Here is a 123,395-nt window from a genome sequence, read left to right as displayed (position 1 = left end):
TGACGTTGCTGGCATTTTTGGGTCCAAATGCTCCTGAATAAATAACAATTGAATAAACAAACCAGTAACTTTGTTTGTGATTACCTCTGTCTTTATTGAGGCGCCAATTACAGTTAAAAAGTCTTGTTGGGGGTTTTCCCAATGGATGAAAGGGTTTGTTCCTCTCAGGTGAAGAGAGGTGCTGAACTGTCAACTGATCGCCACCTGGCGGTGAGTTGAATCAGGTGGCAAAGGAGAATGCTGAACAGATCTGGAACACCTAAACGTATAGTGAAGGTGTGCTGGGAATGCTTGGCAGAGGCCCCGGTACGCAAGATCTTCAATGCACACCTCTGGCAGAGCTTTGACAGAATTCAAAGGGAGACCGGGGACGTGGAGTCTGGACCATGCTCAGCAATCCATTGCTGAAGCCGCTGTACTGAACTGCGGCCAAAAGGTAGTTGGTTTCTACTATGGTGGTGACCCATGAACCAGATGGTGGACACCAGAGGTGAAGGGAACCATAAAACTGAAGGAGTCCTATCAGGCTTGGTTAGCCTGTGGGACTTTGGAGGCACCTCATAGGTAATGAGAGGCCAAGCGGAACGCGGCTTGGGCAGCGGCTGAAGCAAAAACACAAGTGTGGGAAGAGTTCAGGGGGACCATGCCTCGAAGAAATCCTGGAAAACCATCAGGTGACTCGGGGGGGAAGGGGTGCTGTACCTACACCGTGTAAAGTGCGGGCAAAGTGCTGCTGACTTTGACTGAAGACATTGGCTGTGTCCCAATTTAGTACGCGAACTACGCGTACTCGTGCGGTGCATACTATAAGTACGAGAAGTGCGGAAGTGAGAGGCTTGTGAAATGGGACGGTCTGGCCTTCGTCGCGCTGCTCAGGTTGCCTAGCAACCATGATACTAACCGTGAGAAATGTTACATATAGCTTTGTGTGACAGAAATGAAGGAGAAAAAATGTTTTTTTGGTCATTCATTTTTGTCATGACATCACTTTGATCAGTTGAGTATCTGAGGCTGAGACCACGGGACTGTAAGACATGATTGTTGGGCTTCATTTCTGTACTGAACAGTCATTTCAAGATTAGCTAGTGTTGCTACTGTTGTTCATGAGACTAAAATCATCTCACTGTGGTAATGTAAATATAATATGGCCAATATTATATTTATTGTCAGATTATTATGATATATATAAAAACACCCATCTCGCCCCCGCGGGTGGTTTATCCTTCAAGCTCGGGTCCTCTACCAGAGGCCTGGGAGCTTGAGGGTCCTGCGCAGTATCTTAGCTGTTCCCAGGACTGCGCTCTTCTGGACAGAGATCTCCGATGTTGTTCCCGGGATCTGCTGGAGCCACTCGCCTAGCTTGGGAGTCACCGCACCTAGTGCTCTGATTACCACGGGGACCACCGTTACCTTGACCCTCCACATCCTCTCGAGCTGAGCCCTTGGTATTTCTCCAGCTTCTCGTGTTCCTTCTTTCTGATGTTGCTGTCATTGGGAACCGCTACATCAATCACTACGGCCGTCTTCTTCTGTTTGTCTACCACCACTATGTCCGGTTGGTTAGCCATCACCATTTTGTCCGTCTGTATCTGGAAGTCCCACAGGATCTTAGCTCGGTCATTCTCCACCACCCTTGGTGGCGTCTCCCATTTTGACCTCGGGACTTCCAGGTTATACTCGGCACAGATGTTCCTGTATACTATGCCGGCCACTTGGTTATGGCGTTCCATGTATGCCCTGCCTGCTAGCATCTTGCACCCTGCTGTTATGTGCTGGATTGTCTCTGGGGCATCTTTACACAGCCTGCACCTGGGGTCTTGCCTGGTGTGATAGACCCCAGCCTCTATGGATCTTGTACTCAGAGCTTGTTCCTGTGCTGCCATGATTAGTGCCTCTGTGCTGTCTTTCAGTCCAGCTTTGACCAGCCACTGGTAGGATTTCTGGATGTCCTCTATCTGCCGGTGGTACATACCGTGCAGGGGCCTGTCCTTCCATGATGGATCCTCGCCTTCCTCCTCTTTCTTGGGTTTCTGCTGCCTGAGGTATTCACTGAGCACGCTGTCAGTTGGGGCCATCTTCCCAATGTATTCTTGGATGTTCGTTGTCTCATCCTGGACCATGATGCTGACACTCACCAGTCCCCGGCCCCCTTCCTTCCGCTTAGCGTACAGCCTCAGGATGCTGGACTTGGGGTGAAACCCTCCATGCATGGTCAGGAGCTTTCTTGTCTTTATGTCAGTGGCTTCTGTCTCCTCCTTTGGCCAACTATACCAGCTGGGTACCTGATCACGTGCAGGGCGTAGGTGTTGATGGCCCGGAACTTGTTCTTACCGTTCAGCTGTCTCCTCAGGACCTGCCTGACCCTCTACAGGTACTTGGTGGTTGCAGCTTTCCTAGCGGCCTCTTCATGGTTCCCATTTGCCTGCGGGATCCCCAGGTATATATATATATATATATATATATATATATATATATATATATAACAGCAGTGAGCTTGAGCTCTGGGTCAAAGATTCAAGTTGCAGTTATTTATGTTTCCTATCACCTTAAATCTTCACTCAAAGACAAGTATCTTTGACAGTGTATATATAGATGTATTATATATAAGAGACAAATATTGTTCTTTTAATTTGTTGACATTACTAAATTTGGCTCAATACTTACATATATGTGTAAAAAGCAAATGTACGAGCTGTGAAAACTGTTTCTGATAAAATGAAGAGTAGACTGATATATGAAATATTCCTTTATTGGGTGAGAAAATCAGACCATGTCATAACTGCTTTAAGTCATACAGAATAGATATCAGAGCCTTAAACAGGCTGACTTCTGCTAAATGGGTCAAACTGGGCAGAAAGTATACAAACACATAACATCCTTATAGAATATGATGTAACACTATAGATCAACTTACCTCAGACTATATAAAGCATATAAACAATTACAGCAATATGATGCAACAAACACAGCAGTGCTACTAATCCAAAATACTCAAAGCTTCATAGAACTGAAACAAACATTTATTTTTAGGTCCATTCTGCTGCTGATACATACTTTAGGTTTCTGAACATTAAACTTGTTGCTGCCTTTCATAGTGTGTAACTTGAAGGCCCTGAGTACTTTCTCCCACACTGAAAACACTGGAATGATAAAATTATTTGAACATTACCTAATAAGACTGATTCAGGACAGACAATTAGTTATGTTAAACTTTCCTAGCAGCCCTTCACAAACAGGGAACAGTCTGTCTACTCTCTCCATCTGTCAGCTGCTGCTGGCTCTTCCTCCTCCTCTTCCTCACACACTGCTGAGTTTGTCCTGGTGGATCATCAGGGGTGCAAAGCCTCACAGATGATGTGCAGCAGTGGGTCCCTCAGTCTGTCCTCACTCTGGACACTTGCAGTTGCCACACATGGAAATCAAATGTGTGATAAGCTGCAGGATTCAAACACAAGTGTAACTTATTAACACATGTTCATACTTTTATTCCACAATCAGAGAGAAAGAAACAGAGAGAGAGTGCAGGGCAGACAGACAGGTGACAGTCTCAGGTGTATACACTGCTACAAAACAGCACAAGAGAAGGAGGATTTAGTGTTTGTGTTATTACGAGTGCTAAACAAGAAGAGTTCCCAGATGGTACAGTGGACACATGTGTGACTCCTGTGATTAAAGCATCTTTCTTTCAGCTTAACGAGTGAACCGTCAGCTCGTTCAAACACACGTTAAAGTCCGTTTGGCTCGACACCACCGAACAGAGGCAGCAATATAACATAGCTAACATTAACAGTGCAGTGAATGCTGCTTGTGCCGTGATATTCAGGACTGCAAACCGAGCAGCATCACTGACTTTCAGCTTGTTGTGTTTGTGGATATATGACTGACTTTAATTATCCGTGAAATCATCACATTCTCTGTAAGATTAAGGTCGACTATTGAACGGCGTATATTTGAAAGTAAAGGCTTTAAAACCAAGTTAGTACAAACATCGCTAATGTCACATAACTTTGCCGACATGTGGCCAACAGTAATGTTTTAATGTTCTTCATTATTAAACATTCACACATAAATAAGTGACATCATATTCAGTACTTACTTTTGACAGTTCACTCTTCGGCCGCTCCCTTCTGCCGTATTTTGCGGCAAAATTATCCACACCCACTGCCGCGCTATGAATTGTGGGATATATGGGACCACAAAGCGTGCACCGGACCACGCTTGATATTTGGGGAAATCGACGGCGCATTTGGAGTATGCATTTGAAGTACACTTCGAATTGGGACAGCCGTCGTCGCGTGGAGGTGACGTATTCGCACTTAAAATGCGTACTTCAAGCGTGCAGTCTCTTAATTGGGACACAGCCATCCTGTTACATCCTGGGCCTGTCTCAATATGCGTACTTGTGCGTACTTGCATTCTCGTGTACTCGTGATACGTCATCAGTCAGAGACTAAGTACTGTTCCAATTCAAAGTACGCATCAAGCCGAGACAGGAAAAATTCCCGGCTGTGTTCTCGCTCCGCCTGTTTTATCGAGCATGCACCGTTGGTGACTTGTGTGGACTTGGTACAGCTAAATATCCCAGAATGCATTTCGTCTCAAACCCAAACGCGGCAATGGCGGACGAGCGCGGCTAAAAACTTTTAAATATTACTCTTTCTGGGTCACAAAATAAACTTTTAAGATATTTTCAAGCGAGAAAGTAGCTGTGTAAGCTTCAAATATCTGCTCGATTTATCAGGATATCATATATTTCCAAACGTGCTCCGACGTTTTTGGAGACGTCTGTGACCCGCCAGCTCCATAGCAGACGGTGAGGTGGAGGATCACTAGAGCCGGCGAGAACAGCGGACTCCCGGCACATCGTTTTCAACCCCCCGGCGGTCTTTCGCTACTCAGGTTAAACATGATATATAAGTCTCTTAGATAACTTAAAAATGTTATTGTTTAGCTTTTTTCAGTGTTTTATTTCTTCCCTAGTAAATCGGTTTGGCTGAGATATGTTTCAATTCAGGAGATATGTTTCAAAATACGGGGGTGTGACTTTCCCAATTGATTGACACCTGGCTGTCAAAGTTGCCTCCAAGCATTCAGTGCCGTGCCGAAATGGACAAATGGTAACAAGAAAAAAAAACGCCCTCCCACTGAGACACCGGCCACTACCACCAATCAGCTCATATCTGAACATGGATTTGCCAGTGACTGCACAGGTGATTGTTCAACAACGTGTTTGTCGGACTGGGAAGCTACCATGGATGTACCTGTGGTTACCAGCCAAGTAGCTAGCATAGCTGGGGACAGTGATGTAGAAAGTGATGAAGGTCTGATGCGGAGCGTCAAAGTGGGAGAAAGCATGTCACCTCGGACTGTAACACAACCTCATCAAAGAAGCATAAATATGATGACGAATTAATGTGTTAATTGTGCAAAAGTGATGCAGGTGGCAGAAAGCAGGTAAAACCACTGAACATGAGACACATGTCTCACCTCCAAGAAGCTCAGCTCACAAACCTGTAGTAGACAGTTCAAGAAAGTCGTTCTTAATCTCCACAATAACTGTCAACTATAGAGCTTTTTGAAGAAACAGTAACAATAAGTTAAAAAAAATTTTTATTTACCTGCACGGCTCAAGGACAGTGGCCCGCTTTCGGAGGTTTACCAGCTCTGATGGAGTTAAAATGACTAGTTGGTGCTTTTGTTTGTGAAGCGAGATCAATCAACTGCAGACCAGACAACAAATGACGGAGGCTCCAGAAAAGTGCAATCAAACTATGAGTTTATTACACAGGAGAAGAAGCATCAGCATATGTCCTCTTCTGACAAGAATACACTGAATGGGGGTTTTATAGAACAGAAAATGTACGCCCCCACATACACGTCAAGTACAGGTCAAAAATACATTGTTGACAGACATGGGTACATCTTGTACATTTTTAATAGCTATAATCAGACATATAACTTCTCTATTCTATAACACTCGCCTTTTAAGGTAATAAACTTCAAACCTCAGGGTCTCTAGTGGCTAATTATTGACCCTCGTCACCAATCACTAAGTAGACAGAACTGCCGCAGGTCTCAGAAAGAAGCAGAAGACACTTGGGCCTTCGCTCAGGCCTGCTACTAGATTAATATGTGTAATGTAAGCCTGCATGCAATTAACCCTGTAAGAAATATTACTGATAAAATAATGCTATAAAACATGTTATTAATGCAATTATCATAAGGCAGATTATATGGCAGAAATAAAAGAATTTCTGAATCCTAACATTTGTCTAAAGCAGGAAAAAAGCTTTTGAATTTTACTTAAAATAGTCTTTCTATTTGAAAGTTGAATCACCTGACGCTAACTGTAGCACATTTTCTAACCCCCTATCTTCTATCACTGATAGTGGTCTATAGTGCTTTCCTCGATAGCACTCTGTCCTTCACAGCAAATAAATAATATCACTCGGTCTTCCTACTTTCATCTCCGTAATATTAACCGCCTTCGTCCCTCACTCACCTCAAACAGTACCGCCATGCTCGTCAATGCTCGTCACATCTCGTTTAGATTACTGTAATTCTCTTCTCTGTGGTCTGCCTCATAAATCCCTCCATAAATTGCAGTTAGTTCAAAATACAGCTATTATTTCCAGAACTAGATCCACTGAACATATAACAGCTGTTCTTAAACAGCTCCATTGGCTCCCAGTTCACCTCTGTGTCAATTTCAAGATCCTGCTTCTCACTTTCAAAGTGCTTCATAACCTCGCTCCTCCATATTTATCTGCTCTTCATACGTACTCACCCCCTCGTCCACTTCGCTCTTCTCCAGCTTCCCTTCTGTCTGCTCCACCTCCTCGCCTGACTACCACGAAACTCAGAGCCTTTAGTTGTTCTGTCCGAGACTTTGGATGCACTTCCAGCAGATCTCCAGACCACCAACTCTCTCTCACTTTAAAATCACGTCTCAAAACCATCTATTCAGAATTGCATACACCTGATCTGTCTTAGTCCATTTTTACCTTGCTCAGGTTTTATACTTTTATGCTTGTTTTTGTTTTGTTTTTACCTTAAGTCTAAATCTTATTTTGCCATGTTTATTATATTTTCTTGCTGCTGTTGTTCTTGTGTTATTGTAAGCTGACCTTGAGAGTCTTAAAGGCACCTATACATAAAATGTATTATTATTATTAATATTATTATAGTCCAGAACAATCCATTTTGTAAGTTTGTCCGATGTTGATTTATTAACTTTGGTCCTGAAGCCATTTCCATAAGTTTGGGCTGCCAACTAGTGATCTCAGAGCCGGATCTTTGAAGTGAACGATGCGAGCCGGAGCAGTTTTTTTTTTTCTTTCTCTCTCTCTCTCTCTCTTGCACTTTTTCCGCTTCACTCCGCACGTTAGCCTTGTGCTTGCGCTGAGCAGAGGGGGGAGGGGCGTTAGTTACACTCGCAGTAGCACTGTAGGGATGGGTATCGTTTAGGTTTTATCTGATAACGGTGCCAAACCGGTACTTTTGAAACGGTGCCGGTGCTTAAACGGTGCTCGAGGAATGGAGAACACAAACTTTGTACAAAAACCTCTCATGTTTAGCTGTTTTTTTGTAAAAAGATAACAATGTTAGCCTTTTCTGCAGCTATAGGGCATATATGGTATCACTCTTGGCTGGAAGCAGTGCTTAAACAATGGAAAAAAAACAAACTTTGTCCAAAAACCTCTCATGTTTAGCTGTTTTCCACTTTTTCTTTGGTCATTTTAGCCTTTTTGGTCAGGGTGAAGGGAGTATCTGCTATCAAACAAGAAGACAGCCGCATGTAACTACGACGGTGTTTGCTAGTTCACCTTACGTGCATTAATATAATAACGTGGTTAACTACTGTTAAATCTCCAGTGTTGAATTTCAATACAATTCAACACTTTTGAGCATAAACCATCCGGATGGGGAGACATGCATGCAGAGGGTCACAGCAAATCTCAAAATGGTGGAGGGTTACTCAAACTCTTATAGCCTCTGGTGGCCCCCACCTAGTCGTAAAAACCTAAACATTCACATTCTTTCTCTCTTACGGCGCCTAAGTGACGGCCTTGGCTCCTGTTTTATCTCCTCCTGATGAGATGGGGCAGAAAACCTCTCCGGTATGCTCTGTTCTCTTCTAATCAGACAAATAAGGCCATGACTCTCTGAAAACAGTATTTCTTATAACTCCGCAGTATAATGCATCATAAAACAATATCATTTATTCACAATAAATCAGCAGTCTAATGTAATACAAATCAGTCTAATAAATCTAATAGTTATCACCTTCTTCTAAGTCAAGAGAATAATGCAAACTAAAACTACATAATAGTTTCACAATCTTTAATTAGGGGTATAACATGGCATAAGATAATATAATAATCTCACACTACTCAACGTAAATTACACACGAACAACATTAAGCTACTCATGCAGAGAAGAACGGCTGCTGCTGCCATCATCATCCTCATCATTTCTGCTACACTGGCAGGGCTAGGGGCCAGGACTCTCCTCTTCGGGTTTTTGGGGGATGTTGCTAACTCCAGGTCCGATAACAGGCACCACACCCGCAGTAGATGTGCTCGGTGTGAGGTCTCGCAGCAAGCTATCAAATACGGTGCATTTCTCGGCTTTTAAAAAAACGCTATGCATCGCCAGGTGTTTCATCAGATTCGAGGTGTTACCTCCTTTGCACAGTATCACCTTAAAGCACTTGTTGCAGGCTGCTGAGTTTGCGTCTTTTGCTGTGAAGTACAGCCAGACTTCTGACCGCTTTGCCTTGGGCATTTTTAATCTGTAGCTCTGCTCTAAAAGAACGTACGTACCTGGGCCCGCCTACTATCCTTGCAAAGGTAAAATGATTGGCTAGAATCCAAAGTGTATGACATCTCAGGAAAAAAAAGCACCGAAATAAAGCACCGAAATGTGCGCTGCTTTTTGGTCTGGTTACTACCGTTTATGTCAGAACCGGTGCCGGTATATACCGACTGGTACCTATCCCTAAGTAGCACGGGAACAGAGTGGGAGGGAGAGAGAGAGAAAGAGCCAGGAGCCACAACAAGAGCCGCAATCGTCACATTAGAAAGGTATAGTAATCATCCACAACTATTTTCAGTAGGATGATAAAGGATTCAGATAGTTTATTCATGCAGTGAATCCTATGTATGCAACTCCAAGCAGGAAAACACTCTCCCAAAAAATCATCCCAGGCCTGTATGACAGAGAATGTCCATCTTCTTTTTGTTTTCATATTTTAATTTATATTTAATTGTGTTGTGGTTTGCAGTGTTTTGTGTTGTTTCACTTTAAATTTGTTTAAAAGAAAAAGCTGAAAATTTAAATAGTGAAAAGTTGAAATATAAATAGTTGTTTTTTGTATTTTATAATTGATTTATTACATTTTGGCCGTTTCTCAATTCTCAAGTACGCGAGTACGTACTCGCGTTCTCGGCGAGTACGTACTGGCCGAGAACGCACGGGAGTACGGACTCGCCGAGAACGCGAGCACGGACTCGCAATTTGTACAATTGGAACACCAGCGTACGTGATGATGTCACAGGTCCGGAGTTTTTACTGCCGTCCCCTCTTAATTTAACTGTGAGTAACATGTTATGAAGCTTAACTTTAATCACAGCCAAACCAGTTTACTCAGGAACAAATAAAACACTGAAATAAACCAAACATTAACATTTAGAAGTGATCTAAGTGACTTATATATCATTTTTAACCTCAGTAGTGAAACCTCTATTAATAAAAATAGTGTACATGTACATACGTGTACATACCTTAATAAAAACAAGCAGGTGAGATGTTAGAACGCTTTTATTTTTATTTTAGTGGACACTCAATACTATAGACAGCTGCTGGGGTTTCTTTAACCTGAGTAGTGAGAAGACCGCGAGCGGGGGGGGGGAGGGGGGTGGAAACGATGTGCCGGGAGTCCGCTGTTGAGTTTTGGACGAAATGCATTCTGGGATATTTAGCTGTACCAAGTCCACACCGATGCATGCTCGATAAAACGGGTGGAGCGAGAACACATCCGGGACTTTTTCGCGTTCTCGGCTTGATGCGTACTTCGAATTGGAACAGTACTTGGTCTCCGACTGATGACGTATCACGAGTACACGAGAACACAAGTACGCACAAGTACGCATATTGAGAAACGCCCTTTATGTGGAGTGAATGAATAAAAATATATTTACGGTGGCCCCTAGAGACAAAGCACGTACAAACTCCAAAACAGTTGCTCCAGGATCCTAGTGGCTACACAAGCCAGGAAGTACCAACGACCTGATTTGGTGTGTGGTAGTAACAGGTAAATGAACGTTTTTTTTAAATTATTTGAATATATATGAGTGCCTGTGTATAAATACACAAACAATACACATATGCTTTCCATTGTGTAATTTAAGTGATCTAGGCAGCTCTGTTTTTGTGTATTACATACATTCCCTGTGTTGGTACCTCTTAAACTTGAGTCTATTTTGATCTACATGCTGCCAACGGAGAGATGCCAAACTGTCTCATTGTTCTTGTAAGAGTGACAATAAAGATCTATTCTATTCTCTCTGAACCATCAAAGCCCACTTAGCTTCAGGACATCCACTTTCTACAGAGACTTTCTCAAACATCTCAAAGTTCAGCTGCTTCATCACAATCAGGTCTCATATGAACATCCTTCCTCTTCCAATTTATTCAAGTCAAAGGAAAGAAGCTGAGTCTCACTCACTGTCTCCAGAGACCACGCAGCATCCTACAGGACCGCACACACCCAGGACACCGGGTCTTTAAGCTGCTGAAGTCCCGCACAAACAGCTTCTACAACAGGGCAGTAGCCCTAATCAATGCTAACAGCTGACCTGATTGGCCACCTCCCTGGACTTTTTGGGCGGTAACAACAATAACAACAGTTATATTTTTAACAAGGTGCAATAATAACAGCGTGCAATACACATACTCTTATTCTTCATTTTATTACTAAGTGAAGCTACTGTGTGGTGCCGTGTTGTATGTAGTGCCGACGTGGGACAGTTTTCTAGCTTCACTGTACTATGTATGACCGTGCAATGACAATAAAGAGTTACTGTCAGAGTTCTTTGATGGACATCCACAAACTGAGTCAGTGCTTTTATTTATTTCACAGTTCTTTTATCCTAATTATTAAAACAAATCAAACTGACAGGGAAACAAGAAAATCCAGTCTGGTGATTCAAAATAAAACCTCAAACCAAAACATAAATAATGAGGGAAACTGTAACAGCTGTGTGGGAACTCATGATTCACTGCTGCAGAGAGGACGAGAGCAACACGCACAGCTGATCGGTGCTGTTTCACAGCTGTGTGCGTGTGTGTGTGTGCCATGAGCTTCTGGATCTCAGGATCAGTTTTCCCGTCCTCGTACAGCCGCAGCGTCGCGTCGGGGAGCGCCGTTGTTTTGTTTCTACACCTGAAAGCTTTCCTCTCAGAAACACGTCACACCCACCCACAGTCCTGATCTACGACACAGTCAGAGCCCACTCTGCATCGTCAGCCTCCTCTTCATCAGTAGGACCCTCTGTCCAGGAAAACTCGTTCACCTGACACACACACACACACACACACACCCCGTGTGAGGGTTTAATTAAAGGTATTAACCCCCCATACCCACCCTCCCACACACACAGTCAACAGGTGAGATTACCTGCAGGACTCCTTCAGTGTCATCAGCTAAAAACTGATCAGGGGTCTGTTTCACCTCCACCATCACTTTCCCATTACCTGCGCGCACACACACACACACACACACACACACACACACAGGTGAGCAGAGTCAGTGCTGCAGGTACGGCAGTATTTAGGGTATTTAGAGTACTGCAGTACCTAGAAGTATGAGCAGCACGGAGCTGAAGGCCTGAACCAGAGCCTTCTCTCTGACCAACCTCTGCAGCCTGCAGCACCTCTGCAGGAATACATCTGGACCTGAAACACACGCACGCACGCACACACACACACACACACACACACACACACACACACACACACACACACACACACACACACACACACACACACACACACACACACACACACACACACACACACCTTAGACCAGAACAAACCAGGCAGCAATGTCCAAAGTGTCGGGCTCTCCCCGCCCTCACCTGTGAAGGTGAAGCAGTCATCCAGCACCGCAGCTCCTCTGCTCGTCTGTCCGTGATGAGGGAAGCGGAGCTGCAGCACGCAGCCGAACTTCAGCCTCCTCTGCCCGGCCCCTCCCCCCTCCTCCTCCTCGCCGCCTTCTTCGTTGGTGAGCTTCTTCAGCTGAAGCAGACAGACAGTGAGTCACCTGCGCTCTCACTCGCTCACCTGAATACATCGATGCAGTGCTTACTGTGATGATGTCAGAGGTCCAGCCGTTGAATCCCAGGACGTGATTGGCCAGTTCCAGACAGTGGGCGTGGCTCAGAAGTCTGCTGCTGCCAGACAGGAAGTGAGGCGTCTGCTTGGAGCTCAGCTTCACCTGAAACCCACAAATACGGCCAGGTGAGCTCCAGGTAAACACGCAAAGTTCATCAAAGAGGAAGAAAATGTCGTCACCTTCAGCGGCGAGTCGTCAAGCAGCAGGTGTCCGTCTGTGACGCGCTGAGCTGCAGCGGCGTGAGCCGCAGAGAAGAACTTGATGAGGGCGTAAAAACCAGGAGGGTGGAGCGGAGCGTTAGGGCTCACCTTCAACAGGTACACAGGACCGAAGGACGAGAAGACAGCATACAGCCGGGCCTGACACACACACACACACACACGATATCAGGCAGCTGCTCAGATTGAGCACAGGCTGCAGGATGGTGTGTAACCGTGGTTACGGGGGATGCTGTGATGATACAGTGAAAGTTCTCAGGTATTATATCCATGCAGTATCAGCTACTGCAACACTGAAGCATTTTAAAGGAAGTATACTGCATGTGTACACAGTATTACTGCAGTAACCTTGATACAGTAATGTCAGCGCTGGTACTGATGGTAACTGACGCTCCATGTTCACAGAGGACTGGTGCCATCTAGTGGACATCTCAGGACACTGCATGGGACAGTTTGTACGAAATAAAGTGCAGTGACATCAACAGAGTGATTATTAAAGTGCTCTAAAAATAACATAGAATAGAAAACAGTGATCAAGTAAGGAGGAAGTCATGTGACTGTGTAGACAAATGTGATTGGTTGGAGAACAGCAGAGGGCGGGTCCTCAGCTAGTGTTCAGTGCTGACTCTGATGACTGTTTACATTGTTCTCATAAAAGGACAGGAGAGAGCAGAGGAGATGAAGAGCGCAGCAGGCTGGTGAAGAAGACCCGAGGCTGAAGAAGATGAGCCATCAGCAGCAGTGAAAAGCAGAGGCTCTGAGGCCGGAGCAGGAACGCTGTTAAACTCGCCTACATACCGTCAGCATACGTCTCACAGATGAACGCTTCATCATGCTCGTCTCTTACTGTAGTCAACGACCGTTAAAAAGGTGCTGTTATCAAGTAAAACCCCAAAAGATTTCAGGGCTGGGCTAAGCCCCCAGGGTTTCAGGATCCTAGCAGCGCCCCTGCCCTGCATCTCTGTGTTTAGGTGGACAGTCTTCATCAGCCTTCATCATCATCATGACAAACAGGCCGCTGTTTCCTTCTGATAGATTTAGTATCAGAAATATTCAGCGAGTAGCCAGGGTATCGCTGTTATCTTGATTCACTAATCCCAACATGGAGCTCAGGTTATCACCTCGCTGTTAGCTCACAGTTTAACCAGCATGCTCACGTCAAAGGGGCGGGGCTATCTATAAAGGGGCCTTTGGTGGGTCATGTGACTCTTCTTCCACAGAACTTGATTCTGAGAGTGCCACAAACCTCGGAGGTGTTATCAGACGGTGACTAGAAATCTGACAGGAAATGATCTGAAGCAGCAGAAACTGGTTTCTGGCTTCACAGCTGCACAGTAAGGCTGTATCCATGGAAACGTGAAAGCTTCCTGTCCCACAGCCTGATGAAGGAGACGTGGGAATCAGAGCAGAGTGGATGGACGTGATTGGTCGAGCAGGCGTGTGCTCTGCGCCCAGGAGAATCTCCGTCACTCTGACCACCACCTGTCTGAGGTTAAATATGAACACATTGATCTGATCTGGGGTCAGCGTGTCCAGATATACAAGCTTACAACAACACAACGATAATAATCCACCTGACTGTGATTACTGATGCTCAGCAGGGAAACAGAGATGTTACACACTGTTCACACCCAGCGCTCTGAGGGATGTTTCAGGAATGGAGATCTGATTGGTCGGTGGGCAGTGACATCACTGATCTGCATCACTGAGGCACCAGATCAGCAGGTTTCATTAAGTCTCTTTATTCCTGATCAGAACATTCATCAAAGCTTCCTGTGCTCGTGCTTTTATTCTGAAATGCTGTGATGTGACCTGTATGTAGCACGCGCTTCCCACTAACGACTCCTGCCTCACTCACCAGCAGCTCTTATGTCACATCCACTCATTTTACACCAGCAGCTCATGACTGACCTTCACTATTTAATATAAACTGACGTCACCGTGTGTGCACTCACGTGGATGTGCGCCTCGCCGTGGGTCGGCGGGATGTCCCACACCAGCACCGTCTTATTGCTCTCCACGGGAACCCGGAAGTCCACGACCTCCGCCTCCATCCCGGCCGCACGTGTGCCGCTCACCTGCACTGATAACGCGCTCAGCGGGGTCGCGAGGGGAGCGCGCTTCCGCTGAGAGGCGGAGCCTGCCACGGCAACCAATCAGGGGACAGAGCGACAATGATCGACGAATCAGAGCGTTCTCCCACAGAACCAATCACTGAAGTCCACCCGCTGCCGGACCTGACTCCTCTGAGGAAGAAGACGCTTCTGGAAATCAGTTTGGCGTCATTTTAATGTTGTTCGTCACGAGTCTCACGGCTGTGATTTAATAATCCCGTCTCTGCTTTGCTATTTACCTCTGCTGTGTTGTCATAGTGATTCTCGTGGAGAGATTGTTCAATGAAGCTTTTTTTGTCTGCTGAGACCGGAAGTAAGGAGTATCAGGATGAGCGCACGTGTCTGTCGCCACTCTGCTGTGTTAATAAAGTTTTATTTCCGAGTTTCTTTCTTGCCTCATCAGTGTGACGTCACAGAGAGTTTCCTGCACACCCAAAAGCGAAAACGACGATGACGTCAGCTGGGTGTTAGACAGCAGAAAACAAAACTGCAAACCAAAATAAAAGCATGTTGGTTTTCAGGTAGGGTTTAAATAAAGACTGAATGAAAAAACTCAAAAAGGAAAGCAGAAGGTTCACAACAGGAAGTGCAGAAACTCAAACATCGATTATAAACTACACAGACCTCTATAAATCTTTATTAATGGGAAACGCAGTGAACCGCACACAGAAACAGCTTTTATTGTGAAATGCTGCTGCTTCCTGTCAGTGTGGAAAATGAAAGCGAGGGAATTCCACCCAAACGCTGTCATTCCTCTACCAATACACAGCTGGTCGATCAATCACTGATCAATCAGCCTGAGATCAATGAACTGATCACGTTAATAAGACAGAACACACACATCTGACCAATCACAGCTCACAAAGATGGACACTTCAAGACTTTCCAGGGTGCTTAAGAATATCCCAGGACATTTTAAAGTATGGGTCCTCTAGAGGATTTCCTGGGTCCTTGAATATAAGAGCCCAAACACGCAGATTAAACACAAACTTGTATCCATGACAATAAAGCCTCTGATTTAGAAACAAATAAATAAATGAATAAATAAACGTTACAAATAATTGATGCAGTCAGTGCCCTCGGGACATTTGTAAATTACAGAGCGGGGACTTTTACCTGCAGACAGGTGTTAAAAGCCGGCTCAGGTTCAGATCAAAGCAGCTGAAGTTTGTGTGACAACATTCATCCTGATTAAAGAGATCAGACTCTGAAAGCCCGCCCTTTCACAGCTTCTGTCTGAAAACTGAAACACGGAATTTTTGTTATGTTTTCTGTTTCCTGTTTGAAAAATAAAAGCCTGAACTCTGCTGGCAGCATGGACACGCACTCTCAGCACCGCACAGCATCTTCATCGTCTTCATCATGGTCACCTGGACCGGCCTGCTCTTCGTTCTCTGTGGCGCCCTGACCTCTGCCCTCTGCTGTGATTGGCTCACACACTACAAAGAACCGATGAAAGAAGCCCGGGACCGCCTCACTCTAATGGTGAGTACAGCACTGACTCCAGGTCCTTAAACTGGTCTTTAAAACATTCCAGGACGTCATTAAAAAGACTGGTTGGTTTTTACAAACATGTTTCCAGGACTTTAATGATATTCCAGGACTGCATAAACATATTGTGTGAATACATAAAGAGATTCTGTATAAGAGGATTTTCAGGGTTTTTGAACTTAAGAACTTAAGTGAGAGACTCAGTGATCCTTCAGGATGTGACACGTTTACATACAATTCAATTTTATTAATACAGCTACAAATCACAACAACAGTCACTTCAAGGCGCTTTACATTGTAAGGTAGACCCTACAATAATAGATACAGAGAAAAACCCAACAATCATATGACCCCCTATGAGCAAGCACTTTGGCGACAGTGGGAAGGAAAAACTCCCTTTTAACAGGAAGAAACCTCCGGCAGAACCAGGATCAGGGAGGGGCGGGGCCATCTGCTGTGATTGGTTGGGGTGAGAGAAGGAAAACAGGATAAAGACATGCTGTGGAAGAGAGACAGAGATTAATAACAGATATGATTCAATGCAGAGAGGTCTATTAACACATAGTGAGGGAAGAAGAAACACCCAGTGCATCATGGGAATCCCCCAGCAGCCTACACCTATTGCAGCATAACTAAGGGAGGATTCAGGGTCACCTGGTCCAGCCCTAACTATATGCTTTAGCGAAAAGGAAAGTTTGAAGCCTAATCTTGAAAGTAGGGCCTGATTATTTAAGACCTTGTATGTGAGGAGCAGGATTTTGAATTCTGGATTTAACAGGAAGCCAATGAAGGGAAGCCAATACAGGAGAAATCTGCTCTCTCTTTCTAGTCCCTGTCAGGACTCTTGCTGCAGCATTTTGGATTAACTGAAGGCTTTTCAGGGAGTTTTTAGGACATCCTGATAATAATGAATTACAGTAGTCCAGCCTGGAAGTAATAAATGCATGAACTAGTTTTTCAGCGTCACTCTGAGACAGGATATTTCTAACTTTAGAGATGTTGTGTTTCTGTGCTGTGATGGGCTCTGAAACCTGACTGAAATAAGACCTTCGTCTGCAGACGAGATGAATATTCAACACAAGGTTTACTGACAGCTGAAATGATGCATTCAGAGCCTGTAGGACATTTGTAAACAGCACAGGTCGCATGTTTAGCATGTAGACTGAATGTGGGGACGTTAACAACACGTCATGGTCGGTAACAGCTCAGAGCGATGTGGTGAAACGAAGCGCCGTCTCTCTCTGTTTCAGGGTGATCAGCTGACTGAACAGCACCCTTTAGTTCATCGGGTTCAATTCCCAAAACATCTCTACAAGCAAATAAAAAACTCTGAGGTAGGTCACATGATTACATCGATGACATCACATCTGTCTGCCAATCAGACACCTGCAGCTCACCTCTCTCCCTCTCTCTCTCTCTTTCTCTCTCTCTCCAGGTGAAGTCCAAGCTGGTTTTCATCAGAGACAGTCTGCAGCTTATTTTCTGTCTGTATCGCCATGGCAACCTGTCAGCTGCTCCCTGGGGCGCCGACAAGACGGACGGCTTCCTGACGGTCATCCACAAACAGATCAAGGAACTGAGCGCGTGTGTGAGTGGACACGCCCACTTCACTGCTTTCAGCCTACTCACAGGAGCAAACGTGCACCCACACCCAATGTCCTTCACCTCCTCCCAGAGCCTCCTCTTCACCAGTGCTTCACTTCCTTTCACCTCCTCCTACACCAACGCTTCACCTCCTCCCACACCAACGTTTCACCTCCTCCCACACCAACGCTTCACCTCCTCCCAGAGCCTCCTCTTCACCAGTGCTTCACCTCCTTTCTCCTGCTCCCACACCAACGCTTCACCTCCTCCCACACCAACGTTTCACCTCCTCCCACACCAACGCTTCACCTCCTCCCAGAGCCTCCTCTTCACCAGTGCTTCACCTCCTTTCTCCTGCTCCCACACCAACGCTTCACCTCCTCCCACACCAACGTTTCACCTCCTCCCAGAGCCTCCTCTTCATAAGTGCTTCACTTCCTTTCACCTCCTCCCACACCAACACTCCACCTCCTCCCAGAGCCTCCTCTTCATAAGTGCTTCACTTCCTTTCACCTCCTCCCAGAGCCTCCTCTTCATCAGTGCTTCACCTCCTTTCTCCTACTCCCACACCAACGCTTCACCTCCTCCCACACCAACACTCCACCTCCTTTCTGAGCCCCAGTCTGAACTGTTTTTTGTCTCCAGGTTTCGACCAACAGTCCAGCCAACAGCAGACTGAGGAGCTACTACAGGACTCTGGCCAACAGTACTCTCTCTTGCTCTGTAAGTACAAGTACTGTAGTACTCAGTGTATTACTGTGTGCAGTGACAGTGGTAATAAGTGTAGTACTGTGTGTACAGGGCTGCAGTACTGCATCGTGGCAGCTGCTCAGGAACCAAACTGAACTGCGCCTGGAGCAGCTGGAGCTGCTCGTGGCCTCCATCAGAGTTCCTGCTGCTGCCAGAAGGAGGCGCTCTGCAGCAACGCAACAGCAACGCAACACTGACACAATATCCAAAGACTGTTTCTGATGTTCCCCTCTCTATTTATTTATTTATGTATTTATTCAGATTATTTATGTATTTATTTATTTATGTAAACAAAGATCTTTTTTAAATTAAATGCAGTGAAAACTGGAGAATCTGCTGTGTGGCGTTTACTGACCTTTAGAAAATCACGTGACGCTGATGATGATAAATATGGGATCAGAGGGCAGTCAATAGATATCAATAGCAAATAACATTCATCTATAATCCAGATAATCCTCTGCCCCTCCCTGATCCAGGGCCAGGGAGGGGCCCCTCAACAGAGGACGTGCTCCATCTTCAGGGGATCACGCTCCATAGCCCTCCACGAGGAGGTGTATGGCAGTGCTGTTAGCAGAGCAGCTCTGTATCCTCTCACAGATATCTGAGCATGTGCAGGTGCTGCATGTCTTTGTGGAGTTCATGTCCCGTTGGGTCAGATACGTCCTGTGGGGGTGCTTCTGAAGTCTGAGCTTGGCTTGCAGATGGTGCGGTTCTGTTGACCACCAGCTCACTCTGAGGTTGTTTGTAGTTGAGAACCTGGTGGTGTGTTGAGGTGACTCTGAGCAGACAAAGCTAAAGTACAGACATTAAAAAAGCAAAAAACTCAGCAACGTAGCTGTGCAGAGCAGCGAGGAGTGCTCAGACTACACTGGAGACACCAAACAGCCACAACATAGAAGAGCCATCTCCACAGGAGAAGACTCAGCTGTACATCTGCATCTAAAGGTCAAAGGTCACTCTTTGAGGATGCCAATGTTCACATGTTGGAAAGAGAGGACAGATGGTTTGAAAGAGGAGTGAAAGATGCATCTATGTCTACTGTGAACGACCATCTTTGGACAGAGGGCGGGGCTTCCACACCAACTGTCTGCCATCTATAATCCAGTTTGAGACCCTTCACAGAGGCCTTAACGCCCACTCACATCCTGAGCCATCTGACCTCAGTAAGTCACATGATAGGGTGGGGCTAGGTTTCACAACGTTGGCTGATACTGACACCTGTTTTCACACCTTGGCTCATGTGATTAGACAGAGGATCAACAGTGGGTCAGCGACCCCCTTAGAAAAACTCTCATAGGGCTTAAAACCTTGGACTCTGCACCAGTTGCTCTGAAAACTGAAGAAGCTTCTCGGACCAAATGTCTTCAAGAAACTCAAAGAAGTCCCGATGCTTTTCTTCCCAAGCTCCTTAGACTACTTTGTGATTGGTTATCGTAAGAAAACAGCTCAGACATTTAGTGCTCACTCAGCCTTTATTATCTCATCCACATGTTCACAGCTGCACAGCTCTGTGGTTTCATCTCACTGGACCACAGTAACCCAGTCGCCATGACGATTTCTGAGTGACATCATCAAAAGTAAAAATTAAGTTTGTGTCAAACATAAAGAGAAGGAAAAAACAGTTTAACATCGGATTCAGACAACATCACAGACACACTACTGACCAATCACAGCTCACCATTTTTTGGATGTCATCAGGAAGGAGGGGCAGGGAAAGAAATCCAAATTTCAAATAAATGTTGAGATTTAATCTGTGTTTGTGGATATAAAATGAGGAGAGAATCGAACTGATTGATTGACTGACTGACTGATTGATTGATCAATCAGCTGCAGGTCTCCTGCAGTGTGAACCCAGTGTTACTGGGTTAAGTGGGATCAATGGTGCACACTGCAGGTGCCGCTGTGGGCCTCAGTTGTTGCAGATGGCGACCTTGAGGACGGGCTGGTAGGTGTCGGACATGGTGGCCCTCACAGTGATGTAGGCCCCCCTGTAGGTCAGACTCGGCCCCTTGGCTTTGCCCCTGACGAACTTTTGCTCCGACTTGTTGTACATCTCGTCGTAAAGGTGCTGGTCGCAGGCTTTGTCCATGTCGAAGACTCCAACCGCGTACCAGTTGGAGTAGAAGTTGAAGTCGTACGGCACCGAGAACATCACCGCGACCCTGCCGTTGAACTGCAGGGTGGACACATGCTGGAGGTCGTAGGTGAAGACGGTCACAGAGCCACACGCCGTGTGAGGCTTCTTGATGAAGAGGGCGTTGCCGTTCTCGTAGGGGCTGAGCGTGGGAGGCAGGGGCGAGCTGCAGGAGCCGCTCACAATGTGCATGCTGGAGAAACAGAAAGACATCGCTGCCGTTACACACACCTCACACCTGCAACACACCTGAACAACCGGCAGAGACCTGCACCCACAAGCACCGTCACGCTCAGAGACCATCCATCAGTGGCCCACTTAACCTTATCAGGGTTGCGGAGGGGCGGGAGCCTATCTGAGCTATCATAGGGCGAGAGGCGGGGCACACCTGGACAGGTCGCCAGTCTGTCACAGGTCTAACACACTCACATTGACACCTGTGGATGATTTAGAGTTACCAGTTCACCTAACCCCACTGACTGCAGGTGTCTGGACTGTGGGAGGAAGCCAGAGTACCCACACAGACCCGGGTACAGAAAGACTGGTCTGATGGTGCAGTCGAACCGAGGACCTTCTTGTTGTGACTCTAATCTAAAATGCTCAAACAGAGCAGGAGGACTTTTCAGGCCGAGGTCTGAATCCTGTACACAACATCAAACATGGTGACGGATTAATTAAAGAAACTTTATCAGGAGTTTACTGTTAACCAGCTTGAGTGGAGATCTGTCGGATGAACAACAGCATCCAGCTTCATCAGTGACCTCCAGCTCACATCAGCTGGTTTGCAGTGTGGAGGACCAGGCGGTCATCCACTTTAGGTTGGAGATGGGTTTAAGACAGAAGGAAGTTAGGAAGGAAGGCCGAAAGGAAGGAAGTTAGGAAGTAAGGCAGGCTGTACAGGCTGCAGTGATCTGTCTGTTGCGGTGAGGACAGAGCTGAGCAAGAAGCCTGTGATTTGCGGCTCGTTCTGCGTTCCTGTCCTCACTGATGATCATGACCTGGAGGTGGTGATCGAACGGAGCCTCAAAGAGTCTCCTCCACAGACTCAAGACATGCTGGACAGATTGCATCCCTCCGCTGGCTTGGGAAAGAGTATGGAACTGTTTTCCATATTTTAATTAACCATTCTCAGACATTATTTAATGTATCTGACCCAAAATGGGAAATGGGTGGTGGGGTGGTGGGGAGAAGGGGTGGTGCAGGAAAAGCTAAAAGCCAAAACAAAAGGAAAAAAAAATCAATTCAGAAAACAGAAGCGTTTCTGGGAACACAATAACTTGACGGACCAGATGCGGAAGTGTGTTGGTGGATAATTTAAAAAGAAAATTGGGGGAAGACAAGCAAGTGCTGGGCTTTATTCTCATGTATCTATTGTGACATATTTATTCTCACTTATTTAAGTAGCGATACAAATTTTGAAGAAAGTGGAAAAGTTACTTTTGGTCAAATGTCGGCAAAGCGACGTGACATCAGCGATGTCAGTATGCGCCTCAGGATGGAGTAATGTTCGGTCAGTTATTTTGCTGCTGAAGCTGGCTGTGTTGGTGGTGTCGAGTCAAACCGACGTTTGTTTTAAGGAGAAACGAGCAGACAGTTCACTCGTTAAGTTAAAAGACTGGTAGTTTACTCTCAGGAGCCAGACATTTGGGCAACGCACCAACTTCACCATGTCGTGGGTAAATTTAGCGCTCATCTTATTTAGTACCACAGATAATGATACAAGTGCTATAAAGTAAGCTTTCAGACAAATGTAGTGGTGCCAGTACATGAAAAGAACCACATTTGTGTCTTTCATAGACAATGCATCCTTATATATGGTGTAGGAGATATTTTTCTTTGAGATGAAGAAGTTATAAAGTGATATGAAATAGAAATAATGGCACCTTGGTTGGATTGGTTTGGTCTAAAGGAAGTCTGAGGTTTGGTAAAGCAGGAAGGAACGTAGCTCAACAGAAAGATGGCAGCTTCCTGTCAGCGATCTGATCTGACTCGTGTCACATCCTGTTTGACTGACTCTGCTCTGACACTCCCAATTTACACAGTTTGATTTATATTATATCCTACTGTCCCTCCTTGACCCCTCATGTCCCAGCATGAGTCTGAAAGGCTCATTCATGGGGTCGAGGGATCTCGTCAAACTTCACAATGCTTTAAAATCCTCGCAGCTCTCTCAGGTCCTCCACCGCTAAGAATATCACTCAGGTGTGATTGATTAACTGTAATTTAATCAATCAACAACTGTGCTTTTACTTTTTCTGCTTTGTTGAATGTTCATGAATGAAAACAACAATAATTACATATATCTGGATTTAACCTCACAGAAACATCGAAGTGATTTTGTAATAACTGTCATGCAGCTGATGCGGGGACAGCTCTCTGTGGACGTGGAGCTGCAGGACTCACCGTGGGTTGCACAGGGTGAACGTCGTGGTCTTGTTCTGGATCTCGATGCTGCACTGACGGTGAGTTGGGAGACTCATGATGAACCTGTGCAGAGGAGCAGAAAACAGCGAGTCAGAGGAAGTCCTTTCAGTTTACTTCCTGTCCTGGATCCTGGACTCTGGCTTGTTTGTGAGCTAGCATCATCATGCAGGGACGCAGTCCAGCCCTGTCCTCAGCTTCAGATTGGCTCAGTCAGCATCACGTGATCGGGTCACGCCTGAGCTGTTATTATGTTTCTCACTTTGTTATTTCCTGTTCGCTACCACACACACTTCCTGAGCTCACATGATGGAAATATTTAAATGATTATTACACCCGCAGGTCCTCTCAGCCTCATCGCCGCCTCCTCTTTTTCCTGCCTTACTGAGGGGAGGACGGGCAGGTAACGTGAGCCACACCTGTGTCTAGGTAACCATGAAGACGAGTGGTCATGTGACTACAAGAAAAGCTGATATCTGGGAGTCACAGAGGCGCCATGAGCCTGAGGCTTCACAGTGTAAACAGATTGATCACGTGATCATTTATTACATCATGTTTGGGAATAAGTGAGCCTCTGCTTAAAAAAAAGGTGGTGACATGTGCTCAGCATCAGAGCCCTCAAGCCAAGAAGAGCGCAGGACGCCAATGACTCACATGTGACCTGACAGTAAATCCATTACAGGGTTACCTCGGTGACCACAGCCTGGGCTGGGGGGTGTCCATTGTGTGTACAGGTGCGTCTGCAGAGTCCCGGGATAACAACAGAGTCTCAGGACTTTAAAAGCACCAAAGTAAGGATGGCGTCCACGTTCCTGCAGGAGCGGCGAGCAGCTCCACACACACTGAGCGCAGGAATTTAACCCGACGCAAACAACTTTCCAGCCTGTGCGTTACACACACACACGTCAAACACGTCTCAGTGATATCAGGTCATTTTCAGCAACAGACAGCTTTCCTGTAACTTTGATGTTTTCTTTATTGACCCGGGTAAAAACAGCGACATTAAAAATTAGTTTTGAAGAGAGAGCGAGAGGGGAAGTATAAGAACAGCTCTGTAAACTCGTTATAATGCATGTTCAATAACACGCACTCATACAGACACGTTATTTCATCTCCTTCATCAGTCAGAACAAACACAGACGAACACAGAAACACCGACGGTGACCATGTTCTCCACGTCCACGCAGTGCACTCCACACACACACTTGTCTCACACTTGTGTGTGTGTGTGTGTGTGTGTGTGTACTATGTTTACTGTCAGCACAGATAATTGGCTTTATACTTTATACTTGTGGGGACCAACAGTCACTTATGGGGACAAACTCCACGTCCCCACGAGTTTGAGGACACTTTTGGTGTCAGGGTTAGGCATCCATTTTTGATGGTTGGGGTAAGCAGCTGGGGAAAGCATAATGCCAATTATGTGTGCTCACAAAGATATGTAAACACATGGTACACACACACACACACACACACACACACACACTCTGTCCTCTTACCTGCTGCCTTCGAGTGCCTCACACAAATCCTCTTCAGTCTGTTTTGCTCCTGTATGACACGACCACCCCTCCCTGTCACTTCCTGTTCCACTTCCTCTTTCACTGTGATGTTCTCACTGACTGACCTCCGTCTCTCAGCCTGGCTGCAGGTTGGAAACCGCTCTGACACGAGCTGACCGACGGTCAGAGCCGCTGTGGGTCACAGGAGGCGTGTTCTTAGTCCGAGTCAATGGTGCCCCCGACGCCATCATAGTCACCTGACTTTCCACCAGCACAACCACTTTAATACTGAAGCTCTGATGAGTCTCAGTCAGAAGACAACATCTGTATCCAGCTGTGTGACAAGCAGAAACTAGCACTGGTAATCTGATGTTTGACCATTCACTACAGGAAACTGTGCATTCTGGGTAAACTGTGAGTCTGAGCCAGATTTCTTCACTTCTGACTTTAAAGGCATTTCACTGGAAATCTGAAGGAGTTCAACATGATGACGTGACTGAGGCATTGTGTAACAGTGTGCTGGTGGGAGGAGCAGCGCCTGGAGCCTGATCACAGCTGGAAAGAATCAGAGTCCTCACAGACACGTTTGTTTCAGTGCTTTTCTAATCTGAATACAGGAGTTTGTATCGCTCTGCATCACAGTTTGTTTATCCTAAAAAGAGGTTTAAAACCCGAGTGTCAGATATGACCGAGTTATTGCTACAGCCGAACACACATCCACGGATCTGCTTCACCGAACCCCCAACAGCAGCCAGGACCACACCACCCGCTCTGTCATACACTTTAACCTCACTGTTTCCAGTAAAATCAAAACCAGTTTGGACTCTCATCAATGCTGAAGCGTTGAAGGAGAAGCTTCACTTACTGGTTGCTGGTGCAGGTCTTCGCTGAAGTTCGGCTCAGTCTGTGAGCTGCTGCTGCTGCTGCTCTAATGGTCAGGCGTGGCTTCCTGAGGAAATCAGAGCCGATAGAGAAACGTCTCGAATAGAGAGAAAATAGAGGATCGTTCTGGCTTATTCAGCATGATGATGAGTTTAACTCAGGACAGCTTGAACCTGTACGAGCTCGCGTGTGGTGTAAACTCACTCAGATCATAAACGGCCTCAGCTCGGAGTAAAGCTTTCTTTACACACAGACCTGAGCCCGAGCTGCACTCCTCGCCTGCGTCCCATACACCGCACATGTACCCAGATATCTGACCCCTCCCTCACCACACAAAAACCCCACTCATGACACATTCAGCACATCTGTCACGGTCAGCACTGTCAAAGTACAGCAGTGTTCAGGGTACAGTCTGCTCTTCGTGCTGAGCTCGCTGTGAGGAAACGTGACCTCGAGTTAGACTGCAGGTTTTTTTTAATGTGCTGGAATTCTCTGCACGTGTTGTTTTTGTGACTTTCCAGCTTCCTCCCATCAGAGCCGCCAGTATCCAATCCTCTCTCTCACACACACACACACACACACACACGCACACACACACACACGCACACACACACACACACACACACACACACACACACACACACACACACACACACACACACTCTGTGAGTGTGTATTCATGTGTTTGTGGGGACCAAGGCACTTTTGAGACTCAAAATGTGGTTTTAGTGTCAGAGTTACAATCGGTTATGTGTAGGTGTAGGGTAAAGGTCAGGGAAAGCATTATGTCAATAACATGTCCTCACAAGATATGAATACCAACGACGTGTGTGTGTGTGTGTGTGTGTGTGTGTGTGTGTGTGTGTGTGTGTGTGTGTGTGTGTGTGTGTGTGTGTGTGTGTGTGTGTGTGTGTCTGTCTCAGGGGCTATGCTGTACTTTCTGCCAGTATCCTGTAGAGGTCTGATCTTCACATTCCCACTATGATAGTTGAGATAAGAGAGGAAACATCTGTGTGGGGGCGGAGCCTGAGCTACTGCGTGAGGTTGTTTTCCCAGAATTAGGTTCAGGGTGGAGCTTACATGAAGTCTGTGGGTGGGGTTTCTTTTTCACAGCTGAACTTGCAGACAGCGATGGAGCTGCTGCTGAGTTTGCTCCAGAACTCACCTGTCTGATGAGGTCATATCTCAGGTACTCCTGACTCTGTTTGTGGCTTAAAGAAGATTTGATGAGCAGCAGATTGTAAAACAGAGATTCACCGTTTTTTTAAAGGGCTGTAAAATGCTTTCTATTCTATTCTGTTCTTTTTTTTGCAACAATATGTTTATTGAGTTTTTAGAACACACAAAATACAAATCAAATACATCATATAGAGAAATATGAAAGAATATTCATCAAGGAAAAAGCAAAAAAAATCCCGGATGGACTACATAAAGTGTCATCCCACCATATCACTCACAGTAATATCACCTATATCACGTTATGTCTCTCCAAATTATGCGACTCCAGGTTCCCCGGATTCCACCAACACTTGTGAAAGGTCTGCTCCTTCCAGACATAATATCAAAGGTTTCCAGACGATTTCAAACAGCTCCTTCTTCCCTTTCAAAATAAAGGTTATCTTTTCCACAGCCAGAGATGAGGACATGTCCCGTAACCAATGCCCCAGTTTTGGTCTATCAATTTTTCTCCAATACAATGCAATTCGACGTTTAGCATGTAAGAGGCACATATTTATGAGGGTCCTGATCTCTTTTTGAATTGTAGGAGCTGGTGGATAAAGTCCCAATAAAAATAATTTGGGGTCTGGATTTAGAGTTATACTTAACATACTATTTATTGCTAAAGTTACCGCCCTCCAGAACTTCTGTATCTCCTCACATTCCCGTAAGGAGAGGAAAAGAGTTCCCTTTTCTATACCACATTTCACACATGTATCCGGGATATTACTATCAAATGAATGTAACTTAACAGGGGTTAGATAAGTTGGCATGGACCAGTTAACCTGTAAAAGCTGCAATCTTGTGTTAACGGTTGGAGTATGAGCTTTTAACCCTGGAGAACCCATGGGGTCAGAGCCGACCCCATTGGTTTTCTAGGGAAACCAATGGGGTCAAATTTGACCCCATGGGTTCTCCAGGGTTAAGCGCACTGATTTCCATTCTTCTAAAGATATATCTGTTCCTATATCGTTCTTCCACGCGTTCCATCGGCCGGCAGAGGATTCAGTAGAATTGAAATAAACATATCGTACAAATATGAAATCTGCTGCTTGGTGTAAGGACAGTCAGAAACTGCTGGTCAGGTAGGGTCAAATTGTTATTTTGTGAGGTTGCCACAAAGCTCCTTACTTGTAAATATCTAAAAAAAAAAAAATTAACTTACATAAAACACTTTAACTCTCAGCTGTTCGAATGACATCATTACACCATCACAAAAAAGGTCTTCAATCTTATTCAGCCCAGACCTAGTCCAAGTTCGAAATCCTGCATCAATCATACCAGGTTTAAAATGTTCGTTTCCCTGAATCGGACTAAAATTCCCTACTCCCAAAACATCATGTACTTTGTGCCATACATTGATCATGTTCAAAATAATAGGATTGCTATGCTTCTTTTAAGAGGTTTAAATGGCCCTGAGTACAAATATGCACTCAAGGGCAGTTCTGAATTAAGTAAGAACGATTCCATGTAAACCCATGCCAGAGGTGGATCACATGAGAAATAGTACATCATCGTGCACAACTGTGCAGCCCAACAGTACCACTGAAAGTTCGGAGCATTAAGCCCACCCCTGTCAAATGGCAGATATAATAGAGTTAACCAAAGCCGATGGCGACGATTTTGCCAAATAAAATTGGTAATAATTTTCTTTAATTTAAGAAAGAGACCTACAGGTACTGGTATTAATCCGCCCAATAGTTGATATGGGTAGATTTGCCCACCTATCTATCGATTCAGTAATAGATTGAACAGTGGGGTAGTAGTTAACTTCGGCTATCTTGTTAACATCTTGCACGAATTCCCAAGTAAGTCAGACATTCTGATGGTTTGAATGTCTGCGGCGAGCTGAGATGATTAACTCGCTCCGTTTCATTCAGCAACCTTAAAGAGGATTTAGAGTTATTTACTTTGTATCCAGAGAAGTGTCCAAAGGAGCTAGTTATGTTTAATAAAGTTCAAATTGATCTTTCTAGTTGTTTCAAAAAGAGCACAACATCGTCCACATAAAGTGCTGTCTGGTTGTCTTGGTTGCCCAATCTAATACCAGTAATATCTACGTGCTTCCTAACAGCCATGGCCAATGGCTCTATGGCCATCGTGAAGAGAAGTGGTGATAGAGGGCACCCTTGACGGGTTCCCCGAGAGATATTAAAGGCGAGGAAGATATTGTTATTGGTGAGAATTTCAGCAGTGGGCTGGGAACAAACAAGTTTTACCCATTTACAAAACATATTACCACATTCAAATCGAGCCAGTACATCAAATAAGTAAGGCCATTCAACTCTGTCGAAGGCCTTTTTGGCATCTAGCGACAGAACTGCAGTATCACACGCATCTCTGTTTTCGTAGAGGACATTTATTAATCTCCTCACATTGTGAGATCCTTGTCTTCCTTTAACAAAACCATTCTGATCTGTATTAATCACTAGTGGGCAGTGATGGGAATAACGGCGTTACAAGTGGTGGCGTTACTAATGGCGGCGTTACTAATGGCAATACTTTTTTCAGTAACGAGTAATCTAATCTAATTACTATTTCTATCGTTACAACGGCGTCACTGTTACTAACAAGAAAACACGGTCCGTTACTATTTTTCAGCAAACAGACGGTTGAAGCTGTGTTCAGCTTACCGCATCTTATATCAGCTGCACAGAAGTAGCTGTAAGTAATCTGGACGCTACAGCTTTAAGCAGCTGCGCGCTCCCGCGGACGGCAATCACTTTCTGGCAGACGATCACTTTTTTGCTTGCCATCAATGTAGCTTGCCATCACCAGTGTGTGAATGTGTGTGTGAATGGGTGGATAACTGTATGTAATGTAAAGTGCTTTGGGGTCCTTAGGGACTAAGTAAAGCGCTATACAAATACAGACCATTTACCATTTAGTCGTGGTAAGTCAATCACATGACCACTTCAAGATGACAAAGCAACAAGGTGATATATACCAGTTTTTAAATTGTGTTGATAGGCCACGTAAAACCAGAGTCATGATAAATAATATATATGCGGCGTTTTTTCCTCAATAGTTTCGCCACGTTTACTGTCTAAGGACAGCGCAGCGAGCACTCTCTGCTTATGAGCAAAACATAAAAAAACTAATAAAAAAATCAGCCCTTTTGTGTTGGTGGTAAAATGCACCATGTCGACCAATCAAAAAATGATATGGCAACATGACATTTGGTTGTTTAGGAAGAGGGGGAAGATTTAGGAGTGACAGCGAGAGAGAGAGAGAGAGAGAGTTTTGAGATGTGAGAGATTTGTGACGTTTAGCGTGTTTGGAGTGTGTAGTTAATGTGTTGTCTTGTGTAGTTAGTGTGTAGTGTTGTGGATAGTTTTGTGTTGTGTGTCAGAACAATGAGGCGACTGCTGTCTCCAGGTACACTGTAAAATGTAATATTGTGTTTAATAAAAAATATTAAATAGGCTGAACTCAATTTTTATCAATTTGTTATTAGAACTCAATTTAAATAACTTACCAGTACTTTTTATGCAAAAACGCTGATAAACTCGATTAATTTGAGTTGTCTTAACTTAGAAAAACTAAGTAAGTTGGAAGTTTTGCTTCTCAGTGCGGAAGGATGAAAGAGGTGTTTTGAAAATGCCACGTGACTACCGTTCTCCTCCCTCGCGGATCAGTCCGCGTGTTCACGGTGCCAGCATTTGTTATGGAATATGTTGATCAAACTTGGAGAAGCGTCAGTTCAAGATATTATTGTTGTCATTGCTGTGGATCTTTACTGACTTGGTGAGTAAATGTTTACTCTTATTCAAACCGATTTTGTGGCTTCTCTTAGTTTAGCACCAGGTTTCTAATCTTGCTAGCTAGTTAGTGTTAGCCTAGCGTTGCTGCTGCCGCTGGGCTCATGTTACTTAAAAATTAACACCACAGCCTTAAAAACCTTACATAAAACTATGTCGGTGAAATTTTCTGTTGATCGTTTGAAATAAATAAGTGAGATAAGAGCCCAGACAAAATTCTTTGGGAGGTGCAGCCGTAAGGGGTGGGGTAGGTGTGGGGGGTGGATAACAGAGCTCTCCGAAAACGTGGAAGCACTTTTGCAAATATGTGATATTTTGATAAATTAAGTAGATATTTGAGCATTACACAGCTACATTCTTGCCTGAAAATATCTTAAAAGGTTATTTTGTGACCCAGAAAGGGTAGTCTGGGGAAAAGGAGGATCGCATTTGTCGGCCGGTTGTCGGAGCCTGTGCGTACTTAAGCGCGGCAATGGCGGAGGAGCGTGGCTAAAAAACGTATTACTTTTTCTGGGTCACAAAATAAACTTTTAAGATATTTTCAGGCGAGAATGTAGCTGTGTAAATTTCAAATATCTGCTCGATTTATCAAGACATCACATATTTGCAAAAATGCTCCGACGTTTTCGGAGACTTCTATTTTTTTTTCATGCTTTGTGGCAGCTTTTGAACATCTGTGGCATCTATTAATGTCAAATCTAGCCTTTATTTAACAACATAAGCAAACTCTATGTTACAATGATTGCACAGCCATTAAGGATCAAATCAATGTTCTGTTTTTTCTCCCTCTGCTTGCTTCTTACTGTCTTTGAGGCTCGGGACCAGCACTCCTGTTGTTGGACAGAAAGACATCAACTCAGTGGGAAGTACTTTGGTTTTCCAATATATTAGCAACTGTCAGTGACATTTATATTAATCAGGCTGAACTTATCATACTTTAGATCAGCCTGTTTTACTTATTGTTTTATTTGTGCTTTGGTTTGGGGAAGTTGTTTCTTCACTGATCTTTTCCTGTCTTCTGTTATTAGATTTGAGATATGACTGCACTATGCTGTTGCTGTGACTCCAGTTAATTCTACAAGACATGCTGTGTAAGTAAACAAACAACAACAGTTTGGTCTGCATTTCTTCAAACTTAGTTTAGAGGGTCTACACTGTATATAGTGAAGTCTGCAAGTTTTCTTAACAGCAAAATTTGTTTTGTGCCCAAATCATTTTGCACATCATTAGAATGAAAGTTATTGGCCATGTTTGCATAGCCCTTTTTAAAATGATGCTTTCATGACATTATTGTGTGTTGCGTGGTGGTCAGGGCTATCCAGACTGACAATTTGGGACATTGAATGTCACCTCTCCGGTGGGGAGGGAGCCTGAGATTGTCTAAATTGGAGTCTGTTCTATACCAAATGCAGAAAAAAATGTTTTAAGAAAGCAATTAAGTTCATGTTCCAAAAATATGATTGTTTGCTTGCAGGACAACAGGAGAGATGAGTCCTCCGTCACAGATGGTGTGGTCAGTGAAGATGGTCGCCTGCAGGTTCAAGCTCATTGCATCTCCAACCCACATCCACTGCCACTGTACTTAAGGGAAGTTAAAGACTTTCTTCTGCACTTACATTTGGATCACCTCGATCCATGATAGTCATTGAGGCAGTAATGCCTGGACTGGAAACAAGCATCCTTAAAATATTACAACATTCCAGCTCCTGTGTTGGAATGGAAAACAAATGTGTTCTTTAAATTAGAGACTGCACTTGTGACAGAACAACAAATATTTTTTTTTGATTATATAAGTAATGTAAGTACAAAACAAACTTGTGGTAGGCCTAAACTTATTTTCAGAATAATTACATCTGAGACTTTGTTTCATTGTAAGATTATAACAGTGATGGCAATATCATTTTTATTCAGCAGAACAGTGTCCAGTATGTTGGCTGTTGTACTTTGTTGTGTTTGAAAATAAAAGTTGGGCTCATTTTAACATCATTACAAAAATTGTTGTTAATTATTTTTAATCATATTCATGGTACCACAAATTGTTTTTTCATTTAGTTGAACTTGAAATGTTTGTCAGTAGGTAAACAATTAGCATTGTACAGTCAGAAATATCAAGTTATTGTTAATACTGCAGACTTGCAATGAATAAGTTGTCCTAACAGTCATCCTAAGTAAGCTTTACTTAGTTTTTTTGAGGCAACGAGTTTCCATAATTTTTTTGAGTTCTGGGAACTAACACAGCTGTACAGTGTACTCAAAATGAGTAAGTTGCCCTAACTTGGTCATCTTACGTAAACTTGATCCAATTTTTTTGAGTTCTGGGAACAAATGAGCTTGTACAGAGTACTCAAAATAAGTAAGTTGTCCTAACTTAGTCATTTTTAGCTAAACTTTACTCAATTTTTTTGAGGCAACGAGTTTCCATAATTTTTTTGAGTTCTGGGAACTAATTAGATTTTACAGTGTAGAAACAGGAGTGATACACCTGCTGCTGTCAGACCTGCAGGTATCAGGCTGTGATGTTCTCCTTTATAGTGGACAGAAATTATTTTTTTGGAGTGGCACAAATAATTTGTGGCATCTTATTGAAGAACAGCTGATTGTTCTGTAAATAGTCCGAAATTGTTATTAAAAAAAAAAGGGTAAAAGGTAAATGGATGCAAATAACTTTGTTGTTAAAGTTGACAATTTATATTTGCATTTGAAGTTATGAAATGTGATTCATTAAAGATGTTTGTGGTTGTTACAGTAACAAATATAACTTTTTTCTACTGTGATTTTATGTTTTTTGTCTGATTTTAGATCAGTTGTGTTAATACAGTATGTCAAAATGAAAACATAACTGTAAATTCAGACACGTGACGTTGTGCTGATGATACCAAACTTGGCAAATAAATAGTTTTTAAAGGTGAAATGTAGAGGAAACATCAAAAGTGGTTAAAAATGGCCAATTATACCCTGGACCCCAGAGGGTTCAACATTTTTTTAAGTAATGCAATAGTTAATTTTCAAGTAATTAATTACTTTTAGAATCTTGTAACTCAGTTACTATAACTCAGTTACTTTTTTGAAGAAGTAACTAGTAATTATAATTAATTACTTTTTCAAAGTAACTTGCCCAACACTGCTAGTGTGAGACATTTCTCCAATCGCAAGGCCAATATCTTGCTAAGAATTTTCATGTCTGCATTCAGTAAAGAAATTGGCCGATAGGACTGACAAGCATCTCTGGATTTTTCAGGTTTAGGGATTACTGTAATCAGTGCAGCTCTTACAGAGGGCGGAAGCAAACCATTTTCAAAGGATTTAGAATAAATATCTAGCAATGATTTTAAGAGCTTGTATTGAAATGTTTTTATAAAAATCCATAGGCAGCCCATCAGGCCCAGAAGCTTTCCACGAATTTCAAAATGTCAACTGCCTCCTGAATTTCTTTAATTGTTAAATTAGTGTCAAGAGTAAGCCGAAGACTTATCAACAAAAACTTGGCTTTCCAGAAGTTTCATTTTGGTTGTAAGTTCTTTAATTTTTTGATTAATATGCTTTGATTTAGTGGTGGTGAAACTTATTATCTGTCCACGTATAAAAGCTTTAAAGGCTTCCCACCTAACAGAAGAACTGGTTTCCGAGGTGTTAGTATCAACGTATACATCAATCTGGGTATTAATAAAGTCTACAAAAGCAGAATTTTGCAGACATTTTACAGCGAAACGCCATTGTGGTCTATCCGAAACAAACTCAGAATCAAAGTAAATTTAGGACAGAGGAGGATGGTCTGAGATTAAAATACTATCATAAAAACAATCTTTAATTTTATGGATAAGAGATGCTGAAATGAGAAAAAACCTGCGACTTCTGTTCTCTAGGTCATTGACCTTTGAGCGGAGCATCTCTGCCTCCTTTTCCAGCTTTTTAACTGTAACTTGTAGACAGGCCACATCGTCCTCGGCTTGGCAAATGTGATTTTCCGCTTGTGTCACTCTGTTAACACATCTCTGTATGTCTTCTCGCGCCCCCTGCACAGCGGAAAGCACACGGTCCAGTCTGCCAGAAAACTCTGACTTAAGTGTGTCGATAGCTTTCATAATTTCACCTTTATTTTCAACTGGCGATGTAACTGATGCAACAACCTCGTTAGTTTCTTCCTCATCCTTGACGCCATCATGTAGCAAGCTAGCTTCACTAGCAACAAACTTTGCCATGTCCATTTCTTTGTGAGACGATTTATTTTGTTTCTTTGGCATTTTAGCATGTCTCTTCCTTCATGTGTAACGAGATAAGAGCTTATAAAAGTGTGGAGTAGTTGTAAAAATGCATCAGAGCTCCAAAAAGTGTGACTTACTGCTACGCGTTCATAGCCGGAAGTGAAATTCTATTCTATTCTATTCTATTCTATTCTATTCTATTCTATTCAATTCTATTCAACTGTGACAAATCACAGTTGTAGTTTAATCACCAGGCTGTAGTTTACATAGTTGCCCTGCAGGGGGCGGCACAGAACCATTTTTATTCCCTCAGTTCAGTCTGACAGGGTTTAAACATCCACCGCACAGTTTGTTCAGCTCTGAAGGAAGAAAAGAAACTCTCAGACTTTTCATCAGGCTCTTTTTACCACGAACGTGAAGCCGATGTTCTTCACACGTGCAGCTCCTGCGAGGAGGCGTGTGCACCTGATGCTTTCATAGTTCACATCACAGCAAAGAAGACATACCTTACACTCACACGCTTTCCACACACATCAGACCCACACTGCTTAGAACACGTCGCACAAGCCCAAACCTGCAGTTCCTCTAACACCCAGCAGAGGCAGCAGTGAGTCAGACTCCCAAGAAGTCTGAGGTCTAGTTTTTTTGAGTGAAATTCTCTGACTGTGATTGGCTCTTACTGAGCAGGTATCTATGTGTGTGTGTGTGTGTGTGTGTGTGTGTAACAGTCTAGAACAGGGGTGGGCAATCTCAGTCCACGAGGGCCGGTGTCCCTGCAGGTTTTAGATCTGTCCTCGAACCAACACAGCTGATTTTAAATGGCTAAACTAGCTCCTGAACATGTCCTGAAGTTCTCCAGAGGCCTGGTAATGAGCTAATTATGTGATTCAGGTGTGTTGACCCAAGGTGAGATCTAAAACCTACAGGGACACCGGCCCTCGTGGACTGAGATTGCCCACCCCTGGTCTAGAATGAACCTTGTGTGCTTTGAATCCATCATTCACCATGGCGGCGCGAGCAGTTGCAGCTCTCCGCAACTTAGCAGCTTTCTTTTTATTTTGTGTATTTTTGTTTCACTTTTCCTTCGACATGCAGGAGCACATATGCAGTATAGCAAAACTGAACTGCCTGCGGTTCTAAACCACAAAAACCTGCACACCTTCAATGACTGGGACTCAATTCCCCCTGAGATTCGGAGGGACACGGACTCTACGCACCGGCTATTCCGAGTCTCTTCCTCACCAAATAACAAGATGGATGAGCTACGACTGTGGATCACCTCACGCTGTTTGGATTATTGTGTTATGATCATCACAGAGACTTCGCTGGACTCTTTTACCCCAGACACTCTGAATGTAGCTAGTGGGCCATGCTATATTCAGAGCAGACAGGAACAAAGAGTCCGGAGCAGGTATGCTAGAGTTTGTTAACAATAACTGGTGCACCAACAACACAGTTAAAGTCGTCCACTGCTGCCCGGACATAGACTACATGATGGTTCAGTGTAGACCCTTCTACTTGCCAATACAGCTCACAGTAGGGTTGCCAACTCCCTGAAAAATAAATAAGGGACACCTCGTGGCCAGGGCCGGGCAGCCCAGTTGTCTTCACCCTTCCCAGTGTGGTGAATTTTGTAGCTCTTTTTTTTGTGTGTGTGAAATTATTTTTTTAACCATTTGACTTGAATTTGATTTAAGTAGATGCATATTCTTTGTGATATGACCATATGGGAAACAAATGATCATTTAGTCATTTATTTTTAGCTCAAAATGACAACATTAACACAATAAAACAGGTCTCTTTCTTAAACAGAAGCCTGTCATGCTTAACTTTTGAGAATATAAGTAAATCTTTCTTTAAAAGAACTCTGTCCTGCTTAACTTAAAATTATATAAATTAATAGAAAACAATAGAACGAAAAACATTCTTGTAACAGTGCACATATAGTGCTTTTAGTACAATTGGCTTCAGTTGAGGTATTATTTCAGCTTTTCTAATGCTAATCAGCTGCTGCCGTTTGTAAACCTGCTTGTTCCCATGATTACGCATCATAACTCATCATCATTATTCATCTATGTAATACTTTTATGTATTAGTCATCTATTTGTTGTAATCATCTATCCTTGCAGTTGTTTATTACACAAAATAAATGATATTATCACACTTCTCGCCACATAGCGCTGATATTCACTGCACATGCCCATATTAACCTTAACCAGAGGGTTTAAAAAAACAAACCAGTGTTTACATACCATATCTGCTTCTGCCGTGGCCTGGTGGACAAAAAATTGGTTAAGGGTTCCCCGAGCTTTCACGCCCCTCATGTTCTTCATGTGCCCACCATTAGAAGCATGCCTATGGAAAAAGTGCGCCGGCACACAGTGCAGTGCGCTTTATAGGTGTTATCGTGCACTTTTCCAGCCAGGTGTTTTCCTTTTCCCATTCCTCCCTGTACCTTTGCAGCCTTTTTTTCTTTCTCTGAGGGGAACAAACATTGCTGGTCTAATGCTGGGCTCACACTGTGCGATTTTTGGCCCATTTTTAGCCGATTTTTGAGTCGTGCGACCGATTTGGTGATCGGCCCGATTTTGGCCTTCATTGTATAGTATACGTGGGGTAACGAGAAGCGATTAACACCTCACGACCAGCTCCTGATCATCAATCGCTCGTGAGGGTGTCACCGCAGCAGCTCACACTGCTCACGCGCAAACACGTAAACGTCGGTGAAAAAGACGGAGCAGTACGGCTGTGCAGCGTGTGATCTGGACACAAGTGATGGAGGCACAACTTGTAGAACTTTGGAAAGCTCATCCGAGCCTTTTCGATGTGGCCTCACAAAATTATCAGGACCACAACAACCGTGAAAATAGTTGGATCTACATTGCTGCTCAATCACAGCTGCCTGATCAATGTTTTTCATTAGCAATTTAGCAAAGTTGATGGTGGTGGTGTGCGTGTCTGTGTGAGTGAAAGACAGAGAGGGAGAGCGAGCGACAGATTTTCTGTTAAAACCTTCATTTTATGGAGGCACAGTGTGAGCACTCAGGGCGCATCAGAGCATCGGGCGGTATAGTGTGAGACCCTGCATCGTGACCTACCAACTTATAACCCCTGCGAGTCAATCGTGCAGTTTGAAAATCGCACAGTGTCTGCCCAGCTTTAGGTGTACTGTCGTCCGAGACTTGCACCGCAGTGTCGGCGTTTGTTTCCCTGTTGGCCATGCTTCTTGTTGTGGTCATCTGTTGTCTTCCGGTATTTTCTCCGTAAGCGACCTTTCCTCGACCAATGAGATAAGCGGTAATCTGAACTGTCATACTCGAATTGTCATAAGTGTGCTGTCAGCTCATTGGTCACAGAGCAGGAGAGGGGCTGGGAATTATGTTTTCAAACAAAGCTTCCATTAACATTTATAGACTACTTTTGATTCTCACTGTATTACAGGACAAAGTGCGTCCCTTATTAGCTCAATACGGGACGTGTACTTTTGTTTCTAAATACGGGACGATTCCGTTTTTTAAGGGACGGTTGGCAACCCTAGCTCACAGTGATCACAATAGTATCAGTTTATGTGCTGCCACAAGCTAATGCTAACCACGCAAACCTGAAATCTGTCTTACCTGGATTCTTGAAAAACGTGAGCTTTCCGACGAGGGAAAACAACACACTGGACCAAGTCTGCACCAACATCCCAGATGCATACAAAGCCACCCCACTGCCTCATCTCGGACTCTCTGACCATCTTTCTCTGTCCCTGTTCCCGGTATATAGACCTCTAATTCAAAGGCAAAAACAATCTGAAAAAACAGTACGAGTGTGGACGGTGGAAGCCACCACGGCCCTACAAGACTGTTTGGAGTGTATTTGCAGAAGGATCAGACTTGGAGGGCCACACATCTGCCGTACTGTCATACATCAACTTCTGTACTGAGAGTGTAACAACAACAAAGACTGTTACAGTGTTCCTGAACCAGAAGCCATGGCTCAACAGCGAGGTGTGAGCTCTACTAAGAGCACGTGACAGTGCTTTCAAACCAGGAGACCAACAAGTCTACAAAGAGGCACGCCAACCTCTGCTTAAAGGCATAAAAGAAGCCAAGCGCAAATACAAACAGCGCATCGAGGAACACTTTAACACAAAGAACTCCAGAAACATGTGGCAGGGGATCAAGACACTCACTGGCTACAAAGACGGAGGCACACAAATAAACTCCCCGGACATCACCTTACCTGACACCCTGAACCAGTTCTTCGCCCGCTTTGACCAAAAAAAAACAAAAAGCAGGGACCCATCACTCATCCTGCCATTTCAGAGAGGGACGACGCCCCCGTTCAGCTGGAGCAGCATCAGGTCAGAGCCACACTGCGCAGTGTCAACACGAGGACCATCATGCTTCAAGTCAGCCACCATTGTTGCAGTGCCCAAGAAGAACACAGCGAGCTGCTTGAATCACTATCGTCCAGTTGCTTTAACACCCATAATTGCCAAATGTTTTGAGTAACTCATCATGTCACACACTAAAGCTGCCATCCCTGCAGACCTCGATTCATACCAGTTTGCATACAGGGCAAACAGGTCGACAGAGGACGCCATAATAACAGCTCTTCACACAACCCTCACACACCTGGACAGTAGTAACATCTGTGTGAGAACGCTGTTTGTGGACTTCAGCTCTGGCTTCAATACAGTTCAACCCCACAAACTGGTTAATAAACTAAGCAACTTAGAACTTGGCAGCTCACTGTGCAGCTGGATATTGGACTTCCTGAGCAACAGACCCCAGAACGTCAGAATGGGACAGCACACCTCCTCCACCCTCATTCTGAATGTAGGTGTCCCACAGGGGTGTGTCCTCAGTCCCCTCTTATACTCACTTTTCACCCAAGACTGTTCTCCAATCCACACCAGTAACACCATTATAAAATTTGCTGACGACACCACCATCATAGGACTGATTGACAACAATGATGATTCAGCCTACAGAGAGGAGGTTCAGCATCTGAAGCAATGGTGTGATGACAACAACCTGCATCTGAACACAGCCAAGACCAAGGAGATGATAATGGATTGCATTTATATAGCGCTTTTCGAGACCCTCAAAGCGCTTTACAATGCTACTATTCATTCACTCTCACATTCACACACTGGTGGAGGCAGCTACAGTTGCCCTGGGGCAGACTGACACAAGCAAGGCTGCCATATCACGCCATCGGTCTCTCTGGCCATCACCAGTAGGCGGTAGGTGAAGTGTCTTACCCAGGGGCACACCGACCAAGTCAGACAGACATACATACATATATGCATGTATGTGCATATATGTATGTCTGGGTGTATCCGTATGTATGCAAGTGTACGAACGCTAACAGATCAACTCTGAAGCACCTGAGAAACAAACGGGAAGACAGAGAGACCGAACAGGAGCAGCGCCCTCTGAAGGACAGAGGACACACTGCAGGGAGGGACACGGCTGCTGCTTTGAGAAAAAAAAAAACTTTATTTCATTAATCACAGGATTTGTACGAGCGCTCAAAGGGTTAATCAATCAGGTGTGGGGAAACCAACCAGAAGCTAAGAACAGAGAAGTCTACCTGATCCGAGGTGTGCAACAAGTTACCCTACATTAACAATCATTCAGTGGATGCTACAGTGGGGCTGTTAAACATGAGGGGGCGGGGCTTCATTTAGCCACATGATTCGACGTAGTTCTCAGGGAAGTAGCCCTGTCTGCCATTCAGGACGCCCTGATACCAGCCGTCGTCATGGCGCTGAGTCAGGTAGATGATGTCGCCCTCAGTGAAGGACAGCTCATCGGGCTTCACAGCCTCATAGCTGTACAGCGCCCTCACTGGACACAGAAAGGAACTGCAGTTAGACAAGCCACAGACTGTAGGAATAATGTCATCACAGCAAACTGTGATGTCACCTCAGTACCTTTCTCAATGTAATCTGGAGGGGCGTTGGTGTCGTAATCCACCGGAGGTGGGAGGGGCGGTATGTCATCAAACCCCGCCATATCATCCAATGAGAGCGGAGGAGGTGGGGCTGGGATCTCCAGATCTATGAGGGTGAGGAGGCAGGTGTTAATGCTCTAATTCTACAAAAGTACTACCTCTAAGAGTACTGCATGCTAGCAGCAGAGTTCTCGTCTTACCCAGGTGTTCGAGACGAGCAGGTAAGCAGAGCCGAGATGAAGAGGAGGAAAGACGAGGCGGAGCACAGGGGGGAGGATAGGGGGGAGGCGGGGGAATCATGACTGACAGACAGAAAAAAGCCGGTCAGTATCCGGGCAATGAAGGCGTGATCGTCTGAGACCACAGGCAGTACCAAAGATGGACGCCGTTACAATGACATCAGCCATCAGTTAGTCAAGTCCTGCTCTGAAGCCTCAAGGGGCGGGTCTGAGTGTGAAACTGCAGCCTCATTGGCTAATGATATGTAAACTGTAATTTGTTAGCCAGTTCAGTCCCCGAACAGTCGATGACTGAGGTAAAGAAACGGTGTCGCCCCCTGATGGCCATTAAAAACAATGCAGCTATAAGGCGCTTTAGCTACGTCCATCTTTCACACTGTCGCTGATCAGGACCACGACAGATTCCTAATAAAGTTTGGATTGAAATGAACAGTGGAACTCCTGGAACATTATTAAGGAACATTTATGGCCCTGAAAGATATTCAAGAACCCTTTCAAGGACCTCATGACTTCTCAGACCTGTAGCTCCCCGACTTTGTGCTTACGTGATTGGACAGTAGGCAGGAACAGAGAGCGAGTATAGCGGCAGCGAGAGGCGGGGCCTGAGCGGACCCTCAGAGAGAGAGAGCGAGTGGCCGGGGGTGAGCGACGGCGGTGACTCCTCCTGGATGGGAGGGTCACTGCAAAAGAACCACAGAAGAAGAAAAGACTGGAGAAAAACAAAGCAAAGGAAGGCTGACAAAAAGCACCAAAGAAGAAGAAACGGATACTTAAACTGCACATTTTTGGAGTGGAGGTTTTTTGGCGTCTTTTAAAATACCAGATTTGTGAATGATTCGGACTTTCCATGTATCACACAGGAAGTGTGTTCACTGATTTATTCTTCACCTGAACCTTTTCAGAGAATCTTGAGACTTATCAGTGAGTCGAGGAAACTGCACATGCACCAGTGGTTCATTGATCCTTACAGTAAAAGTTGTTGCATATGCATAAAATCAGACTTTCAAAGGCTCCAAACTGGGTTAAACTGCACAATTTTTAAATGTTTCAATCTCTTTCTACAGGAAACGCACACGCAGTTCAATATTAAAAATGCTACCGTCTATCTCCTGGTCAGGTGGAGGTGGAGGGGGTGGGGCCAGCAGGTCTGCGGTGTCACCGGGCAACGGAGGGAAGCCGTCGTCTTCGGAGAGAGGAAGAGGAGGAGGCAGAGAGGCACAGGGAAAACTGTTCTCTTCCACCACTGAGGACAGGGAGGAAACGTGATGTCATCATGATGTCACACAGTTTGATCAGGGTTACACTGCGATATTTAGAATTAAACCAACCACACTGATACAGGGTAAAGTAGTCCAGGCTTAACTAATCCAGACATAGCTATGAATGAACCTGCATATCTGAGATTAACTAAACCAGGATTAACTAATTGTGCATTTCTAACTGATTTGTAGTTGCTATGGCATCATCAAAAACATTTTTCTGTTTTGTCTTCACCTGTCTCGAGGCTGAGGGGTGGAGCTGGTGGGGGTGCGCTAGCACCTGAAAAGGGTGGAGGAGGGGGAGGAGGAGGGGGTGGTGGGGCTAATATATCTCCCGATGAACCAGGAAGAGGAGGTGGGGGAGGCAAGGCCAAGGCGCCGTCTGGAACTGGCATCTCAATGAGAGCAGGAGGAGGAGGTGGGGCATCGTCCAGCAGCGTGGTGATGATGTCAGCCTCAGGCGGTGCCTGCCAGGTGGTGGGGATGGTGGGTGGAGCTACAGGTTTCCCAAAGCTGGAGCTGAAAAACAAGCTTTTCAACATTAAAGCTGATAAATGAAGTTCAGATTGGAGTTGCTGTTTAATACTGTGTTTGTCCCATCAGTGGGTTTGACTTCCTTTAACCTCAGGCAGCAGCATCAGGTTTCAGCCCTGAGCTCTGACTGAAGGCTCTGTGATGCTGCAGTCAAAGCTCAGAGCTAAACTGAGGTCTTGACCCTAAAACCAGACCTAAAGCTTTAGAGGATTAAAGGTGTCTGGTTATTACCCGCCAGCAGGGGGCACCATGGGGCACTGGACTGCCTCTGGAGCTTTGTTGGGCCTGAAACACACAGACACACGAAAGCTCAGCTTCCTGTTGAGCAAGCTGATGTGAAAGCAGAAGGAGCTCTGAATAGAAACACAGTAGAACTAAAGTAAACCTGATGGAGGCGCCGTGTTTGCGGATCGTTCCGGTTTTGTCCGACTGTTTCCCAGAGACCTGCAGGGAGGGGGGACACACAGAGACCAATGTGAGCATCAATGGAGCCTCTCAGGCCGCTGCAGCACTAATTAGTCTCTCCGAACATTTTCCCACGCTCAACAAAGATGCCGGGCTCCCAGTGTGTGTGTGTGTGTGTGTATGTGAGTGGGGACCGGGGTGGAGGGGGCATCACCGCACTGTGAGGACAGTTTGGAATGGGGGGAAGTTGTTTTGTCTGGGTGAATGAAACATTTGTGGATTCATGGTCAGGAGCCTGAGGAGGTGCATGTGGGTCCTCACAAAGACAGCACAGCAAATGTGTGTGTGTGCCTGTGTGTGTGAGTGTGTGTGGTTAATGTGTTAAAGTTATTTTAGAAGCACTTCTTCTTCTTCTGCTGCTGCTGCTGCTGCTGCTGTTTTGTGACCTGAGCAGAGCTTCGTGTGTCGCACAGAGAAGGCGACAGCAGACAGGAAGTGTGCGAGCGCTCGCTGCCGCTGATGTGAGAAACTCTCACCCTCTTTCTGTCTTTTTTTACTCTCAAGATAAAAATGTGTTTGACAAAAAGCTGAGAGTCAGGCTGAGGCGGGCAACAGAGCTGTTAATACGGTCATCCTTCATGTGACGTTTATGTGTGTGCAGCACAGCAACATTAAAAATCTCCACAAATGTGATGTTTATGTGAATGTTTCCTTTACGCTGTGTGATGAAACAGAGTTGTGACACTGAGAGCATGAGCCGAGTGTGCGTGACCATCAGGTACATCCTGAACAGCCCGGCGTGGAACCTCGGAGGTCTGCGTGGCATCAAGGAATAATTCCCACACACAGGGCAGGATGGAGCAGAGCGCTGCTCGGTCAACTCACAGGTCTGATCAGGGATCAGCGCCATGGCTGCCGTTGGTGCTGCAATGTGATCTGAAGCCAGGCTGAGATTCACTTGTTTAGGCTGGTTAACCTGCAGCCGCGACCCATGATCCCTGCCAGCCTCGGAGGACCGGCGTGACGCGGAGAATAAACCAGGTGACGTGGTCAGGTCGGTTTTGTCGGCGTGTGAGCGTGTGCAGGTTATGCTGCACTGATGGCGTGCTGTGAACACAAGCTCGGCTGTTATGGATTTGTGCTACGAGTCTCATCATTTCCCAAACAGAAACAGAGGATGTTACAGATGAAACTAAACCTGCACGAGAACGCTGCAGCCTACAGAGGTGACCCAACATCTGAAGGAGGAAGTCTCACTGCACAGTCATTTCTGCTTCTGTGGTTCAGACACTTCCTGCTAGCATCGTGAACGCAGCACACGGGGCAGAGCATCACTTCTGCTTTCCCGTGTCTGATTTCACACCAGCTGCTGCAGAGCCTCCCTCTCATGTCTTCAGAGCTTCAAAGGCCACAAAGGCCTGAAATACTGAAACACTGTACCGAGAGCTCCGCCTCCCACACCTGCAACACCTGTCACTGTGCACAAGCTCACATCACCTGACCAAAGAGCAGCTCTGCTGGATTTTAGCATGTGGATAAAACAGAGCAAAGCCTGGAGGTCATCTGCTGATGTCACAGGTTGTGTTTGTGTGTGCTGCGGTCTAACGCATCACCTTTAAAAAATGTTTCTAACCTCAGTGAGAGCTTTTTTTGGATAAAGATCAAAGACAAACTCAAAGCTGAAGATGTTAGAGCGGACAGGTGTGTGTGTGTGTTACCTTCATGCCGTGGCCCAGACTGTCCAGCTGCTGGTAGTTGATTGGCTTGCGGCTGTATGATGGGCGTGGCTGCGTGCTGGTGGGAGGGAGGATCTTGTGGCTGCGCGGGACTCGTCTCACCGCCGTGAACACACCAATCTCCCTCCTGAAAACCTTCTCCTTGTGCATGTCCACGGTCTGAGGACAAAGGTCGGAGGTTACTGGACCCGAGTCTGGACCAGGTCAGTGTGAGCAAGTCCAACATGGTGGCTCCATTTAAATTTAATGCGCTGCAGAAACCATGAGCTTCAGCATCATAGACAAACACAGGGAGAAGCAGGTGACCTCAGACCTTTGAACAGGTTGTAATCATACGTCATACTGTTCATACGTCTCTGATGCGGGTGACACCCGCCCATCCACCCATCTCTACATCCACCCATCGTTTCTGAATGTGAATAATTCAGCCTACTGTGGTATATAATCAATGCTATACTGTTAGCCTCTACCCATCCCAGGGTGAGAGGCAGGATGGACCCTGGATAGGTCTCCGGTGCTCTGCTACCGTGGGATCTGACTCTTCGAAAGAGCGGCATTTACAACATGGACTTGACGTTTATTCTGACGGACCTGAAACGTGAAACTGTCGGCAAACAGTTCACTGAGCTCAGAATCAGGTGAGGCTCACTTTCCCATATAGATCTATGAAAGCAGACTTCATAGTAGTGGTCCCCTGCTGGACATTAGAGAAAATGCAGGTGTAAGACACTCACATAGAGTACAACATGCAATGAAATGTGTCGTGTCTGAGCTGCGGAAAGGCTGCATACATAGCCACGCAATTTCAGGGATTGGTGTTTGGCATGGGGGGCCTAGGCAGGGCCCTTACTGGATACTAGAAGGGAACTGAACTTGCGACTTCTGCTCCAAAGGTGTGTGGTCTTACCACTACACTATCCAGCTGCTTCAGCATCGGCTTGTTTTTACAGACCCAGAAGAGCCGTCCATCACTTATACCAACTGTGACTCTGACCCCGAGCTCAGTAAGTTGTTCAGAGGGTAAATGATCTGGTTTAGCTTTTTCTTTTAAAACTCTTCCAGGTTTTCATAAACAATAGTTTGTGATATGATAGTTTCAATATTGTCATTTGCCTGACGACTTTGTTCCAAAATACAAAACCAAACTCTCTGTTTGAAAAAAAAAACACCCCCTCCTTCCCTGCAGCGCCCCCTGCGGCATAGACTTTGTGTTTTCTGCCTAAGGTGAGAACCACAGCACTGTGAGGGTCAAAGGTCAGGAGCTTCAGACTCTAATCAGGACCTTTACATCATACTTACACTCTTATCCCGAAAGGAAAACAGGATTTCTCATTTCAGGGGTCTTGGACTCCAGGCCTCAAGGGCCGGTGTCCTGCAGGTTTTAGATCTCACCCTGGGTCAACACACCTGAATCAAATGATTGGTTCATTCCCAGGCCTCTGGAGAACTTTAGACATGTGAGGAGGTCATTTAGCCATTTAAATCAGCTGTGATGGATCAAGGACACATCTAAAACCTGCAGGACACCGGCCCTCAAGGCCTGGAGTTCAAGACCCCTGTCTTATTTTAACCATCAATCAGCAACGTGGACTGGGTGGGGCCTACCTGACCAATCAGGTTGATAGACGACTCCATGTTGCGAAGCTGATTGGTCTGGGCATCAAGTAGACTCAGGACGCTACTGGCCAGAGTGCTTATCTGGTAAGCAACGCTGGCCAGTGATTGGGTGGTGAACTTTTTTGTTTCTTCCAGTGCCTTCACACTGCCCTCACCAGCCTGATAGAGACACATCATGGTTAGCCTAACTTGGCACAAAGGCTGGAGACAAAGGGAAACTGTTAGCCTAGCTTAGAACAAAGACTAACTCCTGATTAGTACCTGAATGTAGTTGTTGTAGCAGTAGTCGGCCACATTGAGCAGATTGTCGTAGTTTTCCCTCAGAGCTTTTCTGGCATTAGGAGCTTCTTCCAGGATCTTCATCACATCCTCGTTTAAGTTCTGATCCTTCATGATTCCAAGCTCAGCTTCTACAAACTAATCCTTAAGAACAGCACAAACATGCAGAAGAAACCAGAGAGCAATAAGAACCAACCAGAACCAGGGATCAAACAAAAGTGACTAAACTGGGCCATTTACATGAGAGATAGACAATTGCTGTTAGAGTAGAGTCCGATAGAAAAGTGCTTTTAATCAGAGTAGAGTCCAATACAAACATACTGTTAATCAGAGTAGAGTCCAATAGAAAAGGGTTGTTAATCAGAGTAGAGTCCAATAGAAAAGTGCTGTTAATCAGAGTAGAGTCCAATAGAAACATGCTGTTAATCAGAGTAGAGTCCAATAGAAAAGGGCTATTAATCAGAGTAGAGTCCAATAGAAAAACGCTGTTAATCAGAGTAGAGTCCAATAGAAACATGTTGTTAATCAGAGTAGAGTCCAATAGAAACATGCTGTTAATCAGAGTAGAGTCCAATAGAAAAGGGCTATTAATCAGAGTAGAGTTCAATAGAAAAGGGTTGTTAATCAGAGTAGAGTCCAATAGAAAAGTGATGTTAATCAAAGTAGAGTCCAATAGAAACATGCTGTTAATCAGAGCAGAGTCCAATAGAAAAGGGTTGTTAATCAGAGTAGAGTCCAATAGAAACATGCTGTTAATCAGAGTAGAGTCCAATAGAAAAGGGTTGTTAATCAGAGTAGAGTCCAATAGAAAAGGGTTGTTAATCAGAGTAGAGTCCAATAGAAACATGCTGTTAATCAGAGCAGAGTCCAATAGAAAAGTGCTGTTAATCAGAGTAGAGTCCAATAGAAACATGCTGTTAATCAGAGTAGAGTTCAATAGAAACATGCTGTTAATCAGAGTAGAGTTCAATAGAAAAGGGCTGTTAATCAGAGTAGAGTCCAATAGAAAAGTGATGTTAATCAAAGTAGAGTCCAATACAAACATGCTGTTAATAAGAGTAGAGTCCAATAGAAAAGGGTTGTTGATCAGAGTAGAGTCCATAGAAACACGCTGTTAATCAGAGTAGAGTCCAATAGAAAAGGGTTGTTAATAAGAGTAGAGTCCAATAGAAACATGCTGTTAATCAGAGTAGAGTCCAATAGAAAAGGGTTGTTAATCAGAGTAGAGTCCAATAGAAAAGGGTTGTTAATCAGAGTAGAGTCCAATAGAAACATGCTGTTAATCAGAGCAGAGTCCAGTAGAAAAGGGTTGTTAATCAGAGTAGAGTCCAATAGAAACATGCTGTTAATCAGAGTAGAGTCCAATAGAAAAGGGTTGTTAATCAGAGTAGAGTCCAATAGAAAAGGGTTGTTAATCAGAGTAGAGTCCAATAGAAACATGCTGTTAATCAGAGCAGAGTCCAGTAGAAAAGTGATGTTAATCAAAGTAGAGTCCAATAGAAACATGCTGTTAATAAGAGTAGAGTCCAATAGAAAAGGGTTGTTGATCAGAGTAGAGTCCAATAGAAACACGCTGTTAATCAGAGTAGAGTCCAATAGAAAAGGGTTGTTAATAAGAGTAGAGTCCAATAGAAACATGCTGTTAATCAGAGTAGAGTCCAATAGAAAAGGGTTGTTAATCAGAGTAGAGTCCAATAGAAAAGGGTTGTTAATCAGAGTAGAGTCCAATAGAAACATGCTGTTAATCAGAGCAGAGTCCAGTAGAAAAGGGTTGTTAATCAGAGTAGAGTCCAATAGAAACATGCTGTTAATCAGAGTAGAGTCCAATAGAAAAGGGCTATTAATCAGAGTAGAGTTCAATAGAAAAGGGTTGTTAATCAGAGTAGAGTCCAATAGAAAAGTGATGTTAATCAAAGTAGAGTGCAATAGAAACATGCTGTTAATCAGAGTAGAGTCCGATAGAAAAAGGTTGTTAATCAGAGTAGAGTCCAATAGAAAAGGGTTGTTAATCAGAGTAGAGTCCAATAGAAACATGCTGTTAATCAGAGTCCAATACAAAAGTGCTATTAATCAGAGTAGAGTCCAATAGAAACATGCTGTTAATCAGAGTAGAGTCCAATAGAAAAGGGCTATTAATCAGAGTAGAGTTCAATAGAAAAGGGTTGTTAATCAGAGTAGAGTCCAATAGAAAAGTGATGTTAATCAGAGTAGAGTGCAATAGAAACATGCTGTTAATCAGAGTAGAGTCCGATAGAAAAAGGTTGTTAATCAGAGTAGAGTCCAATAGAAAAGGGCTGTTAATCAGAGTAGAGTCCAATAGAAACATGCTGTTAATCAGAGTCCAATACAAAAGTGCTATTAATCAGAGTAGAGTGCAATAGAAACATGCTGTTAATCAGAGTAGAGTCCAATAGAAAAGGGTTGTTAATCAGAGTAGTACAGAGGAGTACTCAAAGCGCTGTATACAACATGCCTCATTCACACAAGCACTTCTAACCTCAAGTGCAATCTAACCAACACTCACACAGTCACACACCGTAGGGCAACTTGGGGTTAGTATCTAGCCCAAGGATATTTGGCATGCAGACTGAGGAGGCCAAGGATTGAACCACCAACCTTCCGATCAGTAGCTGATCTGCTCTACCATCTGAGCCAAATAGAAATGTGCTGTTAAACAGAGTGCAGTGGAAAAACGTCTTTCCTCTAACATGCTGTGACTATAGGTGTGAGGGACTCTCTGAAACTCTAAAACAGACTCCTCATAAATCAGTTTGAGTCTGATGGAGGCACGCTGATTAATATGTTAGAATATTGATCTGAATAACACACAGAAAGCAGCAGATTTATATCTCACAACCATAGAGGAAGAACCGTACCTGAAGAAAAGTGTAGAAAGTCACCAGCAGCCGTCTGATGAGCCGGAGCTGTAATGAAGCCTCCTCCCATGTGATTCTGTGAAACTTCACCGTGCAGCTCCAACTTTCATGTTTGCTGCAGCGCTGTGCACACAGAGATCCTCTGTGACAGCGCGAGGGCTCACTCCTCTGCTGTACCGGGCCACCAACAACAACCGTCACCCTCGGGACCGGCCCCACTTCAGTCTCCACATATGAGTGAGAGGCAGCACTCCTGTGCTCGTCTGCACCTCTGTGTGCAGACCTGCTCAGCATAAACCACTTCCTGTTTCACATCAGTGTGAGGACACAAGTTACAATTTAGGAAAAACTAAGCTGGGCAAGATGTTTCAAAAGCTATGAAACAAAGTGAAAGGACAGTATTAATAACAGTAACAGACTGTAGCAGGGTTATCAGAGTGCATTAGAAAAAACGATCCACAGTAAAGAAGATCAGACACCAACTATGGAGAAACAAAACATCATCGTGATCACTGACTGAGGTTTATCAGAGACACTCAGGAGAGTCTTCTCCAAGCACGACATGCCAGTGTACTTCAGAGCAAGGGCATAGATTTGGTTTTGGCATTGGTGGGGACGGATGATTCAACCACCGAACCCTCCCCTGTTTCTTTTTTTTTTCCTTTTAGCATATGTAGGCAAGGAGAAATCTACTTGCCTACATATGCTATTCTACATGCTTTTAGATCATTAAAAATTACAATTCATAGTTTTATATGTGAATTATATAATGTTAAATTACTATTAAACAAATGACTGACTAAGTATTTTAGAGTTTAGTTTACTTCAGCCATATTCCATATAAATCAGGTATCATACAAAAATAAAAATAGCTTCAAATACAGTCATGACAATAAAAGAATATGACTTTAAGAACTTAACAACATTACTTCAGTTATATCGTCTTGATGCATGCTCAATCATCCAGGTAATTAATTTTCCAAAAGTTGATTCTGTTCATCTGCACGTAGCGTTTTGTGGGAGAAACGTTTCGTCACTCATCCTTCTTCAGTCTCAGCTGACTGCAGGTTTCCCCAATCTTATAAACAGTACATTTGCAGCTTCAGTTATAGTACACCAACATCTCTGATACATTAGCACTAAGGGAACACTGAATGACCTGCTGGTTTTTGTCCATAAAACTACTCATCTAAGATACCACAAAATGATTATTGTGTGCTTGATGTGCCTCACCTTTGGCCCTGGCTCTTCCCCTCTGACTGCACTAGGACATATTGCCACCTGATAAAATAACACATTGATTCGTGCCATATAAAAAGTGAGACATGTCAATTCAGATTCTTTGTCAAATATACACTAATGAATCCATTTACATCAGCAGCCTAACAATTGTCATGATAATAAATACTAGTTAATCTATAGCACCACATCATCAGTCAGTCACCTGTGACCTCGCCTCTTCACCTCTGAGCAACAACATGGCAGAGCTGCCTCTGTCACCTGATAAATGACAGTGAGACATTCCAAATACATGCAGTCACACATGTGCTTCAAATACAGTCATGAACCATCATCACCATCCAATTCCACCTGTGATCTTGTGTCACCATCACTCTCTGAGCTTTGTGTTGGTTCTTCTGTCAGCTGACAAATAGGACATACATGACAATAAGAATAAAATGTGGAGCTGCTTCAGTGTTTCTGTCAGTTTGTGCAGATCTTGACTCATCAGTAATGTTTGTAGGGTGAGTGCATTTTTAAACAATTTGTGCAAACTGCACTACAAGGTGGAATATTTGCAAAATCATGACAACCTCATGATATTTTGTCTCAAAAATTAACCCTATGAATATGTCAGTGCCATTAGGATGAAATTTCTGTGTCACCAACATTTTAACGTTAGACATATAATTTTAACAGCGTCTGTAAACTAATATCCTGGCTTGCTCGAGGCTCCGTCTTCTCTGACAGTTTCAATCAAAATTAGAAATGCTGCTCTGAGACTGAGAGAACTAACAGTGCTGCCTGTTGTGCAGTTAGTTTCCAAAACACGTTATTCATGGTTACATACAATTTTAGACTGAGGTGGGCCAAAGCCGAGCATAGCCTGTAACGTTATTATGACGGACACATTTTATGAGTTAACTTGACTTTAAGTGACTTACAGGTTTCTTTGAAAAATACTTTCTTATATCCAGGTTCTTCCTTTTTGCTGCCATCCTCCTCTCCTCCTCGCAGCGCAGGCTTGCCGCTGCTAAAACTAAACAGAGCTCCCTGAAAGGCACAGCCAATCACATTGGCCATATTGTCACAAGAGGTGGGACTCCAGTAGAGAACATAATTTAACTCTTTCTGCACCGCTGGGTGAATGAGACGTTGACACATCGTTTTTTTTCTTTCTATCGGGTTTGTTTTTCTTTACTCGAAGAGATCAATGGGGACAATTCAATAATGGCTGGATATTGGTGGGGACATGTCCCTTCTGTCCATGCCAAATCTACGCCCTTGCTTCAGACCCAGCAACACACAAAGACACAAACTGGTTCATCACAAAGACAAACTCAACAACGTAGCTGTGCAGAGCAGCGAGGAGTGCTCAGACTGGAGACACCAAACAGCCACAACATAGAAGAGCCACCTCCACGGGACAAGACTCAGCTGTACATCTGCATCTAAAGGTCAAAGGTCACTCTTTGAGGATGCCAATGTTCACCTGTTGGACAGAGAGGACAGATGGTTTGAAAGAGGAGTGAAAGAAGCATCTATGTCTACTGTGAACGACCATCTTTGGACACCAACTGTCTGCCATCTATAATCCAGTTTGAGACCCTTCACAGACGCCTTAACACCCACTCACATCTTCTACTGACCTCTACTGAGGTCAGTGAGTCACATGACAGGGTGGGGCTAGGTTTCACAACGTTGGCTGATACTGACACCTGTTTTCACACCTTGGCTCATGTGATTAGGCAGAGGATCAACAGTGGTCGACCCACTGTTGATCATTTGCTTTTGGAACTGAAGAAGCTTGTCAGATACATAATTTCCTTTGGGATTATCAAAGTATCCTGATTGTGATGAAATGTCTTCACAAGCTTAAAGATGTCCAGTCGCGTTTCTTCCAAGCTCCTTAGATCACCACGACCTGGATGACCGAGAGCCTTCACAGACAGAACATCAGCTGATATCACAGAGTCTGTTATATTTACACACACACAATGGACAACTGTACCCTCATACACACAATAATAACATGGACTGAACCACCCCTAACAACCACCAGCACTTTATATAGCCTCTGTAGAAATTATCCACATATCTCACTTATCTTAACTGCACTACTGTATAATTCTGTGTAAATAATCATTCTGTACAATACAATAATTTTTAATTCTACAACTGTTTATAACCTGCATAGTTCACATTTCTGTATAGCTGTATATCTCATATTTCTGTATAGTTTTTTTTAATCTCATATTTCTGTATATTTTTTCATATTTATATCCTGTTCATAGCCTGTACATACTTATAGTTATAGCATATTCATAACATACCTTCATAGCGTGTACATTATAACATACCATAATAGACCCATTTCTGTAATATACTTACATATCTATATTATTGCTAATATATATTGTAATATATCTATATCATGGCTAAAGCACTTCTGGATGGATGCAAACTGCATTTCGTTGCCTTGTACCTGTTACATGTGCAATGACAATAAAGTTGAATTCTATTCTATATTTATAGTGATACCAGTGAGTCACATGATTTCCAGGGTCGCTGACACTTACTTTTCCTTTTTCACTTCCTGTAATAAAAACTCATCTCAGTGTCTTTCACAGTTGGTCACATGTGAGCGGTTTCGCTCTGTCACGCTTGTTAGTGCTCAGCCTTCATCCAGAGATGCCAAACAAAGCTGAGCGGTGGGCCTGGAGCGCCCCCTGCTGCTCAGTGTGAGAATCTGAAATCAGAGGAGTGAGGACAGAAGAAACACAGAACTGCACACCTGTCCACACACCTGATCTGCTGCTGTTACGCTCTCAGGGTGGGACTACCTGCACGACTACCTGATGACCTCTGACCTCAGTGTTGGGTCAGTACAGTGAAAGACGTCCACAGCTCACAGGTGAGTGGACAGGTGTAGGAGTCAGTGATGCTGGGAGAATGGTTCACGTTCTTCAGGTTTATTAGAAATGATGAATTGTTACATCTGATCTCTTTTCCTGTTTACAGCTTTCATCATGTGTCACATGTTCTGACATCACAGCAGGACTATAAAAGACTCTGTGGGCTACAGCGTGTCGGTCCACGCTGGTCCAGGTCGGCAGACATCACTTGTTGCTCGGGGCGACGGGGTTCCAGGGCTGTTTCCGCGGTGCGCCGTCTTTATCTTTCTTCTCCAGAGGCTTCATGTGGCAGGCCAGGACCAGGTCTCTGAGGGACATATAAACCACACCCAGCTGTGAGAAAAACCTTTAAAGCATCACTGACCAGGGCCCTCCTGGACTCAGCAGCCTTGTTAACCAAAGCTCAAAATCTCCTGGAACTCATCCAAAGACTCTGGAAATGCTTTGAAAAGGTCCAGGCCTCTCCAGGACCCGCCTACCTGAACTGGTCGTAGGACGCTCTCTGACTGACGGCTCTCAGCTTGGCGTCGTTCTCACGCTGATGTCGCCGCTCAGACTCGACCGCCGCCTGCAGCTCTCTCTCCAACGCAGAGAAGTCGATGATGTCACGCTGTGACATCGCCACCTCCTGGTGATGTCACACAGCTTCTTGACTTCATGTAAGTCACGGACTGAACTTCCTGTTTAAGTACTGAGTTCATCAGAAAGGCAGAAACATAAAAGTGAGCCTGAGGCAGCGAGGAGTCACCTGATCACTTCTGATGGAATTCTAATAAGAAAGCAGATAGGTCAGAGGTCACATAAAGCCCCTCCTCCCTCTGCTGCAGCTCACACCACGGTGCAAACAGCGGTGACATCACAACGTGACATCACATCAGCTACACCGATCTAACAGCGTACACGGTTATTGGTCACGTGACCTCACAGCTGCCAACTAAAGCAGCTTTGATCCACCGGAAGTTGAAAACACGACCGGGTCCTGAACGCAGCTCGAGTCTGACGTCAGTGCTCACCTGTAACAGCCTGAATCCTCTCTGTGTTCACCTGAGCTCAGGCGCTCTCACTCCCTCCGTGAACTCTCTCGTCTCGGACCGAAAGCAAACTGTTTCCATGACGACGCGCCGCTCGCGTCTTCTTCTTCTCTGAGCGATGTCTGCTCGCTGCTGCCGCCTGTGGCCGCTGGCGGAACTGTAGGGCTGGGGATCCGCCTGTACAAAACAGAACAGAATAGCGCGATTGGCGTGGGCGCGCCACACCTTCTGTGCTGGAATAAAATATAAATATTAAACAGGAGAAATATTACAAAAATAAAATAAGAGAAAGACATGATGATTGTGATCCGAATTAATCCGGACAGGATCAGGATCACCGTGATCCCTACACAGTGACTTATGCACAAACTCCAACGTCAACCATACAGGAAGCCATAACGAAGCCTCCACTGTTTCTACACGTTCTACGTCGGTAATATTAGGTAATAAGGTAATATTTCTATACAACATCTCATAAGTTTATGTATTTTATATGTCATACATAGTGTATATGTAGGACACAACCATAAAGAAATGAAACATGCAGTAAACTGAGCCGTGTGGCACAATTCATTGTAAGAAGTTACGAACTAAGAATGTTAAAGGCGATCACAGTAGATAAGATGAAGGTGTGCGGGTTGCAGGTCGAGCTCAGTGCAGTGAACAGGAAGAGAAATGCTGGTGTTTCCTTATTCTGCAGCTTGTCTCGTTTCTGGTTTTTGTGGTGGTGCAGTTTTTGTTTCAGGCAGTTATGAGGAAAGAGCTGATGAAGTATTCCATGATACTCCTCCACTGCTGAGCACTTTTCAACAGTTTTTAACCAGATCTGTAAGATCCCGGATTTTTTATGCAGCCAGACTGAGGAACTGAGCTCATGGTTTTATTCCACCTGTCGGACTGCTTTGGACACTGTCGCTCCATTAAAAACCAGACTGCCTAAAGCTAAATCTGAGCCCTGGCTGAACGACATGACCCGAGCTGTCAGACGCGACTGCCGTCGAGCTGAGCGCAAGTGGAAAAAGGACAAACTACAAGTGTCATTCCAGATGCTGAAGGACTGTTGGCGTCAATATCAAAGAACTGTAAAAGATGCCAAAAGAAAACACTTATCTGACATTATTTTGTCAAACTGTCACAACCCGCGCGTTTTATTTAAAACTATTAACTTTGTTCTTAGTGCACCATATACTGACTGTATCGAGCCCTCATCAGAAGCCTGTGAAAACTTTTTACACTTTTTTATTGAGAAGGTCTCCTCCACAAGGGCTCAAATCTCTCCTTGTGCTCATGACCTCTCAGTCTCTGTTTCCTGCTCTGCTGTCTTTGACAGGTTTGAGCCTGTGACTCTGTCCTTTGTAAAGGAGACTGTTGGTCATCTTAAGCCTGCAGGGTCTCCAAATGATGATGTCCCTCCTCGACTTTTAAAAGAGGTGTTACCTACAGTTGGGCCTTTGGTTCTTGAGCTGGTAAACCATAGTCTGATGTCAGGTGTTGTCCCTAAAGATTTTAAACATGCAGTAGTCAAACCCCTGATTAAAAAACCTGTTCTTGATCCTACAGTTCGTGCAAATTACAGGCCTATCTCCAAACTACCTTTTCTCTCCAAAATTCTTGAAAAGGTAGTTTACAGCCAAATAATGACCTTCCTGGAAAAGCAAAATGTGTTAGAGGTTTTCCAATCTGGTTTTAAACCCTTTCACAGCACTGAATCAGCCCTTTTAAAAGTTTTTAATGACATATTTTTAGCTACTGATGCTGGGGATTGTGTTGTTCTTGTGCTTTTAGATTTGACAGCTGCGTTTGATACCATAGATCATGCCATTTTATTCTCTCGTTTGGAGCACTGGGTGGGCATTAGGGGCACAGCACTGGAGTGGTTCAGGTCTTACTTGGCGGGGCGAACTTTCTGTGTCAGTCTCGGTGACTATGTGTCGTCCTCCGCTCCCCTCTTGTGTGGTGTCCCACAGGGCTCAGTTCTAGGCCCCCTCCTCTTCTCTTTATATCTGCTTCCTCTTGGTTCTGTACTGAGAAAGCACGGCATTGCTTTCCACTTTTATGCTGATGACTGTCAGATCTATGTCCCTCTAAAGAAAAAAGGCAGATACCTCACACAGCCATTACTCCAGTGTCTCGATGACATGAAGCCTTGGATGTCTGTCAACTTTTTAAAATTCAATGATAAAAAGACAGAGGTGATGGTTTTTGGTAGCCCCACTGAGACCCCCAATGTGTATTTAGATTCCCTGGCCCAGTACGTTAAGCCAACTGTCACAAACCTGGGGGTCAAAGTGGACTGTGATCTGAAGTTTAATAATCAAATTAAGGCAGTGGTAAAATCTAGCTTCTTTCACCTCAGGCAGCTGGCAAAAATAAAGCCAATTCTTTCACGGCAGCACTTTGAGACAGTGATCCACGCCTTTGTTAGCACTCGGCTGGATTACTGTAATGCACTTTATATTGGGGTCAGCGCGTCATATATTACCCAACTACAGAGGGTGCAAAATGCCGCAGCTCGTCTTTTAACTGGCACTCGAAAGTTTGAGCACATTTCCCCTGTTTTAGCTTCACTTCACTGGCTGCCCATTTCTTTTAGGATTCATTTTAAAATTCTTTTATTTGCTTTTAAAGCTCTCCATGGCCTCGCCCCATCTTATCTCTCTGAGCTGCTACAGCCTTATACACCCACCCACCCGCTCTCTCAGGTCAGCTGATCAGCTGCTCCTGAATGTACCCAGGACTGGGCGTAAACTTAGAGGAGATCGAGCTTTTGCTGTAGCAGCTCCAAAACTGTGGAACGAGCTTCCTTTAGAGATTAGACAGGCCACTTCTTTACCTGTTTTTAAATCACTCTTGAAAACCCACCTCTTTACCCTGGCCTTTGACACCACATGAGATGTTGGTTTTTATTTTTATTTTATTTTAGTTGTTTTTAGGTGATTCGATGCTGTTTTATCTTGTTTTTGTTTTAATATAGGGCTGTTTTAATTTTATGTATTATGTTTTATTTATTTATTTTTGCTGCTTTCTGTTATTTTATTGTTTTAACTTATGTTCTGTACAGCACTTTGTTCCTGTGCTGGGTATTTTAAAGTGCTTTATAAATAAAATTGGATTGGATTGGATTGGAATCACAGTTAACATCAAACCTGAAATATTTCATTAAGAATCTTTTATTGTGTGTGAAGTTTGGCGCCCCCTGCAGCCCGGATAAATCCACTGCACCTGGATCAGAACGAGAGCATAAAATAACTTTATTTTCCATATCGATGGAAATTTATTTCCAGTTCATCAACAGATCAATCGAGTCACTTGATATCAACCCATATTCACACATATATGCACATATACAAAACTTCAGCGCAACAATACACATCCCAGCATCTCGTTATTCAGCACACTGACTGCTTTTGGCACAAAGGACCTTTTTACTAGCTAGAGGCGTCCTAACGCTGTCCTGAGCAGAGATGGACAGTAACAGCTCTGATGCTCTGCAGGTGGCCAAGTATGTGCTGGAGAAGGTGGGGAGGCGCGACCTGGTTGAGAGTCTGGAATGCATGAGCAACAGCACAGGTAAACCCACAGCACAGGACCAGCTCAGCTCTTCCTGGCCTGATTTAATCTGATAATTTAAATCTAAAAGTTGTTTGTTTTCAGAGAGATTTCCACTGCAGGAACCAGGAAGTCTTTTGTATCCTGGGTGGGATGTTAACGGGTCAGTGCCAGCACTTTAAGCTGATGCCTTCTTAACGAAGACTGAGATCAGAATGAGATGACTCCTTCCTTAAATTGTTCTTATGAAGTAAAACAGGTCAAAGATTTGATATCCACCTTTGTTGTTGATGCACTAACACGAACAAACATTTGTACTCAAGAATTTTTTAGTGAAGATTTTCCTGAAGAGTAAAATCTGCTGCAGACTGATCAGGATTCACAGCTCAGGTGGTTTGTGTCGTTTCTGTAAGCGCTCAGAGAAAAAGAAGAAGAACCTGTTCGCATATTTCTGAAGCACAAGAATGAAGCAGCTGCTGATCATGATGTGAAAGCTTCTGACGAGTTTTATTTTACACCCTCAGGTCCAATGCAGCTCGACAATCCACATCACCGTCTCAGGTGAAACCGCAGAAGATGAGCATCGTCCGACGAGCACCTGGTACCATGGTAACAGTTTACCATGATCACATCTCCCAAATAACACAAAGAGGCGATACAGCATGTATGACTGCTACACACAGTTTCACAACAAAGGGTCTGAAAACCTGAGATTTCTAACTGCTGTTGTCTTTTATTCGTGTTTATTCAGCGGCTCCATCATGGCTGTTAGCCAATGAAATCACATTATGCAAATAACCTGGGACAGCGGCTACTGAATACAGAATAACACAATGCAAACAAAGTTACTAACAGGCAGCTAGCTGGGCTAATGCTACTTGCTGATGGAAGCTTTGCTAGCTTGCACTGTGATTGGTCATTTTTGCTATGATAGTCACAGCAACGATGGCCACCAAATGCCAGGAACGCCAGTAACCAAGCGTGAAGCAGCACATCTGTGAGTCCTCCCGCCAAAGCTTCAGCTCTTTGTTGACCTTCGATGATTCACACTTTGGCTTCAGCAGCCATCTTTATTGGATGACATTACAGTTGCAGGTTATATTTCTGTCTGGGGTTGTGGTTTTAGCCCTTTGGTGAATTTGTGTTAAATAAAGAGTTTGATGTGTTTGATTTCTGGGTGTGTTGAAGAGAAACAGACCCAGCTGGACACCGTCATACATGACAGTTTATTTCAAACTAAAGTCAGGAAAATGCCCTCTTGTACAAAAAGGAATATCTTCCCTAACAAAGTAACTTAGTTCTGCATCTGTAGTGCATAGAAACTCAGTACTATAAAAACATACATAACTAATTATAACAGTAAGAACTGTCCTGTAAAATCCATCCCTGGCTGTGATGTAGTTTTAAATCCTTTGTTCTGTGTTCAGTGGAGCCTCCTTTCACTCAGATCTACAGTTTAACAGTCGATAAAGCTTCTGTCTCTCGTTCGGAGCGTTTCAGATGCGTTTTCTATAATGTTCCATCTGCTGATGAAGCTCCATATTTAAGAAAACTTGATCATCACATCATAAAGTCTAAAGTTTGATCCAGTGTTTAATACGTTGCATGTTTTATTTAACTTAAACATACTCATGGTATCAACACTGATGTAGAAAATTATTTTGCCGTGTGAATCTGTGTTTCCCAGCATCAGTGAATGCAGCGCAGACTGATGGCTGCTCTGGTAGATATACCTGAACAGGTGGATGGAGATTCTCAGGATCAGAATCACATGTGCAGCTCGTCTCCACAGTCTGCCTGCTCAGGGCCAATAAACTCCTTCCATGGAGACACTGTACACCCTCTTTGGGTTGGTATGACTTTCTGGTTCACAGAAAGATACCAGAAAGTCATACCAAGTCATAACTTGAAGGTAAATTTCCAGTCATCTGCAGAGGAAGGTCTGAAAATTCAAAAATACTTGGAAGGATCGTGTCTGTACACCGAAGAAGCACAGGATCCTGAGACAGCGCCATTCAATCAGGATACTTTTTGTTCTGCTGTTTTTTAGCTCCTTTAAGGCATGATGCTGAGACGCTGACATGATATACTCAACATTTACATTTTATATATATGAAATTTATAAAAAGGGTTTTTGGGTCCAGACAACACAGCCAGCAGGTCCCGGTTCAAAGTTTAACGTCCACAGAGTTAAAAAAACAAAACAAAAAAGCAATAGAAGATGAGTTCAGAGTTTCTCAAAGGGTCCTGAACCAGTCTGGTTTAATGTGAGGCATTCAGAGGTTTAACAGGACATTCACCGTTTTGGTGAAGGTTTGCTGGTAAGGTTTCAAACCTGTCCTGGAGGTTTACCCAGGATCAGTTCCTGTGTTTCAGTCCAGAGAGCTACAAGTCTGGCAAAAGATGTCGTTGTCACATGTTTGATGGTTTTAAGGTGCCAATAAAACGTCAGATTGGGTCTGCTCCCTTTAAAGAGGAGTGAAGAGGTTTCAGAACCAACCCTGGGTATCAGGTGGTCCTCTCAGATTCACTTATAAGTTCCACATTCGGTTCCCGGGTCAGAGAGGAGGTGGTGTGTAGGTCCAATGTCCTCGAGGGTGTTGGAAGACTCATGTGTCCTCTGAGGGCTCTCGCAGGATGCAGAGTAAATTCCAGGAGTTTCCTTTTAGCTCTCTGAGAAAACAGTCTGGAACTCGTTGAGCAAGAGCTCCACAATCTGGCTCTGGAACACCATGTGAATCGTCATATTTGCCGACTCGGTCTCGGGGCGAAGCAGTGTGGGTCCGAGCACGATGGCGATACTCTGAACCGACATCCTGTTAGAGTCCTTGTGTTCGATCACCCTGGAGAGGCACAGACAGATACACGTTTTCAAAGCAGACCTAATCACCTTCATGCTCTGCTGCTTCGTTTCTACTTGCAGATTAATTTTATTTTAGCTGGCTGATTATTTGGGAGTTGCAGACCTATTTCACCATTGCCATGATCCAGTGCATTCCACACTTTTACCCAGTGTGTAACTGGGACTGTTAGGGGTGTATCTGACAGAGAGCAGGCTGGCCGAGTTAGCAGTTAGCAGTGTTTTGGGCACTGCTCACTCTGCTGTCTGTCTGCACTGGTTCATAAAGCCTCGGAGCAAACTCACTTTCGCAGGTGTCTGAACAGCAGCTCCATGGTGTTGTGGTTCGGCAGAGGAAGAGTCTGCACCAGATCCTTCATGTAGGACACCCTCAGGCTGTAGTCTGGGACTTCTGCAAACACACACACAGCTGAGGTTCTGTACTACAACAGTTTAGAGGCATGATGACACTTTTTGGTGCATTGCTCATCAGAAACGTGTGCTGGGATTATTGTGATCTAGTTACTTTGTGTTTCTCTGTGGTCACCGTGACACCAGGAGACTTGACTGGAAGGAGTCGACTCCTCGGTCGACCTCTGCACATTTACAACTTATCAGATTGCAGTGGTGTAGAAGAAGAATTATGGAAGGAGCAATTAATCGGAAGGACTGTAGATTTTGACCAGTTAATTGAATAATCTGATATTCTTGCAAAAGAGTTTATCAATTCAATCACCCCAGAGATATTGGTTTGTGTGTTTTGGAGAAAAAGCAACACATCATCCGCATAAAGGCTGATTTTATGTTCTACATTCTTACATTTTATGCCCTTAATTACTGTATTCTGTCTAATTGCTGCTGCTAGTGGCTCAATAAAACTTGCAAACAGTGAAGGGGAGAGTGGGCATCCCTGCCTGGTGCCCCTCAGGAGACAGAAGCTGGAGGATGTTTGGTCATTTGTTTTGACACAAGCTGTTGGGGAATTGTATAATATTTTTAACCAGTTTATGAAACAGGTTCCAAAACCAAATTTGTCTAAAGTTGCAAATAGAAATTTCCAGTTAACTCTGTCAAACGCTTTTTCTGCATCTAAAGAAAATATTGTAGTTTCAAGGTTTTTACTGTATGAGTAGTCTATCAAATTAAGTAATCTACGTGTATTTGTTGATGAGTGCCTACCTTTTATGAAACCAGTTTGGTCAGGATGAATTAAGAGGGGGGTTATTTTCTCTAATCTTTTTGAGAGAGCTTTGCAGATTATTTTAAGGTCTGCATTTATAAGGGATATTGGACGATAGCTTGAGGGATATACAGGGTCTTTGCCTGGTTTTAGCAGGAGATTAATGTTTGCAGAATTCATATTTGATGGGAGTCTGCCCTTTTCTTTGATTTCCAACAACGTTCTGTAAAAAACTGGTGCTAGAATCGTCCAGAATTCTTTGTAGAATTCTGCAGGAAAGCCGTCTGGACCTGGAGCCTTATTATTGGGCATACTTATTAGGGCTTCCTGGAGTTCACCTGGCGTCAGTGGCGAATCCAGTGCCATTGCTTGAGTTTCTAATGATTTTGGAATGTTGGCTAGCTGAGCACTGAAGGAGGGAGGCCCCAGACTGGAAGAGGAATGCTAGACGGCCAGCATGACACGGCGACCCAGTTCGGACAGCGAGAAGGGCGACAGTGGGAGACGTTGCCTGTAATCGACCGCCGGGCAGAGGTGGGTAACGCTTTCCCCACTGTCGTATGCTGGGTGCAGCTGCGCTGGGAAAGGGTTGCCATGGCTATAAGCCAGGGTCTCCTCCGGGACGAGTTTTCTGGCCCCTATTTGTGTATTTCCAGGGTGCTGACGCGAGGGGATCCATGGTGGCATCGCGTGGAGGATTCCGGTGTGAAATGGAAGCTGGGCTGGGATGTGGGGGGCCCAGCGAGAGGCAAGAGGGGGATAGAAGGCTCCTCCTCGTCGGCCTAAGACAGGGCTGGCATGGACCCCACTCGTGCAAAGGAATTTCTGGCCCGCTGCTGGACCCATAATGCATCCAGGGTTGTGGGACATTGCATCAGGGGATTTTAGTAAATGTAGAAAATTGTATTTTTACTAGTTTTAGCATTGGGTTTGTTTATTCTGGGGGGGTTTAGCTGTTAATGGTTTTTCTTGGTGTTCCCTGGCCTGGTAATAAACTGTTTCTGATCAGACCTGCCTCATCTCTGTGCCCTTGGTACCTGACTCGCTTGCTCCCCCTTGTTTTTTAAAGAACCTTTCTGTTTAGCACGATATTCTGGCGCGACCGCTTTAGTGTCCCCGTTGGTTACATATGGACGCACAGTGTGAGCACTCAGGTCGCATCAGAGCAGGAGCTGAATAACGCGACTGAAAAAATCACAGTGTATGGCCAGCTTTACCCTCCTTCAGTTAAAAGCTGGGTTCAAAGACATAAGATAAAAACATTAGTAGACCAGGGCTAGTGCAGGTCTGGTACAGTGTGTATGACATTTCCTTTGCTGTGTATTAACATGTATGTGTCAAACACCGTGTGCACTGACGGATGGCGGCGATGAACTTTTCAAAGACGCTGAAGGGAAACAGCGGCTCTGGAAGCTCCCGCAGGAAAAGCTTGAGAGCGCCGGTGATCACGTGAATCTCCTCCCACTGTCCGTCCTCCAGGTCCAAGTGCTCCTCTGCAGAAACAGAGGACAGCTTCAGTCTTCTGAAACCAAACTTCAGATCAAACAGACTTTGGGTTCAGATTAATCTGTTACACCCGAACAGCTTCGTGCTGCCGCCGCAGGTCTGAACGATCCATCCGACCATTTGAATCCAGGGAGAAATCACGTGACCGTTACCGAACATGAACTGTGTCAGCACCGCATTACCGTGGTCGGCTTTGTGTCGTAGTTTCTGGATCACGGCCAGGTTTCCGCTCACTCTGTAGATCCCGTCCACATCCAGACCTGAACACAGCGAGTGAAGCCAGTTAGCAGACAAACACTCCAGTTTATCAGTCGCTGGGTTTAACCTTTAAGAATTGTTTCATTTCCACCTTAGATAAAAACAACGTCTGAATTCTGTCGCACAACACTTCACCATAAATCCCTGTTTCAGTGATGTACGGCTGCAACATCATATTAGATTCAGTACGACTACAAATCTAAGCTAATGAGCGAAAGAGCCTAAAAATTGACCCATGTCTGTGTGACAGAGTTACAAATTCAACCATTAAAACACAACAAAACACGATGTGAGCCTTAAAACACACACACACACACACATACACACATACACGCACACACACACACACACACACGTGCGTTTTGATGTGCCTCGATATGCTCAACCATCCAGGTAAGTCAGTCCCAAAAGGTTGATTGTTCATCTGGACGTTTCTCCCACTGAAAACGTTACGTCCAGATGAACAATCAACCTTTTGGGATGTTTTGTTGTGCGTCTCCTGTAGCGTGTGGGTAACGTGTGTGCCTCCGTCACCTCTGCGCTCCACTGTCCTGATGCACTTCTCCACAAACTTGGGGATGGTGCTGTGTTCTCGGTGGCACAGCGTGTCCAGGTGGCAGCCAAAGACGTTGTCTGGAAGACATTTCCAGTCTGATCAACGAGCTGCATGTTTCTGTGTCATCAGGCTTAGCATCATTTTACAGTTTTCATATCGTCTACATCGTGACTCACGTCTCTGTTGAACTTGATAAACTCACACTCGGATGCATTACTGTTTTATTATGTTTTTCTGTTTGTCTCTGGATCTTTGCATTTATCCGTGCGCTGTGCACATGTTGATGTAAATGTGTAAGGGTTAACTCAGCTGCTAATCTCACTCATTAAACTAACAGCAAATGAATATACAGGTGAGTCTGTAGGCAAGAAACAACAGTTATTGTAGTGAGTTAGCTTTGGATCACAGAGCAGTTCAGTTACATGCAGGTAAACATCTGCATCTGATAGAAAAGTCGATGATATTCACAGCGTTTAAAGGTCAGGAGGCCTTTTTACCTCTGATGTATCCTCGCTCTTTGACGCTCTGCAGAGTCGGCCTTCGCTGCAGGAAGCGTCGCAGTTTGGACCGAACTCGCGTCTGCTCCGTGTCAGCTCCCGATGGGATCCTGCTCGCTGAAGATGCAGCAGAAGAAGAAAGCGTTCAGTGTTACTATGACAACCACTGTGCAATACCTGCTAATAAAAAGTTCTTAATAATAAACTTATTCCATCACTCTGTGGGTCATTTTGAAGAGACATCAGAAACACCAGCTGGTAACATGTTTACCATCGTCTTCACTGTCTGATAGGTGCTCCTGTTCCTGAAAACAGATGTCACTGTAATTCACCTGCAGTTCGCTCAGAAACACAGAGCCTGAATGAGGCGCGAGGCTTCGAAGGATTACCGGTCTGTGTGTTCCGTCTGGCACCAGCTGTCCGATGGTGTCCTGGATCACTTTGAGCCAGTCGCCGATGATGCTCTCCTTGTCGTACTGCATCAGATACTCGCAGCCCTGACGTGTCTTCAGCTGCACACAAACACCACAGTGGTCTACAACGAGCGGGTAAGAAGTGAAGGTGTGCAGCTGATGTAACTGGGGTAAAAAGACTTTGTACCTCCAGAACGTTCTTCTTGGACGACTTGTCTTTGCAGGCCCAGCTCACCGAAGCTCCTCTGAGTTCAACGGTGTATTCTGGAACAATCTGTGACGCTTTGCTCTGAGGGGAAACAAGTCATCACCATCATCCTCCTCCTCATCATCACCATCATCCTCCTCCTCATCATCACCATCATCCTCCTCCTCATCATCTCCATCATCCTCCTCCTCATCATCGCCATCATTATCATCCTCATTCTCCTCCTCCTCCTCATCGTCCTCATCATCATCGCCGTCATAATCATCATCCTCATCCTCATCATCACCATCATCCTCATCGTCCTCCTCATCATCGCCATCATAATCATCATCCTCATCCTTCTCATCATCATCATCATCATCACCATCATCCTCCTCCTCCTCATCATCACCATCATTATCATCCTCATTCTCCTCCTCCTCCTCCTCATCATCACCACCGTCATAATCATCATCCTCATCCTTCTCATCATCATCGTCATCATCATCCTCCTCATCATCACCATCATTATCATCCTCATTCTCCTCATCCTCCTCATCATCACCATCATCCTCCTCATCATCACCATCATTATCATCCTCATTCTCCTCATTCTCCTCCTCATCGTCATCATCATCATCACCGTCATAATCATCATCCTCATCCCTCTCATCATCATCCTCCTCATCATCACCATCATCCTCATCCTCCTCCTCATCATCGCCATCATAATCATCATCCTCATCCTTCTCATCATCATCATCACCATCATCCTCCTCATCATCACCATCATTATCATCCTCATTCTCCTCATCCTCCTCCTCATCATCACCATCATCCTCCTCATCATCACCATCATTATCATCCTCATTCTCCTCATTCTCCTCCTCATCGTCATCATCATCATCACCGTCATAATCATCATCCTCATCCTTCTCATCATCATCCTCCTCATCATCACCATCATTATCATCCTCATTCTCCTCATCCTCCTCCTCATCATCACCATCATCCTCCTCATCATCACCATCATTATCATCCTCATTCTCCTCATTCTCCTCCTCATCATCCCCATCATCACCACCATCATCATCATCCTCATTCTCCTCCTCCTCCTCATCGCCGTCATAATCATCATCCTCCTCCTCCTCATCATAACCTCCCTCCTAATATTCGTTCCTCTGAGTCTATCCAGTCTTTTAAGTTGCGTCTTAAAACTTATTATTTTAGTTTGGCTTTTGATTCAAACTAGTTTGTTACTTTGTGGCTAGTTATGTTTTTTACCCATATTGTTCATATTGTTTCCTGCTCTCCTTCTAACTGTTTCTTTCATTCCTTCTTATGATTTTGCTCTGACCGACTCTGAAGCACTTTGGTCAACTTTGGTGTATTTTTATGTGCTATAGAAATAAATTTTGATTTTTGCTTTTTTTTTTTATTATCCTCCTCATTCTCCTCCTCCTCATCATCACCATAGTTTAATAGCACAATAGGATCAATTATTCATGGATGGAAATCTAAAGTTTCTGTATCGTAGCCATTTATTAATGCTGGCGGTATTGTTTGTATTTAATAACTCATTGAATTCTTTCTCACAAGTTAGTTTTTCTCTGGTTGCCTTGTTCATTTATTAGATCAATCTAAGAGTCTTCCACATATGAAATCCAAACATTTCTCAGGTGTTTAGTCCTGAGAAATGTTGTTTACTACTACAAAGAGTAGAAAACACAAGTAATGGTTCGAGGCAGAAGGTGCATTGAGCTCCTGTTGGACTATGTAAACTGATTCTTACAGCATTCCCGGCTGGTCTGGGGTCTTTATGAAATGTGAGGATCCCTCCATGCAGGACAGTCCACGACTGACTCCAGTTCTTCCTGTCCAAAAATCAGCAGACACAGTTACCTCTGAGCAAAACCCACAGAACAGATACGAGCACACACCTTACCTTTACAGTATACTGTAACAGAGATTAGGACAGAACATCCAGCTTTAAAAAACAAACTGAACTTTTCTGCTCTCACCTGATCTTTTTTCCATTTTCAGCCACTTTAGTCTTGTTGAGAATCCCAGCTTTCTCCAGCAGGTGTCCCTGTAGGAATGCAGACACACAGCTGAGTCCTCAGGTTACCTGCTTTGAAATGTGACTCCTCCGCAAACACGGGAGTGGTGAGAGTCTAATGAAAGGCCTTTTATCAGCCTGTCCCATTTCATCCATCAGTCTGATCAGTGCTGGAAACATTTTTAAATACCTGAAAATCTTTCCAGGAACCAAACTCAAGGATTTATGTGATTATTCAAGGACACCTAAAACATTCTCGGTGGACAGAGGACCTCCTAACGGACACAAACAAGGCCTCGAGAGACCTCCAGAAATCCCTCAGTGACGTCCTTTGCATCCCTAATTAAATAGTACATCAACAAAAATTATAAAACATGACTGAACTTGTTGTTTACAGAAAGACGCTTTTCATCTGACAAAGGAAGAGTTTGCTCTCAGGAAACACAGGAGGGACTTTACTACCACGTGAACCAAAGCTTCTCCACAGCAGCCATTTTTACAATCCAGCGTGTTACTCGTGCATTAATCAAGGTTGAGCCTTGAAACTCCCACTGCCCTCGTGCTGCTGCTGCTCTCCTCTCTGCGAGGCGGTCAGCTGATGCAGCACACCTGTACCTTCAACGTGATAAAAGCTGGCCCAGGTGTGGTGCCTTTTATTCATTCAGCAGAACTTACTGTGAGTTTGTTTTAAATTCTACTTCAGGTAATTTTATCATGCACACACTGCTTGTTGGTTTGCTTGAAACAGTAACACATGGAGTGGTGTCTGGGAGGGTAAACTCCTTTGGTAAGCTTACAGCTTGAGTCATAGTTAATGGCCAGCTTGCTTTGAAGTCTGCAAATATTAAACTTAGCGTTTGTTGATTTTAGCATTGTGTCCAAGATTTCTGGGAGTGTCACACAAGACGGTGTTTGGTTTCGGTCCTTGGCTCATCATCAGAGACGATCTGCACATCGTTCAGAATTCATTCTCGTGAGTGGAGGATGGATGGGGCGTTCACGGACACTGCACACAGCAGCGTCTTCTTTTAATGCTCTCAGTTTTTATGTCTTAAACCATTTTCCTCATGAACTCTGGACAACGTGCACATGTTTCCTTTGCAGGTGGTTTCCTGTTTTATTTGTTCGTGCTCCTTTGAACGTTGCACAGAGTTTGTATGAGTGAAGCAGCAGGTCAAAGACCAGCTACGCTCGTGTACAGAATCAGGCCAGGAATATCTGCTGATGCTACAGGAGAAGTAGGAGGACCACCAGAGTGTGGTGTGAACCTGTGGACAAAGTCTGATTCAGTGTGCACACCAGCCTCCAGAATACAGTGTGGACAAAGTCAGAGATGCTGGAGTTACCAGAACTAACAGCAGTGCCATAGAAAGAGACCAATCAGACCCTCAGAGCTGTTAATACGTGATGGATGGCTTTTATTGATTGCGATTTAAGGGTTAGTGGAGAAACACTGAGCAACTTTCTGGGCAAATTCAGCCTTACAGTAAAAACCTGAACACCGATAAACACACATGAACTTCATGGTGTCAGGAAAAATCTTTCTAAATGTTTAACATGTAATACTGAGGAAGCACAGCAGGTGGCGCTGTCAGTCTGAACTGCCCAAAAAGTTCCCGTTAGGCAGCGATTAGTAAGATGTTAATGTGATGAGTTAGTGGAACCAGATCTGCTGGAAACCTTCACTAATATCCCCAACAGCCAATCAGGTGCCAAGACCTACATGCTGTGAGCTGGACCCTGTGCTCTGATTGGACAGATTCCTCTTCAGTCTGCACCTATTAGAGAGCTTGATGAGGGAGAACAGGATGACATCAGATCGACAAATGAACGAATGGATGAGCGGGAACGAGTGAGTCAATGCGAATGAATGGAGCCGTGATAGTGACACAGGTAAGTGTCTACCTGTGGACTGTCGGGGGAGGCGTGTCTGCTTATCATGTCAGTGTGATCGGAGAAGTTCCTCCGGTGGCCATGGGAACACGTCTGAAACCCAGAAACCAGTTAAAGTCTGTGTGACGCAGGCCTGTAAAGGTTGTTGCTGTGCCATAAGGTTTTCACTCACGTCTTCTCCCATGCTGAGTCTCAGCTTCCTGGCCTGCAGCGACGCTCCGTCCTCACAAACTCCATTTCCCATCAGACTTTGGGGCATTGAGGGAATCTGTAACAGTCAACAAACCAATGGATTAATGCAAATAAAATGCAGACACACAGATGGCGCTGACCGACCGATTACCTGAGGATCCTTCAGGTCCAGGTGAGCTCTGGGTATCAGGCCCAAGCTCTGCTGAGGATGCTGTGGAGAGAAAAAGGCACAAATGTGGGAGAATATTCTGAACAATCCAAGGACTATCATTGATGGGTGACAATGAACCGTGTGCTCAGTCTGTGTGTGTGGTACCGTTCTGAAGCTGGCGTCTTTATGGTCGCCTACAGGATAGTCTTCCTCTGGCAGGGGAGGCTTTCAGCAATCAAAGTAAGAGAAGACATTGGAGGAAGTTCACCATTTTAATCAAACCTAAACCCTCATTAATACAAAGACCACCTGTTCACTAAGCATCACCTGATACAGCTGATAACATATCAGATGTATTTCAGTTTTTCAGTTGTTGAAGTGACACTTTGACATATTTCAGAATTTAAAAAACGACTAAGTTTGTTGTTCTAGTTTACAGTGAACTGTCATGTTCTGACTTTGAACCTGGTCATTGTCTTAAACTGGGTCGTACCGGGCCGCCCTCGTGCTTCCTGTGGGTTGCAGATCCAGGTGGGGGTGACGGAGAGGATGGCTCGGGTAAATTCCAGGATGTGGTTCGTGTGCTGCGGTTGAAGTAGTAAGGTCTCCCTGAGACTTCATCAAACACCTTCTCCCAGCCACCGGAGCCCTGACAGGAAGCATGACGACGTCACTTTGAGGACCTGATAATGGACTGGGGGGTTATGAAGGCAGCGGTTCAAACCTGAGAGGAGGCGGGGGAGATGACGGGGGAAGTGGAGGTCAGCTGACCCCCTTCTTTTCCCTTGGACCGGTCCAGGTCTCTAACCGGCTTGGGTGGAGGATTGCGAGAGTCGTTCATGTGGTTGGTTCCAGGCTGCCTCCTGCTGTCCTGCTCAGTGTGGCCCTGCACAGAGGTCAGCACAGCAGGACTGAGTGCACTCACATGGAAGGAAAAATGAAGGCATCACATCCAGGACCTTCCTTAGTCACTGGAGGTTTTACATGAGGAAGTCTGTTTTGGTTCTGTTTGGTCATCAGAGTTGTTGTTGTACTTCCTGCTGTCCTTCTTCACACTCTTACATGTTCTGTGTTGTACTCTAATCTTCATTGTAATCACATTTTTATATTTTTAATGAAATTGTATATTTTTCCTGCTTTACTTTATTCCTCCGCTAAACTTGTCTATAGATTTAATTTTATATGCAGTTCTTTGGGTGTAATTCCTACACTTTGGTTTATTGATGACATTTATTCCACTGTTTAATATTACTTATACAAACTTTAGGTAGTTAGTGCTCTGTAAAATGATGATCAGGCCTTTCTTCTGCTGTTTGCACACTAGAAGTTAAAACTTGTTTGTGGCTGTGGACCAGATTCACTAATCCAGCGGTCCCCAACCTTTTTTGTGCCACGGACAGTTTAATGTCAGACAATATTTTCACGGACCGGTCTTTAAGGTGTGGCGGATAAATACAACAAAACAAAATGATATGACCAAGACAAAAGCTGGAATTTTGTAAATATAATAATAAACGCGAATTCACTGTGTGATTGTCAGTGATGGGAATAACGGCGTTACTTTTTTCAGTAACAAGTAATCTAACTAATTACTATTTCTATCGTTACAACGCTGTTACCGTTACTAACAAGAAAACACGGTCCGTTACTATTTTTCAGCAAACAGACGGTTGAAGCTGTGTTCAGTTTACCGCATCTTATATCAGCTGCAGGAAGTAGCTGTAAGTAATCTGGGCGCTACAGCTTTAAGCAGCTGCGTGCACTCGCGCGGACAGCAATCACTTTCTGGCAGACAATCACCTTTTGGCACAACACCTGGAGCTAAGGGGGCAAAACAATCGCATGAGTGCTGCTGTTTGACTGAGGAAGAATAAAGTAGTCGTGGTAAGCCAATCACATGACCACTTAAAGACAAAGCAACAAGGTGACATATACCAGTTTATAAATTGTGTTGATAGGCCACGTAAAACCAGAGTCATGATAAATAATATATACGCGTGTTTTTCCTCAATAGTTTCGTCACGTTTACTGTCTAAGGACAGCACAGCAAGCACTCTCTGCTTATGAGCAAAACATAAACAAACAAAACAAAAAATCAGCCCTTTCGTGTTGGTGGAAAAATGCCGACCAATCAAATAATGATATGGCAACATGACATTTGGTTGTTTAGGAAGAGGGGGAAGATTTAGGAATGACAGCGAGAGAGAGAGAGAGAGAGAGAGAGAGTTTTGAGATGTGAGAGATTTGTGACGTTTAGCGTGTTTGGAGTGTGTAGTTAATGTGTTGTCTTGTGTAGTTAGTGTGTAGTGTTGTGGACAGTTTTGTGTTGTGTGTCAGAACAATGAGGCGACTGCTGTCTCCAGGTAGAAACAGGAGTGATACACCTGCTGCTGTCAGACCTGCAGGTATCAGGCTGTGATGTTCTCCTTTATAGTGGACAGACATTATTTGGAGTGGCACAAATAATTTGTGTGGCATCTTATTGAAGAATAGCTGATTGTTCTGTAAATAGTCTGAAATTGTTATTTAAAAAAGGGTAAAAGGTAAATGGATGCAAATAACTTTGTTGTTTGCAAAACTTGTGCATAGGATTTTAAAGTTGACAATTTATATTTGCATTTAAAGTTATGAAATATGATTCAGTGAACATGTTTGTGGTTGTTACAGTAAAAATGTAACTTTTTCCACTCTGATTTTATGTTTTTTTGTCTGATTTTAGATCAGTTGTGTTAATACAGTCAAAATGAAAACACAACTGTAAATTCAGACACGTGAGGTTGTGCTGATGATACAAATAAATAGTTTTTAAAGGTGAAATGTAGAGGAAACATCAAAGTGGTTAAAAATGGCCAATTATACCCTGGAGCCCAGAGGGTAGAATCTTGTAACTCAGTTACTAACTCAGTTACTTTTTTTTTTGTGATTAACATTTTATTGTATTTTTAGAACACTACAGTCCACTGTAGAGACAGATTACATCACATAGAAAAAAAGCATCAGCATAGCAGCAGAACAGTAGAGAATACAAAACCAAAATGAGGGGGGACAAACAAAGCAAAAAACAAAAACAAAAACAAAACAAAAACAAACAAACAAACAAACAAAAAAAACACCAAACAGCCAGCCCATGACTACGTTTGTCTTACTGCATGCCACACTCTGACATCCCTTAGAGTGCTTCGTCAGAATTCCTGTCCCACTCTAAGTTCTAGTCTGATCCTTTTATTCTGGACAGATATGGATCCCACTTCAGGTGGAAACTCTCCACTTTATTCAGAAGTCTGTATGAGAGTTGTTCTAGTGCAGCGAGTCTCCCTAGTTGAAGATGCCATACAGAGACAGGTGGGGTGGAAGGGGCCTTCCACTGGGAGATAATGAGTTTACGCCCCAGCATCAATGCAGTCTGTACCCACTCGGCGGCCTTAGGCGGAGCATATTTGAGGAGTGATGGGTCCCCCAAAACAAATAGTCTTGGTGAAAAAGGAATATCCCATCGTATAGTTGATTTGATAAAGTCGTGTATCTCAGTCCAAAAGATTTGGGTTTTAGAACAGGTCCAAATCATATGGGTCAATGTGCCCACCCCAGTCTGACTTCTCCAGCATTCAGGGGACTGTATGAGGTTCACCCTATACAATCTGTGTGGTGACCAGTAAATTCGGTGTAGTAATTTGAATTGGATTAGCCTCGTTCCAAGTTCCCTGGACACCTTTTTACTATTTTGCAAAATTGTAGTCCATTCCTGATCTGTAAAAACCACACCAAGGTCAGATTCCCAAGCTAACCGGAGGGCGGGTAGCCCTTTACTCGTGCCCTCAACAAGCATTGAGTAATATTTAGAGACTTCACGACCTCCCCAGAGATCTTTTTGATGTAGCTGAGATATCCAATAGTTGGAGGTGGTGTAGAGGAAGAACCAAAGGTTTTGAGCAATAAGTGCCGGAGCTGCAAGTACCTCCAAAACTGACTCTGTGGCAACTGAAACTGTGCTTTAAGGTCGTTGAAGGACTTGAGAATTCTCCCCTGATACAGGTCTCCAAGAACAAGTATCCCTCTCTGGACCCACAGTCTCCAGAAAAACAGAAACTTATTAATGCAGAGTTTGGGATTGAGCCATAAGGAGGCCTCAGTGTGAAGGTGGGAGTCAAAATTTAACAGCAAGGCCACCTTCTTCCAGACCGTCTGCAGAAATGAAAGAATGGGGTGGGTTTGTATATCTGGTGGGAGCTTGGTGGTTAAAATGTGCATCGGAGGGAGTGGTGAACACAAAGTACTCTCCAGACTAAACCATGGGGGGGCTCGTTCTGGAGGGAGAGCCCAGTGAACCATGTGTCTCAGACTGAAAGCATAATGGTAAAACAGTAAATTTGGGACCCCCAGGCCACCCGACTCCACTGGTTGCTGTAACTTTTTAAGCTTTACTCTAGGGTGTCTGTTATTCCATATAAATTGGTTGCATAATCTGTCAAATTGATGAAAATATTTTGATGGGATTTTTAGCGGGAGTGTTTGTAGTAGGTAATTAAATTTTGGAGCACAATTCATTTTGATGATGTTAACTTTACCCCAAAGGGTGAGAAACAAAGGGGACCATCTAATTATGTCGGTTCTGAACTTGTCCAATAGAGGTTCTAAATTAGCCTGAACTATGTTAGATAACAAAGGGGGGAATGTAATGCCCAAGTATTTAATACCAGTCTGAGGCCATCTAAAATCCCCTGGCTGTAACAGGGTTTTGGGGCAGAAGGCTGTCAGAGGGAGCGCTTCAGACTTTGACCAATTCACTCTATATCCTGATATATTAGAGAACCGGGTAATAATTCTTAAGAGAGCAGGTAGAGAGCGTTCTGGCCGCGATATTAGGACCAGGGCGTCATCAGCATAGAGCATCAATTTGTGATTATTATTGTGGACCTGGATACCTGGAAAATCAGGGTCTCTACGTATTGTCGCTGCCAGAGGCTCTAAAGCTAGGGCAAAAAGCAGAGGACTCAGAGGGCAGCCCTGTCTTGTGCCTCTGTGGAGGTCGAAGGACTGTGATATAATACGGTTCGTTAATATTGATGCTCTTGGATTGTTGTAGAGAAGTTTGACCCACCTTATGAATTTTGGGCCAAAGCCAAATGCTTCCATTACACAAAATAGAAAATGCCACTCTACCCTGTCGAATGCTTTCTCTGAATCTAGGGAGAGGGCTATAGCTGGAGAGGAGTCCCCCGTAGGGGATTTATTCTGGGTCGCCCACATAATATCAATTAGGCGTCTAACATTATCAGCAGAGCTGCGAGTCCGAATAAAACCAACTTGGTCGGGGTGTATTAAGTAAGTCATAACCTTATCTAATCTGGTTGCTAGTACCTTGGCTAAAATTTTGCAATCGCAATTGATCAAGCTTATTGGTCTGTAACTCTGACAGTCAAGCGGGTCTTTGTTTTTCTTTAAGAAAAGGGAAATAAGTGCCTCTGACAGTGTTGGTGGCAGGCTGCCCTTATCCAGGGCCTCCTCAAACATTTGCAGGAGTAAAGGGGAGAGCTCCTCTGCAAAGTTCCTGTAAAATTCTGCTGTAAACCCATCCAACCCAGGGGCCTTGTCAATTGGAAGGTTTTTGATTACCATTAAGATCTCTTCCTTTGAAATTGGGGCATCCAGGGAGTCCACCTGAGTCTTAGAGAGAGTTGGGAGGTTGAGGGGGGAGAGAAAACTGTTAATTTCCTGAAAGTCTGCTTGTACTTCTGAAGAGTAGAGTTGCATATAGAAGTCGCTAAAGGCTTCGTTCACTTCAGTAGGTTTTGACACCATAGTGCCATCCTGTGCTCTAATTGCTGCTATGATAGTCTGAGCTTCTTTTTGTTTAATATATCTTGCAAGCAGTTTGCCAGGTTTATCTCCATCTTCGAAGTATTTCTGCCTAGCCCGAAATAGAGAGAACTCCATTTTCTGAGTCAAGATTGAGTTAAACTCATATTTCAGTCTAGTTAGGTGGGTCAGATTTGCCGAGCTCATGTCTGCCTTAAAAGCGGCTTCAGCTATGGCAATCTTCCTCTCCAGGTCTATCTGCTTAGTCAGAGCAGTTCTTTTCTTATATGAGGCATGCTGGATGATGAACCCTCTAATAAAAGCTTTCAAAGCTTCCCATGCTACACCTGCACTAGGAGCTGTAGAGAGGTTAATTTCTATATAAGAATTGATCTGCTCTCTTAAGGAGTGGAGAAAGTTGGGATCATGTAAAAGGCTTGAGTTTAGCCTCCATCTGGGAGACTTGAGGGGGCTACCAAATGAACTCAGATGCAAGAGGACCGAGGCGTGGTCAGAAACGTGTATACTACCAATAGAGCAAGACATTGCTGAGGGCATGATAGAATTTGACAGAAGAAAATAATCTATTCTTGACAGAGTGTTGTGGGGGGCAGAATAAAAGGTGTAATCTCTTGTGGATGGGTTGAATACTCTCCATATGTCTACCAAACCCAAGGTCCTACACATTTTTATAGCGACCGAAGCTGATCTAGAGTGTCGCTGTGAGGGAGTGCTTCGATCCAGTATATCATCCATGACCAAATTGAAGTCCCCTGCTATCAGGATTGGGTAGTCGTCCATATCACTAATTTTGCATTCCAAGTTTCCAAAAAAGGTGGGGTCATCAATGTTTGGTGCATAGATATTACTTAAAATCATCCTATGCCCTTGAATCTCAGCCAAGAGTAGCAATGTCCGCCCATCTTCATCCTTAACCATCCGGGTGCATTTAAACTGTAACTGCTTATGAATTAAAATTGCGACACCCCTACTCTGACTGCTGCCACACGAAAAAAAAATACCTGACCCACCCAATCACGGCAAAGTTCATCTGACTCTTGGGGAGACAAGTGAGTCTCCCCAAGAGTCTCTTGAAGAAAGGCAATGTCAACTTTTTTTGATTTGATAAATGTCATGATTTTCTTTTTTTTGATTGGATGGTTAAGGCCCTTTACATTCCAGGTCATTAAAGTAAGGGCCCTTTGTTGCTTATTCGCCATCATGCAATACGTATCAGACATATAACAGTGGGGTAACTTATTATTAGAACCAGGAGTTCAGTACTGAGTGGACAATATTTGGAAGGCTGGCTGTGAAAAAAATGGGGGGGATTGGAAGTAAATAAAAATAACAATTGATGAACATTTAAACAGATACGTCCGGGGCGACCGAGAACACTAGTCACCCTCAGGTGGGCTATGAGCCCCAGAAAGCAAAACATAAACTTTATGGTCCGTGACTCTAACCAGTCGAACAGTCATAAACAGGACCCGTCGCCAGCAGCAGCAGCATATTAAGTCGATGTAATATGAAGAAAACAGACATTCCGGGACTTAACTAACTGACTTAGCTAGACCTCTATGCAGGTTAGTTAGAACTGTCCCCTGACAAACTGAAAAAAGCTTCATAACAGCTGAATTAATAAGAGAGGAATTCAATAGTCTTAGTGAGCTTCTCTACCAAGCGGATTGTGTCGTATTCTCAAAAGTAGCACAACTGAAAAAATCAAATCAGACTGCGAAGCCCTATAACATTGAAACTAAACAGTTAGGAGGTACAAAGTATATCGTGTGTAGCGTGTTAAGTAACGCTAGGGCAAAAAACGAAGAAAAAAAAAAAAAAGAAAAGAGAAGGGTAGTGTTTAAATCCAAGCCCTGACTGTAAATAACTCCCTTAAGGTAAAGACAGAATGTAGTCCTGGGCTTTTTTTGGGTCGGTAAACTCACGTCTGCCCTCCGTCATTTTCAGCACCAGCACCGCTGGAAACAGTAGGGAGAACTTTATCTTCCTTTCGTGCAGCAGCCGTTTACAGGGATTAAATGCCGCCCGTTTGTCCGTGACAAGTTTGGAGTAGTCAGGGAAGATCATAATGCGGTGGCCGTTCCAGCACAGCTGCCCCAGCCTCCGCGCAGCTTCCACGATCCGTTCCCTGTCCTGGAACCGCAGAAATCGGGCGATGATGACCCTCGGGGGATGACCGTCAGGTTTGCGTCTCACCAGGCTGCGGTGTGCGCGGTCAATCTCCAGCCCGCCTGGGAAGTCGACCTTCAGGAGTTGTGGGATCGTGTTGCGCATGAACGCCAGAGCGTCCGAACCCTCGCAGCCCTCCGGAAAGCCGACAAAGCGCAGGTTGTTTCTCCGTCCTCTGTTTTCGAGGTCGTCTAATTTCTGTCGTAGAGCGTTCACCTCATCACTAGTAGCAGGAGGATTTTCCTTTAGCGCTCTGCTAGCATCCTCGAGGAAATCCAGGCGAGACTCAGCGTTGCTTATTCGAGTAGCCATATCCGCTAGCTTAGCCTCCACTGCCCTCGTAGCAGTTTGGATAGCATTCAGCTTGCTCTCTTGTGTCTCGGAGGTTTCCTTAAGTAGCGCGTAAATACTTGCAATGTCTTTGGCCATTTGTTCAGTTGTAGCAGTCTGAATAGTATCCGACATTGGAGGTGAGGGCGGATGCACCTCACTAGCTTTCGCCGAAGCGTAAGTTTTTGTTGGTGACTCGGCATTTCTGAACTTTCATAAAGAGTCTTCAAGCTTCCCACTGTCCCGAGGTGATGTTTTGTAAGTGTTGTGTAGCGTAATGTTCTGAGTCTAATGCAAATTAGCTGCCACTGCGACGGAGCTTCCCCATTCAAGCTGCCATCTTGACCGCCTACGTCACCGGACTCCTAACTCAGTTACTTTTTTGAAGAAGTAACTAGTAACTATAACTAATTACTTTTTCAAAGTAACTTGCCCAACACTGCTGATTGTGTAACTTTATTAGCAGCGTCCTCCTGAAATGCTCCAACAACACTTGGAGTAACATCCTCCTCTCTGCCCCTTAATGCTCTCTGGTCGCTATGGTAACGTGTAAATATTTTTTTCAAAATAAGACACACAACTACAACACGGGAAAAGACCCAGGGAAACCGAGTTAACACTAAAAATCCGGAAAACCATAAATTTCACACCCGAGTCTCAGCTCTCTCGGCCCGGTAGCGGGCCGTGGCCCGGGGGCTGGAGACCGCTGCACCAGTTCACAGAAAAATACTGACAACATAAAATATATAAAACCTGTTAGACTCACATGTGACACTTGAAACAATCCCATCAGGGTACAGTGAGTGTTGGCTACAGACATGAGATTATTTTGGGGGCCTTTATTGGAGAGTGGGACAGTGAAGACAGACAGACAGTGGACAGAAAGAAAGGGGCACAGGGCTCATGGACACCTGCTCAACCAGTAAGACAAACTGGTGTCCAGTAACTGGTCACCAGATCCCTGTGGAACAGACCCCACATGCTCATATTACAGCTGATCAAACTTTAATTACCTCTGAGCTGCAGGTGCACGCAGCGGGGAGTTTGGAGTGAAACACAATGAAAGGTCAGAGTGACGATGGCAGAGAAATCCAACGAGCCATTTGTACAAATGTTCTTCAGATCACTTTTTTCATGTCTCTCACTAAACTTTATCGACCACTTTACATCGGTGTGTAATCTGTCGGTACAGCATGATGAAGCGCACTACGTCAGCTGTGCGTCGTCAGCCTTCAACCCTTCTTCTGTCTGGACCGTCGTCTCCTTTCACGTCACTCTCAGCGTTCATCGTTTTAGGAAACGAGCGTACACACTCATCTACGTCTCGCTCAAAATGGATTTTTCTGATTTCGTCCAATTCTGAAATCTTAGATTTCTGCTCTTCCTTTGTGTCTTTACTGCTAGCTTAGCTGAGCTTTTATGTGTTAGCCAGTGCTGCTCTTTTAATGCCGCCGTGGTGTCTGACCTATCGTTTACCTTCGAGTTCATTTAGATTTCAGTCACTTCCTGTGCTGTCACACTGCTTTGAATCCAGTGTTTTAGTAACTCCAGGGTTGCTGCCCGATGGCAGCTTTAACTCAGTAACTGTAATTACTTTCTTTTCTTTTTGTAATCCTGCTTCATGACTTCAGCTGACGCACTGTTAAGAAAAGAACCAGGTGTTGTTCCTGCAGCTTCAGCTGCCCGTCCCGCTCCCCCGCCTCCTCTACCACACCTGGCAGTGTCACTTATGGATGTGGCGTCCTGCAGCTGCTGGACTACCAGTGTCACCTGAAAGGACGTCTCATGCAGGACACGAGCAAAGTGTTGGAAGGAGAGAGTAAGGCTGAGGATGGGCAACTCTCAGTCTGTGCCTGGATTGAAATAACTTTTCCATCTACAAGTGTCCAAATGCCTACTGCAGATGTGTCCACGTGTTCAGTAAGACTAAGTGTAGCGTTCAGTTTGTGTTGTTTGTCTGGCTCCTGAAAAGCCATTTAGCTCGGAGAACTTTCAGTTTTATCACAAGGTGTTGGAAACTGCACCGAATGTAAACGTTACTTTGTGATGCCAGGCTCATGATACAGCTGAGGCGTGTTGTCTGTACAGAAACAGTCGCGTGTGCAAAGCGATCAGCGGGCGTCTGAAACAAAAGTGAGCAGCTGCTCGTGGATGTGGGGCAGAAATGTCACAGACAGCTGCAAAATGTGCACGTAGACCGTCGAGCAGACAGTCCATCCATGAACACGGGCACAAACTTCTGTCAGAGCACGCTACCGATCACAACCACGTTCACTTCCTCTTACAAAACTCTTCACAATAAAACAGGAAACCTGTAAAAATGAACCATATATAATGCAAACGCTCTTTTTAATGTTTTAAACACATTTTTCTCCTTTTAGAAGGAATTCCTGCATTTTTCTAAATACAGATTTGAACCCAAACCGTATGGTTTCACCATGTGAACCCCACTCCGGTCATCTCTGTTCTCGCACTTCTTTTCCTCAGCTGCACGTCAGCTTCCTTCATCTGTCCTGATAGTTTAGCTCTCGTCTACATTCACATTCATTTCATGCAGTTTCAGAGACTTTTGGCGCTGCTGCTTCATCTCCGTTTGGTGTTTAAGTGACCCGAACACAAAAATGAACTCAAAACACACCTGGAAAGGTCAGAGGTCACCTTACCTGCAATCTGTCCTGTGGGCTGACCAGGCAGTTGGGGCTGATCATGCCCAAGGAGGTAGAAGATGATGGGCTGTGGTCTGATGTTGAGGGGGCGTGGTCTGTGGGAGGTGGAGAGGAGAGGGAGGAGCCAGAAGAAGAGCCCTGAGGCGGAGCTGATTTCTTCAGAGAGGGGACGTTGGCGTAGATGGGCGACAGAGGGTCGGGCGAGCTTTGGTTCTACAGAGAGAGAGAGAGCGCGGATTTCTTCAACGTCAGACACAAAACGACACACTCTGAGTCAAAGCTGTGACATGTTCACGGCGTGGATTCGTCACAGTGTTTAGACCTCCTGCATGTGACTTAACCCGACGACCGGCCGTGTCCTTCCTTCTTCATCTGGACGACAGAGCGCTCTGTGCTGCACGCCTCAGAGCCTCAAGTCATAAAACTACAGAACGCAGACAAATATGAGCCCATTTAAAGCCCACCCCCAACCATCACCCACACGGCAGCATGGCGGTGATGTGATCATCCTGATGGAGATCCAGCTTCATCCGCCTAACTTTCCTTTCTCCTCAGAGTGAAAAGAATCATTGCAGAAAGCAAAAATCTGTTTTTAATAAAGTTTAGGGGGTTCCCACACCTCTGCGCAGACGACCACGGGTCCAACGAGCAAGCGTTAGCAGGGCTGCAGAGCGAGTCCTCACAGAGACGCTCAGAGCACGGCGACCCACCGAGGACGAGGTCCCCGCTAAACAAACAGGAACCTGCTGGAGCGTCAGCCTCATTTACGACAATCATCAGCTGCTGTACAGGAAGAGCTCCTCCCAGGGTTTATAAACACACACACACACACACACACACAGTGACTTGCAGTCATTTCCTGCAGACTTTCACTAAGCCTCACGTCTGGATGTTTTCAGTCTTCAGGGAGACGAGTCCTCGCGGTGATGAAGACGTTTCACGTCTCCACAACACCACACATACACCAAGTTCTGATAAAACTCATCATCACCCTGAAGACATTGGAGGTGATTCACCTCTGCCAAGATTTCCTCCTCTGAGAGCGGACAGCTTCCTGTCACACCGAGGAGGCAAGTGTGGCCACAGGGAAACACAGAAAGTCTTACATTTCACTTCAGGTCACTTTCATTACAGCTGCCGGGTACGAGGCTCCACTGCTCAGCAGGAATTCTCGTTATCATCAACTAAACTTTACTCATCATTAATGTTTCTCAGACCGACCACTCAGTGTGCTGGGTTTCTATGTTAAACACGGACTCATTATTACTGATGCATAGACTCAAAGTTACATCCTGGCACTGATGTGACTCATTATACAAAAACCTTTTTTACAACTGTAAGAATATTTACGCACAAGCTTGGATGTGACGCGAAGAAGAAGAAGAAGGTTTTCTGGTGTAAACACTCAAAGTACATCAAACTTGTGCTTGTACACAGCACGGCACAGGTGGAGCAGGAATACTCCACGGGAGGATTACCCCACAGGAGGATTACTCCACGGGAGGATTACTCCACAGGAGGATTACTCCATGGGAGTAACCTGCACATTAGAGTCATCACCACCGGTGACTGGGGCAGCCCTGCAGTGGTCATGTGAGACAAACACACAGAGACAGGGATCAGTGTTTAACCGACTGCAGCGTCACATCAACCTGAACAAATCTGCTCTCCTGCTTTACTGCTACACGCTCGTCTGCTCTGAACCTGCAGCTGCACGCAGGGAAACAATGACAACATCTCTAACCAGCATCAAAGTTTAATGCAGCATGTCTGGACTTACCCATAATGCATCTGTGTTTGTGTCAGTATCACCAAAGTGTGTCCTGCATCAAACCTCACCAGGAACAAGTCAGAAAGTCTTTTAGAATCCGTTTGTGTTTAGACTGCACAGGCTGTAGCCCCGCCCCCTCTGATTCGGTAGCTCCGCCCCCTCTGACGGGCAGTGTGAATCATTTTTGGAGTCAACACTGCTGAGCCAGATCACTGTTCATTGACCTCATGAAACATTTTATGACTCCAAAGATCAACTTTGACGACCACCTAATTTTCTTTCTGAGTCCTGGAATCACCTGGAATTCATCAAACTTCCTCAAGTTTCCTGGGATCTTCTCAGGGATTCAAGTCCCTGGACTCTTATCACACTTCATAAATAAGTCTTGGAGTTTTTCTAAAGCTTCAATAAATCCAAAGGCCAAATCTTCTAAAAGGATTCAGCAAACACGATCCTGTTCAGGATGCTGCTGTGAGCTCAAACGTCCAAACCAGCATTCCAAACGTTCTCCGGGACTGGAACAGCTGGAGCCTCTGCTTGGACTCCCCGCTTGTCCTGGGAGCGCTCACTGTAACACTGCAGGTCCACAGGGAGCTGCAAATAGGGGTTCGCTGCGTGCAGAAAGCAGCCTCCAGCCGTCTCACACTGCAGGAAACATGCAACTCAGAGTGTTGCAGTCCAGCAGCAGCTGTAAGCAGCACACCTCTGCTCACAGTAACACCTGTAACACCTTTATTCTTTACATTTGACTTTTTGGTGAATTTGAGGAAAAATCTGAAGCAACACAATCCGATGCTGCCACCTGCTGCTCGACAGCAGGATGGAGATCCAACAAAGAGAAGTTAGCTGCTGTTGTTTCTGTGAGCTGATGACAGACGCCTGCACTAGCGCTGGGGTCAGTTCTGACTCACAAGGTCCCGATTCGATTGTCAGCTTAGCATGAAAACAAAGCTGTGAGACTTCATCAGAGGTGTGAGCATCGAGCCCGTTCTCACTCCCGAGGCATAACATCCCGACGTTTTGTCACGTCCTGCGGCGTTCCTGAGGAACGCGAAAGGTGACCTTCCACGTTGTTATGGTACGCGGCGGTTTCCAGCCCTGTACTGCAGCCCTAAACTTAACCTTATCACTAAGCCTAACCATAACCTTATGCCTAACCTTAACCATAACCTTATGCCTAACCATAACCTTATTCCTAACCTTAACCATAACCATAACCGTATCCCTACGCCTAAACCTAACCTTATCCCTAAACCTAACCATAACCTTATGCCTAAACCTAACCATAACCGTATACCTAAGCCTAAACCTAACCTTATCGCTAAACCTAACCATAACCTTATTCCTAACCTTAACCAGCACTTTAATGAGGTGAAATAGTGTTTTCTAAAGCGATTTTAAGGGAAAAAGCGAAGATGTGTAGATTGAGTCCAAACGGTTCTCATGTGTCCGCAGTTTTCCGATGTCGTGACGTAGGAACGCCTTGGGTGCCCAAAAACGTAATATGTTGACGATTTGTCACCTAGCGTAAAATGTTACGATTTGGGAGTGAGAACGGGTTGGAGCATCACAGCAGGTGTGTCAAAGTAAAACAGAAACACATGAAGCAGGTTTTCCTGTCCTGGCTTTTTATAGCAGATTTGTTTAGAAATATTCTGCAGTCGATCAAAAACTGAAGAAAAGCATGAATCAACATCAACATGAACTTTTGACGTTCAGAGGAGCCATCAGGTCCAGAGGGTACGCCCATCTTTTATATACAGTCTGTGACGTGACCACCTTCAGCACTACGGAGTGGACTGTGCTGTCCACACACACACACACACACACACACACACACACACACACACACACACACACACACACACAGTAAAAGTAGCCAATCAGGAAAGGCTGACTTTATGACTGCCCTTTAACCAGGATGCAGAGCTTTTATTTCTGCGACTGACAGGAAGCTGGCTGACTGATGACCACAGGTAAAGTCATAAAGGTGCAGCGTCACAGAAAAACATCCGGCTGCAGCTCATTTACTGCAAACACAGCAGCGCACTCACACCTGGCTCAGCCGGCCACCTCACCTGGGACACACCTGGCTTCAGGACAGCCTCAGAGGAGGAAACAGCTTCAAACACAAGATGACTAAATCTGTTCCACCCTCTGCTGACACGAGGTAAACAAACCACCTGCTGAACAACATTAACGCAAGACATCAACTGCTAAAGGCCAAAGGTCACCCAGAAAACAGCAGAGCTGCAGTCTCGATGCTCCACCAGTCAGATAAGGAAGTCCCGAGCTGATGATGTGGACGCTGAGTTTCACTGAGACTTGTCAGACCGAAGACGCTGAAAACCTTTGAGCTCTGACAGGAGCTGAAGGTCAGAAACACTCTGGCTGAAACCGCTCCATCTCCACGCACCAACAGCTGATTTATGGCCTGCTGCCACCTTTACTTTACCTTTACTGAGGCTACGTCCACACTAATATGTTTTCGTCTCCGCCCACACTGAGACGGCATTTTGGGTCAAGGAAAACGCAGCGTGTTGAAAACGCTCTCCAAAGCGGATACTTTTGAAAACGCCGTTTTCACAGTGTGGACAGCGAACCCGGAGACTTTTTTAAAACGAGGACACATTTTAGTCATATGATGCAGTCATGTGACTAATTAAACCAAGATAGCGGAGGGCATTATACAGCAGTTGTTTTGTTTGCTCTCAGTTCTGACAGCCTAATATCAGTCTGTACATGCTGCAGAGAGCTTTTCTTCAAATTCTTTAATTCTCACCCACTTTTGCAAGTGGAACGTAAGCATTTTCAGCCGTTTCAATGTGGACGCACAACTCTGTGAAAATGATAGTGTGGACGCGGAGTGTTTTCAGACGAAAATGCCGTTTTCAAATCTATCTGAGGCTCATGTCAGGGAGGTGCTGGTCATGTTTCAGAGTGATCTGTGGATATGACGTAGACAAACTCAGAGCTGCCAGCTCATCTTTAAACCCAAGCAGCAAATTTCTGACAAGAAAAAAGTTCAAATTCTGAAAACTCAAAACTTTCACTTTAAAGGCAACGCCCACACTTGATCTTCATCGTTACCTGCTGACATCAGAAAGCAATGCGAGGAGTCAGATGGTCACAGAGGTAAGAAGCAAACAGACCAGCCACTGCTCATCAAACACAGAAACTGAAAGATGAAGTGGCGCTAACATGACGTTGAACATGATTTGAACATGATTTGAACTCCCCTGAGGGTGAAAACCTCAGAATCACTTCTTTTATTCCAGTATTTCCACCTTAAATCCATCTCTGCATCTAATTTAAACCCTGAGTGTCCACAGCTCAGATCACAGCAGAGCCACAGCGTCGCGTTCAACCAGAGGCTCTTCGGTCAGAGCCGGTCTACCTGCTCCATGAATGAGGAGCAGACACACCCACTTCATCATGCACTCACAGCTGGAGCGAGCAAGCAGACTTTTACTAAGTAAAGCAGGCGAGCGATGCTGCAGCGGTCAGCGCTGTCGCCTCACAGCACCAAGGTCCTGGGTTCAATTCCAGTATCTGGGCGGCTTCCTCCAAACACGTGCAGTCAGCGTCTGTGTGTTAGACTGGAGACCTGTCCAGGTGTACCTCTCACCCTGTGACAGCTGGGAGAGGCTCCCCCCCCCCCCATCACTGAACTGGATAACCAAAAGAAAACGCATGGACAGATGATTAAAGCAGCTGAACAGCATGCTGGGTAGGAGGTGCTCTATCTGCTGTAATGCAGCATGATTTAACCTTGACTGAAGACTGTTTTCACCTGCAGGTGTCGCTGCAGCGTCATCCTCTCGCAGTTTCCTGTCCGACCCTGAACACATCCTGCCAGCTGTGACATCACTACATCCTGCTGACCTCATTACATCCTGCTGTGACATCACCAGACCCTGAACCGTGGAAAAGCTCCCCTCAGTAACCCTGCCCGCACAAATGTCTGCTCTCTGTAGATTTTAAGCAACTTGAGTTCAATGAAATTATTTTATACAAATAATACAAAGTTAAACTAAACAAATATTCAAAGAACAGTAAATTATTAAATTTAAAACCAAAAGAAAGAAACATTAAGATCACAACTAACAAAAACAGTAAACAGTGCAGAAAAAATAGTTTTAAATGAAATCTTTAAACTAAGTTTTCTTTAGCTTCAGTGGGTCTGGAGGTCAAAGGTCAGCAGTTTGTTTCTGGTATGCTGAGAATTAAAAGAGGAACTGGGATATTCTTTTCCTCCAAAAGTTGTTTCCTGTGTGGACACTGCAGGAAGTGACACGCTGCACAGGACTTTTATTTTGGAGGACTCTGTAACATGTTGTTCTTTAACCGTTCCTGAACATTTATTTTTACCTTTGTGCCATTCTACCAATCATTTCAATAAAAGTAAAGTCCAGGTGTTGTAAAAAGACATCTGATTACATCAAAGTCATACGGAACAATCAGAGGCTTTATCAAAGGATCATTTTCATAGTCTGGTGACGTACCTGTGTGGGAGGTAGGGCAGGTGTTGCAGGTTCGGCCTGTGCTGCAGGGCTCGCTCTCCCTCTGACCAGAGCCTCCAGATCCAGGTTCAGGTCCTGGATGGACTCGTAGATGTGGTGTGAATCCTCGCCCTTCACTGAGTCCCGCTCCTCCTCACCGTTCTCCTCCACGCTTGCTTCTTCCTCTGCCAGGTCCTCCTCATCTGGCTCTATTGGAGACTCGTGACTGTCCGGACATCCTGCTGGGGAAGAGGACATGTTGTGGAGGTTGCTGTGGGGCGGGATCACCGGTGTCTCCACCCGGATGGGTTGGGCGTGGGGCCGGGGCACTGAGAGGGGGTCTGCCGGACTGAAGCTGGGAACACGAGGTTTCCCGACATCCCTGACGTCCTCCACGTAGCCTGACGGGTGGGGCTGCTTCTTGCCATCGGCAGAGTTTGCAGTTCTGCTGTTTGCTGTTGACCCAGGCTCTGCAGGACCAGCAGGGGCCCCAGGTAGCCGAGGTGCCACATCTTGGAAGTCCAGCGGGACGCCAAATGTAGACATCCGATTTTCATTTTTGTGGTGCCTTTTGACCGCATCGGGTGTGAGTCTGATGGTCATGTCATCACTTGGTTTGGTTCTGGACTCTTCCAGAGGCTTTGGGATGGGGACAGGCACCGCCACAGGGAGTGGAGCCATGACAGGCAGCACCGGTTCGGTACTGGGAGGATCAGCAAAGTCCAGAGGAGAGGGTAACTCCAGCGGCAGCTCTTTGACGTACTTGGCCGGGATGTAGAAGGGCTTGGAGCTGCGATCCTCCTGGACCTGCCACCAGTGGTTGTTGGTCTTCGCCAGAAGGATGTAGCGCTCATTGGGTTTGATTGTGACCAGCACCCCATCCCGACCCTCGTACTCGTACCCAAATTCCACCAGAACCAGACCCAGACCTGAAAGAAAGGATCAGACAGAGGAACAGAAAAGTTTCAAGAGGCTGAATGTGATGACACAACGGGCCACAGATTTTAACCCAACCTTCTCAAAGCTGCTGTGTTCAGTTTTTGAGGTCAAAATGAGGAAGCTGTTCACTTCCTCCTGACGCTATATGTAGTTTTAAAAGAGGCAGACGAGCTGGTCACGAGCAGGGAGATGGCAGTAATGTGAAGCACGTGCTCATGTGCTGTGACTGTAAACATGAAGACGCGCCAGAGCAGCGCCATCGAACGCTCCCCTACAGCTTCATCAGGTGTGAATGTGGTGACTTCATCCAATCAGAGTCTAAATAAGCTGGAGTTCACCTGCAACAGTCAGATGACTCACCTTTGCTCTGCAAGGAGGACGTTGCTGCCATTTTGACAACCCTGGGCTTTTCAGGCCCCGCCCCCTCAGGGTGATCTAATCTGAAGGTGACTGGTCAAAGGTCACTCCTGATCCTACACCCCCTTCCTAAAGGAAAAAAATAAACAAACACACAAAATAAAAACAATGCCTAGGAACCAAACAAACAAACAAAATAACAACAATGCAGATGAACCAACCAACAAACAACAAACAAACAAGCAGACAAACAACAAAAAACCCACACAAACAAACACACAAACACACAAGCAAACAAACAAGCAAACACACACACACACACACACACACACACACACACACACACACAAACAAACATTCAAACAAACAAACACACACAAACAAACAAATGAGCAAACAACAAAAAACCCCAAACACACAAACCAACAAACAAACAAACAAACAAACAAACAAACAAGGAAACAAAAAAGTGAGCAAACAACAAAAAACTACAAACAAACAAACAAACAAACACACAAACCAACCAACAAACAAACAAACACACACAAACGTACAAGCAAAGAAACAAACAAAATAACAACAATGCAGATGAACCAACCAACCAACAAACAAACACACACAAACAAACAAGGAAACAAAAAAGTGAGCAAACAACAAAAAAGTCCAAACAAACAAACAAACAAACAAGCAAACACACACAAACATACACGCAAAGAAACAAATAAAATAACAACAATGCAGATGAACCAACCAACCAACAAACAAACACACACAAACAAACAAACAAGGAAACAAAAAAGTGAGCAAACAACAAAAAACTCCAAACAAACAAACAAACAAACAAAATAACAAACAAACAAAATAACATTGCAGATGAACCAACCAACAAACAAACACATGTAAAAACACATTTCTGTACATCTGTCATGAGTCGCCTGTTGCCATTGGTTCTTTCATGTGTTGATTACTTTCATCCAAAGATTCGGCTCCTTTGTGCCAGTTGAGAGAAAAACACACTCATTAAAACAGCAGTAAGTTGTGTTTGCTGCTGCAGTCCAGAGACAGAAATGCAGTCATGTTGGGTTAACTGGTGATCATAATTAATTCCTGTTAAACGTGTTAATGGATGAGAGAGGTGCAGAAACCACGGAGGTGTGCTGACTCACTTGGTGTTTCTGTTCACTCAAAGCCTTCGTGTCTGTCTGATGATACCATCAGGTAGATGCTGGCGAGCTCGTGGAAACACCTGTATAACCCGTCTGTGGGTGTTTCTGTCTGATGAGCTGTGAGAGCTGGGCCAACTGTAGCGCATCTACAAACCACAGTTTTGGGCTGCACCGCATTAAATCAACATAGAAGCATAAGCTAACCCAACAGACCTGCCTTTTCACTGCAGGCACAGCGAGAACATGGCCGCTGCTCACAGTGTTTTTACACTTACACTTTTCATGCTTTTCATCCAACATTCACACTCTGAAAAAATGCATCAGAGAGCAACTTGGGGTTCGTACCTTGCCCAAGGCTATCTGTCTTTCCTCCATGTCTGTAAGATTCTAGTTTCTCCTGACTCTCATTTCTAACAGCTGTAGAACAAACGTCTCTGAATGAATGAAAGTCTCTAACACTGAGGAAAGGACAGACTGTCTTCATGGACTGAAAGCAGAGGAATGACAGTTATCAGCTCCTCTGCTTTCATGTCAGAACAAGTCACAGTGAGGTCTGAGCTCCTCCCACAGCCCCGAAGCAAAAACGCTTCAGTCCACTTAACAAACATCACATTTATCTTCCAGCGCAGTGAAGGAGTTAACGCTGCTGTGTTTCATTAACCAAAGACAAACAGTTTGAACAAATCAATGGCTAAAATAGGTTAGCTCTGTTTCACACAGAGAGTCTGAGGAAGCAGACTCCAGGCTGAAGCCCGTCTGCTTTCAGTTTGTCAGTCCTTTGCGTGAAACCCTCACTGAACATTCAACATTTATTTTTCCTCATATCTGCGTAAACTACATAAAACTAACACACGAGGACAAAAACAGTGATCAAATGTATCGACACTTCATCAGTTAAAACGAAACGAAAATATTCTGGAGAGACGAGATCCAATCAGAACTAATTAGGTTTTGTAGAAAGGCGGGACGGTGTGGAAGTGATCCGATCAGAAGTAATCTCCTTGTGCAGTCAGCTTAGCTTTGATCTGTAGCCAGGAGCTCCCTGCTTCTCATGAACAGGCAACAAAATGTTGACACATTTCACATCTGATGTCCAGGACAATAAAACGCTCTCATTGCTGAAAACACTTCAGATTTTAGTCAGCTTTAGATTAAGGCTACGTCCACACTAGCCCGGATAGATTTGAAAACAGCGTTTTCGTCTGAAAACACTCTGCGTCCACACTATCGTATGCCGAAGCCTCTGGTGGACAGTAGAGGGACTGCAGGGTTTGGTCAGTGCTCATTTTTCAACCTTGGGGGTGGGGGTGGTAGCTGTGACTAGAATGTACTGCACCAACAGGAGGAACAAAACTCAGGTGTGAAGCACATGCAAAGCCTCGTTTGAGGTGATTGGGACTGAAACAATGGACCTGCATCCTCAGCATCGAACGTCGCCACACGCAGACAGAGCTGTGAATATTTGGCCGTACAGGACGTGGTTTTGTCCGTCCTGAAGTCTGAGGCTGAGCTGAGGAGCACGCGCTGCATTCATTGCCCTGGTTTGAAGTTTGGCAGTTCACGTGCTCCCTGCCTGTTCCTTGAAGTGTGTCAGCACTCGAGCAGCACCTGAGTCTGTGTTTTGATTTGATTGGACAGAGAGAAGCAGGTGAACTGCGATGCAGCAGAGGTTATCTCTGTCCGAGATGTAACATGCCTCGTTCAGCCACTCAGAGGAAGTGCGAGGGATCTCCTGAGCTACAGCCACCCTGTCTGCAGAACGGGGCTATTTCCCTCCCAGCAGCCTCTGAGCCAGGCATTCACTTAGAACAATAGCAGGAGGCTGGTCTCAGGGCAGCTCTGTTTACACAGGGAAGCGCCTGCACTTCCTGTCTGCTGCAAGCCCCGCCCACACAGCGGCGTAGACCCCACCCCTCAGTGACATCACACAGCGGTGTGTTTCCTGTCTTTGTGAAGGAACAACAGTGTGTGTGGGTTCACAGAGCAGCGGGACAGCCAAACATTTCAACTGCTACTGATCACTAATCACCAGTCACAGATCAATATTTAAAATCTGATGATGTCATCTGGCCCAGAGCTTTCAGCAAACATCCAATCAGCTGCTCTGTCATCAATGGACCTGGAAGCAACCGGCCTCAAACCTGTGAACTCTGGGCTCCTGTTACCCTCCTGCTACCCCACCCTTACCCTCCTGCTACCCCACCCTTACCCTCCTGTTACCCCACCCTTACCCTCCTGTTACCCCACTCTTTACCCTCCTGCTACCCCACTCTTTACCCTCCTGCTACCCCACTCTTTACCCTCCAGTTACCCCACTCTTTACCCTCCAGTTACCCCACTCTTTACCCTCCAGTTACCCCACTCTTTACCTTCCTGCTACCCCACTCTTTACCCTCCAGTTACCCCACTCTTTACCCTCCTGCTACCCCACCCTTACCCTCCTGTTACCCCACTCTTTACCCTCCAGTTACCCCACCCTTACCCTCCTGTTACCCCACTCTTTACCCTCCAGTTACCCCACTCTTTACCCTCCTGTTACCCCACTCTTTACCCTCCAGTTACCCCACCCTTACCCTCCTGTTACCCCACTCTTTACCCTCCAGTTACCCCACCCTTACCCTCCAGTTACCCCACTCTTTACCCTCCTGCTACCCCACTCTTTACCCTCCTGTTACCCCACCCTTACCCTCCAGTTACCCAACCCTTACCCTCCTGCTACCCAACCCTTACCCTCCTGTTACCCCACCCTTACCCTCCTGCTACCCCACTCTTTACCCTCCTGTTACCCCACTCTTTACCCTCCAGTTACCCCACCCTTACCCTCCTGTTACCCCACTCTTTACCCTCCAGTTACCCCACCCTTACCCTCCAGTTACCCCACTCTTTACCCTCCTGCTACCCCACTCTTTACCCTCCTGTTACCCCACCCTTACCCTCCAGTTACCCCACTCTTTACCCTCCTGCTACCCCACTCTTTACCCTCCTGTTACCCCACCCTTACCCTCCTGCTACCCCACTCTTTACCCTCCTGTTACCCCACCCTTACCCTCCTGTTACCCCACTCTTTACCCTCCTGTTACCCCACCCTTACCCTCCTGTTACCCCACTCTTTACCCTCCTGTTACCCCACTCTTTGTTTTTCTATTATTTTAAACTGTGTTCCACGTCAGGAGTTGCCATGTTTAGTTGCGTGCGTTGCCATACTGTGAGGTCACTGCAGGAGTTTCATGTGTTAAGATGTAAATAATAGAGCCTGGTGTGACGTCGCCTGCAGATTTATTTGCGGGTGAAGTGTGGAATATTTCCATAATGAACGTAACTTTGTAAAGCAGTGGAGTATTTGACTCATTTCATGCTGTTTTCAGTGGACCGTGTTGATTTCTAGGCCGTAGATGAAAATCATGATCACTGATTATTATTTCTCGTGAATCATTAGTTCGTCTTTCTGGTTTTCAATGACCAGAGGTTTGGTTTTTTTTTGCTGTACAAAAACCATGAAGGAATTCACTCGTTCATAAACATGACCTTAAGAATCTTACTGTCATTTTGTTCATTTATTTATGACTTCAGTCATTTTTAATAATTATTATTGTTGTGTTTTTCTCCTGCTGTTTGTTTGTTTCCGCTGCAAAGACAAATAAAGCTTTATTTTTGAAATCCATTGTTTTCTATTTAAACACACCTGGGACAGGTGAGTTTCAGAGACGCTGGTATATTGGAATGCTGCTGCCCCTCCCCCTCCTCGCTCACTGTGATTGTGTCTCTGCCGCACCAGCAGGCTGGTATGTGACACACACACACACACACACACACACACACTGCTCTGTGTGACCACAGGAGCGAAGCATGTGAAAAAATAAACTGGAGGGTTTGTGGCGGGACACACCCTGTCCACCAATCAGAAAAGATAAAACATTTAAAGGAGAATCTGCGAGGGCCTCGTCAGCCACGCCTCAAGTGACATCATACACCCAGCAGCCAATCCCAGCTCACTTAATCTAAAGACTGTTCAACCTTTACCCCGTGTGAGAGCGGGTGTGGTCACAGCACACAGAAATAAACGAGTCCAGGTCATAAATCTGTCTGCTGGCTCCGCCCACATGAGGCTGGAACCAAACCAACGCTGACAGGAATGCACACACACAAGCATCACACACTCTCAGCACAAACACACGGCTCTGATTGGCTGGCACCTGCCCGCTCACCCCTCGCACGCTGTTTCAAACCTTCCAAACTTCCTCTGTAACCTGATGGAAGGATGGCTCAGTGATCCTGAGCCCCGTGAAAACAAAGAGTCCCCACACACTAAAACACTGTGAGTGAGGGTCAGGGTTCAGGTTCAGCTCGGTTTATGGAGTTTGTGGACAACACAGCACACAGCCCTGTGTCCAAACACACACTAAACACATTTATCACTTGTTATAACATTATTATAAACACATACTACAGAGGCGGGTTTATTCTTATTATTGAGCTCTTATCTGTTCATGCAGATGTTCAGCGTCTGTTGTTTTCTGAAACATCTAAATGTAATAAACTTTATAAAAACGAAATGCGTTGGCACTTTGTTAGCATACAGAATTATAACGTGCAGAGTTTTTACCTGATGATGAACTCCAGCCTGCGACGTGGAGTCATGTGACTCGCCTCTAAAAGCTTTAGTGGAAGCAAATTCTTTTTTCACTTATTCAAGTTCTTCTCGACGTCGCACATAAACACACGATGAACATGTGTAATTTCAATATTTTAGCATTATCAAACATACAGAACACTGTTACATGTGGTTCTGTATGTTTTATGTAAGATGTGTCCCTGTGTAATAACACAAAACATGTCTAATAAGATTTAGACATAAAACATGTGCTGTGTTTCTGTCTGTGTGTGAGGAATACAAGAGCACATATCCAAACCCAGGTGAACCTTCTGCATGTTTACAGCCTGTCGAGGACTTTGACCACAACTTTGTAAAATGTGTTTAGCAGGTTGTTTTCAGAATAAAAGGCTGTGATGAAGGCCCTTCTTTCCTGTACCGAGCTCTTCCTTTGACTCTTTCTGTCTTTAGCTCTTCGCTTGTGATTTGTGGCGATAAAACAGTCAAACGTGAATATTTCCGAGGCCTGTGAATGTTTACCTCCAGGTTTGAAGTGTGCGTCGAACGACAACTTTTGGACCGTCCCATTTCTAAGTTTAACCACCACCAACAACAGAGTCTGCAGTTACAGCAAAACCTGTTCTTATGCCCGGCGGGTTTTCAGACACACTCTCACTGTGATTCTGTCATTTCTACAGATTTTTAATGAAGAGCGAACAAAACCCACTCAGTCTGAAATCAGGACACTGTGTCACACTCGGTCACACATACCAGCAACTAACACAGTCTCACACACTCACACACACACACACACACACACACACACACACACACACACACACACACACACACACAAACACACACATGCACTGAATCTAAAAACAGACTCATAGTCCCCATAATGCAGGTGTGGGACCAGGTCCCCGTGACATAGGGTTTACAAGTCCACTGGAAACACTTTTATCTAGACAAACACAACAACAATACACAAAAATGTAACAAAGCAAACGTCTTCAACTACAACTAGTTACACACACACACACACACACACACAGATAAATAGAGGGTTTGTTGTGTTTTACCTGCAGTAAAAGGCAGATCCAACCATCCTACTTCACTTTTTTCTCTTCTGATCTTGGAGGGGCGAGCCCAGATCACTCAAACAGGTTTCTCTCTCTCTCTCTCTCTCTCTCTCTCTCTCTCTCTCTCACTCTCTTTAGCTCCGCCCTCTCTGACCTGCCAGTCCTGGCTTGTCTTCTTTCCCCTCCTTTCCTGAGTTTGCATCCTGTCTGCCAAAGAAGCCACAGTCAGACCCTCAGTCCTCTCTGGGCAGATCAACAGCGCCCTCTGGTGGCCCTCGCCGGTGGTTCATTATTACCCGTGCAGTGGGTACATATGTAATTATGTGATTTTAAATAAAAATGGGCACAAACAAACTGCACGCTCTTAAACTTAATCGACGGTTCAAAATGTAAAATAAGATGGACTTTCAGTGTTTTTACTCCATTTAAAACATGGAACAGTTTTTCCTTTTAGTCTTTTTAACGTCATGTTTCATTTCCAGTGTTCCCAAATTAACCTGGAGTAAAGAAACATTTCTACCTGCTTACAGAGGCTGCTGCAGCCTCCAGGTGTTACTGAGCTCACTGAGCTTAAACGCTGGACTGTGAGCTCAGGTAGGTGACGACCGTCTGCAGGTTCTCTGCTGCTGAAGCTTGATTAGGAGATCACGTTAACACCCAGCAGCAGGACATGGGTGAACCGTCAGGGTTTTGTTTTTAGTGGCAAACAGACTGTTGTGTGCCCTGCCCCTGATGTTAGCCAGGTAGCTGGTGACCTGGTGGAGGTTCTGAGATTAATGAGTAAACGATTCATTTGGGAATGATTTGGTTTGATGGGCACACCTATGCTCGCTGGTAAATCATCTTGTACTACTCATGCTCCAGATGGAGGCTGTGCTGGACCTGTAAGTGTAACCGGTGCATTCCTGCATTGTCTCCGACAGAAGGGTAGAAAGAAACACCTCCAAGTAAACAACTTGCCCGCTCCAGCTCCTCTCCCACATGAAGTACAAACTTACATGGAAAAAAAAAACACCAACACAAAAATCTGACATACCTGACAACGAAATGTAGAAAGAAAGACCTCCAAGTAAAATATAAACAGTGTGGTTAACCAGACTCACTACACTTCCAAGCTAGCAAGAATGATCTATTCATGCTAGCATTAACGATCCCAGATAGCAAGACGACATTGAATTGATGTTGATTTTTCATCCGATCCGTCGTTATGGTCAGGGTTGAAATGCCAGTGTTGTAACAACATTGAAATACTGTGGTAAACCGACGGTCTTACTATAGGGACGTTGTAATGATGTTGATTTACCGTTGTTTTTTTGTCATTGATATTTGATCTATTTGTAGTCGACCAGGTGACAACAACAACGTCGAGCAAACATCTATTTATAGTTGACCATCATTCCGCGCTGGTCACCATCAAAAAGCCATCGATTTGTAGTTTAGCGTTAAATTGCATTGCAGCTGAGCGGGTATAAAGTACCGGAGAAAGCAGATTTATTGTTCTTTTGTTATCAATGATTTCTGGTCTAGTTCACCAGCTTTAAAAAAACGTGTCGACGTGCAATTTATGTGTACGGGAAATTAAAGCAGCGATCACTTGGATTATTCCGCTGCACCCCTCTCACAGTGGTACATCCCTCCAGGTAACCATTTGCTGTGTCCGAATTCAGGGGAAAGATGCTCATAAGGACACTACCTACCTACGTCACAAGGTAGTGTCCTCAGACGGACGGGTAGTCAGGAAGTGAGTGGCTGTGGACAGCCCCCTTTTTTTTTCTCCGTCGAAACTTTATTTAAAAAAAAACAATGAGTCACAACATCTAAACAGCTGTGGACAACCTGCCGTCGTTCGAGTCCGCCCTCAATTCAACGTTTTTGCCGATCGCCAATGGCATGTGCGAAAACTGGAAAAATGGATCGGATAATGTTGCTCCGTGCCATGTGCACTGTTCTAATCCAAGAGGAGCTACAAAACCAGCACCAACGTCGCCAGCATGTGTGGTACCTCAGGCTCATCAGAGCCAGTCACATCCAGGTAAAATAAGCTACCCTAAACTACACACATTTAGGAATCACTCAGCCATCCCAGCCAGGGAAACCAGCAGTCAGCTGAGACTGAAGAAGTCACTTGGATGTGTTGTGGGATTTCTCTTTAGTGTATTGTCCTTTAATGTATTGTCTTGATGAAATGCTTTCATATTACTTAGTTTAGCATGTCTGGTTCACACCTCATTCACGCCAGGAAACAGACGGTGAGAAACTGGTGAATGTCTCCCAGGAGACGGAAGCTCACACAGGAAGGCTTGACCCCAGAGTGGGGGAGATTCACACAGGTGATAGAGAGTCTTTCTGTTTAGAGCCAAGGTGTGAACTGCAACTGTAAAAGTCTTTTGTTCTGTGACTGTGTATAAAAAGGACCTGAATTGTTCATTGTCAGAGACGACTTTCAGTGCCCCCTGACTGACGTCCCTCCTCATGCATGAGATAGCTGAAATAAAGGTGTTGTTACAACTCATCCCGTCTGCAGGCTTTGGTAATTAAAATTTCCACAACAGTTGAGTGATAAAAACGTGTCCCCCACTGAAAACGCGACATCCAAATGAACAGAATCAACTGTTAAGTCCAATGGATAATGTCAATAACTGAATGATAGCTAGTCATGCGTACACAGTCACCATATCATAAAGAAATACATAAAGTAAATGTCCCTGAAGCTGATATGACAACATGTAGTATGCATTTACGACCATGAATTGGATCATGTAACTCATGTGTGTACCTGGAATGGCAGTAAAAATGTCACAAAGCTGAAAACAGGGTACCTTAGAGTACAGAAACATGCTTAGTTACACAGATGAACTGTATATGTATGAAAGCATAAGTATTGTCACAGTGCAGTAGTACATGTCACATAAGCATAATAATCAGAATAATGCTTGGATCCCTCAAAATAAATGAAACCATACCCTGCCACCATAACTGTTCATGTTGTTCTCCACCTTTCATCCAAGCAGAGGAGAACCGTATACTGCAGGATCAACCTGAGTGTTCCCGTCCTGGACCGTTTCTTCAACCAGGAGGACACGAGGCGCGATTTTCGGCTAAGCAGGGAGTCCCTGGCAGTGTTGCTAAATCTCCTGGACCAGGATCGGCGCCATGGTTGGGGTGCCACAATGGAGATCCTGGTATTCATTTTCTGGTTGGCAAGTGGAGCATCCTACAGGGTGGTGTCAAGAGTGTTTGGGATGCCTCGTTCCACTGTCCACACCATTGTCCACCGTGTCACAGAAGAAGTGGTGGCCATTCGCCACCAGGTCATCCACCTCCCAAAGACACCAGAGGACCTGGAGGCAGTGTCCCGTGGGTTTGCAGGGCTGGCACACCACAGAGCCTTCCTGAAAGCGGTGGGTGCAATCGACGGCTGCCACATCCGCATCAAGTGTCCAAGCGGCCCTGATGGTCAGTGCTACAGAAACAGGAAACTGTTTCCATCTATCATCCTGCAGGCAGTTTGTGACCATCAGGGCTGCTTCATCGACACCTACGTGGGCTGGCCTGGGTCGGTGCACGATTCCAGGGTGCTCCGCCACAGCCCACTGTACAGACAGTCAGTCTACCCTCCTCCAGGACATTTCATCCTCGCAGATGGAGGGTACCCATGCCTCCAACGTCCACTCCCCCTCATCACACCCTACAAGAGGCCAGTCCGAGGTGTGGGAGCCCAGCGCTTCAACAGCCACCATTCCAGGGCACACTCCATCATAGAGCGTGCGTTAGGAATGATGAAAACGAGGTTCAGGGCCATCTTCCTGCAAGCGCTGGAGGTGCACCGCACCTTTGTACCCCAAGTAAGTGACCATCCAATGACATGTGAATATTGCAACATATAATGTTTGTGCGCAAATGGTGTGTGTGTATTACACACATATATAGGTGTGTGTGTGTGTGTGTGTGTGTGTGTGTGTATGTATATATATATATATATATGGACAGTGAAAAATAAGAGCAGACAGAAACCTTGGCAACTATGTTGATCCCCACATCCGAACGTTTGCACAGCAGCACGCCAGAGTGATACCGTCTGGACATCACAGGTTCTGTGCAGCATGAGGGTTAATGAAACTATACTCATATATGGGTGTGAATTGATTTGTTCTTGTACCTCCATGCCACAGTGGCAGAATTCTTCACCCCAGTGAAGAGGTGGTCGTTTTCGCCTCGCAATCTGATGAGGAGAGTTGTTTGTTCTTTGTTCCCTGCAACGTATCACAAAACGATTAATTAGCAAGATATAACGTAGCTGTATGTGAGTGGCAATGCATGACAAACTGCTGGGGCCACCATACTAGTTCACGTGCAATCTATCACGGGGATTCTATGGATTATAAGCCAAACACAGGCATATGCCCAGAGACTACCAACAGAACCGCTACGGGGGTTTAACTTTTGTAACACCAGATTTTCAAGTACTTACATTTGAATGCGGATTCCTCTCCCACTGTCACGCCCGGTTCGCCCGCCATTTTTCCGCTCCAAAATCCTTCTACTGGTTCGGAATTTATGCGGCAGGTGGCCCGCAATGAATCCTGGGATATAGTAGGACATGAAGGATACATTGGACCCATCCTTAGAATTCAGGGCAAAGTAGGACGCATTTGTCGCGACATTTTGAGTACTCTTTGGCTGTGTCCCAATTCAGGGTCTGCACGCTTGAAGTACGCATTTTAAGTGCGATTACGTCACCGCCACGCGACGACGGCTGTCCCAATTCGAAGTGTACTTCAAATGCATACTCCAAATGCGCCGTCGATTTCCCCAAATAACAAGCGTGGTCCAGTGCACGCTTCGTGGTCCCATATATCCCACAATTCATAGCGCGGCAGTGGGTGTGGATAATTTTGCCGCAAAATACGGCAGAAGGGAGCGGCTGAAGAGTGAACTGTCAAAAGTAAGTACTGAATATGATGTCACTTATTTATGTGCGAATGTTTAATAATGAAGAACATTAAAACATTACTGTTGGCCACATGTCGGCAAAGTTATGTGACATTAGTGATGTTTGTACTAACTTGGTTTTAAAGCCTTTACTTCTAAACATATATATATATATATATAGTCGACCTTAATCTTACAGAGAATGTGATGATTTCATGGATAATTAAAGTCAGTCATATATCCACAAACACAACAAGCTGAAAGTCAGTGATGCTGCTCGGTTTGCAGTCCTGAATATCACGGCACAAGCAGCATTCACTGCACTGTTAATGTTAGCTATGTTATATTGCTGCCTCTGTTCGGTGGTGTCGAGCCAAACGGACTTTAACGTGTGTTTGAACGAGCTGACGGTTCACTCGTTAAGCTGAAAGAAAGATGCTTTAATCACAGGAGTCACACATGTGTCCACTGTACCATCTGGGAACTCTTCTTGTTTAGCACTCGTAATAACACAAACACTAAATCCTCCTTCTCTTGTGCTGTTTTGTAGCAGTGTATACACCTGAGACTGTCACCTGTCTGTCTGTCCTGCACTCTCTCTCTGTTTCTTTCTCTCTGATTGTGGAATAAAAGTATGAACATGTATTTATAAGTTACACTTGTGTTTGAATCCTGCAGCTTATCACACATTTGATTTCCATGTGTGACAACTGCAAGTGTCCAGAGTGAGGACAGACTGAGGGACCCACTGCTGCACATCATCTGTGAGGCTTTGCACCCCTGATGATCCACCAGGACAAACTCAGCAGTGTGTGAGGAAGAGGAGGAGGAAGAGCCAGCAGCAGCTGACAGATGGAGAGAATAGACAGACTGTTCCCTGTTTGTGAAGGACTGCTAGAAAAGTTTAAAATAACTAATTGTCTGTCCTGAATCAGTCTTATTAGGTAATGTTCAAATAATGTTATCATTCCAGTGTTTTCAGTGTGGGAGAAAGTACTCAGGGCCTTCAAGTTACACACTATGAAAGGCAGCAACAAGTTTAATATTCAGAAACCTAAAGTATGTATCAGCAGCAGAATGGAGCTAAAAATAAATGTTTGTTTCAGTTTTATGAAGCTTTGAGTATTTTGGATTAGTAGCACTGCTGTGTTTGTTGCATCATATTGCTGTAATTGTTTATATGCTTTATATATTCTGAGCTAAGTTGATCTATAGTGTTACATCATATTCTATAAGGATGTTATGTGTTTGTTTACTTTCTGCCCAGTTTGACCCATTTAGCAGAAGTCAGCCTGACAGCGGGACAGTGTTGCCAACTTAGCGACTTTGTCGCTATATTTAGCGAGTTTTCAGACCCCCTAGGTCATAACAGCTAGAGATGCTACTGTTGTTTTCTTCTGTCTCTCTGCCTCATCCCTGCCATCTTTTCTCGGTTTCTTTACGTCTCTTCCTCCATGCCTGTTTCAGTGCTGCATTCTTGTTTATTTGTGGAAAAACAAAAAAGGAGAAAGCGCGTATCGCTTTTACTCTCAACAAGCAGCGGGTGCTGTAACGCAGTCAGTTCTTCTTTTACTCTTATGCTGTTTTGTGGATCACAAGGTTTAAAACTACTTATAAACACACACACACAAAGTTACTCCACCAGAGTGCCTATTTCGGGTCACTTTTGCCGGTCCAAGCCCGGATAAAGGGGCAGGGTTGGAATTGTGACATTAAAAAAAACAATTGCTAAAAGAAATTTAATTTGTAGTTCTAAATAAACTCTAAATGCATTTAGGACGTTTTTTACTCACTTTATGTCTCTTCCACGATGTTATTTCTCTCTCCAACAACATAGGTTACAATTATATTAGCATGACCAATTATGCAAATTAGGTGATGACTTCTAGCGACTTTTAGGACAGCCAATAGCGATTTTCCTTACTGAGGAGTTGGCAACACTGGAGCGGGACATTACATTTACTCTCAGCGGAAAAGAAGGAGAAGGCACTGCAGTGGCCTGCACCACGATTAGTATAAGGTAGTGATGGGTAGATGAGGCCTCGTGAAGCGTTTCAGCACATTCACCAAACTGTATCTACACTGTGTCGACACAGTGTTGCTGTTTTGCTCCATACTGACACCTGCTGGACCTTAAATATCATTGCAGGCAACTTACTTAAGACTCACAACAGACACTGATTCAATGACCTAGTCATACTTGTACACTGTAAGATAGTGTATTTTCCATTCAATCATTTTATATCTTTTATATTGCAAATATTGTAGACATCTTTAAAATATATTGTGAATGACATTAAGTGAAAATTAAAATGAAAGTATTGTGAATGTGATATTACCCATTTGACTCAGAGTTTATTATAAATTTTATTCAGAAAAATAGGTTTATCCAATGTTTTTGCATTCAGTCTATTGCGTTTTTTTTTTTTGTTTTTTACACCATTTCCCCAGCTTTGGAAAACTCACAGGCACAGATGAAGCTGGGGTACACAAAATCTGTAAAGCCAGGTGGAAAAGGTTCTGATAAGATGTCTTCCTATTCGCTCAGTACGTTAAAGGACCCTCTGATCTTGGAATGTTCCTCTCCGACACTCTCCACAATACTAAGGGGTTGGCAGTCCTTTATAATAAAATTCAGGACTGCCTGGTCCAGAACAGACTTACTAGATGCTTGATTTGAAAATAATAAAACACATATTAATAAAAAAAATGATGATAAAGCCATTCAGTGTCTATATAGGCCTACCAGTGTTCATTCTCGGTGCGTTTGTCTCCTCATTTTCATGTTTGGCTCTGTAATGCCTAAACACAGAGGAGGTGCATTTGTTTGTGTAAGAAACGCAGAACAGATGCGACATTTAACCTGCATAAAATGAAATAAATAATTTACACTTCAAGTCACATTGCTGTTTTTCCTATTTTGATAGATTACACTGAAACAAAGACAGACAAACTATTTGCAGTTAAAAGATCAAAATGATCCCACACAGCAGAAACATTTCTTTTTCTTTCGGGCTCCATTTTGTTTTTGGAGAGATGTGTATTTTTATTTTTTTTATCTTTGCGAGAGTAATTTTGTGTTTTTTTTGGTGGCGACTCATTCCGTTGGCAGATGCGGATGCGGTACTTTTTAAACACAGTTTGGCGCGTTGGCAATGATCGATACAGCAGCCGTATCGATCACGTGACTTTTTCTTAAAGCGACACACGCACCGATACAGGCATCGCTAGGTGAGCTTGATACAAGCGTCGGTGCGTCAGTGTTGCTGGACCCATCACTAGTATAAGGTAAGAATGAATGAATTTTCTTCTATTCGTTATTTCCACGGTCGCATTTGAATAACAGTAAAAAACTTGTTAATGTACAGTTTCGGACAAAATGTGGGAGCCCGAAATTGTGTCTACTTTCATCTTACATTCCGGCAACAAATAAATTGCACTGCATCTATCAACAAAGAAAACATTTTCGTTTCATACTTTTCCGTTATATTCCCTTACAAAGCTAGCCTAACGCTTCGAGGGTTCCTTTAGCCTTGCCGTGGCCTCGGCGACCATTGACCCAGACTTTCGCTCTGTAGTTGCTTTTTAGCATAGTACTACAAAAAGTTGTAAATCTGTGATGTATGATTGGTAAACGTAAAGTTAACTGTATAAACGTGTTGAATGACTTTGTTACTTTTGATGATTGGAGAGCACTCGCTTCAATTCGCACACGAAAACTTTAGACTCAGTTTGAATGCTCGCGTGGCATGCCCACGTGACTGTACGTTGCACGCGTACATGACTTTCCGTTTGTGCCTTGAATAATGAATAAGGCTACGTCCACACGTACCAGCGTATTTTTGAAACCGCTGATTTTTCTATGCGTTTGCACCTTTTGTCCACACGTAATGTATGTCTGGCCGTACATTGTGTTTGTATTTCCAGGCACATTTCACGAAGCAGAACGCAGTCTTCAGAGATCTCTACGTGAACGCTGTGACACGTCTGACCTTCAGTCCGAAGAAGAAACCCAGGCCAGTCTTAAAAGAAAGCACAAGTAAAACCTTTTTATTCACAAACATATCTTTGATTGTTAAGAATTTATGATCTTGTCTTTTATACATATCTGTGGTGCTTGCATACTGCAATATCGCCACATAATATAGTCCAAAAAGTGGAAGTTTGTAAACTTTTTAAAAATGCAAAGCCGTGTACACTTGTGCACTTCAAAAATTCATTGTATGCTGTACCTTCTTGCACGTCTCTGTTTCCTGTGTGTGTTGTTAGAAATCAAACTAACTTTAGGAAACAATATGCCAAAAGCATATTTACAATTACTTAAGACCGTTTTTAATTTCTTTTCTTTAGACCAAATCCCCTGTACACATATACGGACTCAGAGGATGAGCAGCCTACAAAAAAACGGTTTCCCCAGGCCCCTCGAGTGAAAATACCAGGTAATAAAATACTGTCTAGTGTCTGTGTACATATCTGTGTCTGACACAAGGAAACTTTTTGACAAGTTGTTTGTATTCTTAAATACTTAAAAATGATCTTTTTCTAAACAGCCCTCACCACTCCGCAGTCTGCCCCCCAGCCCACTGATAGCAACCATCATAATGCCCCACCCAGCTTCCGGCACAACACACAAACCGACACAGCTTTGCGATCTCGCCAGCATGCAGAGTTTGATGTCTTCCCTATAGATGGTATGCTTTTAAAAAAGCTTTAAAGCTGCATCACAATGTCATTGTACTCTTATCTTCAAAACACCAGTTTATACTCCTGAATGTCATCTTGTTGTGATTTTTTTTTTTCTGTAGATTCCAGAGACTCTGTGAAGCCACTATTGCAAGGCAAGTTCGAACATCTTGGAATTTCACAGTTTACATGGTATAACAAATATATGTGACAGGCAAAAACTAGTAAACACTTTTAGCAGTTACAAGAACTAACAAATGAATATCCAACAAAAGGGAATAGAAATACATTGTACTGCCAATACTTTGGTTTATTCTTTGTATGACTTGAAAATCAGGCTTTAGGGAAAACCAAATGACATGTTTCTATCATCAATTACATGAAGTAAACACACAAGCACTTGCATACACATTTAAGACATAAGACACACTAATTCCATCTCTTAAAATGTGTCTATAGGTGAGACGCTTTGCGTTGATTGGTGCTGCTGGACCACACTGGAGGTGCGAGTCCGCCGTGTAATGGTTTATGCCATTACAAAGGAGCTGGCCTCTGTACTCAACTGGGCAGGGGAAAAATACCAAGGACCAGACAAAGCAAAAAAGGGCATTTAAAGAGACAGCGCTGTGCAGATGCATATTTGGTAAGTTTTAACATTTATTGTAGTTTTATGAGCCTAAAGTGAACAATAAAGGGATCAATTGATGTGCTGGGTGCATTTCACATTTCCTATGTCTGTTTTTTGCTATATTATTTTGTCTTTCTTAATAACAAGACTTTCATGTCCGGTTAATCTGGAGATGGAGTCTTTGGTCTTCGGCTTGTTTTGTCCTCGGGTTGTACACTTTGTACAGCCCGAGGACCCCATGTTTTCTTTTTTTTTTTAAAGGATACACGGCACACCATGCTAAGACATATCACATTTTCAGCTTATAGCTCTTTGGGAATCAAATGCGGCAGTTTGCTGATTTCTGCCTGGTGACTTTCATGTTTATCAGCCGAGGAGTTTACATACTTTCTCCCTGCTGAAAACAATTAACAAGAGCTTATTCATGTGCTCTAATTCCCTTTTTTTGTCTTTTGTTTTTTTTGTGTGTGTGTCTATTTTTGTCCTAGATGGCCTGGCGCAGCAGGTAGGGGCGAACTTTATGTCTGAGTTTGTCTTTGCTCAAGCAGTCCAGAAATGGCTCAGATATGCTCCAGATCGTACGGGTGGCACGCAGGACGTCCATCATCCATCCCCATCCCGGAGTAAATAATAAAAAGTGACGTGAAACATAGAAATGTAAAAGGAAACTTTGTCTTTTAATAAAGTATTTTGCAAATGATACATGTCTATTGACATTTTGTTTTTTTGTTTTTTTCAATAAAAAACAACTGTGTGAAAGAGGTGGAAAATCAACGTCATAGTTCAACAGTGTTTCAATATCAGAATCTGACATTGTTTCAATGTCAACAGTGTTAGAAAATATGGCGTCGAATCAATGTCAGGTTTCAACATTGATTCAATATCAAAACCTGACGTTGTTTCAATATTAAAAAAGGGTGCAAGAGTGACGTTAGGTCAACGTCAGATTTCAACGTTGATTCAATGACATCGCCTGATATTGACTAAACATTGTTTCAATGTTTCCTTGCTATCTACACACGTACTACACACAGCATTTAGTAAAGACAGTCGTAATGATGACAATAACGAACTAAAACTCACAATGACAAACATCAAGGTGGATAAAGATATAATTAGGAATAATTCCCCCACAAGGGAATTATAGAAAAGGGGAGAGGCCAAAGGGGTAGCCCAAATTTACAGGGTTGCACCAAAGAAGAAGAAAAGGATGAGGAGGGGCTCTAACTGATAATGGAGATGACTACAGACTTGGAGGTCCTAAAGGTCAGGTATACCAGGACAAATGTGGGTTTAAAAACATATTTTGTGTAATTATAACCCGGTTACATAAGGGTGGACAGTCCGGTGTTGCCCTGATGGTGGCGCTGTAACACAGAGTTTGGGTCACAGAGGCAGAGATAATGTCAAACAAGTTGATTATTTATCAATAAACAGACATGGATTTGTATTTCATGCTGTGGGAGCTGAGAGTGTTATGATGCTTCCGGAGCTTCAGGCGAAGACCCGTCATCTCAGATCTGAAACACAGAAACAGTCGAATAACCACAGAGTCACGTGATCACTCTGTCACGCTGGTTCTGGCGTGTTTCACAAGTTCACACACCACTCCTCACCATCGTCATGAAAAATTCAAAGTTTTACCAAATAAAGGTAATTTTTTAAAATGTTCTCTTAAAAAAAAAGCGCTTCAGCTGGCGCTCTGCTGCTGTCTCAGCGTGAGTAAAGTGAGGACATTTCTACAGCTTCATTTAGAAAAAGCAGGTTCAACACCTCCCATGTCGATATCGGCCAGTTGCTGAGTCAGATGCTCAGCCAGATCGTTCCTGGCGATGGCCCTAAAAATCTCCAGGGTGAAGACCACGGCCTGATGGGGGTGGTGCTGCACCATCAGATCCACAGTTTCATGTCGGTCTGCCCTCTCCAGCTGGTATGCAGGTATATCCCGCATCCTGCGTCCCAGTTGCCACTTGAAACTGGTAAACTGCTCCGCAGTCAGTCTATTCAGCTCTCCCAGGAGCAGTATCATGACCTGTGCCCTGTTAAAAATCACACAACTTTAGATTCCTGCAGAAGAAAACTTGAAAAGCATTAAAATAATTCTGCTTTCCTCTAAGACAGACACTTCCTCACAGCCAATCACATAGCAGCGATCGGTCAGGAACGCCTCCTAATGTCAGGAAGTGAAACAGAAAGGGCCTGCAGCGCTCTACAAAGGTGGATGGTCGTCTTATAGAGGCTGATTTCAGAAAGCATGAACATAAACTGAGTCGCACACACGCAACAACATAACCACGAACACCCTCCCCCACCCTCTTCAGCAAGCTTCAGACAATTTTTCAACGGCTTCCTCCTCGCAAAAGCACCGAAGAGTTTCAGGAAGAAGACGAACGTGAACAGATCGTTACGCTGATCGTGCGAATAGTTTAAGGGTTCATACAGGAAGTTTCACAGGCACGTTTATCCTAATCACATCCATATGGAGGAAGGAGGTCGACAGTCGGGACAAGCAGAAGTCTCATTAAAAGTTCTTTAAACACTCACTGATTTTCTTCCATCGTGCTGCGTCCACTCGCTCTGAAGAAGAAGGAGGAGCTCTGTGACGTCAACACGCAAAGACTCCTGGGAAGAATTTGCCCCGTACGCCTGGAGCTTCATCCTTTGTTTGAAGACAGACGAATGTTCTCTGTGGAAACTTCTATGTCTGGCCTTTAGCTCTCAGTGAAGCAGATGCAGTTTGTTGGCAGTAGGCTGTGTTGCTACACGGACATTTTAGAGCGTGACACACAGGAATGAGCGTGCTGTGATGACACACTGTATGTTGCTATGTAACGCAGCAGAGTCAGTCTGAGCCCCTGTTATGAATACCCTGTTGGGTGGTCTGGAGTCTGTTACAAATGAAACCAGAATACAACAACTGCAGAGGTTTACCTGAACACAGGTGTACTCTCAGTCCGTGTCACGGTTCTGGATCTTTCACCCAGGGTTTTGTGTTTATGGACTTTTCCATCTCATTTCCTGGTTTTGTTTTCTTGTGCTTATGTTGTTTGGTGATTATTTGAGCTTGTTGAGTTTCCTTTCTGTGTTGTCGCCCATGTTTATTCACCTGTTACGTTCTTAGTCTAGGCGTGTTTTGAACGCAACATGAATTGGGGGCTCGTCCATCCTTTTTTTTCGTCTCGTCGAGTTGACTTGGGGTGTGGGCTCGTTTGTTCTTTGTTCTTTATTCTTTGCCGTTGTCGCAGGTAGGTTACCTGTGTTCTTTGTTGGCTCTACTTTTCTGGTTGGCAGTTTTTTCTTGTGTGGGCTGGTGTGTGTTAGTACGGAATTTAAATTGGAGGATTTCACTTTGAGTCCAACTGAGGAAAAGTTGGACAGATGTAAAAAGGATGACCTCATTCTTATTGCCAATTTCTTTGATGTGACCGTGCCATTGAATGCAAAGAAAAAAAGAGCTGAAAGAGCTCCTGTGTGTTAAACTGCTGGCCGCCCCTGATTTCACACGCCTGTTCAAGCTTCAGGTGGATGCCAGTGCTTTGGGGGCTGGTGCAGTGCTTTTGCAGGAGGATGAACATGGCATTGACCATCCAGTCTGTTTCTTTTCCAAAAAAATTCCTAAAACACCAGTTACATTACAGCACAATTGAAAAGGAAGCCTTAGCCTTATTGCTAGCCTTGCAGCACTTTGAAGTGTACCTTGGGTCCAGTCTCCTTCCAACCGTCGTGTTCTCTGACCACAACCCTCTCCAGTTCCTAACTCAGATGCAGAACAGCCACCAGCGCCTTATGCGCTGGTCCTTACTCCTCCAGGACTTCAACATTGAAATCCGGTACAAAAAGGGCTTAGAGAACGTCATGGCTGATGTCCTCTCTAGGTCATGAATCAAACATTTCATTTGGGGTTAAATGTTTGATTTTTGGTTGGGGGGAAATGTTATGATCCAGTGTTGTCAGTGTTTGTGTTATGTGCGACTCCTCCCACCAGAGGATGGCTGTGGATGTTTTCCCCTTTTCTCTTAGGAGGTGGACCTGGGCGCGCCTGCTGAGTAGTTGGGTGGAGTCTCTTCCTGTCCTCGGATTGGATAATTGGTTTATCACCTCCAGTATTTAACCACCAGATGACAGCCACCTGGCCCCCCTCTCTCCTAGCCTCCACCATTCAACAAAAAACCTTGTGGTTTTGAATCTTTGTTTCATGGAGTGTCTTTGCCCATTGTTTTGCAAGTATAACCGTGTGTGTATGTGTGTGTGTGTGTGTGTGTGTGGTGTTAGAACCTTAATTTTGTAAATAGATTTGTAAAGTAGCAATTGTGTATTTTGTTCACCTTGTATATATTGTTCACTGCAGCAGCCTAGTAGGCGTGAGAAGCCATTTTTGTTGATTAAGTTTTCTCCTGTTTTTCATTTAGAAAGTTAGGTAAGTGAATTGTCTTTTGTTTGGTTTTCATTTGTGTAGGAAAGCATAGGGACCATTAGGGAGTTTTGTGTGTTATTTTTGGCACTGCTCACTGCTGAAGCAACTAAATGGCTGCTTAGCACTTTAAAAGATACTACAGTTTGTGTTCTTGCTTTGGTGGAGCGGGAGTGGGCCAATTGGATCATAACACACCCGTCAGTGTTTCCTCTGCTCTTCATCAGACTGTTAATCTACCCTTGTGGTTCTCCACGGTCCGTGTTCTGTTCCTTGCGTATGTCAGCTTAGGTTTTCTGTTTTAGTTCTCTGTTCTGTTTTGGTTTTTAGTTCTGTATTTTCTGCCAATCAGCCTTAATAAATCAATAGCTCAGCTTCAGTTAACTCCTTCCTGCCTATAATCATCTGCATTTGGGTCCTCGCTTCGCATGATCTCGGTCTCATGGATCTTATTTGAAGCTTGGTGGTTCGATCCCCGACTCCTTGTAACGAGAGACAGAGGGAAGACGGCCCAGTCACAGGACACGGAAGACCAAGGTTAAAGTTCAAAATGCAAAAATTCAATCCAACTGGACATCAGCCAGAGAAGCAAATAATTCCGGTAAGGGGTAAAATCCGACTTCCCAAAAGTGACAGACGAGGAGATAAAACAGACTGAAGTGCAGCGTGACCACTGACAGACAAATAAATGATTGAACCAGAACCAACACACTGCTCGGCCTACAGATCGATGACATCAACACCAACGTCCATGAACTACAGGACTCCTGGCCTGACGAGGTAGCTCTTCTGGGTTGTAGCCAGAGGTTGTTTGGTTTCCCCGATGTATAAATCCTGGCAATCCTCCTGGCACTTAACAGCGTACACTATGTTACTCTGTTTGTGTCGGGGGACCCGATCCTTGGAGTGGACCAGTTTTTGGCGCAGCGTGTTTTGAGGTTTAAAAGCCACAGAGACACAGTGTTTAGAAAAAATTAGTCTCAACTGCTCCTGACATGTACGGGATCACTACAGGTTTTCACTTAGTCAGAGGTTGTCCTTCTGTCCTGGATCAGCTGGAGCTTTCTTTTGGTGCCTTCCCAGCTTTGACAAAAGTCCAGCTGGGAAGGCTAACCTGCCACTTTTCATATCCTCCCTCGTGAATTTGATCCGTGGAGTGTGAAACGTCCTGAGATTTGATTTTCACCCAGGTGTCATCCACATACCTGGACCAATGACACACATCAACACAATAAGCACAATGTGCCACACCCTCCGTGAGGTGTCATCTCCACATCACTACTTGCAAAACATAACAAAACATGAGGCAGGAACAAACTATCCAAAATCAAATGCTCAAACACAAAATTCATCTTAACAACAAATTAACGTCGAGACCTGTGAAACATAAGCACAAACATTTAAGACTCAAACCATGTTGTCTCACATACTTCTTGTTTGTATGTCAAGGACAGTTTTTCTGGGGATTTATTCACTTTTATTGTTGTGACAGAAAGTCTGAGTTCTGTGTTGCCCTTCTGGAGATAAACTCTCTGATCTCCTGATGGAGCATCCCTAGGATATCCAGCTTTGTGTTTATGGACTCTAAAACACTTACCCCAGGTCGGTTGTGAGTAGGTCTTCCTCTTTTTGTCGGTCTGCTTGGTCGGGTTGTCCAGATGTTTGTTGGATTCCTCCATGACACACTGCTCAAAATATGGGTTCCTCCACCCTGGATGGCGATGCCACTCGTGGTCGTATGGTTGTTAAATGTAAAGTGGAAGTTTGATCTCGTTTACTGAGAGCTGCACAAAGTCTGCCCTGTTCTGTGTGTGCTGATCAGCTCTGCAGAGGTTTTAGCTGTTTGGACACGACTGACCCAGCTGGCAATTAAGATGCAAACTGCACCGATTATTCTCGCAGGAAAGTATGCTTATTGAGTTTTTCATAGATTCATTTTATACTTTTATTTGAAAGCAAACTGAATCTTGTCTTTGTGCAAAAGTGCAAAGTTTCCCTGACCTGAGTGGACAGACTCAATAATGTTAAAGTACACCTGCATCAGTTAAAGGATGAACAGCCATGTTCATGTCAGTACAGACGCTGGCTCTGCAGCTCTGACTGCAGTGAGATATTATCGGGTTTATGTGGTGACTGCTGCTGATCTTAACAAAATGTTTGAACAAATATTCGGCTTTGGAGCAGAGTTTGTTTTTAACCCTGTCAGGCATGAATTATGACAACCTCAATCAGGATCAGGCCTGAAAAGATGAATAAAAATACTTAAGAAAAAAATCCTGATTGAGGTTGTCATAATTCATGCACAACCAGCAGGTGGCAGGGTATGGAGTGACACGTCAGTGTCCAATACTGTACTGGTTTATGTGCAAGTATACCACCAACACCAATACAAGTGCACACAAATACCAGCAAACAGCCTTTGAATAGCTGTAGTGACCACTGTGTGTGAAAGGGTTAATGTGGAGGTTACAAAGCAGTCTGAATCATTGTTAATGAGTAACGTCTGTCACACAGACACACTCTGTGCAGCCCACACCCACTGAGAGAAATTAACTGAAATGCAATGAACACTAACTCTTTTTTTTTTACAGTTTTCCTGCAGGTGACTGAGGCAGACCTGCAGACCTGCGCTGTCGTCTCACGTTTGCAGCTCTAGCGACTCATTTGTCCCGGTGTTGTCCCCAGCTGCCCTCAGATTCACGGCTCAGCACCCCCGACATGAAACAGTCATGTATGTCTGCACTTAATGCTGATCACACTTTAAGTATATTTGTAGCCAAATCTAAACCAACTGAGGAAAAAGTCCAAAGGCGGAGCCACCGTGTTACATGTACGTGTGTCGTTACATGTTTCCTCCTCAGCATCCTGCCTGTATGCTGCTCCTTACAGCTGATCGTAGAGCAGCACAGCTTCTGTTTCACACTGACTGTTATCAGCTGCATGAAGAGGACATGATGTCTTTTATTTGACAGCATTAGTTGGAGATAAATTATTTGAATTTGAGGAGCAGGATCGCACCTCCTAACGTGTCCTCTGTCTGTAGATGACATCGCCGGCCCTACAAGCCGTTCGTTTTCCTGCCCCACCCTCCCTCCTCCTTTTTCAGTTCTTTCACTTGTCATTAGGACACGGAGGTCTGCCCGGCCCCTCTGAGGCCTTCCCAAACTCCAGCTCAATTCATGTTCAAGCCATCTTGTCTCTCTCTACTAAAATGCTGTCAAACCAAAGATGAGGAAGTCAAAGTGAAAGATTTTCATCGTTTTTTTGCAGCTTCCAGAATGACTTCACGACGTTACTCTGACCCGTGAAGCTTCAGCGGACGCAAACATGAAGGAGAAAAGCACCTGTTCCCAGTGGATCCCATCCCCAACCGCAGCCATGGTTTCAGATATTTTAAGAATCAGACACAGTCCAGGTTCACACTGTCTTTATTTGTGGTCACATAGTTAATTATTTTCATGGCAAGCACAAAGAAAACATAACGAATACATCGTTAAAGCAACACTGCCTTACACATGACTGATCACAGATACCTCAGCCTGTCTGTTTGTTGTCATGTTTGCAGTCGACTGCTGTGTCAGCGCATTCACAGTAATGTGGTTTTTAGTGAGTGCGCTCAGATCCTCCAGATTTAGTTCGGCGGTGACGGCGGAGCTCTCTGCACAGTAAACCCTACATCTATTGGCAGCACAGTGGTGTTCATCTTGTGTTCACACCTGTCTCCCAGGTAACTGTCGGGGCAGTCGCACAGGTGTTGGTTGGAGTCCAGCAGCCTCTTGCACTGTCCCCCGTTCAGACACGTATCAGGATGGCAGACGGCGAGGGACCGGGAGTAATGGATGCAGATTTGACTGAAAATGGATGGAAGCCAATCATACCTCCAACATCTGAAGGACTTCATGGCTGCTGGGACTTCCACTAAGTCATTCCACTGAAACTTGATGCTGTGCATCACCTTTAAAAACTGACCTACAGAAACTCCATCGACCTCGCGGTTGCAGTTGTTCTGTGCGATTTCATCGCAGTCTGTTTCTGGCACAGTGTAAAAGTAATATGGCTCCGGGTTACACACGTCCAGCTCCTTTACCACTGCTGCTGCTTTAGTGTCCTGCTCTTCTTTCAGAGTGTAGCCCACAGCCACAGTGACACTGTCCACAGGGATCTTTGTCATATTGTAAAAGGCATATGTTGTGTCTGTATCAGTGTCATATACCACCACCACCCAGCTGTACCAGTTGTACTTCTGGTCCAGAACCGTCTTCACCTGAACAGCGATGGCTTGCTTGTTATTAGCACTGTGAGCTTTGGCGGTCTCTATCACGTCGTTCTTCATGAACTGCTCATAGTTGGTCAGACAGAACTGTACAGCTGAAATCTGAGCTTCAGAGACTTTCTTGAACATCTGTGTGTGTTCAGCTTCTTTGGCTGCTGTGTTTAAACCCAGGAGTTTCCAGTAGAACTGGTTGACTAGCATCCCCTTCCACAGCAGGCTGCTTAAATATAAGTTGTATTTTCCGATCTGACTAGTGTCACATTTAAACTTCCTCTTCAGGAGTTCGTTGATGTTTCCGCTCAGAGACGTGCTGGTGACGGTCAGGTAATGGTAAAGGTTGGTCATACCGGTCTCAGCTCCCGTGTTCTCATAGTAGTTGGTGAATATCTGTGCCAGTCGCTGTTTGTCCTCACCTCGCATCAGCTCGCCACTCTCTCGAAACTCGTTGAACTTCCTCCAGGCGTTGAGGATGCGGAGTTCATCTTGAGAGTAGACGCTGATGTAGCTGAACCACTCTACGTCTGTTGCCAGGTCAGAGATCTGGATGGAGAGTGAATCCATCTTCCTGTTTACTTCAGCGAAGCCTTCCTTCACGGCCTTCAGCACTGGGTCGTCCTGTGGGATGAAGACTAGGACCATGCTGATGACAGAGGAGGCCACACCTCCGATGCCAGGGGCCAGGCTAGCGAAGTTTGAAAGGCTTTTGATTACACCTACCACCTTATCAGGGTTAATATTTTCCATCACGTCTTTAAACAGAGACAGAGAATCTTTGACAGCATTCAGAACTTGATCAGCTTGGTCTCTGCTGTCTTCAGGCAGGTCTCTGCGAGCCCTGTAAGGTGGTGAGAGGTCAGCTGTGACGGGGTCACGGGGCCGAGCAGAGGAGGTCGTCCAGTAGAGAAACAGCAGTGAAGCCAAGAGCATCGAGGAGGGCCACCAACGGGATGCCATGGCTGTAACACACAACATGAAAGTCATTTGTAAATGAACGAGCAGCTCTCAGGTTCACCTCCATGAAGAATAACTGTGTGTAGGTCCTGCAGCACCAAACACTTACAGGACAAACGAGACGAGAGCTGCGTGTCTTTGTTTGCTCTGAAAAAAGTCTCGTAGCTTCATCAGGAAGCTGTCAGATGCTGCCAAACCATTTCAGTTTTATGATATTATAAAAATGTTTTAGTTTACTAAAATAAAAACTTGAAAAAATGAAAAATAACTGAAACAGTTACAGAGGATCTCACTCTAAGTATTATATTTAAAGCCAGCAGGAGAAGAATCACAGGGTCAAACAGACGTTACTGACACGGGAGCCGGGCGTGCACGTCACTGCTACTTCTGCACGCGTGTCCATTTCACACTGTGGAGAGGCAAAGCGTGAAGTGGACACAGTGGACGGGCATGTCTGTTTGATGCTTTGCTGTGATATTGGCTGGTGAGGCTTTCATACACGTGTTCATTCAGACTCTGGATGCCTGTAAGAGACTCTGAGTCACTGCTTCCAACAGTTCTGTCCTCATAGCATCACCTGTGCTGATTGCTCCAAATGTGGCCCGGGACGTACGCCCTGCATACAGTATTAGTTACAACACTACAATTAAAAGTTTTCAAACAATAAAAACTAACCTGCAGTAAGAAAATCCACTCTGGAAACTAACTCAAACAAAACTAAATTACAAATAAAAAGTCAAAGTGACAGAAAAATAAAAATAACAGCTGGCAGATCCATCCTGCTGCGTCAGCATCTTCAGTCCCTCGCTCAACGAAAAGCCTGAAAACTAAACAAATCCATGTGCGAGCAAGCCAGCCCACATGTGTCTGCACACTTTCAGGATAAGACAAGTAAGAACACCAACAGGAACTTTAGTAAAACTACAAGACAATCAATAAATGACTTAATTACAGATAAATTAATTTTACAGGCACTAAAAATAACATTTGAAATAAAGGAAATTATACATGAATATATTCAAAGTTTAATTGCTTTTATGCTTTGATTTTGTATTTGTTTGCCTTTCTATTAACTCCCAAATTCATTTACTTTTGTCCATTTAGTTTCCTATTTGTTCCTGTGTTTAATGCACGTGTTCGATTCTGTTGATCCAGTTATGAAGTCATTCAGTCGTTTGTGAATCCCGGTCAGCGTGGTTGTCCATTTATGCATGAAACAGCACACACACACACACACACACACACACACACACACACACACACACACACACACAGTTGTTAGCCTCGTTAAACTTCATCAGTTCGTGTCTTTAACGGTTTAAATCCGGATGTAAAAACCCTTTAAATGAAGTGTTTTCATAGGTGAGCGTTCGTGCAATAGAGTGACAAAGCAGACCTGCAGAGGTGCGGCTGATCCTGTTCGCTCAGCAGGTGTTAGTGGTTCAGTCGTGAGGTTGCTGCAGTCTGGGAGAAAGAAAGTTCTGAGCTTGACTGCGCAGAATCATCAGATTTTATGGGCTGCTAACAGGCCACACCTTCCTTTCAGTCACATGACTTTTTGTTTGGGGCAGCTGGAGACTGTTATGGAGAAATCATAGTGATGAAGGAAATTGAAATTGACTGCTTCATGTTCACTGGTTCTAAACACCAACCACAGCAGCTGAGTCCAGTTACTTTGAAATGCTTAGAATTTGAGTACTTTGTGTGAGAGCCACTGGGTGTCAACCACAGTTATTTCTACACTGATGTTTGGAGCTAAGGAGAGACTGTCCAAATACATGAACTGGATGTTAGATAAAAGAATGAGGGCTAAAGAAGGAAGGTCTGTGTGAAACTGCAGGCAATCACACTGAAGTGACCCTTCAGACCTGAACCTGGAACTCTCCCCTGCAGTCAAGGGTTAGTGGGTTCAATGGTCTCTCTGCAGAGTGAAGGCCAAAGTCCCGAGGACACCAAAGCTTGTTTGGCAGACTGTCAGAGTTTGCATATCCTTCCAGTGACCTCAGTCCTGTGACTTCAAATGAACCGAGTCTGCCTGGTAGAATCTCAGATATCGATCCAGAATCTGAACACAAGCTTCCAAAAGCAGGTGTTCAAAGTGCAACTTGATCACATGTTATTAGGGCTGCATGTACAAATCTAACATTGTGTGGTTCCAGTTCTGCACTGGAAAAATAACAATTAGGATGACATTCATGCCCATGCGTGGATGCAAACGTCTGACCATAACTGTAACACCTCTGACTCCAAAATTTCACATTTTTAACAGCAGTTACCAATGTATCATTATTATTATCATTATCATTATTAGGGCCCGAGCACTGAGAGTGCGACGGCCCTATTGTATCTGCTCCGTTTATTAGGGCCCGAGCACCGAGAGTGCGAAGGCCCTATTGTATCTGCTCCGTTTATTAGGGCCCGAGCACCGAGAGTGCGAAGGCCCTATTGTATCTGCTCTGTTTCTTCTTCTTCTTATTAGGGCCCGAGCACTGAGAGTGCGAAGGCCCTATTGTATCTGCTCCGTTTCTTCTTCTTCTTATTAGGGCCCGAGCACTGAGAGTGCGAAGGCCCTATTGTATCTGCTCCGTTTCTTATTATTAGGGCCCGAGCACTGAGAGTGCGAAGGCCCTATTGTATCTGCTCTGTTTCTTCTTCTTCTTATTAGGGCCCGAGCACTGAGAGTGCGAAGGCCCTATTGTATCTGCTCCGTTTCTTCTTCTTCTTCTTCTTCTTCTTCTTCTTCTTCTTATTATTATTATTATTATTATTATTATTATTATTATTATTATTAGGGCCCGAGCACCGAGAGTGCGAAGGCCCTATTGTATCTGCTCTGTTTATTATTATTATTATTATTATTATTATTATTATTATTATTTTTCATTGAAATGAATTGCCTTTTTGAGGGCTTTAACATGCTCAAAAACTCATGAAATTTTGCACACATGCCAGGTCTGGTGAAAAATTTAGTATTTTAATGGTTTTACATATGAGCATTTGGAAATGGCTCTGTAGCGCCACCTATGCCTTGTTAAATGCAGCCCTACGAACACATCATTTGAGCTACATGGATGAAATTTGGCACACATGTGTGTCATGCCAAGACGAACAAAAAAGTCTGTTATGGCCCATTGACGCAAACCCAACAGGAAGTCCGCAATTTAGAAGTGAAAGTGACATTTTGGCTCTAATTTTGCAATTTCCATGCCTCGAACTTTTTCGAACTCCTCCTTGGGATTTGGTCGTATAAGCTTCATATTTGGTCAGTGTCAACTACACACCTGGGCCATGTTAAATTGCGGAGCTTTTGAGTTTTCGCGATACTGTGAGGCCGTGGCGCCACGGCGAATTTCGATGACTCGCCATGAAAATCTTATTGTCTCTCATTCTGTCATACATGGTCCGACGTGGACCAAAGAGCACACATATGATAAGGCTCCACCCCTGAACATATTTCAACTGCCATATTTGACACCAGGGACAGCGCCACCTAGTGGGAACAGGAAATGTCATGTTTTACACTTTGGTGTACAGTATTGTCATGAGTGACATTTGCAACCTCAAATTTCTCCAGGAAAGCCTTAAGGAGTTGGTCTTGGCTTACAGTGAAAACTGTGAGTTTTCGCGAAAGGGTGTGACCCCAGCAGCATGGCGAACATTGATGCCTCGCCATAAAGAAACAAATTAGTATAACTCAATGAAAACCAATCTGATCCGTACCAGACTTTACAGGCATGATGTCAGACCCCCCCTGAACAGATTGATGTGCCCATTGTCAGGAATACGAGGAGCGCCACCTAGTGGCAAAAGAAAATGTCATGTCTTTCATTTTGTTGCACTGATTTTCACAGGTTCATCGTGGCCACCTGAAAAGCGGTGAATATCACCATCAGTCCCTCGTGATGCTTCAGTGAGAAAATTGTGACTTTAAACTGAACGGCGCACCCTGGTGGTAACCCAGTTCACCATGACCATTGAAGTGGCTTTTGAGGGGCTTGGAAAGTGTGAAAAGTCTTAAAATTTGGCGCACGCCTCCAATGTGATGAGGGCTTTGTTGTTTTGTGATCACTTTCCTTGAATAGTGCAAAATGGCTCCAGAGCGCCCCCTACAAAATTTCAAAACAACAGCCCCTGCTCTGTGTTTTATCTATGAGTCTGAAACCTGGTGAGCTTATGGTAGATGTCAAGATGTACAAAAAAGTCTCTTGGAGCAATATCCCAAATCCAACAGGAAGTCAGCCATTTTTAAATGAATGTGTAATTTTGGGGACATTTTCACCTCTTTTCAGGCACCGTTCTTTGACGAACTCCTCCAAGGGATTTCATCACATTGGCGCGATCTCCTGTCTGTGGAATCTAAAGACCTTTGTGATGTTAAATTGCGAAGCTTTTTACGTTCAGGGAAACGGGGTGGTCATGGCGGTACATGGAGTTTCAATCACTCGCCAAAAAGCAGTAATCTGCTGTCAGTCAAAAACACAATGTCCAATCTCTCCCAAAGGTCGCAAGTGTGATGAGACTCGAGCTCGGAAATGTTTGTTATGCCATTTGTCCGTAATGGTTAGAGTGCCACCTAGTGGGACGACTATAATAATGGTTGAATGAGATGAAATTTTAGCTGGTGGTTAAATGCATGAATTCCATCAATGTGACATCAGATCGGACGTGCTTGGTTTTAGGTGTTGGGCGTGGCTCGACGTGCTGGGGTGCGAGGGCCCTCATATCGCTGCTTGCAGCTTTAATTAGGGCCCGAGCACCGAGAGTGCGAAGGCCCTATTGTATCTGCTCCGTTTCTTCTTATTATTATTATTATTATTATTATTATTATTATTATTATTTTTCATTGAAATGAATTGCCTTTTTGAGGGCTTTAACATGCTCAAAAACTCATGAAATTTTGCACACATGTCAGGTCTGGTGAAAAATTTTGTATTTTAATGGTTTTACATATGAGTATTGGGAAATGGCTCTGTAGCGCCACCTATGCCTTGTTAAATGCAGCCCTACGAACACATCGTTTGAGCTACATGTATGAAATCTGGCACACATGTGTATCATGCCAAGTCGAACAAAAAAGTCTGTGGGACCATTGTCGCAAACCCAACAGGAAGTCCGCCATTTTGGATTGAAGGTCATATTTTGGCTCTAATTTTGCCATTTCCGTGCCTCGAACTTTTTCGAACTCCTCCTTGGGATTTGGTCATAGAAGCTTCATCTTTGGTCAGTGTCAACTACACACCTGGGCCATGTTAAATTGCGGAGCTTTTGAGTTTTCGTGATATGGTGAGGCCGTGGCGCCATGGCGAATTTCAATGATTCGCCATGAAAATCTTATTGTCTCTCATTATGTCATACATGGTCCGACCTGGACCAAAGAGCACACATATGATAAGGCTCCACCCCTGAACATATTTCAACTGCCATATTTGACATGAGGGACAGCGCCACCTAGTGGGAACAGGAAATGTCATGTTTTACACTTCGGGGTACAGTATTGTGATCGATGACATCTGCGGCCTCAAATTTCTTCAGGAAAGCCTTAAGGAGTTGGTCTTGGGTTACCGTGAAAACTGTGACTTTTCGTCAGAGGGTGTGACCCCTGCAGAATGGCGAACATTGATGTCTCGCCATGAAGAAACAAATTAGTATAACTCAATGAAATGCAGTCTGATCAGTACCAGACATTACAGGCATGATGTCAGACCCGCCCTGAACAGATTGATGTGCCCATTGTCAGGAATACGTAGAGCGCCACCTAGTGGGAAGAGGAAATGTCATGTCTTACATTTTGTTGTACTGATTTTCACAGGTACATCGTAGCCACCTCAAAAGCGGTGAATATCACGATCAGTCCCTCGTGATGCTTCAGTGAGAAAATTGTGACTTTAAACTGAACGGCGCACCCTGGTGGCAACGCAGTTCACCATGAAAGATGAAACGGATTTTGAGGGGCTTGCAAAGTTTAAGAAGTCTTGAAATTTGGCGCACACCTCCAATGTGATGAGGGCTTTCTTGTTATGTGATCACTTTCCGTGAATAGCGCAAAATGGCTCCATAGCGCCCCCTACAAAATTTCAAAACAACAGCCCCTGCTCTGTGTTTTATGTATGAGTCTGAAACTTGGTAAGCTTATGGAAGATATCATGATGTACAAAAAAGTCTCTTGGAGCAATATTCCAAATCCAACAGGAAGTCAGCCATTTTGAAATTTATGTGTAATTTTGGCGACATTTTCACCTCTTTTAAGGTACCGTTCTTTGACGAACTCCTCCAAGGGATTTCATCATATTGACCCAATCTCCAGTGTGTGGAATCTAAAGACCTTTGTGATGTTAAATTGCGAAGCTTTTTACGTTCAGGGAAACGGGGTGGTCATGGCAGCACGTGGACTTTCAATCACTCGCCAAAAAGCAGTAATCTGCTGTCACTCAAAAACACAATGTCCAATCTTTCCAAAAAGTTGCAGTTATGATGAGAATCGAGCTCAGAAATGTCTGTTATGCCATTTGTCAGTAGTGGTTAGAGCGCCACCTAGTGGGACGACTATAATCATGATCGAATGAGATGAAATTTTAGCTGGTGGTTAAATGCATGAATTCCATCAATGTGACATCAGATCGGACGTGCTGGGTTTAGGTGTTGGGTGTGGCTCGACGCGCCGGGGGTGCGAGGGCCCTCATAACGCTGCTTGCAGCTTTAATTATTATTATTATTATTATTTTTCATTGAAATGAAGTGCCTTTTTGAGGGCTTTAACATGCTCAAAAACTCATGAAATTTTGCACACATGCCAGGTCTGGTGAAAAATTTTGTATGTTAATAGTTTTACATGTGAGCACTGGGAAATGGCTCTGTAGCGCCACCTATGCCTTGTTAAATGCAGCCCTACGAACACATCGTTTGAGCTACATGTATGAAATCCGGCACACATGTGTATCATACCAAGACGAACAAAAAAGTCAGTGGGACCACTGACGCAAACCCAACAGGAAGTCCGCAATTTAGAGGTGAAGGTGACATTTTGGCTCTAATTTTGCCATTTCCATGCCTCGAACTTTTTCGAACTCCTCCTTGGGATTTGGTCGTATAAGCTTCATCTTTGGTCAGTTTCAACTACACACCTGGGCCATGTTAAATTGCGGAGCTTTTGAGTTTTCGGGATACGGTGAGGCCGTGGCGCCGTGGCGAATTTCGATGACTCGCCATGAAAATCTTATTGTCTCTCATTCTGTCATACATGGTCCGACCTGGACCAAAGAGCACACATATGATAAGGCTCCACCCCTGAACATATTTCAACTGCCATATTTGACACCAGGGACAGCGCCACCTAGTGGGAACAGGAAATGTCATGTTTTACACTTTGGGGTACAGTATTGTGATGGTTGACATCAGCAGCCTCAAATCTCTCCAGGAAAGCCTTAAGGAGTTGGTCTTGAGTTACAGTGAAAACTGTGACTTTTCGTCAGAGGGTGTGACCCCTGCAGCATGGCGAACATTGATGTCTCCCCATGAAGATACAAATTAGTATAACTCAATGAAATCCAGTCTGATCAGTACCAGACTTTAAAGGCATGATGTCAGACCCGCCCTGAACAGATTGATGTGCCCATTGTCAGGACTAGGTAGAGCGCCACCTAGTGGGAACAGGAAATGTCATGTCTTACATTTTGTTGTACAGATTTTCACAGGTACGTCATGGTAACCTCAAAAGCGGTGAATATCACGATCAGTCCCTCGTGATGCTTCAGTGAGAAAATTGTGACTTTAAACTGAACGGTGCACCCTGGTGGCAACGCAGTTCACCATGAAAGATGAAGTGGATTTTGAGGGGCTTGGAAAGTTTGAAAAGTCTTCAAATTTGGCGTACACCTCCAATGTGATGAGGGCTATCTTGTTATGTGATCATTTTCATTGAATAGCGCAAAATGGCTCCACAGCGCCCCCTACAATTTTCCAAAACAACAGCCCCTGCTCTGTGTTTTATGTATGAGTCTGAAACCTGGTGAGCTTATAGGAGATATTAAGATGTACAAAAAAGTCTCTTGGAGCAATATCCCAAATCCAACAGGAAGTCAGCCATTTTAAAATTTATGTGTAATTTTGGCGACATTT

General features: G+C 44.5%; 7 protein-coding genes and 1 long non-coding RNA gene across 17 annotated transcripts; 2 read left to right on the top strand and 6 right to left on the bottom strand.

Moving 5' to 3' along the window:
* Nucleotides 1–5,777: 5,777 nt before the first annotated feature.
* On the bottom strand, nucleotides 5,778–15,031 carry rdm1 (RAD52 motif containing 1). Its single transcript, XM_063472624.1, has 7 exons — nucleotides 14,571–15,031; nucleotides 12,577–12,756; nucleotides 12,371–12,499; nucleotides 12,141–12,300; nucleotides 11,860–11,958; nucleotides 11,681–11,757; nucleotides 5,778–11,576 (listed from the first exon to the last, which is right to left on the bottom strand). The coding sequence occupies exons 1-7, from the start codon at nucleotides 14,667–14,669 to the stop codon at nucleotides 11,496–11,498; spliced, it is 825 nt and encodes a 274-aa protein (XP_063328694.1). The 5' UTR covers nucleotides 14,670–15,031; the 3' UTR covers nucleotides 5,778–11,495.
* Nucleotides 15,032–16,091: 1,060 nt separating this feature from the next.
* Nucleotides 16,092–18,776, top strand: LOC134625661 (interferon a3-like). The gene is made up of 5 exons (XM_063470919.1): nucleotides 16,092–16,214; nucleotides 17,471–17,554; nucleotides 17,656–17,808; nucleotides 18,450–18,527; nucleotides 18,606–18,776. Exons 1-5 carry the CDS (start codon nucleotides 16,092–16,094, stop codon nucleotides 18,774–18,776), a joined length of 609 nt encoding a protein of 202 aa, XP_063326989.1.
* Nucleotides 18,777–20,007: 1,231 nt separating this feature from the next.
* Nucleotides 20,008–25,910, bottom strand: LOC134626634 (DELTA-sagatoxin-Srs1a-like). Of its 5 annotated transcripts, XM_063472623.1 has the most exons (5): nucleotides 25,695–25,910; nucleotides 25,474–25,557; nucleotides 24,609–24,800; nucleotides 23,092–23,175; nucleotides 20,008–20,881 (listed from the first exon to the last, which is right to left on the bottom strand). In XM_063472623.1, the coding sequence occupies exons 4-5, from the start codon at nucleotides 23,166–23,168 to the stop codon at nucleotides 20,464–20,466; spliced, it is 495 nt and encodes a 164-aa protein (XP_063328693.1). In that variant the 5' UTR covers nucleotides 23,169–23,175; nucleotides 24,609–24,800; nucleotides 25,474–25,557; nucleotides 25,695–25,910; the 3' UTR covers nucleotides 20,008–20,463. The 5 variants fall into 5 exon arrangements, with proteins under 5 accessions (XP_063328693.1, XP_063328692.1, XP_063328691.1 ...); XM_063472622.1 differs by having other exon boundaries at nucleotides 25,474–25,910; XM_063472621.1 differs by lacking the exon at nucleotides 24,609–24,800 and having other exon boundaries at nucleotides 25,474–25,587; nucleotides 25,695–25,909.
* Nucleotides 25,911–40,143: 14,233 nt separating this feature from the next.
* Nucleotides 40,144–49,837, bottom strand: abi3a (ABI family, member 3a). Of its 3 annotated transcripts, XM_063472616.1 has the most exons (13): nucleotides 49,566–49,827; nucleotides 49,306–49,336; nucleotides 46,672–46,833; nucleotides 46,399–46,569; nucleotides 44,776–44,952; nucleotides 43,038–43,096; nucleotides 42,884–42,937; nucleotides 42,354–42,637; nucleotides 41,959–42,102; nucleotides 41,405–41,539; nucleotides 40,821–40,922; nucleotides 40,601–40,726; nucleotides 40,144–40,514 (listed from the first exon to the last, which is right to left on the bottom strand). In XM_063472616.1, the coding sequence occupies exons 3-13, from the start codon at nucleotides 46,801–46,803 to the stop codon at nucleotides 40,351–40,353; spliced, it is 1,548 nt and encodes a 515-aa protein (XP_063328686.1). In that variant the 5' UTR covers nucleotides 46,804–46,833; nucleotides 49,306–49,336; nucleotides 49,566–49,827; the 3' UTR covers nucleotides 40,144–40,350. The 3 variants fall into 3 exon arrangements, with proteins under 3 accessions (XP_063328686.1, XP_063328685.1, XP_063328687.1); XM_063472615.2 differs by lacking the exon at nucleotides 49,306–49,336 and having other exon boundaries at nucleotides 49,566–49,822; XM_063472617.1 differs by lacking the exons at nucleotides 40,821–40,922; nucleotides 41,405–41,539; nucleotides 49,306–49,336 and having other exon boundaries at nucleotides 49,566–49,837.
* Nucleotides 49,838–53,750: 3,913 nt separating this feature from the next.
* On the bottom strand, nucleotides 53,751–54,825 carry ccdc103 (coiled-coil domain containing 103). Of its 2 annotated transcripts, none has more exons than XM_063470917.1 (3): nucleotides 54,715–54,825; nucleotides 54,181–54,392; nucleotides 53,751–54,008 (listed from the first exon to the last, which is right to left on the bottom strand). In XM_063470917.1, the coding sequence occupies exons 2-3, from the start codon at nucleotides 54,318–54,320 to the stop codon at nucleotides 53,906–53,908; spliced, it is 243 nt and encodes an 80-aa protein (XP_063326987.1). In that variant the 5' UTR covers nucleotides 54,321–54,392; nucleotides 54,715–54,825; the 3' UTR covers nucleotides 53,751–53,905. The 2 variants fall into 2 exon arrangements, with proteins under 2 accessions (XP_063326987.1, XP_063326988.1); XM_063470918.1 differs by having other exon boundaries at nucleotides 54,181–54,329.
* A 3,134-nt stretch (nucleotides 54,826–57,959) lies between these two features.
* Nucleotides 57,960–95,489, bottom strand: LOC134626632 (rho GTPase-activating protein 12-like). 3 transcript variants are annotated; one of them, XM_063472611.1, is made up of 22 exons: nucleotides 95,403–95,489; nucleotides 88,567–88,692; nucleotides 87,271–88,196; nucleotides 80,992–81,207; nucleotides 70,737–70,898; nucleotides 70,506–70,661; nucleotides 70,178–70,237; nucleotides 70,013–70,072; nucleotides 69,842–69,937; nucleotides 69,682–69,762; nucleotides 69,500–69,565; nucleotides 67,739–67,806; nucleotides 67,510–67,591; nucleotides 65,718–65,819; nucleotides 65,507–65,629; nucleotides 65,389–65,422; nucleotides 65,118–65,234; nucleotides 64,599–64,697; nucleotides 63,989–64,066; nucleotides 63,659–63,793; nucleotides 61,427–61,532; nucleotides 57,960–61,124 (listed from the first exon to the last, which is right to left on the bottom strand). In XM_063472611.1, exons 2-22 carry the CDS (start codon nucleotides 88,595–88,597, stop codon nucleotides 60,947–60,949), a joined length of 2,976 nt encoding a protein of 991 aa, XP_063328681.1. In that variant the 5' UTR covers nucleotides 88,598–88,692; nucleotides 95,403–95,489; the 3' UTR covers nucleotides 57,960–60,946. The 3 variants fall into 3 exon arrangements, with proteins under 3 accessions (XP_063328681.1, XP_063328682.1, XP_063328684.1); XM_063472612.1 differs by lacking the exon at nucleotides 95,403–95,489 and adding an exon at nucleotides 94,861–94,948; XM_063472614.1 differs by lacking the exon at nucleotides 69,500–69,565.
* Nucleotides 95,490–104,263: 8,774 nt separating this feature from the next.
* On the top strand, nucleotides 104,264–104,987 carry LOC134626094 (uncharacterized). Its single transcript, XR_010093793.1, has 3 exons — nucleotides 104,264–104,373; nucleotides 104,685–104,773; nucleotides 104,885–104,987. It is a non-coding gene; the product is annotated as an uncharacterized LOC134626094 (long non-coding RNA).
* Nucleotides 104,988–113,528: 8,541 nt separating this feature from the next.
* On the bottom strand, nucleotides 113,529–116,733 carry LOC134625659 (SE-cephalotoxin-like). Its single transcript, XM_063470915.1, has 2 exons — nucleotides 116,677–116,733; nucleotides 113,529–115,285 (listed from the first exon to the last, which is right to left on the bottom strand). Exon 2 carries the CDS (start codon nucleotides 115,281–115,283, stop codon nucleotides 113,688–113,690), a length of 1,596 nt encoding a protein of 531 aa, XP_063326985.1. The 5' UTR covers nucleotides 115,284–115,285; nucleotides 116,677–116,733; the 3' UTR covers nucleotides 113,529–113,687.
* Between the last annotated feature and the right edge of the window lie 6,662 nt (nucleotides 116,734–123,395).

The sequence above is a fragment of the Pelmatolapia mariae genome, linkage group LG4 (assembly GCF_036321145.2).
Source record: "Pelmatolapia mariae isolate MD_Pm_ZW linkage group LG4, Pm_UMD_F_2, whole genome shotgun sequence".
NCBI classification, from domain to species: domain Eukaryota; kingdom Metazoa; phylum Chordata; class Actinopteri; order Cichliformes; family Cichlidae; genus Pelmatolapia; species Pelmatolapia mariae.
This window is presented reverse-complemented; position numbering and strand designations above follow the sequence as displayed.

Bases quoted from the DNA above. Each gene is read 5' to 3' on its own strand.
- LOC134625659 (XM_063470915.1), bottom strand. From the start codon at position 115,283: ATGGCATCCCGTTGGTGGCCCTCCTCGATGCTCTTGGCTTCACTGCTG.
- ccdc103 (XM_063470917.1), bottom strand. From the start codon at position 54,320: ATGTCACAGCGTGACATCATCGACTTCTCTGCGTTGGAGAGAGAGCTG. The intron at 54,009-54,180 runs GTAGGCGGGTCC...TATGTCCCTCAG, and splicing joins GCGTCCTACGACCAGTTCAG to AGACCTGGTCCTGGCCTGCC.
- rdm1 (XM_063472624.1), bottom strand. From the start codon at position 14,669: ATGGAGGCGGAGGTCGTGGACTTCCGGGTTCCCGTGGAGAGCAATAAG. The intron at 12,757-14,570 runs GTGAGTGCACAC...TGTGTGTGTCAG, and splicing joins ACGGCGAGGCGCACATCCAC to GCCCGGCTGTATGCTGTCTT. The intron at 12,301-12,370 runs GTAAGCACTGCA...TGTCTGCTTCAG, and splicing joins GGACCTCTGACATCATCACA to CTGAAGAAGCTCACCAACGA.
- LOC134626632 (XM_063472611.1), bottom strand. From the start codon at position 88,597: ATGGCAGCAACGTCCTCCTTGCAGAGCAAAG. The intron at 70,662-70,736 runs GTTTGAACCGCT...GCTTCCTGTCAG, and splicing joins TCTCCCCCGCCTCCTCTCAG to GGCTCCGGTGGCTGGGAGAA. The intron at 65,630-65,717 runs GTACAAAGTCTT...GTTTGTGTGCAG, and splicing joins CCAAGAAGAACGTTCTGGAG to CTGAAGACACGTCAGGGCTG.
- LOC134625661 (XM_063470919.1), top strand. From the start codon at position 16,092: ATGGTCACCTGGACCGGCCTGCTCTTCGTTCTCTGTGGCGCCCTGACC. The intron at 17,555-17,655 runs GTAGGTCACATG...CTCTCTCTCCAG, and splicing joins AGCAAATAAAAAACTCTGAG to GTGAAGTCCAAGCTGGTTTT. The intron at 17,809-18,449 runs GTGAGTGGACAC...TTTTGTCTCCAG, and splicing joins TCAAGGAACTGAGCGCGTGT to GTTTCGACCAACAGTCCAGC.
- LOC134626634 (XM_063472622.1), bottom strand. From the start codon at position 23,168: ATGAGTCTCCCAACTCACCGTCAGTGCAGCATCGAGATCCAGAACAAG. The intron at 20,882-23,091 runs GTGAGTCCTGCA...CTGTTTCTCCAG, and splicing joins TTCACCCTGTGCAACCCACG to CATGCACATTGTGAGCGGCT.
- abi3a (XM_063472616.1), bottom strand. From the start codon at position 46,803: ATGAAGGATCAGAACTTAAACGAGGATGTGATGAAGATCCTGGAAGAA. The intron at 44,953-46,398 runs GTAGGCCCCACC...CTTTGTCCTCAG, and splicing joins CTATCAACCTGATTGGTCAG to ACCGTGGACATGCACAAGGA. The intron at 40,923-41,404 runs GTAAGCACAAAG...TCTGTCTGTCAG, and splicing joins CCTGCCTACTGTCCAATCAC to TCATGATTCCCCCGCCTCCC.